We start from the raw sequence: 144179 nt of genomic DNA on the forward strand, positions 1-144179 counted from the left end.
TGACCTTAACACACTCTTTAATTACCATACCATCTCCCAACTCCCATGCCCCTCCAAGATACTTGAGAGACATGTCTACATCCGCCTCACACACTTTCTTCACTCACATAACATATTGGACCCACTTCAGTCTTTCATTCCCAACACTCCACAGAGACAGCACTGACTAAGGTAGTGAATGATCCACTCACATAACCTTCATACAGTAGCTGCCATATCTAACTACATCCCCTTTCACAGTCTCCACACAACCTCACACATTGTCGTTCTTTCACATCCTCCTGACATTTGGCCAACATTACTGTGTGACTGGATCATACAGCCCACCAAAAAACTCTGCATTCTGGCTGGACCAAAATGCAATATATATTACACCTATCCTTGTGTATCAATGCCTATTTCCCTGTAGATTGTAAGCTTGCGAGCAGGGCCTTCCTACCTATATGTCTGTCTGTTATTACCCAGTTTTGTTCTATTAATGTTTCCAATTGTAAAGCGCAATGGAATATGAATATGAAACTGTTAATAAATAAAAATAATCCTGCAGGGACTTGCTCTCCTTAGGATGTCCCATAATATATGCATCCCAATGTAGGTATTATGCATAATTTCTGCTTCAACTAAAAGTTATTGTTGCCATTGGAGTTGGAGACACCCTTGATATCCTGCCAAGGGGAAACCAACCGCAGCCTGATACTCAAGTGCGTTAAGTTCCAGCTCTCGAACCTCTTCTAGTAGACAAGGTAGGGTTTCAGAAGACTGGCTAGACTGCATGGGAAGTGTAATTCACCCAGATAGTGTTGATTTGCTTCCCATCAATGAAGGGCTATTGAGTGAGCCTACAGAAAAGCCTACTTGGCGTCCCCTCAAGCAATTGGTGTGGCGTTTATCTCAAGAATAATCGCCAGGAATGATGTCATGTAAATGTATATAAATATAAATGTGTGTATCAACATCGTTTCTAGGCAGTGTCCTGTATTTGACCTGTAGGAATGCAAAGCTTGGAGGAGATTTGTCTTCCTGGAACCAGGCATCTAGATAACCATCTCTTATCTCTACAGGCAATAAAGTTTGGGGAGAGATACATCCTTAATGCAGATGGTCAGACCTGGTCAAGCCAGGTCATGGGATATAAAATCCTTTAGGAGGGAGATGACAGGAATGTAGGGTATGATACCTGCTTATTGGTTTCTAAAGACCCCTTCGCACTGTTTCAAGACCCCCTACTTCCTATAGACAATATGGAAGGGTGTGGCCGATTTCTTAATGCCCAGTGTACAGCAATGAAAGAGTGAAAAACCCAAAGGTGGGGGCTAGTGCATCTGTGAGGGTATAACTATGCATCTCCCTCAGTGATAAGTGTTCTTGTGCCCAAGGAGAGTCCTGACGACTGGCCAGAATCCAATGCTCCTGTGTCTCCTTCACGACAGAGTCTAGATGTAAAGACTCTGGGTTCTTTTTTCATTTTAATTCCTTTTATTTTCTGAACCTATTTGTGATATATTTGTATTGTCCATATTTGTACTACCTTTTTCTGTAATCAATAACCTTGGAAATATTTTTCGGATTAAACATTCTTAATCCAGTGTATTCTCCGTGTTCTTGTCGAATTCACGAGCCTGTGAGGTCAAAGCTATGTACCTATATGTAAGTGAGTGTGCAAATTGAGATTTGAGCGGAGAACCTAACGACTCCCGTTAACTTCGTTGGTGGTGGCAGAACCGTGTTATAGTAACCGCACGTGCTGAGGTAACCATAAGTCACAGTTGGCGATTCTCAGATTGAGGGATCTGGAGAATCGGCCGGCTGGTCGTGACAATTGGCATTATTGGAAATCCAGTCCAGACCTAGAAGATAAGAGCCACCAATAAGGTAACCAGTGGGGAATATGCAGCCCTATAAGATAATGACTTCAAATTGGGAAGCAATGAGTTACAAACTCATCCTAAAGGCATGGAATCGGGACCACTTAAGAGCTACTGGTGAAGATCAGGAAACTGTTGCTCACTCAATAATCTTGAAGAACTGGATGTCAGGGCTGGCACGGAATAATTTACGACTCCCACTGGACTGACTGGAGAATCAGAGGGCTAATGAAGGACTGCATGTAGTGGCAAGACTTCTACGTTCATCTAGGTTCCTGTGGTTCTTGTGAATCTGTGTGTCTGCCGAAGTGAAGTAATAGTGGAGCAATATCACTGCCTTGTCGGCATCACTAATGGAGGAGCATCTGCAGCATTGAAGCAAACCTGGATGGGATAACTCTGTGATGCCTCCCCATAGACCGGTATGATATACTTGATGCCTTGTAATTAATGTTGCATCCACTGTGTTTGGGATTGTTTTAAACCATTCATAGAAGTGCTATATTCACTGTTGGTATTTTTGTAGGGTTGCCCTGAGCACACTCTCTGCAAGCTGGCCAGCGTAAAAAGATTGCCTGCACCCCAATAAAGTGAACTAAATAAATACAAGGGGGGTCGTTTACAGTGGGTATATCATTGCTTAAATTGATAGGTAAAACTCTTCCATGCCGATCATAACAACTCCATCCACCTAGCACCCCCACCTCCTGTTGACTTGACACCGACTACTTACAGTTTAGATCTCTGTCTACCCCATGAGGCTACAGTTAAATTCCCAAACTTCTACATTGCAGCGCAAATCTATTGCAGGTGCGCACAGCACCCATGCAGCACTGCATTGCTGTACAGAATGGCGGTGAGTGGAATATACCACTCTACATTTAAGCAGTCAATACAAAAGTCCTAACTCTCAGGATGACCAATTAGTCCCCAAGAAATGAGACAGTGGGGGGCGTATAAATTAACGATTGTATTATTACTATTTTAAATGTGGTCAGAGCACGAAGTAGTGACTTACCACGTTTGGTCGTCAAAGCTGAAATTGATTGGGCATCTTTTTTCCTTTTTGTACAACAGTGCGGTCAGGTGTCACTTCCTCAGTGGTATCTGACCCTCAATCCAATGATAATATATTTGATTGAAGTTTGCAGGACAAAGAAAAGTGAAAACCACTAAGAAAGAAAAACTTCAGAGATACATACAGCAGCTCAGTAATGTAGGGACAGTCATTTATTCAGAGAATAACACATAACGTGGCATAGAGTCGGTTGTGGATAGCAATGCTCTACTTAGAGTTACTGTATGTGTAGTCAAAAAATATCCTCACATTTACTGGAGTCCCTTAAACCTGTTTGATATAAATACATGTTCACCAATGTTGTATAATTTCAATCCTGAAAGACCAATGAAAATTAAAAATAAATGCTACAGAAATCCTGGCTTGAGATCTTTGTTTTGCTCTGGGCATTAAATAAAATGTACATATTATATGTATAATTCAGATGATTTCTTGATTGTATGTCTTATTACAGCATGTTCCGGTATAATGACACAAACGCTTTGGCGGAGGCTATACCTAGTCATGCACACTAGAGCCAGATATTATATAGTCCACCAATAGCAATGGCAAACGCTGTATATGAACTTATTACCCATGATGAAATGACCATGGAATTGCCTGGTAATCCTTAATAATCCTGTGTGTCTTTTTCCATTAGGATTACTATGTCACTTTTTCATAATGGTAGAGATCAGTGACATCCCAGAGGCACGGAGTGCAGGCTGCCATTTTGTGGGGTGAGCCAATATTCATGAGAATGAAGTTATTGGTTCATCACACAAAATGCCTGCCTTAAATTTGTGCACTGGTGACATCACTAGTTTTTAGTCACTTGATAGGCTAAAGTCTTATTAATATTATTGCACCTGTCAGAGCCGTGTGTAAGGCCAGGGATCAGTGCACGTGTATTACTAGATATAAAAGACTTCCTGGTCTGTGTTCCGAGGCAGTGTAGCATTGCCCTGTAATTGGTCAATTGTTGCCTGGCGAAGGATCTGCCACCCCTTGCTGGACCTCCTCTGGGCTTGGGATAGTAGTTTTTCCTTGTTGTCTGTGTTTGCAGATGCAGCTGAGTTCTTGCTGATAGTCTGGGCATCCTGGCATGTACCGGTCTGTCGCAACACGGCCTCCTCGTCATCCGGGCGTTCTTTCTCTATGCTAAAACAAATGGATTGCAACTTAAATAACATATATGCATGTACTTGTTCAATCAAAGTGTGGATTTTAAACTGTACCATCTGCAGTACTGCCAAGAAATGGGCTATGTATGGGGGTGCAGCCTAATCCCACTGGGTGCCATCAGATGAGACTTGGATTGGTGGTTACGCTTACCGACTCTTTCCCTGGGCAGTGCAGTCGTACTTCTTTAATCAATAATGAAAAATGAACAGAATTAGGGAAAACAAACTTTATCTGCGCTGGGTAGCAGGTGTGGTATGATGAGTCGATACTCAGAATGCCAACATGGATATTAGGTCGACATTCACAAATATAGAGATGGTTAAAATGTCAACATGTTCATGACATCGACATATAACATTTTAACACCATGTCGACATACAGTTATTTTTGCATATTTTAGCCTAACCATAACCCTTAAAAGTAACACAACAATCATTTTGGTGTCGACATGTTAAATGTTAACGTTTTGTGCACATCCACATTTTAACCATGTTGACATTTGTGAATGTCGGCATTTTACTTGTTGGCCATTTGTCCGTGTCGAAATTTTGACTGTCGATATTCAGAGCCTGTCGACATGCTGGTGTGAAAACGAAATAATGATCTGTGTCATAGAGAAGAACAGTGAATTGGTGGCCCCAAAGGTAGTGGTCTTACAATGAGGTAAATCGGCTCATGCCTGTAAGTATACACATATATATACAGTAGGTGCCTTATGCCTGGGCACATTTCCAGTGACGGACCCAGCAAAGATGACAGGGTTAAAATACCATTTCCTATTTGGACCAGTATCGCCTGTACTCTACAACTTTTTGATGAATTACAGCCATAACTGATATTTATTGTAGCAAAAATATAATGAACCTTATTGCCGCTAAAGGGGACATATTATATTGGCCACATAGGGGTTTATGGCCCTGATTCAGAGCCGGACGCTGTTTCAGAGCGCTCGCTCTGAATCAGGGCGGCATTTTTTTTTGAGCCAGGCTCCTGGCCGCTTGCTAAGCTGTGGGTGAAAACCCACAGCTTTTGCGAGCGGCCAGGTGATGGTAGCGGCCATCGGGGCTTACGACGAGACCCTTGTGGTGGGGTCTCGTTCCCGCAAGCACCAGTGAGCTTCCTGCTCTAAATAGAGCAGGAAGCTCACCACTGACATCACTGGTGCTTCCCACAAATGGCAGGCGTTCCTAGGGGAATGCCTCCATTTGTGTAGCCACCCGCCCTGCCCGCCTCCAAAACTGGGTGAGCTGTCAATCACAAATGACAGCCGCACCATTTTGTTGCAAGACCCATAGCGACGTGCCCGTTGCTGGCCGGGTCTCGCGCATGCGCACGCCGGAGGCAGCGCATGCGCAGGGGGCAAACATCGACCCGCTTGCGAGCGGGTCTGAATCAGCCCCTATGTACTAAGCCTTGTAGATAGATAAAGTGGATGCAGATAAAGTACCAACCAATCAGCTCCTAGCTGTGTTTGAAAAATGAGCTGATTGGTTGGTACCTTCTCTCTCTCCAAAGCCTAGTACATAGATCCCTTGGTCACCTAATGGCCAGACCTACAGCTGCACTTTAAGATGAAGGCGGTGCATTAAGGCCCTGATTCAGAGCCAGACGCTCTGACAGAGCGCACGCTCTGAATCAGGGCCGTCCCTGCTCCTTTTCGGAGCGGCCTCCTGGCCGCTCGCATAGCTGTGGGTTACCACCCACAGCTCTAGCGAGCGGCCAAAATGATGGTCGCGATGGTCAAGACCATCGCGACCATCGGGCTTGCGACGAGGCCCTGTGGTAGGGTCTCGATGCCGCAAGCCCTAGAGTGCTTTTGGCTCCATCAGAGCCAAAAGCGCTCCCACTGACATCACTAGTGATGTCAGTGGGGCCGGCCCCAGACGGTAGGCGTTCCCATGGGAACGCCTCCGTCTGGGCAGCCACGCCCCCACCACGCCCACCAAAGGAGGAGTGCTGTCAATCACCATCGACAGCACGCCCCCTTTGGTGCGAGATCCTTAACGACGGCTTGGCCGTCGTTATTCGGGTCTCGCGCATGCGCACGACGGAGGCGCCTCCGTCGTGCGCATGCGCACTTGGGCACCATCGACCCACTTGCGAGTGCTCAGCGCTCGCGAGCGGGTCAGAATCAAGCCCTGAGTCCACTGAGAGATCCACGTCTTTGTCACTCACTACTGTGACACTTGTTTTTAAATGAGAAATGGTAACAGGACTGACTTGTGTCACGTTTGCATACTTCATATAGATGTTGGAGACGTACTGTACTGTACTGTAACAGCTTCATTCCAGCTATCTAATACTTAGATTAAGACGAGTCTTCATGATCTGATAGAGAACATTTCCAGTCTCAGCCAGCTGTGTCTATCCCGGTAAAAAAACAATGTCCCAGGGGCAGAATACAGGTTGGTCTGTATCGCCGTGTTCCTCAGGGCAATACGGGGCCGGTCACTAGGTCAGAGGGGAGTTCAGCTGCTTTTTTTTTGTCATGTGTATTTTGTTATTCTGCTAATGAGACATTTTTCTCACTGCTGCTCTGAGCCTATTTTTGGCACTGGTGAGCTCAGCACATCCTGCCGTCCGCACCAGTAACGTGTTTGTACAGAACTCACACAAATCGTACTGTACCTGTTTTTTTTTTCCTTTCACAGTATTGCTTTTTTATATATAGCCCCAGACTAGAATATGCACATTAGTTTCAGGAAAGTGATGCAACAGTGGGAGCTCTGTGGTGTATTTAAGATGGGTGCAGGGTGTGTGGATAGTGCCCAGGGGAGCCTTGATAGTTACTGGAACCCATTTGTTTTGAATAACTTAGAATAAGGGGGTGCTATAAGTATAAATGTGTGCGTGTGCAGACCCCCATGTTTTGGTTTTAGCAAAACCACCCTCAAACTCACTACTACAACAACTGCTACTCACTATTACTACTACTACTAATACTACAACTACTGCTACTCACTACTACTAATACAACTACTGCTACTCACTACTATTACTACTCACTACTACTACTACTACTAATACTACAATTAGTACTACTCACTACTGTTACTCACTACTGCTCACTACTACTACTCACTACTACTAATACTACAATTAGTACTACTCACTACTGTTACTCACTACTGCTACTCAATACTACTACTTCTACTACTACTGCTACTCGCTACAACTACTACTGCAAAAAACAGTTTCACTACTACTACTTCTACTGCTACTCACTACTACTAATACTACTACTACTACACATTATACATACTGCTACTCACTACTACTACTACTCAGTACTAGTACTGCTACTCACTACTGCTACTCACTACTACTACTGTTGCTACTCACTACTACTACTACTATGTCTACTACTACTGCAATGCACTACTACTGCTACTCTCTACTACAGCTACTACTCACTAATGCTACTCAGTACTACTACTACTACTCACTAATGCTACTCACTACTACTACTCAATACTACTACTACTGTTAGTTACTGCTCACTACTACTACTACGACTACTACTACTACTACTCACTACTTCTACTACTCTACTACTCACTTCTACTACTGCTACTCACTACTACTACTCAGTACTACTACTGTTGCTACTCACTACTACATCTACTGCAACTCACTACTACTGCTACTCTCTACTACTGCTACTACTCACTAATGCTACTCAGTACTACTACAACTACTCAATACTACTACTCACTACTAATGCTATACACTACTGCTACTCACTACTACTACACCTCACTACTTCTACTACACACTACACACTATTGCTACTCAATGATATTACTACTATTACTACTCACTACTACTACTTCTGCTGACTACTACTATTGCTAATCACTACTACTCACTACTACTGCTACTTACTACTGCTTCTACTACTCACTAATGCTACTCAGTACTACTTACTACTGCTTCTACTACTACTCACTACTAATACTCACTAGTACTACTGCTACTCCCTACTACTGCTACTACTACTGCCACTCACAACTACTACTGCTACTCACTACTACTACTATACCTCACTACTTCTATGATTCACTTTTGCTACTCACTAATACTACTACTACCCAACTACTATTGCCACTCACTACTACTGCTACTCACTACTACTGCTTCTACTACTACTAATTACTACTACTGCCACTACTTCTGCTACTCACTACTAATACGTCTACTACTGCTTCTCACTACTACTATTGCTACTCACTACTACTACTCACTACTACTACTCACTACTAATACTCACTAGTACTACTGCTACTCCCTACTACTGCTACTACTACTGCCACTCACAACTACTACTGCTACTCACTACTACTACTATACCTCACTACTTCTATGATTCACTTTTGCTACTCACTAATACTACTACTACCCAACTACTATTGCCACTCACTACTACTGCTACTCACTACTACTGCTTCTACTACTACTAATTACTACTACTGCCACTACTTCTGCTACTCACTACTAATACGTCTACTACTGCTTCTCACTACTACTATTGCTACTCACTACTACTACTCACTACTACTGCTTCTGCTCACTACTACTACTACTAGCTACTTACTGCTACTTCCACTACTTCTGCTACTCACTACTATTAGTACTATTGCTACTCACTATTACTACTACTACTAACAAACTACTATTGCTACTCACTACTACTACTACTGCTTCTACTACTACTCACTACTAATACTCACTAGTACTACTGCTTCTCACTACTACTGCTACTACTACTGCCACTCACAACTACTACTGCTACTCACTACTACTACTATACCTCACTACTTCTATGACTCACTATTGCAACTCACTATTACTACTACTAACAAACTACTATTGCCACTCACTACTACTTCTGCTCAATACTACTACTAACTACTACTACTGCCACTACTTCTGCTAGTAGTAGTAATGAGTAGTAAGTAGCAGTAGTAGTGAGTAGTAGTGATTAGCAATAGTAGTAGTCACTACTATTGCTAATCACTACTACTCACTACTACTGCTACTTACTACTGCTTCTACTACTACTCACTACTAATACTCACTAGTACTACTGCTACTCCCTACTACTGCTACTACTACTGCCACTCACAACTACTACTACTGCTACTCACTACTACTACTATACCTCACTACTTCTATGATTCACTTTTGCTACTCACTAATACTACTACTACCCAACTACTATTGCCACTCACTACTACTGCTACTCACTACTACTGCTTCTACTACTACTAATTACTACTACTGCCACTACTTCTGCTACTCACTACTAATACGTCTACTACTGCTTCTCACTACTACTATTGCTACTCACTACTACTGCTTCTACTCACTACTACTACTAGCTACTTACTGCTACTTCCACTACTTCTGTTACTCACTACTATTAGTACTATTGCTACTCACTATTACTACTACTACTAACAAACTACTATTGCTGCTCACTACTACTACTGCTTCTACTACTACTCACTACTAATACTCACTAGTACTACTGCTTCTCACTACTACTGCTACTACTACTGCCACTCACAACTACTACTGCTACTCACTACTACTACTACTATACCTCACTACTTCTATGACTCACTATTGCTACTCACTATTACTACTACTTACAAACTACTATTGCCACTCACTACTACTTCTGCTCAATACTACTAACTACTACTACTGCCACTACTTCTGCTAGTAGTAGTAGATGTAGTAGTGAGTAGAAGTAGTAGTAGTAAGTAGTAGTAGTAGTAAAAGTAGTAGTAGTAGCATTGAGTAGCAATAGTGAGTAGTAGAAGTAGTGAGGTATAGGAGTAGTAGTAGTGAGCAGCAGTAGTGTGTAGCATTAGTAGTGAGTAGTAGTAGTGAGCAGCAGTAGTGTGTAGCATTAGTAGTGAGTACTCACTACTACTACTACTCACTACTACTGCTACCCACTACTGCAACTGCTACTGTAATTACTACTTCCACTACTACTACTCAGTTGTACTACTCACTTCTACTAGTAATTGTGAGTAGCAAAAGTGAGTCATAGAAGTAGTGAGGTATAGTAGTAGTAGTGAGTAGCAGTAGTAGTTGTGAGTGGCAGTAGTAGTAGCAGTAGTAGTGAGTAGTAGTGATTAACAATAGTATTACTACTACTACTTCTACTGCTACTCATTACTACTCCTCACTACTACTACCCATTACTACTACAACTACTACTACTCACTACTACTACTCCTCCTCACTACTACTACTATTCATTACTACTCCTCACTACTAATACTCACTACTACTACTACTGCTACTCATTACTACTCTTAACTATGTGGACTCAAGCATGGATATCTAGCTCATATGTTGGACTTGGATTTCATCTATTCTACCTACTACTACTACTACTACTCACTACTACTACTCCTCCTCACTACTACTTCTGCTACTCATTACTACTCCTCACTACTACTACTGCTACTCATTACTACTACTCACTACTACTACTTCCAATACTACTGCTACTCACTACCACTACTACTCCTACTCACTACTACTCCTACTCACTACTACTGCTACTAACTACTACTACTACTACTACTACAACTGCTTCTACTCACTACTACTACTGCCTAGAATGGCACACTGCAGCTAGAATGTATGCAGCAGTGCCGCCTGGAGCATCCTTAGGACACTTCAGACTTCAGCTGTAATCACCAGCGATTGTGGCCCCACCTCTGTGTGACATCACATGGAGGGGGCGTGGCCTGCACCAGGCCCACAAATAATATTATATATATCAAAATGGCCCTCTGCAGAAAAAAGGTTCCCCAACCTTGCCCTAAGAGGTCCGTGGGAATGGAAGTAAGTGGCACAAAATATTGATGAACATTGTGAAGCAATGACAGAGCCTTTCTCCGGCACAAACAGCCGGTTTCATTAGCAGTTTAAGTTTTATTGCCGCTTCATAAAGAGACCCCAGAAGTTGCCATCATTTATTTTTTTAATTATTCCTCCCTATGCTGCCCTTGTTTTCATTAAATTGTAGTAGCAGAGCTCCTCACAGTGATGGTAGGAAGAACCGTTTCGCCATGGTAGGAAAAAGAGTGTAAAAGTTTGTCTAAAACTTCTATTCGGAAGAAATTAGAAGCGATACTGTACTTTTGTGAGTGAATTTCATTCCTCATTTGTTCCCCAGAGTAGGGATGGCCATCAGTGGTGTTCCCATTGATGGCGATATAGTAAGTGGCCTCGATGGTTTTCAAACTATACTATGGATGACCATCGAGGGTTTCACCAACCGATGGTCATCCCTGCTCTTTGACTTATTGGCCAATCCGAACCTGGGGGTGGGGCTTCGCAGGTGCCAGGGGCGGAAGCTATGCTCCATGTCCTGGCACCTTGTAAAGAAAAAAAAATACATTTTCCCCCATCGATGGTAAAAGTATTAAAATTCGGCCATAAACATCGATGATTATGAATCATTGATGGTCGAAGGCCATCCCTATCCCAGAGTGGAATGAACTTCTTGTGTGCTTGGCAGTCATACTGGTGCATTTGTGCACTTCCGTAAACAAACAACTAAGGCCCTCATTCAGAGCCGTACGCTCTGAGCAGAGCGCACGCTCTGAATGAGGGCCACCCTCCATAATTATGGAGCGTCCTCCTGGACGCTCGTATAGCTGTGGGTCACCACCTACAGCCTGTACGAACATGCAGTTTGATGGCCGCGATGGTCTTGACCATCGCGACCATCGCCACAGCGAGCCGGAGCCTGCGGTTGAGTTTTTCAACCGCAAGGCCCGGAGTGATTTTGGCTCTATCAGAGCCAAAATCACTCCCACTGACATCACTAGTGATGTCAGTGGGCCGGCTTCTGACGGTAGGCGTTCCCTTGGGAACGCCCCCGTCAGGGAGGCACGCCCCCGGCACGCCCACCAAAGGGGGCGTGCTGTCAATCAACATCGACAGCACGCCCCCTTTGATCAGACACAACGAGCGAAGGAAAGTCCTTCGCTCGTCGCGTCTGGCGCATGCGCACAACGGAGCTCCCGCCGTCGTGCGCATGCGCAGTGCACCACATCGACACACTTGCGAGTGGACAGCCGCTTGCGAGTGGGTCTGAATCAGGCCCTAAGTACAGTGAAATGGATAGTACTCACCATAAATACCAGTGGTTACCAAGGCCGTATTCTGATCCAAAAATGCCGAGGCGGGGCCAGAAGTATTGCGGAATCCTCTTCTCCAACATCACTGTAGTCGCTGCAAGCTGCGGTGGAAAAATGAATTTACCAGTCAGCAAGTAGACTGAGAACGCCATGTTAGTACAACATGTGTATATGTGTGTGTGTGTTATAGATATTGGGCAAGGCTGGTTGTGTGCTAACAATGTTGTAAATGAGCGCATATTCCCCTCCACCTCCGTAATTGTTAGTTTACAATTTCTGTGTCCCAAAGACATGTATAACCTTGCTTGGATGCATCATTCACCCACAAATATTGATCTTCATCATGCTACTTATTCAGCCCAATACGTGCCAATATCAGGCTGCTTTTATGTCCCCAAAACGGTATGCAGTCATATTGCCGACAGCCATTTTATTGAAATTTCTCTGGTCGGCTGTTTGAGCAGGTGCTGTGCTAGTGACAGGTGCTGTGCTAGTGACAGGTGCTGTGCTAGTGACAGGTACTGTGCTAGTGACAGGTACTGTGCTAGTGACAGGTGCTGTGCTGGGCTTGTGACAGGTGCTGGGCTAGTGACAGGTGCTGGGCTAGTGACAGGTGATGTGCTAGTGATAGGTGATGGGCTAGTGACAGGTGATGTGCTAGTGACAGGTGCTATGATAGTGACAGGTGCTGGGCTAGTGACAGGTGCTGGGCTAGTGACAGGTGCTGTGCTAGTGACAGGTGTTGGGCTAGTGACAGGTGCTGTGCTAGTGACAGGTGCTATGATAGTGACAGGTTATGTGCTAGTGACAGGTGATGTGCTAGTGACAGGTGATGTGCTAGTGACAGGTGCTATGATAGTGACAGGTGATGTGCTAGTGGCAGGTGCTGGGCTAGTGACAGGTGCTGGGCTAGTGACAGGTGATGTTCTAGTGACAGGTGATGTTCTAGTGACAGGTGCTGTGCTAGTTACAGGTGCTGTGCTAGTGACAGGTGCTGGGCTAGTGACAGGTGCTGGGCTAGTGACAGGTGATGTGCTGGGCTAGTGACAGGTGATGTGCTAGTGACAGGTCCAGGGCTAGTGACAGGTGATGTGTTAGTGACAGGTGCTGTACTAGTGACAGGTGCTGTACTAGTGACAGGTGCTGTGCTAGTCACAGCTGCTGGGCTTGTGACAGCTGCTGGGCTAGTGACAGGTGAAGTGCTAGTGACAGGTGATGTGCTAGTGACAGGTGATGTGCTAGTGACAGGTGATGGGCTAGTGACAGGTGATGGGCTAGTGACAGGTGCTATGATAGTGACAGGTGCTGGGCTAGTGACAGGTGCTGTGCTAGTGACAGGTGCTATGATAGTGACAGGTGATGTGCTAGTGACAGGTGATGTGCTAGTGACAGGTGTTGGGCTAGTGACAGGTGCTGTGCTAGTGACAGGTGCTGTAGTAGTGACAGGTGCTGTGCCAGTGACAGGTGATGTGCTAGGCTAGTGACAGGTGATGTGCTAGTGACAGGTCCTGGGCTAGAGACAGGTGATGTGCTAGTGACAGGTCCTGGGCTAGTGACAGGTGCTGGGCTAGTGACAGGTGCTGGGCTAGTGATAAGTGATGTGCTAGTGACAGGTGATGTGCTAGTGACAGGTGATGTGCTAGTGACAGGTGTGCTAGTGACAAGTGATGTGCTAGTGACAGGTGCTGGGCTAGTGACAGGTGATGTGCTAGTGACAGGTGTTGGGCTAGTGACAGGTGTTGGGCTAGTGACAGGTGATGTTCTTGTGACAGGTGATGTGCTAGTGACAGGTGTTGTGCTAGTGACAGGTGATGGGCTAGTGACAGGTGTTGTGTTAGTGACAGGTGATGGGCTAGTGAAAGGTGATGGGCTAGTGAAAGGTGCTGGGCTAGTGACAGGTGATGTATTAGTGACAGGTGCTATGATAGTGACAGGTGATGTGCTAGTGACAGGTGCTGGGCTAGTGACAGGTGCTGTGCTAGTGACAGGTTTTGGGCTAGTGACAGGTGCTGTGCTAGTGACAGGTGATGTGCTAGTGACAGGTGATGTGCTAGTGACAGGTGATGTGCTAGTGACAGGTGCTATGATAGTGACAGGTGATGTGCTAGTGGCAGGTGCTGGGCTAGTGACAGGTGCTGGGCTAGTGACAGGTGCTGGGATAGTGACAGGTGATGTGATAGTGACAGGTGATGTGCTAGTGACAGGTGCTATGATAGTGACAGGTGATGTGCTAGTGGCAGGTGCTGGGCTAGTGACAGGTGCTGGGCTAGTGACAGGTGCTATGATAGTGACAGGTGCTATGATAGTGACAGGTGATGTGCTAGTGGCAGGTGCTGGGCTAGTGACAGGTGCTGTGATAGTGACAGGTGCTGTGCTAGTGACAGGTGCTGGGCTAGTGGCAGGTGCTGGGATAGTGACAGGTGAGGTGATAGTGACAGGTGATGTGCTAGTGACAGGTGTTGGGCTAGTGACAGGTGTTGGGCTAGTGACAGGTGATGTTCTAGTGACAGGTGATGTGCTAGTGACAGGTGATGTGCTAGTGACAGGTGTTGTGTTAGTGACAGGTGATGTGCTAGTGACAGGTGTTGGGCTAGTGACAGGTGATGTGCTAGTGACAGGTGCTGTGCTAGTGACAGATGCTGTAGTAGTGACAGGTGCTGTGCCAGTGACAGGTGATGTGCTGGGCTAGTGACAGGTGATGTGCTAGTGACAGGTCCTGGGCTAGTGACAGGTGATGTGCTAGTGACAGGTCCTGGGCTAGTGACAGGTGATGTGCTAGTGACAGGTGCTGGGCTAGTGACAGGTGCTGTGCTAGTGACAGGTGCTGTGCTAGTGATAAGTGATGTGCTAGTGACAAGTGATGTGCTAGTGACAGGTGATGGGCTAGTGACAGGTGCTGTGATAGTGACAGGTGATGTGCTAGTGACAGGTGCTGTGATAGTGACAGGTGATGTGCTAGTGACAGGTGCTATGATAGTGACAGGTGATGTGCTAGTGACAGGTGCTGGGCTAGTGACAGGTGCTGGGCTAGTGACAGGTGTTGTGCTAGTGACAGGTGGTGTGCTAGTGACAGGTGATGTGCTAGTGACAGGTGATGTGCTAGTGACAGGTGTTGTGTTAGTGACAGGTGATGTGCTAGTGACAGGTGATGTGCTAGTGACAGGTGCTGGGCTAGTGACAGGTGATGTGCTAGTGACAAGTGCTGGGCTAGTGACAGGTGCTGGGCTAGTGACAGGTGCTGGGCTAGTGACAGGTGATGTGCTAGTGACAGGTGAAGGGCTAGTGACAGGTGCTGGGCTATTGACAGGTGCTGGGCTAGTGACAGGTGCTGGGCTAGTGACAGGTGATGTGCTATTGACAGGTGATGTGCTATTGACAGGTGCTGGGCTAGTGACAGGTGCTGGGCTAGTGAGAGGTGTTGGGCTAGTGACAGGTGCTGTGCTAGTGACAGGTGCTATGATAGTGACAGGTTATATGCTAGTGACAGGTGTGTGCTGTGCTAGTGACAGGTGATGTGCTAGTGACAGGTATGTGCTGTGCTAGTGACAGGTGATGTGCTAGTGACAGGTGCTGGGCTAGTGACATGTGCTGGGCTAGTGACATGTGCTGGGCTAGTGACATGTGATGTGCTAGTGACATGTGCTGTGCTAGTGACAGGTGATGTGCTAGTGACAGGTGTTGGGCTAGTGACAGGTGATGTGCTAGTGACAGGTGCTGTGCTAGTGACAGATGCTGTAGTAGTGACAGGTGCTGTGCCAGTGACAGGAGATGTGCTGGGCTAGTGACAGGTGATGTGCTAGTGACAGGTCCTGGGCTAGTGACAGGTGATGTGCTAGTGACAGGTCCTGGGCTAGTGACAGGTGATGTGCTAGTGACAGGTGCTGGGCTAGTGACAGGTGCTGTGCTAGTGACAGGTGCTGTGCTAGTGATAAGTGATGTGCTAGTGACAAGTGATGTGCTAGTGACAGGTGATGGGCTAGTGACAGGTGCTGTGATAGTGACAGGTGATGTGCTAGTGACAGGTGCTGTGATAGTGACAGGTGATGTGCTAGTGACAGGTGCTATGATAGTGACAGGTGATGTGCTAGTGACAGGTGCTGGGCTAGTGACAGGTGCTGGGCTAGTGACAGGTGTTGTGCTAGTGACAGGTGGTGTGCTAGTGACAGGTGATGTGCTAGTGACAGGTGATGTGCTAGTGACAGGTGTTGTGTTAGTGACAGGTGATGTGCTAGTGACAGGTGATGTGCTAGTGACAGGTGCTGGGCTAGTGACAGGTGATGTGCTAGTGACAAGTGCTGGGCTAGTGACAGGTGCTGGGCTAGTGACAGGTGCTGGGCTAGTGACAGGTGATGTGCTAGTGACAGGTGATGGGCTAGTGACAGGTGCTGGGCTATTGACAGGTGCTGGGCTAGTGACAGGTGCTGGGCTAGTGACAGGTGATGTGCTATTGACAGGTGATGTGCTATTGACAGGTGCTGGGCTAGTGACAGGTGCTGGGCTAGTGAGAGGTGTTGGGCTAGTGACAGGTGCTGTGCTAGTGACAGGTGCTATGATAGTGACAGGTTATATGCTAGTGACAGGTGTGTGCTGTGCTAGTGACAGGTGATGTGCTAGTGACAGGTATGTGCTGTGCTAGTGACAGGTGATGTGCTAGTGACAGGTGCTGGGCTAGTGACATGTGCTGGGCTAGTGACATGTGATGTGCTAGTGACATGTGCTGTGCTAGTGACAGGTGCTGGGCTAGCGACAGGTGCTGGGCTAGCGACAGGTGATGTGCTAGCGGCAGGTGATGTGCTAGCGACAGGTGCTGTGCTAGCGACAGGTGCTGGGCTAGTGACATGTGCTGGGCTAGTGACAGGTGATGTGCTAGTGACATGTGCTGTGCTAGTGACAGGTGCTGGGCTAGCGACAGGTGATGTGCTAGCGACAGGTGATGTGCTAGCGACAGGTGATGTGCAAGCGGCAGGTGATGTACTAGCGAGAGGTGCTGGGCTAGCGACAGGTGCTGGGCTAGTGACAGGTGATGTGCTAGTGACAGGTGATGTGCTAGTGACAGGTGTTGTGTTAGTGACAGGTGCTGGGTGAATGACAGGTGATGTGCTAGTGACAGGTGATGTGCTAATGACAGGTGATGTGCTAGTGACAGGTGCTGGGCTAGTGACAGGTGCTGGGCTAGTGAGAGGTGTTGGGCTAGTGACAGGTGCTGTGCTAGTGACAGGTGCTGTGCTAGTGACAGGTTATGTGCTAGTGACAGGTGTGTGCTGTGCTAGTGACAGGTGATGTGCTAGTGACATGTGCTGTGCTAGTGACAGGTGCTGTGCTAGTGACAGGTGCTGGGCTAGTGACAGGTGATGGGCTAGTGACAGGTGATGGGCTAGTGACAGGTGATGGGCTAGTGATATGTGCTGTGCTAGCGACAGGTGCTGGGCTAGTGACAGGTGCTGGGCTAGCGGCAGGTGATGTGCTAGCGGCAGGTGATGTGCTAGTGACAGGTGCTGTGCTAGTCACTGGTGCTGTGCTAGTGACAGGTGCTGGGCTAGTGACAGGTGATGTGCTAGTGACAGGTGATGTGCTAGTGACAGGTGTTGTGTTAGTGACAGGTGATGTGCTAGTGACAGGTGATGTGCTAGTGACAGGTGCTGGGCTAGTGACAGGTGATAGGCTAGTGACAGGTGCTGTGCTAGGGACATGTGCTGTGCTAGCGACAGGTGATGTGCTAGCGACAGGTGATGTACTAGCGACAGGTGCTGGGCTAGTGACAGGTGATGTGCTAGTGACAGGTGCTGGGCTAGTGACAGGTGATGTGCTAGTGACAGGTGCTGGGCTAGTGACAGGTGCTGGGCTAGTGACAGGTGCTGGGCTAGTGACATGTGCTGTGCTAGTGACAGGTGATGTGCTCCGTGCCTCCTTACCTGAGCCCTCCACAGCTCATCTCTCTCCTGGGCCACCCGCCAGTGGGTGTCTCCCATCATCGCAATTAGCAGGTTCATCATCAGGAGGTTTGCGATTAGAGTGAAGGGGAAGTAGACAAAGTTGAAGATTAGCGGGAGGTCGACGCTGTAGTTGGCTGGGGAGTTGATGACGCTGACGAACAGTTGATATGTGCTATAGAGGGACATGGCGTAACTGAAAAATATTCCCATCTGCGTTGGGTCCTGCGTCTGGAATACTATATATAAAGCTGAAATGAAAGCGAGGAAAGGTTATTAAGGCTGTAATGAGAGGGACACTGGCCAGGCTTATGCTTGGGCTCATGCACACTATAGGGGGATAGATTTATTAAAGCTTCTAAAACAGACTAGTGGTGATGTTGCCCATAGCAACTGAGAAATCTGATATTAAGGTATCAGACTCCATGCTGTCTTAGGATGGTTTGTGCCTTTAAGTTATTCACAACTTTAATGCAGAATATTAGAGAGAAGGATTTTTGCTAACCTTCGAGTTTTCGAACCTTGGAATGTTCAGACAGTTAGAAGCATGAATAGAATAAGGGGTCTATTTACTAAGCAGTGTTAGGAGACAGAGTGAAAAGTGATAAGGGCCAGCCAATCAGCTCCTTACTGTCATTTCGCAGGCTGTGTTTGAAAAATGACAGTTATGAGCTGATTGGCTGACACCTTATCACTTTTCACTCTGTCTCCTAACACTGCTTAGTAAATAGACCCCTTATTATATTCATGCTTCTAACTGTTCACTCCCTCGTGTATAGATAATAATGTAATGACTGCTGTATTAAGATGTAGTGTGAAAATACTAATATGTTGCAATGTGAGAACACTATGCTTTATATTATTGTATGACACGTAATTATAGTCAGAAGAATCTTTGAACACTATACTGGTTGTGTGTGTTGATTCACCTCTCCAGAGTATACTCTGCAACACAAGGGTCTGACATACAATAAATTAGCTTTGGTCGGTCATTAACCATAGAAGATTTATTAACTGATCCGTCACAACCAATCAGATTCTAGCTATCACAACTAGTCTGTTTTTAGAAATTTTTGTAAATAGACCCCTAGAGTATTTGGGTGGACACAAATCTAAAATATTTCAATATGCTAATGAGTACAGAAAGCGCATTTACCATGGTGTGGTCTGCAGGGAGGGGACTTTTACCAATAGATGGCTTCTGGGCATGTTATATAACCATATGATCCCTGTCACCTTTTTATTAATTTCCTAATGGTATAACATAAAGAAGCTAAATCAAATCATATCTGGTCCCTTCGGTGTATTGCCAAATAATCACCATAACTCTTCTCATTGCTTTTAGTGGATGCCTCCATGGCCTGCTGCCCACCAGGACACCAAATACCTCGCTGATGAGTCTGGAAAAGTTTGAAACAGGCTCTCTACAGGAGTAATGTAATGTATTAGCTAAAAAGGCTAGCATGTGACTGGGGCTACCAAGACGTCTGCTCCCCTATTTACAGCAGTCTCTATATTAAACACTGTAAAGTGCACAGCTACGCCAGTATGCAGATATTGTACCCATGGGTGAGAGGATGGGGTGGTGCCCCTTATACAGTACACCCAGTAGTCATCCCCCTTATGCAGGGTCCCATCAGTGCCCCTTATACAGTGCCCCAGTAGTGGTCCTCCTTATGCAGGCACCCATTAGTGCCCCTTATACAGTGCCCCCAGTAGTGGTCCCATTTATGTAGGCCCCCAGTAGTGATCCCCCTTTGCAGTGCCCTTATATAGTGCCCCCTGTAGTGGTCCTCCCTATTCAGTGCCCCCTGTAGTGATACAGTGCCAGTAGTGCCCCTTACATAACACACACAGACATACACGCACAAAACAGAAAACACTGACACTGACTTACCTGATTCCTCCGTCCTCCTGCTCGGTCCCGCTTGGTATTATGGGAGAGATGTCATGATGTCTCTACCATCACCCACTGCAGGAGCTGGAAGGCGGAGCTCATGAGTGAGCTCCAGCCCGGCAGCAGTCAATGAGAGTCTGTCTGACTCTCGTTGGCTGCTGAAATAACACACACCGCCGCAACGCTGGCGGCAATGTGTGTGTGACTGTGTAGTGCGGACTGTGCAGTGGATACTGTGCCCACACTGAATGATATGTCGTTTAGTGCAGGCACCCTCCCTCATCCCCGAACCTGCACAACCTGACAATTAGAGATGAGCGGGCTCAGTTCTCTGAGAACCGAGCCCACCCGAATATAGCATATCCCAGTCGGATTCAAGCAGGCATGAAGATTCCAGCCTTACTCGGTTCTCGAAACCGAGGCAAAACCATAGAGACGGAAATCTCGCGGTTCGCGAGATTTCGTCTCTATGATCAATGTAGGCTGAACCACATTAGCGCACAAGATCCAGCGACTCCAGTCGTGTTCAATCAAAAAAAAATACAATTAAAGTGTCATATTTTTTTCTTGTTTGTGTGGGTGGTTTTTCACCTTAACCCCATTAGTGGACAAGATACAGCCAGCAACGCAAGTTGCAACCTTGTGCTGACAGACTCCAATCGTGATCAATCGTTACTCTGGGGCCAAGTTCTTCTGGAGCTGACAAAAAATATAAATCATCATTTGTCGTATTTTCTAATATTTTTGTGTGTGTGCACGACTGCACGTGTGTTCATTTTGTAGCCGCACCTTGGCTACACTATTGGTGATTGTGACACTGCTTCTAGACTGCAGAAAAAATATGGAGGGCTGTCACATGACAGGAGAGCAAGGCCAAGAACCACATGTTGTAGCTGCCAGCAGCAGTGAAAAGCCATCAACTTCCTCAACCTCTAGGAAGGCCCATGCCCCAGGGTTTAAGTCACGCCATCGATATGGTAGTAATAGTAAAGCAGGTTTTACTGAAATTAAGAAAAAAAAAATTGAAATGATATTTGACTTTAGATAAACAAAAAATTGGCAATATGCCATTCACTACACGAAGTGGCAAGGAAAGGATAAGGCCTTGGCCTTCTTACTTTATGAAGAAGACTGCTGATTCTGATAGCCCTTCTGCTTGTAGCAGTAGTGGTGGTGGTCCAATTAAAAATGTGAAAGTTGTTAAGACAGCTCCGGAAAAACCAACTGTGTGCCCTGAGAAATCGAAATCACAAATCCCCGAGGAGAGTGCAAGTGTGTCCACGGTTGCCATGTGTGAGCCCGACCTAAATACTAGTGTACTGGAGGATCCTCCAAATTCCACCATTTGTTGGCCCTCTGTAAATGGGGGGAAGGGCAGTCAAAATCTTGGCCACGTAGTCATTGAGGATGCTTCTGCGGAATTGCACATGGAGGAGGAGGATATTTTGGTGGATGAAGGCGCTAAGGATTATGAGGTTGTTGGTGTTGGTGATGAGGATGTTGATGCCGAGGATGTCCTTTGTGTAAGTAAGGCAACAACTGTTGCCCATGGTTTGAAAAAGCCAAAGCCCATTGTTGTCTTGCCGGGACAAAAGACAAAAAAATCTAGTTCTCACGTGTGGAATTATTTCCGTCCCAATCCGGACAACAGTTGTCAAGCCATACGCATGTGCCCATTGCCATGCAAGAGTGAGTAGAGGGAGGGACCTAAACCACCTAGGAACCTCCTCCTTGTTACATCACTTGGAGCGCATTCATCAAATATCAAAGTGTACGTTGCCAAGTTCCAAAACGCAAAACGTAACAAGTCCAGTGTCACCTACCTGCTCCCTCTCTGTGAGATCCAAGCGCCTTCGATCTCCAACACGAACACCTGCATCATCAACATCCTCATTCGTGATCGGGAGTAGTCCTGCTGCATCCAATGTTGGTATTCCAAGCATGATTGACTCCTCTCTTATCCGTGATTCCTCAGAAGGATCCATGATGACTACACCTGTTGCTGCTGCTGCTGCTGTTGCTGTCAGTGGATCTTCATCCCACAAGGGGACCAGGAGGAAGACTACTTGTAGCGTATCCTCCAAAAAACAATTAACTGTTAAACAATCTTTTGCAAGGGCAAACAAGTATGACAGCAATCACACAGTTGCACAGCGGATTACTGATGCCATAACAGCTATGCTGGCATTAGATGTGCATCCAGTATCCGCCATTAATGCAGTGGGTTTTCAACAGTTAATTCAGGTCCTGTGTCCTCACTGCCAGATCCCTTCTAGATTCCACTTCGCTAGAAGAGCGATTCCAAATCTGTACAAGGACATTAAAAAAAACCTTATTAATGTCCTCAGAAATGCCGTTGTACCCACTGTCCAATTGACCACTGATATGTGGACAAGTGGGACAGGGCAAACTAAGGATTACATGACTGTGACAGCCCACTGGGTAGGTGTATTGCCTATAACAGCAGCAACATCTCCCAAAAGACAGCTGATACAGAGGCAGGCTACTCTTTGTATAACTGGTTTCACTAAGAGGCATACTGCTGAGAACCTCTTAGAAAACCTCATTGCTAGATGGCTTAGCCCACTTGGGATTTGTGATTTCGGACAATGCCACCAATATTGTGAGAGCATTAAATCTGGGCAAATTCCAACACGTCTCATGTTTTGCTCAGACAATTAATTTGGTGGTGCAACATTTTAAAAAAAATGACAGGGGGTGCAGGAGATGCTCTCGGTGGCACGCAAAATATCTGGACATTTTAGACATTCGGCGACCGCTTGTCGAAAATTGCATGACCAGCAGGTACAGTTAAATTTTCCCTTCCATCAGCTGAAGCAAGAGGTAGTAACTCGGTGGAATTCTACCCTCTATATGCTTCAGCAGATGGAGGAACAGCAAAAGGCCATCCAGGCCTATAAAGCGGACTATGACATATAACATAAGCCGTGGAGGGGGAATGCACCTTACTCAAGTGCAGTGGAGAATAATTTCTGTGTTGTGCAAGGTTCTCAAACCCTTTGAACTTGCCACACGTGAAGTTACTTCAGACACTGCCAGCTTGAGTCGGGTCATTCCCCTCATCAGACTTTTGCAAATACAGCTGGAGAAACTGAAGGAGGAGCTGAAACGGAGCGATTGCTCAAAGTATGTCGGACTGGTGGATCAAGCCCTTGATTCACTTGACCAGGATCCAAGAGTCGTCAATCTATTGAAATCTGAAAAATATATTTTGGCCACCATTCTGGATCCTAGGTTTAAGTCCTACCTTTTAAGTTTTTTTCCAAAGACCAAAATCTAAAACTATGCAAAGAGCTGTTGGTCAAAAAATTGTCAGCTGCAGACGCATGTGAAACGCCTTCATCTCCTCCTTCAGTTTCAACAGCTGCCAGGAAAAAACAAAATTTTCCTTACAGAATGCTTGCTGGTCATGCAGATCAGTCACCAAAAAATGACATCTGGTCGGGCCTGAGAGAACTGCTTACTAGTGACATGTCTTCTACCGTGACTATGTGTGATACGGTCTCCATTCACAGAATGGTGGAGGACTATTTCAGAGATAACATCCTAATAGACATGTCAGACAGTCCATGTCAAAAGAACAGAATATGACACAAGAGCTGTGGCGCTTTATATGATGTTACACAAATTTAACTGTGCAAATGAAATATCTGTATACATAAATATGTCTAAATAACGTCCTAAATGGTAACTTTCATGTTGAAATTTTTCTTTGATGAATTGGCGTACCCCAACTCACTTCTTCTCAAAGGTTGTGTAAACATATAAAGGTATCTTTCCTTATGAACAGCCTTTCAATGTAAACACTTTTTGAAAAGTCGCGTACCAAAACTCACACTGTATGGTATGAGTATAATCATATAACGGTTTCTTTCAAATGCCCATCTGGAATTTTCTTATGAAATGTGGGGGTACGTACCCCAACTTACGTGGAGTGGTGAAATAATAATCCTGTAAAGGTTTCTTTATTCTCCCCGACACTTTAAATCCTCCAAAGATATAAACCCATAAATTCCATAAAAAAAGGGGTTTATTTAAATCAAAGTTCCAAAACAAGTTTCCACAAAAAAGGGTAATAAATAACAATAAAAAACTAAAAGGTGCACATGAGGCACCATAGAAAATACATACAGTAAAAAAAAAAAAAAAAAAAAAAAAACATAAAAAGAAAATCAAAATGAAAAAAATTCCTTCTGGTAGGGTTACTCACACCTATGTCAATGCGTTTCAGTCCTTTGGGACCTTTTTCAAGACATACTGCTGGTGTGGGAAGCCAGATATTTATACAGAGACAGACCAATCAGTTATGCACAGGAAGTGGTCATTTACATAATTGTTCATCGTTAATAGGTGGAAGTAGAAGAAGAAAAAAAAAAAAAAAACAGAAATAAATAAACAACATTATGTCAATGTTCTAACATCACTAACAATCGTTATCACTTTTTATAGCGATTTTAACAAATATATAATGCACAACTGCCCAGACATACAATTAATGCATTATGGGAAATGTAGTTCTAACACAATTAAAAGTATTTAGGTAATGTGTCTTAATTATACAGTCTTTTTAACCTAAACCGTTACTTAGTTCTTATTCTATATTCTTTATTGTCCAACATCTCATTAAGTAATTGTAATCCAAATATGTTTCGATAATAATATTAGATCTCAAACCGGAAATGACATAACGCTATTGAACTCAGATACTGTGACATTTGGAATTATGGAATTATTTCAATAGCGTACGTACCCTCACATTTCATAAGAAAATTCAAGATGGGCATTTGAAAGAAACCGTTATATGATTATACTCATACCATACAGTGTGAGTTTTGGTACGCGACTTTTCAAAAAGTGTTTACATTGAAAGGCTGTTCATAAGGAAAGATACCTTTATATGTTTACACAACCTTTGAGAAGAAGTGAGTTGGGGTACGCCAATTCATCAAAGAAAAATTTCAACATGAAAGTTACCATTTAGGACGTTATTTAGACATATTTATGTATACAGATATTTCATTTGCACAGTTAAATTTGTGTAACATCATATAAAGCGCCACAGCTCTTGTGTCATATTCTGTTCTTTTGACATCGATTGTTTTTTAGAATTGTGGTGATATTCTTGTTAAGAATAAGATATTAGACTTCTGGCAGCTGTTTGTTGCGCCCTTAAAATAGCATCCTCTTTCTTCTTCCATTATGTCAGACAGTCCCTTTCAGTACTGGCAGGAAAAAGAGGCAATTTGGAGTCCCATACACAAACTGGCTTTGCATTACTTAAGTTGCCCACCCTCCAGTGTGTACTCCGAAAGAGTTTTCAGTGCAGCTGGCAACCTTGTCAGTGATCGGCGTAGGAGGTTACGTCCTCAAAATGTGGAAAAGATGATGTTCACTAAAATGAATTACAAATTCCACAAGGAAGAGCTCGACCAACAATTACATCAAAAAATGACAGAGGTGCCTATGGTGGAATCCAGCGGGGATGAATTAATTTTGTGTGAAGAAGAGGATGTACACACTGATGGGGATGACGAGGACGAGGTTGATGACAACTTGTAATGTAAAGCCAGTTTGTGTATGGGATTATTTTCTTTTCCATGCCCAAAGCACATTGGCAGCTTGTTTTTTTGAGGTCAAAACAAACCAATCTTTCAGCCACAATTGGCAGTCCTTGTCGCTGCAATGATTGGTTTGTTAAACTGTCCTGTTTCATATACAACTTAAGGGTGGGTGGGAGGGCCAAAGGACTATTCCATCTTGCACATTTTTCCTTTCCATTATGTGCTGGTTGGGGCATTGCTGCCTGACATTTTAAATTAATGTTATGGTTGGTTTAGGAACCAATGATTTATTTTAAATTAATGTATGATCAATTTAACAGCCAGGGGCTGCACCCAATGAATTGTTTTTAAATGAATTTATGATCAAGTTAACAGCCAAGGGCTGCACCCAATTAATTGTTTTTAAATTAATTTATGATCAATTTTACACCTGGCTGTCACTGTCATCGGCGTGTAGCTGTGCAGGGGTGCTGTGCTCCTGTCTGTCAAGGGGCTGTTGCACAAAATAATAAATAAAAGAAAAAATTTGTGTGCGTGTCAGCCACACCTGTTATCAGCAAAGCTGCGCAGGGGTGCTGTGCTGCTCTCTGTCAAGGGGCTGCATGAATATTGCAATGAGAACTTTTCTTTAAGTTATTGGGTTTCAAAAAGTTTTTTTTTATCTTAATAATGGCAGAAATGTTATCCTAACAGCTTATAAAGTTATATGCTCTAAAAAACTAAAGCCTATATTTGTAAAAAAAAACTAAAGCCTAATTCAGTCAAAAGAGAGACTGACACCATGGCTAAACATAAGAGTCACCTTCTGGATGTGCACTGTCTCATTTGCATGGGGAAAACACAACCCTCAGATGAGATGGATCTCAGCCAGTGGACAACATTGAAATCACCATTAAAAAGTCTACAGTGTGGAGAATCTTTCTTCACAGTCAGGAGAGGCCTCAGAGAACATGAAAAAAGATGCTCAAGGTGCTGAACTTCAAGGGATTTCTCCATCATGTTCTGCAGTATGGAAAGGTTTCATTCACATGTTTTCTATAAAGCAGTTCAAAGTTACAGCCTTCAAAGTGCCTGGTAATTCCTGGCAAAGGTGGGTGTTATAAATAGCCAGAGATTATTACAAGCAAAGGATTCATCTGTCCGGAATCTGTCTGGGAATTCATGGATCGTATTTGGCCTGAATGCACTAAGACATCCAGTGATTCTGTCACTGTGTTCTGTAGCCCACTTTATTCCTACCTGAATCGCAAACTGAAATACGGAATAGTGAGCACAGACAACATGGAGGCCTTTGTTATTCCGCTGCTTGCATGCCAACCAATACCTCCCAGACTACACCCACTGGGGGGACCAGGTCTTGATAATGACCATCCCCATCTGTTGCTAGGCCTTCTTCCGAACCATCCGTGCTGGACTTACTGTCCAAAAAGGGTAAGCAGGGTACAGACAGAGGAGCTAGATGTCCCCAATGACATTTTTTTTCCTTCTATCATAGATGATGTGGAGAGAATAAGAGCTTCAAATGTTGGACTTGGAACAGGGGCTCCCACCTATTTGGCTTCCGTCCAGAGAACAGAGCTCTGTTCCTCAAGAACTGTCTATGCCTGAGTTGATAGGTAGATAGTCTCTGTCTGTTGGTAAACACCCTTCAGGAGATGGCAACCCAGAATAACAAAAACTATAATAATGTGTCCACTGATAACCAGCCTGATCCCTTAACAGCAACAGACCCCATATGGCCAACTCATAACATGACACCCAGTTTGCACCCTCCTCTTCCTTATGACACTAATTCAGTCGCCATGGTTGCTCCAGTCCAAGACAGTGGGAACAATGGCAATTTGAAGGCCACTAACTAACTCTGTTTTTTGTAATGTCCCTTTACAGGTTGGGAAGCAGAACAGAAGATTTATTTTTGGAAAGCACGCTTTCTGGTCCCCTTCTGGGATGAAGAAAAAATGCCAGCAAGCAGGCATGGCGCAGCCGCACAACGTAATACTTAAACCTTAGGTCTGAAATTTTGCATTTGCTGCTCAGTTCCGCTTGTTCAAAATATATCTCATATGGTTAAGTGGACAGTGGGTACAATGGCAGTTTGAGCTATGTTTTTTTTATGTCCCTCTACAGGTTCGGAAATGCCAGTTTATAGAAGATTTGCAAAGCATTATTTAAGTAATTTGTTTATTTATTTTTGGAAAGCACGCTTCCTGGTCCCCTTGTGAGCTGTGAGGTGGTCAAAATTGACTGGAAACGAGTGGAAATAAATGTTATTGAGGTTATTAATACTGTAGGAACAAAAAAAGGCCCATTTTATGTGATTTTAGCTTTTTTTTTTTAATAAAAAATCCAGATCCAAAACCAAAACACGAAAACAAAACACGGAGGTGAGGTTTTGGCAAAACCAATCCAGATCCAAAACCAGGGGAGATCCAGATCCAAAACCAAAACACAGGGGGGCGGCGCACATCTCTACTGACAATATCGTCAGGTTGGGCAGTAGGTTCAGGTGATGACAGATGCCGAAAAGAACCAGCGGGTGCGCGCAACGATGGTCGTTGCTGGCATATCCACAGCACGATAATGCGGACAATGAACGATAACGATATTTTTTAGGATTTTGTTTTATTTAAACCCATACACATCATACTTTACTACTCTCCCAAAACCTTCAGGAGACTAACAAATCTTGTGTGTGTCTCTCTGGAGGCCTAGAAAAGTGAGCAAGTCTGCCAGAGGCCCCTCACTCCCGCCTATTGTAATGCAAGGTCTGGGCAGCTGGAACACCTGATCTGCACTAAAACGTCTCCCCGTCCCCCATTTCACAATCTCAGCTTTGCTTTGTTTTTTGGGGGGAGGGGCAACGATGATGCAATCTCAACACCACGCCCCCTGGACTGCTCACTTTGCTGCACCACGCCCTCCTAGAGCTCCCACCAGGATGTCGTCGAATATAACACACATCCAACGCAACTTCAGACAATAGCCAGGGCCACAACTGGGGGGGGCTAGAGGTGCATGTGCACTGGGTGCCGGATTGCAGGGGGTGAAAGAAGCTGACTCGAGGTGGGTTGGGGGCTGCAGACTCAGAAAACGGCCATCCAAAAATGGCCACCGCCGAAGAGGAGACAAATGCTAGAGGTCCTTACTGGCCCTCTAGTGTCTGTCTCCTCCTTGGCGGCGACCATTTTTGGATGGCCATTTTCAGTAAATTCCATGCGGACTAGCCGTCCGCATGGTCTCTGCTGAAAACGGCCATCCAAAAATGGCCGCCGCCTAGGAAGAGACAGATGCTAGAGGTCCTACTGGACCTCTAGTGTCTGTTAGGCCAGCACAATGCACACAGCGTTCCCAGCACCGGGAACGCTGGAACTGCCGGGAGAAGATGCTGAAAGCTGCATCTTCTCCTGTGAAACCCCCTGGCAATGAGCATAAACCCCCTGGCAACAAGCAAAAGCCACCCTGGCAAACGGGGATGAAACCCCATGGCAAGAAGCATAAACCTCATGGCAACTAGCATAAACCTCATGGCAACAAGTATAAACCCCATGGCAACGAGCATGTAACCCCTGGCAACGAGCATGTAACCCCTCGCAATGAGCATAAACCCCCTGGCAACAAGCATGAAACCCCATGGCAACGAGCATGTAACCCCTGACAACGAGCAGGTAATTTTAAAGTAATTAGAAGCCTTACTGTGGGGTATAAAATGGTGTCGGGCAAATATGTAAGTGGCACTTTGGTAATAGGCATTATAGTGTGTGGCATAATGTGTAATGGGCATTATGGTGTGTGGAATAATGTAAGTCACTATACCAGGGACGTCTGAGTAGTGCACTGCCTTATGGAGGAGCAAGGACAAACCTCAGGTACAGGAAGGGAGGAGGCGCAAAATTGCTGCCTTGCACCGGGTGACAGATATCCTAGTTTCGGCCCTGCAATAGCTATCTTATACTTTGTTACAAGAGAGTAATTGTGATGATCATCAGTCCGAAAAAGAAATTCAAATCAACAAGATGGAGGCGATGTGCCATTCCAAAATGGCACATGGCGTCCATCCACATTGCAAGGTTTGCCTTGCAATGTCAGCGGTACCGTAACTGACCGATATGTGCACAGCCAAGCAACATAGTGAAGCATGACAGCACACTGCCAGTAATTGAATCCCTCCCAATAATAAGCTACTGTGTACAAAAATGTATTATTTTTAGAGGTGAGCGGGTTCGGATTTCTGAAATCCAAACCCCCCCCTGAGCCCCCCCGATCCGAGGCCGATCCGAGTCAGGCTCGACTTTTCCCGCCTGACTCGGATCTGAAATCGAGGCAAAACGTCATCATCCCGCCTTCCGGGTCTCGCGGGTTTTGGATTCTATATAAGGTACCTGCGTCGGCGCCATTTTCTCACTCGGCTGTGGACAGTGAAGAGGGAAGGTGGGAGTTAGGGCTGGCTGTGTAGTGTAGTGTAGTGCAGTGTTGTGCTGTGCAGTGCTGCTGTTGTCCATAGGGGCTGTGTCCACTCCTCCAAAGTCCATAGGGGCTGGCTGTGTTGTGCTGTGCTGCTGTTGTCCATAGGGGCTGTGTCCACTCCTCCAAAGTCCATAGGGGCTGGCTGGACTGTGTTGTGCAGTCAGTTGTCCATAGGGGATGTGTCCACTCCAAAGTCCTGTGTAGTGTCCCAGTCCTAAAGGGGTGCTGTAGTGTTGTCCAGGGGGTGCTCTGTCCATCAGGGGTGCTCCCCCCAAGTGCAAAAAAAATAAATATTTTTTCTGTGTTTGTGAATTGTGTGCGCAGTAGCCGCACGTGCATCAACAAAGTAGCGCCAAGCGTGCGCCTGTGTCCAATACGTAAAAGGCCGGCTGGCTTGTCCGTTAAAGGGTGCTGTAACCCCCAAAGGGCACTCCAAACAAAAAAATATATATATTTTCTGTGTTTGTGAATTGCGTGCACTGTGGCTGCACGCAATTCAACAAAGGAGCAGCACCAAGCCTGCGCCTGTGTCCCATAAGTAAAGGGCCGGCTGGCTTGTCCGTTAAAGGGTGCTGTAACCCCCAAAGGGCACTCCAAATAAAATAAAAAAATATTTTCTATGTTTGTGAATTGTTTGCACTGTGGCTGCACGTGCATCAACAAAGGTGCAGCGCCAAGCGTGCGCCTGTGTCCCATAGGTAAAGGGCCGGCTGGCTTGACCGCTAAAGGGTGCTGTAACCCCCAAAGGGCACTCCAAACATTATAAAAATATATATTTTTTTGTGTTTGTGAATTGTGTGCGCAGTAGCCGCACGTGCATCAACAAAGTAGTGCCAAGCGTGCGCCTGTGTCATAGGTAAAGGGCCGGCTGGCTTAAACGTTAAAGGGTGCTGTAACCCCCAAAGGGCACTCCAAACAAAATAAAAATATATTTTTTTGTGTTTGTGAATTGTGTGCGCAGTAGCTGCACGTGCATCAACAAAGTAGTGCCAAGCGTAGCGCCTGTGTCATAGGTAAAGGGCCAGCTGGCTTGACCGTTAAAGGGTGCTGTAACCCCCAAAGTGCACTCCAAACAAAATAAAAAAATACTTTCTGTGTTTGTGAATTGTGTGCGCAGTAGCCGCACGTGCATCAACAAAGTAGTGCCAAGCGTGCGCCTGTGTCATAGGTAAAGGGCCAGCTGGCTTGACCGTTAAAGGGTGCTGTAACCCCCAAAGTGCACTCCAAACAAAATAAAAAAATATTTTCTGTGTTTGTGAATTGTGTGCACTGTGGCTGCACGTGCATCAACAAAGGAGCAGCGCCAAGCGTGCGCCTGTGTCCCATAAGTAAAGGGCCAGCTGGCTTGTCCGTTAAAGGGTGCTGTAACCCCCAAAGTACACTCCAAACAAAAAAAATATATATTTTCTGTGTTTGTGAATTGTGTGCACTGTGGCTCCACATGCATCAACAAAGGAGCAGCGCCAAGCGTGCGTCTGTCTGTTAAAGGGTGGTGTAACCCCCAAAATGCGCTCCACAAAGAATAAAAAATTCTTTTTTTTTTTTTCTGTCTTTGTGAATTGTGTGGGCTGTAGCTGCACGTGCATCAGCAAAGGAGCAGCGCCAAGCGTGCGCCTGTGTCCCATAAGTAAAGGGCCGGCTGGATCATTTCTTAAAGGGAGGTGTAACCCACAAAGTGCACTAGTCTCCAACAAAAATAAAAAATTATTTTCTGTGTTTGTGTGCACCTTAGCCGCACGTATATATCAATATAACATAAATGGAGGACCAAACTTTCTCCGATAAAAATAAAATAGGAAAAGATCAAGAACCACTTCCTCCTAGTGCTGAAGCTGCTACAACTAGTCATGACATAGACGATAACATGCCATCAACGTCGTCTGCCAAGGCCGATGCCCAATGTCATAGTAGACGGCACATACAATCCCAAATGACAAAGTTCAGGAAAATGACCTTGAAAAAAACATTTAAATCATCTGAAGAGAAACGTAAACTTGCCAATATGCCATTTACGACACGGAGTGGCAAGGAACGGCTAAGGTCTTTCCCTATGTTCATGACTAGTGGTTCAGCTTCACATGACGATGGAAGCCCTCCTCCCGCTAAAAAAATCAAACGAGTTAAGCTGGCAAAAGCACAGCGAAGAACTGTGCGTTCTAAGAAGATATCACAAATCCCCAAGGAGAGTCCAAGTGTGGTGGCGGTTGCGATGCCTGACCTTCCCAGCACTGGACGGGAAGAGGTGGCTCTTTCCACCATTTGCACGCCCCCTGCAAGTGCTGAAAGGAGCACCCACAGTCCACTTGCTGATATGCAAATTGAAGATGTCACTGTTGAAGTACAACAGGATGAGGATACTGGTGTAGCTGGTGCTGAGGAGGAAGCTGGCGAGGAGGATTCTGATGGTGATGTGGTTTGTTTAAATCAGTTGTTGTCCGTGGGATGAAAAAGCCCATCACGGTCATGCCTGGGCAGAAGACCAAACATTCCACCTCTTTGGTCTGGCAATATTTCTATCCAAAACCGGACAACAACTGTCTTGCCATATGTACCATATGTAAAGGTGAAATAAGTAGGGGTAGAGACGTTAACCACCTAGGAACATCCTCCCTTTTACAAGAACCTGCAGCGCGTTCATAAAAAGTTACTGTCAAGTTCAGAAACTTTGGCTAAGACCGTAAGCAGTCCAGGGACACCTAAATCCCGTTGTCCTGTTGTATCCAAGCGCCTGCAAACCACACCGTCAACTCCCTCCTCGTCAATTTCCTCCTTAGTCAGGATTGGAAGTAGTCCTGCAGGCCATGTCACTGGCATGACTGACTCTCCTATCCGGGATTCCTCCGGAGGATCCTGCATTGCTACGCCTCCTGTTGCCGCTGCTGCTGTTGCTACTGCTGGGAGTCGTTCATCATCCCAGAGAGGAAGTAGGAACACCACTACTTTTACTAAACAATTGACCCTCCAACAGTCCTTAGCGAGGAGGATGAAGTACGACAGCAGTCATCCTGAAGCAAAACGTATAACTGAGGCCTTGACTGCTATGTTGGTGTTAGACGTGCGTCCGGTATCTGCCATTAGTGCAGTGGGATTTAGACAATTGATGGAGGTAGTGTGTCCCCGGTTCCAAATCCCGTCTAGATTCCACTTCACTAGGCAGGCGATACCGAGACTGTACAGAAACGTCAGAAAAAGTGTCCTCAGTGTCCTGAAAAATGCTGTTGTACCCAATGTCCACTTAACCACAGACATGTGGACAAGTAGAACAGGGCAGACTAAGGACTATATGACTGTGACAGCCCACTGGGTAGATGTATCACCTTATGCAGCAACAGCAGCAGCGTCACCAGTAGCAGCATCTCAGAAACGCCAGCTCGCTCCAAGGCAGGCTACGCTGTGTATCACCGGTTTCAGTAAGAGGCACACCGCTGACAACCTCTTAGAGAAACTGAGGGAAATCATCGCCCAGTGGCTTACCCCACTTAGACTCTCCTGGGGATTTGTGATATCTGACAATGCCACCAATATTGTGCGGGCATTACATCTGGGCAAATTCCAGCACGTCCCATGTTTTGCTCACACAATAAACTTGGTGGTGCAGAATTTTCTGAAAAGCGACAGGGGCGTGCAGGAGACGCTTTGGGTGGGCCAAAAAATTTCTGGCTGCTTTCGCCATTCAGCGACTGCGTGCCGAAGACTGGAGAGCCAGCAAACACTCTTGAACCTGCCCCGCCATCACCTGAAGCAAGAGGTTGTGACGCGGTGGAACTCAACCCTCTATATGCTTCAGAGGATGGAGGAGCAGCAAAAGGCCATTCAAGCCTTTACATCCACCTATTACATAGGCAAAGGAGGGGGTATGCACCTGACTCAAGCGCAGTGGAGAAGGATTTCCGTGTTGTGCAAGGTTCTCCAGCCCTTCGAACTTGCCACACGTGAAGTCAGTTCAGACACTGCCAGGTTGAGTCAGGTCATTCCTCTCATCAGGCATTTGCAGAAGCAGCTGGAGAAAGTGAAGGAGGAGCTAAGACGGAGCGATTCCACTCGGCATGTGGGACTTGTGGATGAAGCCCTTCATTCGCTTTGCCGAGATTCCAGGATGGTCAATCTGTTGAAATGAGACCAGTACATTTTGGCCACCGTGCTCGATCCTAGGTTTAAAGCCTATGTGGTGTCTCTCTTTCCGGCCGACACAAGCCTGCAGAGGTGCAAAGACCTGCTGGTGAAAACACTGTCAGCTGAAGCGGAACGTGACACGTCAACAGCTCCTTCTTCATTTTCTCCCGCAACTGGGGCTGCCAGGAAAAAACGTAGGTATCCTAAGCAACCCGCTGGCGGTGATGCAGGGCAGGCAGGACCAAGTTTGGACATCTGGTCCTGACTAAAGGACCTGGCAACAATTTCTGACATGTCTACTGTCACTACATATGATACTGTCACCATTGACAGAATGGTGGAGGATTACATCGGTGACAGCATCCAAGTAGGCATGGCAGACAGTCCATACCTGTACTGGCAGGAAAAAGAGGCAATTTGGAGGCCCCTGTACAAACTGGCTCTATTTTACCAGAGTTGCCCCCCCTCCAGTGTGTACTCCGAAAGAGTGTTTAGTGCAGCCGGGAACCTTGTCAGCGAGGAGGTTGCTTCCACAAAATGCGGAGAAGATGATGTTCATAAAAATGAATTATCAACTCTTCCAGGGAGACCAGCCTCCAGAACGTACAGAGGGACCTGTGGTGGTGGATTCTAGCGGGGACAAGTTAATAATACTCTGTGAGGATGAGGATGTACACAACACTGAAGAGGGTGAGGAATCGGTGGATGAGGAGGATGAGGACGACATCTTGCCTTCGTAGAGCCAGTTTGTGCAGGGCCAGATTAATTGCCAGTTTGTTTTATGGGGGCCCAAACGAACCAATCATTTCAGCCACAGTTGTGTGGCAGACCCTGGCGCTGAAATGATTGATTTGCTAAAGTGTGCATGTCCTGTTTATACAACATAAGGGTGGGTGGGAGGGCCCAAGGACAATTCCATCTTGCACCTCTTTTTTTTCTTTGCATTATGTACTGTTTAGGGCCTAGTTTTTCAAACTGCCATCCTGTCTGCCACTGCAGTGTCACTCCTAGATGGGCCACGTGTTTGTGCCGCCCACTCGTGTCGCTTAGCATAGTCATCCAGCTACCTCGGTGCAACCTTTTGGACATAAAAACACTATTGTGAGGTGTGAGGTGTTCAGAATAGACTGGAAATGAGTGGAAATTAAGGTTATTGAGGTTAATAATAGCATAGGAGCAGAAAAACCCACAAATTCTGTGATTTTAGCTGTTTTTATGCTTTTAAAAAAAAAAAATACACAAAACCCAGAACCCAAAACACCGAAGGGTGGTTTTGGCAAAACCAATCCAGATCGAAAACACGAAGAAAGATCCAGATCCAAAATCAAAACACAAAACACGAAAAGTGGCCGGTGCACACCCCTAATTATTTTATTTATATCCCGCCACCAGGTGTCCTTAGTGCCGTACAGGGAAATACAAATAATTCAATATAACAACATTAACAAGGAACAGACTGGCATTGCAAGAGGAGAATCAGACAGTGCTTTACCCTTACCTGTGCCGAAGCCCACAATGACCACCATCATAAGCCAGAATAACCTCAGGAGGTCTCCAAACATCATCTGAAAGCCGGATATGTAACAAAATGAAGCACTCACTAAGGCTGTGAACACACAGGCGTATATATAGAAGGAAAATAATCCAGACAAGCATTGTACTAAGGGCCCGGTTCAGACCAGCTCGCCAGACTGCGTTCGCACGTAGCCTGCCGATGTTTGCAATCCGCACATGCGTATGCATCACAATGCGCATATGCGAACTAGTCCATGCGATCGAGAATCGTTCGCTGTGCATAGCCAGCTCGCTAGAATGAGTGACAGGACAAGCCGTTATGGTAGGGTTGCCTACCCTCCCGATTCGGGCGGAAGCCTCCCGATAAACGGGTGCAGCTCCCGCCCCCCCGGAAAGGCAGGCAAGCCTCCCGCGTGCCGACGATCCCCAGTCTCCCCCCCCGTCAGTACCTGAGAAACACCCTTCAGCGGGGGGTCGCTGACGCGATCGCGTGGCCCCGCCCCGTCACACCCGGAAACGGCCTTCAGCCCGCCCGGCCACGCCCCCTTTTGCTGGTCACGCCCCCTGTTCTGCCGATCTGGCTGCTCCCTCCCAGAAGGAGCAGCCAGATAGTTGGCAAGTATGCGTTATGGGTGGTTACAGGAGATGATAGACGAAAATGGGGGTGTGGTGGTGCAAACGCAGGAGTGTCTGTGCGTCTTAACGCCGTTTCAGAGGCGTGCATAATTAAGACGCAGCGTCATCTCATAATACACGTGACATGGCTAAATTACACATTGAAGCACTCGCAGTGCTTGCGGTAGGGTATGGTCAGTCCACAAGTACTGCGTTTGCTTCCGTTGATACTCAATGTTACCGATTGTTGCATACAATTCCTGGAGATGACATGTATAAGTGGGCGTCTTAAGACAGGCTGGTGGGCGTCTAAATACACACCGCTATAGCACGCCAAGACATAGTGGGTGTGCTAACGCCTTGCCGTGCGATCGCGGGATTTGTATACTTTGTCTGCGTGCGAATGCATCTAGCAAGCGGGTCTGAATGGGGCCCTAAGTGTTCATGAGTTAACGAAGTGCATATAAAATATCTCTGTGCTATTGAGGGATCGGTTTATTATTATAATGACCTGAAAAGAAATATTTTTTATTGCTGCAAATTATTTTCTAAACAATTTATCCATAAAATAAAAACATTATGGCAGCTGAATTTCCCCTTATATAGATATTTTCTCATACACGTAGGGGAGGAATTCAATTAGGTGCGAGTTTGCAAAAGGATTAAACGCGCATAGTTTGCCTTATAAGTTGCCTACTTCATGTGCGCACCCAAGATACGCACAATTCAATTATAAATGCTAATTCGTACTACTCGCAGTGAGAGCGTGCAAATTTTGTCCAAAAAGTGGACAGAAAAAATAGCATAAAAAAGTGGTGAGACCTTCCTGGACCCCCAAAAAGTGATACCTTTGTTAGCAGAATCATACAGAAGATTGTTATTGGCCATAAGGAAAGTAGCGTACGCTTTTAAAAAGGTGTCAAATGGCTGATTAGTGCATTTAATAAATAAATAAATAAATAATATAAAAAAACCTGTAGAATCCATTTAATTACTAAGGAATTAGGAGGAAAGTGGAGAAAAAAAATTGGCCCAATTAAGCTATTTGAAAACTTTCAAATGCCTAAATTAGTCATTAGGGGGGCGTCCAAGGGGTTCTGAAGCAGGTCCCAACATTTTTGCCTTAAAATATTTTCCCTACCTTTTCACCTGTTTATGGGAGTGTGAACAAAAACAGGCAAATTTACTCTGAAAAAGAAATGCGTGCTTGGAATTAAATTGCAAATATAATTCGTAGTGTGAATTTGCCGTGAATTTGCCTCATGGGACCAAACTCGCACCTAATTGAATTCCCCCCCCCCCCCCCCTAGCCTCATACACACATATGCCATGCAAGATATACCAGTGTCCATAACCATCGGAAAAGGCGGGGGGGGACAGGGGGGGCGGTTCGCCCCTCCCCCCAAACATTTGAGAGGCACCAGTGGAGCTGCGGCCGTGGACAGTTAAGTGCTGTGCTTTATAGCAATAGGCTGCACAGCTTGGAGGAGGAGGAGGAGGAGGTGTAATGAGTGGTCTTTCAGTTACAAGACCGCACCTCTACCTCCATGCAGTGCAGGGGCTGTGGCTGTGCAGCTTATTGCTATAACGTGCATAGCCCCCACCCTCCACTTCTTCCGTGGGGCCGGCCTCCTCCTCCTTCGTGCAACTAACCAGCGGTAAGTGGAGGTAGAGGGAGGAGTGTGGGGGTGCTAAAATAAAATCGTCTAGTGTGTATCTGCTATGTCGCTGACGATGCGCGCTCCCTCGCGTCGCCAGCGACATCGCCCACCGGACCTGCATGCAGGTGGCATCGTTAGCGAGGGCCATGCTGCCGAATGCAGCATTGCTCCCGCCGTCGCTGCCAGCATTGGCATGTGTGTACGCACTTGCCAATGCCGGCACCCCACCAGGTCCCACCGCTTACGAGGTCGGTACACACTAGACATCATCTAGTGTGTGCCAGCCTTAACTTTCCCATGCAAAGCATAAAGAACCTATTGCAGGAAAGGTAGAGGGATGGCTGCCGCTGACTATGCCGGGTGGTGGTTATTGCAGGTTCTGGGTGGGCTAAACTAAACAATAAGGAGAAAATAAATGTTTTTGCTGGATTTAGGACTTTTCTTCTAATAACAAACAGACTCCTGAGTGTGAGAACCAATTGTTTAATGAACCCTACACTGCATTGGTATCATGTCATCAACCACTCCAAACACTGTTAACTGGCATACAAGTTATAGAGCTACATGCTACTTATAGCTGCTGAGATGTTCAACCAATAACATAGGGAAAAATGTTTTAATGTATAAAGCAGTTTAATTCCCAAGTATATGGAATACAATTTACCAACTATGGCAACTGCCCTTGTATTTGGCTGAGTTCTCCTACCCACTCTGGGCTGAGATTATTCCAGCCTTACACGGCAACCTCTCTGCTCCCCGCATGTCCCCAGGTTGTCTCACATCCAGGGTTGGACTGGCCCACAGGGGTACAGGGGAATGCCCCGGTGGACCCCACTGCCTGTGGGCCCATCCCCTCCTCTAGAGATCAGGTTCAAGACTGTGCACTTGAACTAAACATTATACATATGTTACATTATACTGCACAGGACTATGGCGTATTTTCTACAATGCATTGCTGTTATTAATCTGGTACATTATCATGCATGCACTAGCAGTATTCACTATATATACATTTTTAAGGAGCCCAGTCCATGCACTTTGTAATGGTTAGCCAAGCCTCTGTGGAGGCTGGCCACACCCCCTTTTATAGGCTGGTCACACCCCTAAATATGGGCCCCTATCACTTCATTCTCCCGGTGGGCCCTTCATGTCCCAGTCTGACGCTGCTCACATGACCCTGTACCTGCCGCACATTCGGCACTAACCTTGTGAATCATGACAGTGAAAGGTCCCAACATCTCAAATCCACGAGCGAAATACATGGCATAGCACCAGCCGAACACCAGGGCCAAAGACATGGGGATCACTTCTCCATTAGAGTTGGTGAGCCTCATGGCAAGGGTAAGCAACACTGAGCAACAGAAGAAGACCCTGCAAAGATGGGCGATCATGGGGTGAGCAAGACATACAGACAATGTAAAAACAAATGAGGGATTAACTACAGGTTGTTCTAACCACATGATGATTCTACATTTTTTTTTGCAACTATATATCTGGGTACAAAAAGTTAATGAAAAAGTCTCTCCCTCTTCCAAAAATAAATAATCCCTCCTCGTGCATGCTGTGAAGGTTATCATTTGTGAAGCAACCCAATATTTGGAAGGCAGGGCCGGATTAACAATGGGGCAGAAGAATATGCCCCACATGGGGCAAATAAAAATAGGCCCATCATCAGACAGCCATAAATTATGATACATTTTGTTCTATTTTTATGTATTTAGGGAGACAGCGGGGCTGATAGCGTATGGGGTGTACACACCCACTTAGCTCTGGCCACACCCACACAGCAATGGTCACACCCACGCAGTACTGGTCACACCCACGCAGCACTAGTTACAGCTCTCCCCCCCTTCTCAGTATAGGCCCTTGAATATTTTTAGACCTAGGCCCATGTGGCCCTGCTGGTTGGGTGTCTTCGTCTTTGACAGACTGCATACGCAGCAATGGCTGCCTCCACAACATGTGCAAATTAAGTTTATTTTAAGAATAACAAGCAGAAATAAATGTTTGCATTGTTCCTGTACAACCCAAGGATAACATTACTGCTCTATGGTATCGTCTTAAGCAATAACATGATAAAATATATGATGCTGATGCTATGAGCGGGTAAATTCATTGAACTAAACTACTCACAGAATGAAGTGAAATAGTCCTCCTGATACCATATCCTGGAGCAACGATATAATTCGGGTACTCATCAGTACTGGGATCTGAGGAACAGAATAAATCAATGTAAGAGTGAGCCTTTCTAGAACACTGCATTGGCGGGCCCCATACTGTAGCAACATTTACGTAGGGGCCCAGCAACGCTACTCTAGCTTCGCAGACCAACTGAATTGTCTCTCCTGAGCACGCGCAGCCTGGGGTGAGCTCAGCTTTGAGGGCCACCGTCACCTTCAGGCCCTGTAGTGCCTGCGCCCATTGTAATTTGGCCACTAAGTCTAATGGGGTGGATTTACTATGCGCCAATTTTCAAAGCCACCAACGATCAGCAGCTGTGACCGATGGATTTCAAAGGGCTGTAGCCATTTATTCTATATCAGGCTTGCTCAGCATTAAGTATTATTGCCCTTTGAACTCCATCAGTCAAGCTTTGAAACTCTACGGTATACTAAATCTGACCCCCAAACTGTCTCATTAATGTATTTATAGGTGTTTTGTGGGGTGTCTAAACCATTTCCATCATATGTGCCGGGTGGGGGGTGTAGGATGGGGTAGTGAGAATTGCCTAACCGTGGCCCCACCCCCGCGCTGTACAAAAAAGCAGTTGCTAACATTGAATCCCAGGGGTCAAAGCTACAATGACACACTGAAGTTGGTGGGATTAGGGACGGCTATCAAATAGTTCACAATTGACGGTCTCAATCGCTGTTGTCATCGATACTTCACATAGATGGCAGGAAACCATGGATGGAAAACCACCAACGGTTTGAACCATCAATGGGCGGGCATCACTACTGTTAGTCAGTGAAAGAAGTGGACCTATTAGGAAGAGGGGCAGGGCAAAGAAGTGCAACTAAGAGGCGCGGCTATGATTAAAAAAAAACAACGTTTTCTGTACCTCTGCTATCGATGGCAGAGAAAAGTTGGTCCTGCACCATCTATGGCAAAACCATCGACCATCAGTAGCAAATCTTTGATGTGGCTAATAACGTACGCTCAATGGACTTTCCTAGGTGGGATCTGGGAGGCTGGTCTACTTTTCTGGACAGCAAGATATGTGAGTTCTCGCCCTTCCAGGGTTAAATAGCCCTTTGTAAATCTTTCCTTTAGGGTCTGAGCAGTGGAGGCTCCAGAGGCGGGGCTACAGCGCAGTTCAAAATTCAAATAGGGGAACTACACCAACTGCCATTTCACACGCTGCCCAACATCACCGGTCGGGACTCACTGGCAGTTGGTGTGGTTCCCCTATTTGAATTTTGAACTGTGCTGCAGCCCCACCCCTGGAGCCTCCACTGGGTCTGACTCTGAGTCACATGTCGATATCGGACGTAGATGAGGATTTTTTATGCCGCGCTTGAATCTAAGTCACAGACCTGAGTAGCCACAGAGTACTCAGAAGACCAATGTTAAACTGATCTGCTGCCGACTCTGTGACATTTTACGTAGATGCTGCGACTTTTTGCGCAGATGCTTGGATTTGCAAAGCTGCAGGTGGGTTTCTCAATACATCTCCCTGCGGCTGCGACATTTGCTTATTTTCGGAAAGCTGCGATAAAATGTTGCAGATGTGACGGGATTAGCGTACAGCTCTGAGTCAGGCCCCGTTGCGATTTTAGATGCACACACACAGTGTACTATGGACGCATTGGGCGTTCCTGGGTGCTGACTGGGAGGTGGCTATTCAGGGGTGTTATGGAGTGTCGCTGCAGGGTTTGCTTACAAAGTCGCTTTATTGATCACAAGGGAGCCATACTCAAATGGCGAATCCTAGCATAGTGCAAGCTTGGATAAGGCGACCGATGGTGTCTAAAGTTGCCCCAACTACGCCAAAGTCTAGAAAACCCTTACTGCGCACGTGCAAACCAATGTATGCGATGGTGTATGCCTTTACACACGACATCGCCATGACTTCATACAGGGTCTGCGGTCCATCTACATTTCAGGGTTGAGACTGCGAGGTGACCTAAAGTGATTGCAAAAAGAGGAGGTGGCATGAGTGTGTTATGGGGGTGTTAAGGGAGTGTCATGGGCATGTTGTGGGAGTGTCATGGGTGTGTCGTGGGCGTGTTATGGGAGTGTCATGGGCATGTTGTGGTAGTGTCATGGGCATGTTGTGGGAGTGTCATGGGCATGTTATGGCAGTGTCATGGGTGTGTTATGGGAGTGACATGGGCGTGTTATGGGAGTTGGCATGTGGGAGTGTCATGGGCATGTTGTGGGAGTGTCATGGGCATGTCATGGGCGTGTTATGGAAGTGTCATGGGCTTGTCATGGGCGTGTTATGGAAGTGTCATGGGCATGTCATGGGCGGGTTATGGAAGTGTCATGGGTGTGTTATGGAAGTGTCATGGGCGTGTTATGGAAGTGTCATGGGCATGTTATGGAAGTGTCATGGGCGTGTCATGGGTGTGTTATGGAAGTGTCATGGGCATGTTATGGAAGTGTCATGGACATGTGGGAGTGTCATGGGTGTGTCTTGGGCATATTATGGGAGTGTCATGAGTGTATTATGGGAGTGTCATGGGTGTGTTATGGGAGTGTCATGAGTGTATTATGGGAGTGTCATGGGCATGTTATGGGAGAGTCATGGGCATGCTATGGGAGTGTCATGGGTGTGTTATGGAAGTGTCATGGGCATGCTATGGGAGTGTCATGGGCGTGTTATGGAAGTGTCATGGGCGTGTTATGGGAGTGTCATGGGCATGTTGTGGGAGTGTCATGGGCATGTTGTGGGAGTGTCATGGGCATGTTGTGGGAGTGTCATGGGCATGTTATGGGCATGTCATGGGCGTGTTATGGAAGTGTCATGTGCTTGTCATGGGCGTGTTATGGAAGTGTCATGGGCGTGTCATGGGCATGTTATGGAAGTGTCATGGGCGTGTCATGGGTGTGTTATGGAAGTGTCATGGGTGTGTTATGGAAGTGTCATGGGCATGTTATGGAAGTGTCATGGGCGTGTCATGGGTGTGTTATGGAAGTGTCATGGGCGTGTTATGGAAGTGTCATGGACAAGTGGGAGTGTCATGGGTGTGTCTTGGGCATATTATGGGTGTGTTATGGGAGTGTCATGGGCATATTATAGGAGTGTCATGAGTGTATTATGGGAGTGTCATGGGTGTGTTATGGGAGTGTCATGAGTGTATTATGGGAGTGTCATGGGCATATTATGGGAGTGTCATGGGCATGTTATGGGAGAGTCATGGGCATGCTATGGGAGTGTCATGGGTGTGTTATGGGAGTGTCATGAGTGTATTATGGGAGTGTCATGGGTGTGTTATGGGAGTGTCATGGGCATGTTATGGAAGTGTCATGTGCTTGTCATGGGCGTGTTATGGAAGTGTCATGGGCGTGTCATGGGCATGTTATGGAAGTGTCATGGGTGTGTTATGGAAGTGTCATGGGTGTGTTATGGAAGTGTCATGGGCATGTTATGGAAGTGTCATGGGCGTGTCATGGGTGTGTTATGGAAGTGTCATGGGCGTGTTATGGAAGTGTCATGGACAAGTGGGAGTGTCATGGGTGTGTCTTGGGCATATTATGGGTGTGTTATGGGAGTGTCATGGGCATATTATAGGAGTGTCATGAGTGTATTATGGGAGTGTCATGGGTGTGTTATGGGAGTGTCATGAGTGTATTATGGGAGTGTCATGGGCATATTATGGGAGTGTCATGGGCATGTTATGGGAGAGTCATGGGCATGCTATGGGAGTGTCATGGGTGTGTTATGGGAGTGTCATGAGTGTATTATGGGAGTGTCATGGGTGTGTTATGGGAGTGTCATGGGCATGTTATGGGAGTGTCATGGGCATGCTATGGGAGTGTCATGGGTGTGTTATGGAAGTGTCATGGGCATGCTATGGGAGTGTCATGGGCATGTTATGGAAGTGTCATGGGCGTGTTATGGGAGTGTCATGGACATGTGGGAGTGTCATGGGCATGCTATGGGAGTGTCATGGGCGTGTTATGGAAGTGTCATGGGCGTGTTATGGGAGTGTCATGGACATGTGGGAGTGTCATGGGTGTGTCTTGGGCATATTATGGGAGTGTCATGAGTGTATTATGGGAGTGTCATGGGTGTGCTATGGGAGTGTCATGAGTGTATTATGGGAGTGTCATGGGCATGTTATGGGAGAGTCATGGGCATGCTATGGAAGTATCATGGGCATGCTATGGGAGTGTCATGGGCGTGTTATGGAAGTGTCATGGGCGTGTCATGGGTGTGTTATGGAAGTGTCATGGGCGTGTTATGGAAGTGTCATGGGCGTGTTATGGAAGTGTCATGGGCATGTTATGGAAGTGTCATGGGTGTGTTATGGAAGTGTCATGGGCGTGTTATGGAAGTGTCATGGACAAGTGGGAGTGTCATGGGTGTGTCTTGGGCATATTATGGGTGTGTTATGGGAGTGTCATGGGCATATTATGGGAGTGTCATGAGTGTATTATGGGAGTGTCATGGGTGTGTTATGGGAGTGTCGTGAGTGTATTATGGGAGTGTCATAGGCACGTTATGGGAGTGTCATGGGCATGTTATGGGAGAGTCATGGGCATGCTATGGGAGTGTCATGGGTGTGTTATGGGAGTGTCATGAGTGTATTATGGGAGTGTCATGGGTGTGTTATGGGAGTGTCATGAGTGTATTATGGGAGTGTCATGGGCATGTTATGGGAGTGTCATGGGCATGCTATGGGAGTGTCATGGGTGTGTTACGGAAGTGTCATGGGCATGCTATGGGAGTGTCATGGGCGTGTTATGGAAGTGTCATGGGTGTGTTATGGGAGTGTCATGGACATGTGGGAGTGTCATGGGCATGCTATGGGAGTGTCATGGGCGTGTTATGGAAATGTCATGGGCGTGTTATGGGAGTGTCATGGACATGTGGGAGTGTCATGGGTGTGTCTTGGGCATATTATGGGAGTGTCATGAGTGTATTATGGGAGTGTCATGGGTGTGTTATGGGAGTGTCATGAGTGTATTATGGGAGTGTCATGGGTATGTTATGGGAGAGTCATGGGCATGCTATGGGAGTGTCATGGGTGTGTTATGGAAGTGTCATGGGCATGCTATGGGAGTGTCATGGGCGTGTTATGGAAGTGTCATGGGAGTGTCATGGGCATGTTGTGGGAGTGTCATGGGTGTGTCGTGGGCGTGTTATGGGAGTGTCATGGGCATGTTGTGGGAGTGTCATGGGCATGTTATGGCAGTGTCATGGGTGTGTTATGGGAGTGTCATGGGCGTGTTATGGGAGTGGGCATGTGGGAGTGTCATGGGCATGTTGTGGAAGTGTCATGGGCGTGTTATGGAAGTGTCATGGGCTTGTCATGGGCGTGTTATGGAAGTGTCATGGGCATGTCATGGGTGTGTTATGGAAGTGTCATGGGTGTGTTATGGAAGTGTCATGGGCGTGTTATGGAAGTGTCATGGGCATGTTATGGAAGTGTCATGGGCGTGTCATGGGTGTGTTATGGAAGTGTCATGGGCGTGTTATGGAAGTGTCATGGACATGTGGGAGTGTCATGGGTGTGTCATGGGCATATTATGGGTGTGTTATGGGAGTGTCATGGGCATATTATGGGAGTGTCATGGGTGTGTTATGGGAGTGTCATGGGTGTGTTATGGGAGTGTCATGAGTGTATTATGGGAGTGTCATGGGCATGTTATGGGAGTGTCATGGGCATGTTATGGGAGAGTCATGGGCATGCTATGGGAGTGTCATGGGTGTGTTATGGGAGTGTCATGAGTGTATTATGGGAGTGTCATGGGTGTGTTATGGGAGTGTCATGGGTGTGTTATGGGAGTGTCATGAGTGTATTATGGGAGTGTCATGGGCATGTTATGGGAGAGTCATGGGCATGCTATGGGAGAGTCATGGGTGTGTTATGGAAGTGTCATGGACGTGTTATGGGAGTGTCATGGACATGTCGGAGTGTCATGGGTGTGTTATGGAAGTGTCATGGGCATGCTTTGGGAGTGTCATGGGCGTGTTATGGAAGTGTCATGGGCGTGTTATGGGAGTGTCATGGGTGTGTTATGGGAGTGTCATGAGTGTATTATGGGAGTGTCATGGGCATGTTATGGGAGAGTCATGGGCATGCTATGGGAGTTTCATGGGTGTGTTATGGAAGTGTCATGGGCATGCTATGGGAGTGTCATGGGCGTGTTATGGAAGTGTCATGGGCGTGTTATGGGAGTGTCATGGACATGTGGGAGTGTCATGGGCATGTTATGGGAGAGTCATGGGCATGCTATGGGAGTGTCATGGGTGTATTATGGGAGTGTCATGAGTGTATTATGGGAGTGTCATGGGCATGTTATGGGAGAGTCATGGGCATGCTATGGGAGTTTCATGGGTGTGTTATGGGAGTGTCATGGACATGTGGGAGTGTCATGGGTGTGTTGTGGGAGTGTCATGGGCATATTATGGGTGTGTTGTGGGAGTGTCATGGGCATGCTATGGAAGTGTCATGGTCGTATTATGGAAGTGTCATGGGCATGCTATGGGAGTGTCATGGGTGTGTTATGGAAGTGTCATGGACGTGTTATGGGAGTGTCATGGACATGTGGGATTGTCATGGGTGTGTCATGGGCATATTATGGGAGTGTCATGAGTGTATTATGGGAGTGTCATGGTCGTGTTATGGAAGTGTCATGGTCGTGTTATGGAAGTGTCATGGGTGTGTTATGGAAGTGTCATGGGCGTGTTATGGGAGTGTTATGGACATGTGGGAGTGTCATGGGTGTGTTGTGGGAGTGTCATGGGCATATTATGGGTGTGTTGTGGAAGTGTCATGGGCGTTTTATGGGAATGTCATGGGCGTGTTATGGGAGTGTCATGGACATATTATGGGTGTTATGGGAGTGTCATGGGCGTGTTATGGGAGTGTCATGGGCATATTATTGGAGTTTCATGGGCGTGTTATGGGAGGGTCATGGGAGTGTCAATAGCATGTTTCAACACACGGCTGTGTTCCATTTCGCAGCACCGCAGTCACAGTGGCCATATTATGAGAAAGTTACGAGGGCGGCCATGCACCAAACACGAGCTGCAGGGAAGTCATTGTTGCTACTGATGGTGCATGGATCGGAACCAGCAGCGCAGTTGAGCATTGCTCACAAATGCAGAGTGGATGTCGCAGGGTTAGCTCAGTCCATGGTACGAAAATACACGAGAGGAACGCTCACACTGACATCTGTATATTTTCACACTTGAAAATCCGTGATAAATCGCAGCTGCGCATGAACTGTGTGCACCTCGCAATCAGGCCTGGAATCATAACTAGACTGTAGTGATGACATCGGAATTCACCATTTATACAGATATTACTGACAGATGATGGCGTCACTGGTGTACTGTACTATAAGGCTATTCTAAAATTAACACTTTGTTCAGCTGCAATTGTAATGAATACTAATAATGGATAATTATATTGCATTTCTAACCATTAAGTAAAAAATAAAACAGATATTACATGGGCAAATCAAATTTATTCGAAATTTTCCCTTTTTTACAGGAGGTCTGTAAATATAGTCAGCAATTTATTCTCACTTTTTCCAAATCAGACCTTTTGGTACTATGGGGCTCATAGAGCGGCATAATGAGCCACCATGTTAGAGGTTTCTTTTTCACGTAGTTACCTCCAAGAGCAACATCGCCAGCGCCCCGATAACAGTGATCATTTCTCCCACTAATCTTAGCTCGTCCATTGGCGTGGTGTAAGACTCCTGAAAACACACACACAGGAACTCTATTGAAATATGATCGGAAACTCTCTGTAAGGACCAATAAAAGTGATGTAAATAACTTCACAGGACACAACATGGGCGTCATTCATTCAGGAATTATTTATCAAAGGGTTAAAAAGCCAGATGACTGGCAAAAATGGGTGTATGCACTTAAGATAGAGCCATGCCCTATGCATCACGCTAGTAATAAATGCTAGCCGTGAGCACATTCTGATGAAATGGTCAGTGAAAAAAATATTTATCTTCAATGGTGAGTAACCCTGATATATTCCTCCAGCTCACCGCGCTTACACTAACTTCCGTATTTACACCCGGTCCAGAAAATGTCCTACCAGGAGGTCCTTTTGTACTAGCAGTGTTATGTCCCGGGGATTTGTTGAGAGGTTCTGCAGAGGTTTGAGAGGTCGGTTAGCACAGCACAAAGACACACAAATCATATACAGCACGTAGACAGCAGCCAGCAACCAGAAATAGGGCCGCCCGAACCTCTCCCACTTCTCGTCGACCAACTCTTTCACCGGGGAAAGGTCGAGAATCCGCCGAGCCTGGGAGAGATAGAGAGAGAGAGAATGGTGACAAGCGGATCTTATATCTATCAGTCTTTTGCTTTTACACTGAAATACTGTCACACATTCTACCATACAAGACTTTCGGTCCGGTGCGATGCTGGCGATGTGCCGTAAGAATGGCGTGGGAACAGGTCATGGAACCCATACATCTGCGATGGATTACCCCAAGTCCCCGTTACGGCCAATACCAGAGTCAGGGAATTGGGGAAATCCAACCAGAAATAAAACCCAGCCACTAAAGAGTTAGAAAAGTACCTCCAGTCTCAGGGCCTGATTCAGACCCGCTCGCAAGCACATTGCGCTCGGAAGAGGGTCAATGGTGGCCCAGTGTGCATGCACAGCGTGCGCAAGCCCCGTAGCGAGTGAGACCTTTACTCGCTCTGCAGCTCGCAGAAACGGGGTGGCTGTCGATGTTGATTGACAGCTCACCCAGTTTTGTTGGGCGGGTAGGGGGGGTGGCTGAACAAACGGAGGCGTTCCCGAAGGAACGCCTGCCGTTTGTGGGCGGCCCTACTGACATCACTCGTGATGTCAGTAGTGGCCTTCCGGCTCTACTAGAGCTTGAAGTCCACTTGGCATTGCGAGTGCTGAGACCCTACCACAAGGGTTTCCTCGCAATGCCGATGGTCGCGATAATCGCGAACTTCGCCAGGCCACACGCACAAGCTGTGGGTGGTCACCCACAGCTGTGCGAGCGGCCTGGAGGCCGGAATTAAAAAATAGGGACGACCTGATTCAGGGCGAGCGCACGCAAATAGCGTGTGCCTCTGAATCAGGAATCAGGCCCTCAGTGCGGCTGAATGAGGTACAGTAGTCACCCTCATAAATAGAAAACATATATGTAAAAAAGATCACAGTCGCAGAGGCTGGGGGTATCGATTAATATACTCAAGTCAATAGTTAGGACAATATATAAAACATTTATTTATAAAACAAGCAAACAAATAGCAGCAATTGAGATAACATATAATCTAAAGTAATACAGTGATGATAGCCTAAAAAGATCTTGTAAATAATTAGCATGTAGTCTTTCAATATAGGATCCCTAGATATGACCAAGTATTGAAAACTTTCTTTTCTCCGAAGGAATAAAGGTGCAGTCTTTTTATTATTTAAAATCACTAGAACGTTAGTGAATAGGTACTGGCCCATGCACTGAGTGGAAAGTATATTGTCATCCAGTTGTTATTACCTGCAGACTCCTGTCCCGTAATGAGGGCGAACGGCCGGTGCTGAAATGTGATTCTCCTTAGTGTCCAGATGGCGATGCCTGAACCCGACCAGCGGGGAGCGACTGTAGCCGATGACTGCAGCTTCTGTGTTTCTGGGGCCTCGTTCTTGGGGTAATGACAGCCCCACTCTGTTTCAGGTACAGCTCCGGCTGTTAGTTAGTGAGGCGGACCCCTTGATTGTCTGCCCGTGATTGCATCAAGCAGTCCCGTCTCGTGTCTGGTCTACCGCGGGACTGTGCAGTGTGAGCGGTCAGTCTGCTCCTCTGAATAGCACCAAACTTGTTACTCCGGCTTGTGAGCAGTGAGTGAGCCAGTAATGCTCAGATGTTGTGGTAGCCGGAGATGATCAGCGAGCAGTCACGGATAGGGGTATTCAATATGGGAGCGAAAACTCTGTTTTTGCGTTAATATCGCACCTATGACGTCATTATCGCAGGTTTTAGTTTTACACCGTATTCAATTTCAAAGACTTTTCGCAGGTTCGAAAAGTCTTTGATAAAAAAACGTGGATAACATTTCACCATGGAATAGGTGTCGAAAAAAAGTGCAGAATTGGGGTTTAGGGGTGCAGGCTTAAAAAAAATGGCCTGCACCCCTGGGAATGCCATTTAAAAAACAACTGTGTCAAAAAAAGTTTTTAAAAAAATAGGGACACCCCAAAAAATTAATAAAAAAATTGGGGTGAAAAAAAAAATGGGAAAAAATTGTTTAACAATAGGGAAATAGGTTCAGGGCTATTCTGCAAGTATGCGGCAGGTGTTTTCTAGAATAGATAAATAGCGGCAGGTGTTTTCTAGAATAGATTTATAGCGGCAGGTGCACAATTGCAGAATTTTTAAAAACTTACTTTAGGAACATCAAAATATGCTAGTACCCATTTTCATGTACCCCAAATTTGATAGGACCACTTAAAAAAACAAACAAAAAAATCCTAAGTGCTCTTCTGCATCACTTCTTCAATGTCGGGAAAAAACACCTGCTGCGGCTATTTAAATCTCCAACTTTCAATTACAGGCTAAAACGGGGGTACCCATAGTGATCCCCCATGTTTTTACAACTTTAGGGGGGTCCTACAATTTTTTTAAGGAAAATTTCATAACTTTACGCAAATCCCACTTCGCAGGCTCCCGTTTTTGTTAGTTTCATATTGAATATGGGGATAAGCGGGCGCGCGCCCGATACTTTATCCCAGGTAAAAGCTCCGATATGAAACGTAAACTTCGACAGAGAAGTTTACGTTTCATATTGAATTCCCCTCGGAGTCTTTAGGTGGCGGGTGGTAGTAGAATAAGCCGTATCCACGGGATCACAGAGGTACATGCAAGACACCTACGCGTTTCAACGTCGCAAGGACATGTTGGAAATCCTCAATTTACCAGTCCCGAACAAAAAAATGATCGGGATGGGCGAGCCAGGGATTTTTAACATGCTGTTTTTTTCCGATCTGCCTACCGATCGCTGATCATCAATGTGATGATTGGTAGAATGGTGATTCGGGAGTAGTCATATGACCCGCATTACTTTCTGGCCTCATAGGGGTGCATAGTAAGTTTTTGGCTACTGGAAGGATTGGCGTGATCAGCAACACATCATGGCCCAACATTGCTCAGGATTTAATTGCCCCCCCTCATGTGATATAAGTGGGAGGAGCCTGTTTACTGCATACGTACAAAAGAATGCCCAATCTAGCAAGTTAAATGGAGCTTTTGAAACAATCAGTAAAGACATAAACGTAAAATATTGTGGATTTAAAAAAAAACAAACTTGAAATCTAATCAAATTGTTACAAAAACAAAAAGAGTTTATGGAGAATACTGTAAGACCCTTATACTAGCGGGGGAGACGTTTCAAGCCCCATAAAGAGGGGAGAAGTGGACAAGTAGAGAAGTTGGCCACATCAGCTTCCAGCTGACATTTATCAAGTACATTCTACAAAATGATAGGTTGCTATGGACAACTTCTCCACTCTTCAGCAGGCTGGATACATCTCCCACACTGTGAGAAGACTTCAGGATACAGGAAGGGCAAATATAGAGATAAGGATTATATCAATATATTTATGAAACAAATGTAATTGTGTACCTCAGCCTTTTTAGAAGTAGCGAGCAGATGGAGAACAGAACATGGAGACCCCCAGGAATCGATCTCAGTCAGGTCATACAGAGTGTAAGATTTTGGACCCATAGAATGTACTGTCTGGATGCCCTTCTTCAGGATATGCTGGAACATCTACAGATGGACGTGAAGGATGAGCACAAGCAAAAATTAAGTCTTCATGTTACTACCTCACTCCTGTCCACTCTCCCACCCGCTTCCTCTCCACTGCTTCACTGACCACCCCCTGACCTCTGCTCTGATCAGCTCCTCTCACTGCCACATCCAGATTTCTTCTGCGCTGACCCTCTGCTCTGATCAGTTCCTCTCATTGCCACATCCAAGATTTCTCTTGTGCTGCCCCTCTGCCCTGATCAGCTTCTCTCACTGCCACCACAGCTTCTCTCATTGCCACATCCAAGATTTCTCCTGCGCTGCCCCTCTGCTCTGATCAGTTCCTCTTACTGCCACATCCAAGATTTCTCCCGTGCTACCGCTCTGCTCTGATCAGTTCCTCTTACTGCCGCATCCAAGATTTCTCCTGCGCTGCCCCTCTGCCCCTCTGCTCTGATCAGTTCCTCTTACTGCCACATCCAAGATTTCTCCCGTGCTGCCCCTCTGCTCTGATCAGCTCCTCTCACTGCCACATCCAAGATTTCTCTTGTGCTGCCCCTCTGCCCTGATCAGCTTCTCTCACTGCCACCACAGCTTCTCTCATTGCCACATCCAAGATTTCTCCTGCGCTGCCCCTCTGCTCTGATCAGTTCCTCTTACTGCCACATCCAAGATTTCTCCCGTGCTGCCCCTCTGCTCTGATCAGTTCCTCTTACTGCCGCATCCAAGATTTCTCCCGTGCTGCCCCTCTGCTCTGATCAGCTCCTCTCACTGCCACATCCAAGATTTCTCCCGTGCTGCCCCTCTGCTCTGATCAGCTCCTCTCACTGCCACATCCAAGATTTCTCTTGTGCTGCCCCTCTGCTCTGGAACTCACTCATCTATAAGCTTTGCTGCCAGCCTCCATACCATCAAATGAGTGCTGAAGACTCACTGCTTCATACAAGCCTAAAAGCCTTCAAGACTCAGTACCTCTGACCAACCTTATACACTCCCTCCCAGCACACCCTCCTGTTTACCCCCTCTCTCATAGATTGCAAGCTCTTACATGGCCCTTTGTTCTCCCCTCCTATTACTATCCAGATCACTAGTATGTACATGTTCCCAGTCTCCATTATTCCCACCGGTGACTGTTATCATACTCCCCAATCATTGCTGGCTTCTACAAGCCTTAAGTGAGCCTTTCTAACCTAGGGGTAAATATACTAAAGTGAGAGTTTTTAGAAGTGAGATTTAAAAGTGATGTTGCCCATGGCAACCAATCCGCTTCTAGCTATTATTTTCTAGAAGGTGCTAGTTAAATATTAAGTAGAATCTGATTGGTTGCTATGGGCAACATCACTTTTAAAACTCACTTCTAAAAATTCTCACTTTAGCAAATTTACCCCCTAGCCCAGTGAATCCCAACCTCGGTCCTCAAGGCACACTAACAGTCCTGGTCTTAGTAATATCCATGATTGTGCACAGATGGTTAAATCAAAATAACTGAGGCACTAATTAAGTCGCCTGTGCTCAAGTATGGCTATCCCTAAAACCTGGACTGTTAGTGTGCCTTGAGGACCGTGGTTGGGAACCCCTGCCTCTACTCTACTACTGCCATTCCCTCCTAATACAAACACTTGCATTAGGCATACATGCCTACTCTCCCGGGAGTCACGGGAGGCTCCCGATTTTTCGGGTAACCCCCCGCACCCCTTGAAGAGTAGGCAAATCTCCCGCTCCCGCCCACTTCCTAGTGAAGTGGGCAGGATGGGGGGATTTTAGGACAAATGTGCGGTTCCATATGCGGGGGGCGGAGCTAAACGACGTGAATCACATCATTTAGCCCCGCACACTCCGTACGGACCCGCGAGGGGGGCTTTCCCGCAAGGGGGGCTGGGCCGAATGCCAGCTGTAGCTCCCGAAAAAGATTAAACAAGAGTCGGCAAGTATGGCATTAGGTATATTATTCAGTTCAGTAATACACGGGGGAAATGTATCAAACTTCTAAAGTGCCCCTAGCAACCAACCAGCTTCCACCTAGCATTTATCAAATACATTCTATAAAATGATAGACAGCAACTGCTATGGGCAACTTCTCCACTTTATCTCTCTCCAAGCTTGATACATCTTAGGGGTCTATTTACTAAGCAGTGTTGGAGACAGAGTGAAAAGTCATAAGAAAGTGATAAGGTGCCAGCCAATCAGCTCCCAACTGTCATTTTTCAAACACAGCCTGTGAGATGACAGTTGGGAGCTGATTGGCAGGCACCTTATCACTTTCTTATCACTTTTCACTCTGTCTCCTAACACTGCTTAGTAAATAGACCCCTGTGTTTGAAAAATGACAGTTAGGAGCTGATTGGCTGGCACATTATCACTTTCTAATCACTTTTCACTCTGTCTCCAAACACTGCTTAGTAAATAGACCCCTCTGTCTCCTAACACTGCTTAGTAAATAGACCCTTTAGCCTTATATTAACTAATGGCCAAATGTTTTTTTGCTTGTTTGTGAAATGTAACTGCGCAGTATTGTCACCAAAAGAGACGTGTAGTAAAAGCTCTCACAGTGACGTTCCCTTCCGCCGCAGCCATCTTGAGCGGTGTGAGCCCCTGGTTATTCTGCATCTTGTCCAGGCGAGGGTAATTCTGCTCCGAGTCTAGAGACAGGAGGAGATCGTACATCTGGCAGGACGCCGACTTATTGGGCTGCAGGGTCAGAATGTGAAGAACAGTGTTTCCTGCAAGTAGGGAGCAGCCGGTCTGAGAATGACAACGCAACTTTCATTGTTGTACGAAGGGCGTAATATTACTTCTCTGTCTCTCACCCCAACAGTCCTGAGCGCGCAGGTTGGCCCCATTCTCCACAAGTATCTTGACAATGTCAACATTTCCCACGCAAGCAGCAAAGCTGAGAATATGTTCCCCTGAAGAATAAAAATGACAATGTATCAATATATTATTGTAGCCGGATAGAATGAGAGGGGTTAGAACCTGAGCATATTCGTTAAAGGTCAACAACAGGAGATGCTAATCAGAGCTCAGCTATTATTCTCCAAGAGACGCCAGCTTCTCAGTCATGGCGTGATCTCTAGACACATCGCTTTATTAGGGGCAAATAAATCTACAGTTTTGACATAAGTTATGAAGACACGGGTACTGATTCAGAGACGTGCGCTAATGCCGCCGCTGCTGCGAATGTGTACGCAGCTGAGAATCACAAATATGCAAATGTCACAGCCACCCGGGAAATGGAATCAGACGCCCACCTGCGGCTTTGCAAACCCAAGCATGTGCGTAAAATGTTGCAGCATCTCTGTACAAAGAGGTGGCACCGGTCGCAGTTCATTAGATTGTCCCAGTCGTGAGTGAGTCTATGGTTGCGTTGAATGGCCGTGGGAACTGAGACGCTGGAGCCATATTTCTTGCAGGGTGTGACACTGACGTGCCACCAAACCGGTCAAGATGCGCTAGTGTAGTGCGGCCGATGCCATCGCATAGGGCACCGCAGGTCAGGGGGCGCTGTTTGGGTCTGTCAAATTTCTGTTTATTATCATTCTCACTTGTAGCTTCCTCTTATTTCATCCCCAGCGTCTCCTGGCCTCTCCTATCTCTTCCCTGGCCCTTCCCCATGAGGCCATGGCCCTATTTTGGGTGCATTATGCCACTGTGAAAAATGAGCCAATGCTCTTTCTGGCACAGGGCACCAAAAAGTCTAGTTACGGCTCTGGTCAGGTTGAAGCGAAATAAATGAAAAGCTACCCGCTGCTCAGAGTGATTTGCACTCAGGGGCTCCTGTGACCTCCTGTGGCCTCTGCGTCTTTACCATTTTATTATTGGATAGTATGTAAATTATTCCATCACTGTACCAAAATAGAAGAGATTTTTAGGCTTCAATGTGAAGAAGCTGCCGGTGGCCCTCGGGGTGGAGACGTCGGCTCCTCTCTGTATCAGCATCTTCACCAGGTTCATGTTTTGGTTGACAGCAGCGATGTGCAGCGCTGTCTGTCCTGTTACAGAGGGGAAGTCAGGGTAACAAGGAGAAAACGAGTGAGTCTGTAGTAAGGGATAAGGCATGGGATATTAACAAGGTCATGGAAAAGCTATAAACAAAGGGGCGTATTTCTTCTCTATGCGAACCCAACACTAAGGCCCTCATTCAGAGCTGGACGCTCTGAGCAGAGCACTCGCTCTGAATGAGGGCCGTCCTCCATAGAAATGGAGCGTCCTCCTGGACGCTCGTATAGCTGTGGGTCACCACCCACAGCACATACGAGCGTGCAGGATGATGGTCGCGATGGTCTTGACCATCGCGACCATCGCCAATGCGACCAGAAGCCTGTGGTCGGGGTTTTCGACCACAAGCCCTGGAGTGATTTTGGCTCTATCAGAGCCAAAATCACTTCCACTGACATCACTAGTGATGTCAGTGGGGCCGGCTTCTGGCGGTAGGCGTTCCCTTGGGAACGCCTCCGTCTGGCAGGCACGCCCCCGGCACGCCCACCAAAGGGGGCGTGCTGTCAATCAACATCGACAGCACGCCCCCTTTGATCAGACACAACGAGCGAAGGAAAGTCCTTCGCTCGTCGCGTCTGGCGCATGCGCACGACGGAGCTCCCTCCGTCGTGCGCATGCGCAGTGCACACCATCGACCCACTTGCGAGCGGACAGTGGCTTGCGAGTGGGTCTGAATGAGGCCCTAAGTTTTCTATATATATATATTATTTTTTTTAAGTTAAACAACTTATTTTGTGTTCTTAGAACTATCTGGGACAGTGTGACTGTGTTCTAATGATCTTAGGGTTACTATGTGCACTAATTAATATGGGATTGAAGGGCTGTATATATCAAAGAAGCGTATTTAACCTAAAATGTATTACTTACAAATTGAACCAGAGCCTGATTAAGGGGAGGGGGGGGAAACAATGCCTTGCCCCCCCCCCCTACCTCCGCAACCCGGACTGGTACACACTGCTACACTGTGCAATCCTGTGCATTTTCTAAGGGGTCTGTCAAGTGGGGGGCGGGCGGGTCCACGAGTGGGAGCAATATACAGACTCTTGTCAGATTCCTGTTGCCGGCATCCAGATTGCCAGAATCCCGAAGGTAAGCAGCGGGGTTAGGGGAAGGTTGGGGTTAGGCACTAGGGGGAGGGGAGGGGTTAGGCACTAGGGGGAGGGTTAGGGGAGGAGTTACGAGTAGGCACTAGGGGGAGGGTTAGGTTTAGGCACTAGGGGCAGGGTTAGGGGTTAGGGTTAGGCATTAGGGGAAGGGTTAGGGGAGGGGTTAGGGTTAGGCACTAGGGGGAGGGTTAGGCACTAGGGGGTGGGGTTAGGCACTAGGGGGAGGGTTAGGGGAGGGCAGGAGTTAGGGTTAGGCATTAGGGGGAGGGTTAGGGGAAGGGAGGTGTTAGGGTTAGGTATTAGGGGAATGGGAGGGGTTAGGCACTAGGGGAGGGTTAGGGGAGGGGTTAGGGTTAGGCATTAGGGGGAGGGGAGGGGTTAGGCACTAGGGGGAGGGTTAGGGGAGGGGTTAGACACTAGGGGGAGGGTTAGGGGAGGGGAGGGGTTAGGGTTAGGCACTAGGGGGAAGGTTAGGTGAGGGGAGGGGTTAGGCACTAAGAGGAGGATTCTGATCACCTGGATCCGAATGCCGGCATACCATACCAAACCCAGCCGGATGACAAGTGGTGGTGATGCTGACCAGAGGGGGAGGGCCCCATGACTTAAATTCCCCGGGCCTCCTGAAGGCTTAATCTGACCCTGACTTGAACAGACTAATGAAGTATTTATAAATGAATTGTTTGAATTAACCTTGGTAGATATCAGAGGTCATGGGGAGGTTGAGCAGAAATGGAGCCTCCGTTAGCAGGATCTTTGCTGCCTCCAGGTTGTCGTACAGAGCTGCCATATGAAGGGCCGTCTCCCCTAAAGCTCCTGGTGGAAGTAAAGGAAGCATAGATACATTATCAGGGCCGTGACTTGACCACATATTACAGAAGATCACTGGTGAGGCCTAAATAACAGGTGTGCTCTTATTTACCTGTATTCATTTTGTCCCATTAATGTTGATGAATGACCAAGAAAAACAACTTTATGCTAAATGAAACTGGTTGTAAATGACACACTAGCTCTCAGTGTAAGGATCTACTGGACGACAGAATGTGCCCTCAGTCACTCAGGGGTCTATTTACTAAGCTTTGTTAGGAGATAAAGTCGACGGAGATAAGGTACCAGCCAATCAGCTCCTAACTGCCATTTTTCAAACTCAGCCTGTGACATGGCAGTTAGGAGCTGACTGGCTGGTACCTTACCTCCGTTCACTTTATCTTAAATCTTAAATGTGTGAATTAATGCTGAGAAGCAAATATGTGTGTTTTACTTACAATAAGTTTAATGTTTCTGAAATAAATGATAAAACAATATGTTAAAACGTGAAAATGGGTGTTTTCCCATTACTTTAGTTTCACTTAAATGTTTTCAAATGCGTTTGGATCAGTTTTTGTGAAAAAAAAACAAACGACTCCAAGCCCTTTAATTGGCATATATTCTCATAAGGCGATAAAACAACGATTTCATGAATAAAGGGATAGATGACTCTCTGTATTTCAGTGTTTTCTGCTGCTTTTAACACTATTCCCCGTCAGAGGCCCTCATTCAGAGCCGTACGCTCTGAGCAGAGCGCACGCTCTGAATGAGGGCCGGGCTCCATTTTCATGGAGCGTCCTCCTGGACGCTCGTATAGCTGTGGGTCACCACCCACAGGCTATACGAGCGTGCTTTGTGATGGCCGCGATGGTCGAGACCATCGCGACCATCGAAATTGCGAGCCGGAGCCTGCGGTTGAGGTTTTCAACCGCAAGCTCCGGAGTGATTTTGGCTCTATCAGAGCCAAAATCACTCCCACTGACATCACTAGTGATGTCAGTGGGCCGGCTTCTGACGGGAGGCGTTCCCGTGGGAACGCCCCCGTCAGGGAGGCACGCCCCCGGCACGCCCACCAAAGGAGGCGTGCTGTCAATCAACATTGACAGCACGCCCCCTTTGATCGGACACAACGAGCGAAGGACTTTCCTTCGCTCGTCGCGTCTGGCGCATGCGCACGACGGAGCTCCCTCCGTCGTGCGCATGCTCAGTCCATAACATCGACCCACTTGCGAGCGGACAGCCGCTCGCGAGTGGGTCTGAATCAGGCCCAGAGTCCTTTGGCCTTTGTACATACAAATCAAGGAGAGAAATAACATTATTTATACTGTAATAGAACGATGAAATCTAGAATGTGGATGACATCGGTTACTGCACCTCTTTTTCCCCAGTTACCGATGCATCGATGTCATGCGTGTTCCCCGCCACGCCTTTGTACGTACCTCTCTGGAAAGGATCACATTTGTCTGATGCTACGATCTCTCTCAGCAGATCCACATTGTTTTCTTTTGCAGCTTTGAGGATGGGCATCTTCTGGATCCTGAAATCCAAAAACATTGACTCTTAGAGCCACTGGAGACAACTTTTACAAATGCTCATTTTGCAGTCAGATGGATCGTACTTCTTTCCCCTACAATAAGTATCTCAAAATATTTCTCAGCTGATTATTGCCCGGGAGTATTTCTATTGCGCAAAAAAGTAGATTTTTCATAGGGATTAATGATCCCTATGGGTGTGCGATGTAGATCAACAGGTATCATGTCAACATGCATCGGATCGACATGAGAATGTGAACGCGGTATACATGTCGGCAAACAGAATACTGACATGCTTAGCATGTCGACACCTGTCAGAATCCCGACTGCCGGCATCCCAAAGATAAGTAGCTGGGTTTGGGGGAGGGTTAGGGGTTAGGCACTAGGGGGAGAGTTAAGATTAGGGGTTAGGGTTAGGTACTAGGGGGGAGGTTAGGGTTAGGCACTATGGGGGGAGTGTTAGGTTTAGAGTGCGGGGAGTGGGAGGTTTTGTTTAGGCACTAGGGGGGGGAGGTTAGGTTTAGGCACTAGGGGGGAGGTTAGGTTTAGGCACTGGGGAGGTAGGGGTAGGAGAAGGGTTAGGATACCTACCGACAGCTGTCGGTATCCTAACCCTGTCAGGATGCCGACATCGGGATTCTGACTGCCAGGATCCGAGTGCCGGCATCCTGAACCCAACCCGTCAACAGTGACCATGTCTACATTCACAATGTCGACACGGATGACATGTCAACATGATAGCATGTCGACATAATGTCTCTGGAAGCCCAGCGGTCACTTCCCTGGTCCTTATGGCTGCAGCAACTCCAGCACGGCTTCCGGCGGTCATGTGACCATCACTTAAGGCACAGACATCTGACATGAGTATTTTCTGCCTAGCCTAAACCCTCCCCCTAGTGGCTAACCCCCTTCTCCCCCTGCAGCCTAGCCTAATCTCCCCCTAGTACCTAACTTTGCCCCCCCCTTCCAGCCTAGCCCTAATCTCCCCCTAGTGCCTAACACCCCCTTTCGGCCCCCCCAGCCCTAACCTCCCCCTAGTGCCAAACCCTAACCCTCTGTCGGTATTGTGAGAATGTCAGCTTTGGGCATGTTGGCATTTCATATGTGGACATTGTGAACATGTCGATATTCTGAGGATGACGACATGGTGCATGTTGACATGTTGAACCATGTCGGCATTCTAGTGTTGACATTGTGGTGCCGACTTTATGGACGTCGACATGGCAACTGTCGACAATGTGAATGGATTCCATCCCCATGTGCATTGAAGACAGGAAAGTTTTGTAACAAGTACTTGTTGCCCCATGTGTAAAGAAAATATAAAAGAAAATATTGTTCAGATCTCTTATTATAACTTATTACGGTATCATTCAGGTTAGGCTTTTTGAGCATCTCCTCACTCAAGCACAAATGGAACGAGACACAAGAATGAGGCCAGGAAGTTGGTGCAGGCGTCCAGGTTTCCTAGTGCCTAATCCTAACCATCAGGGTAAGTGTGTAACCCTAACCGTCCCTCCTAGTGCCTAACCCTCTGGTAAGTGCTTAACCCTAACCCTTAAAAAAAAGAAAACTTTTAAAGTGTCGACCTATTGATCCTGTCAACCTTCGGTACCTGTCGACCAAAACCCATATCGACTTTTTTTGTGCGTCGACTTTTTCTACATGTAGATCTATTGACTGTAGATCTATTGACCATTTGGTGTCGACCTCTTTACTGTCAACCTTTCAATTAGAACCCGCATTTATGGCCCTGCATGCCAAGGGAGCTGGCATGGGAGGAGGAGGGGGCGAATAGATGCGGGCAAAGTAAATTGTGCCCAAGGTGTTGCAAGTGGCTGATAATTAGGGATGTAGGCTCTGTCTGATTTGTCGCATGCATCTAACGCACCCCTGCTGATGGGAATATAGTGAAACTGCTTGTGATTTAAAAGCAAGATTACAGTGCACTGAATAGTTGTTTTAGAAAATATAATCTTTACTGCTTTTTTGGCAAGGTGAAGGCTGCCCTTATGTTATATTAGTGTTGACATAACGAAAAAAAAATATGTTTGTGTCTTGTTCATTTAGCTCTAAGCAAAGTGGGAACTTAGGGCCTGTTTCAAACCCGCCTGCAAGCGGGTCGATGGTTGTGCATTGCGCACGCGCAACGTGCGCAATGACCGTGCACAAGCCTCATAGCGAGAGAGAAATTCTCTCACTCCGGGGCTCGCTACAAACGGGGGGCGGCTGTCGATGTTGATCGACAGCTCGTCCCGTTTTGTAGGCATGGTGGGGGGTGGCTGGACAAACAGAGGCGTTCCTTAAGGAACGCCTGCCGTTTTTGTGGGCGGCCCCACTGACATCACCAGTGATGTCAGTGAGAGAGCTTCCGGCTCTATTAGAGCCAGAAGTTCACTGGGGCTTGCGACAGACAAGACCCTACCACAAGGGTCTCGTCGCAAGCCTTATGGTCGCGATGGTCGCGACCATCATGACCATCATCTGGCCACCCGCTAAAGCTGTGGGTGGTCACCCACAGCTTAGCGAGCGGCCAGGAGGCTGGGTCAAAAAGAAAAAGCGTCCGCCCTGATTGAGAGCGAGCGCTTGCTTTCTGCGAGCGCCTCTGAATCAGGCCCTTATTATCTGCATTTACTGCGAAGTGCATGCATTATGTACCAGTACCGCGATTTACAGCATCTTTTGAGCTCACAGCCAAGCCACACTTCCTATCGTATTCCTGAAGCATCTGCTCCTGTTACGTGCATGGAGAGAAAGGCGCATTTGATGTCTATGCAGAGTTGGAAGCATCTCACATTTGCAGCCAACTCAGAATAGGCAGCAAAATACTACTTTTTCCAAACGCATTTAACCTTTGTGTTTGTGTTCATCTCTGAATGAGGCTTAAAGTGAGACATTTCCCCCAAAGCAGCTGCTGAACAAGTTATTACGGAGTGATGAAAACCAAAAGTCTACTTTACATGAATGTTAGTAGATGAAAAGATGGAGGTACTGTACCTCCTTTGTTGTAGCAAGTCTGTATTGACTTCCTCCTCCATCCATCCTAAACCACCAACACAGTAACACAGTCTCTGGGCAAGCATCTTCATTGAGGTGTCTTATCTAAAACAAGAAGAGGAGACACCAAGGGGTAAATTTACTAAGAAGAAGTGATGTTGCCCATAGCAACCAATCAGATTCCAGGTATTATCTTCTAGAAGGTGCTAGCTAAATGAGAAGTAGAATCTGATTGGTTGCTATGGGCAACATCACTTCTTAATACAACTCCCATCTTAGAAATTTACCGCCTAGTCTGTATATGTGTGATACAAAGAATAGGCGACATCCTGCATGATACTGTATGACAAGTCCCAGAAGCATCTGGTGGTCACACTGACTCAGCTGTTCCACTTGTCCTGGGAAAGTAACTGCACATCTAGGGGGGGGAACCAGATACCACATACACTAAATAATTTCTATCTCATTCATCCCATGAGGGGCAATCGTGTCTGGTCTGTTAATCTATATACATCTACTTTCAAGTTTCTGATACATGAAACCATGATCACAAACATGAATCGGGGGAGACACCCAATTTATTAGGCTACATTCCAGTATCGCTACTTGGTGTCCCACCTCCAGTAAATGTACTGCAACTGCGACTGGCTTATCTGATGTCTTATTTGTCAATGCCTGGCTGATGGATGTCCTATGATTACTCTCACAGAAATTCCATGTGGTCATGCCCACATAGCACAAACCACAGAGGCAAGTCAGTACATAAACCGCGTGATCCATTGTACACTGTAGCACAAATATGGTCTTGATGTTACCCCCACTCTGTGGGTGTGGAAAAGTCAGACTTGTAAGCATTCCTCTAAAGGTGACACATGCAGCAACCAGGTTTCTGGGCCGCTCTTATTTGCCATCATTGGTGGGTCCGTGCCCGACATTTTCAATGTTGCATTAGAGGAAATAAATGGACAATCTGCCACAGTGATTTCTGCACTACATGTGACATATTGCCGTATTTACTGGCAAAAATCATCCGACCAGAGCCCATTGCAGAATTTCTATCTGGTGACTGATTGGCACACTTTGGTCTCATCTTCTTAAGAAACCTTTGTATGTTTTTTTTTGTGAGCACCCTCATTATTCAAACCTAGTTGACATCTCACACAGCTGCACCTCCATTTTCTCTTTAGATGATGTCACGGTATGGCATGGGCTTGGACCCATAGTGGAGTCGGATGCGGAATGGAGGCTTGTCTGCTGATACTGGAAGGCAGCTGGTCTTAACGGAGTATGACTTATGAGGTGAGTGGGTACATGGACGGCGAGGTGCCGCTGAAGGGATGCGGACTATACTCAGCGACCGGGGTCGGTTGGTCCGCAGTGGGTAGTGGGTACAGGTGGCAAGCTGGGATGCAGAGCAGGCGAGATACAGAGCTGAGAAGTGGTAACACTGAGACACTCTGGAACTGCAGCAAGTATGGAGCAAGGGAGCACAGGAACTAGCTCACAGCTATGCTGTGATAAACATTGCACTGGCAACCAAAGGACCTCTTGACAGTCCTTTAGTACCCTCAGGTAGTGCATGATTGGCTGCAAAACACTCCCAGGACAGCTGAGACCTGATTGGCTCCCACCAGACACCTGACCAAAATCCAACATGGCCGTGCCCAGTAGTCTCCAGCGCGATAGCGCTATCAGTTTCACCTGCTCACACCTCCCTCCAGATGAGACCCCTTAGACTGATGGGAACCCCTGTGCCCAGCGCCGCTTTCCAGGATCCCGCGCCACCGCCGGAGGGACCGCGCTAGAGTGCCCAGAGAGGTAAGAGTCACGATCCTGGCAGCCTGACAGCCCGAATCATGACAGATGAATTATTACACACCACTTGGAGAAATTGTGAGATGGGTAGACTCTCTTTTAGGATCTGTATGTTTAGGATACAGGATGGTGTCAAGTCCCCTATCCCCTTTAGAGATGGTTAAATCCAGAAAATTAATACTTTTGTCATCAACCTAAAACATGAACGTCACAGGGTGATCCAATTGGTTCAGGCTTGACACAGTATCAACACATGACTGCCTTGTGCTGTCCCAAATCAGAAAAATATAATTAATAAAAGTTTTTAAAAAATGTGATTGGTACATCAGAAATATATGTGTATTCTAATATGCAGTCATATAGATATTTGCATATGATGGAGCCAAATTGGACCCCATCGCGGTCCCAGACTTCTGTAGATAATAATCTTTGCCGTACACAAAACGATTATATCTCAAAACAAGTTCACCCAATAATGTATTCAGTGGGGGGAACCATTATGTGGCTCACTTGATAAAGCAGTCCTCAATGCATTCAAACCATCATCATGAAGAATGATGATATATAAAGAGCATACATCCATATTTGCCAAGAGACCTCCCACAGGTATTTCACCAATGCTCTTAAGTTTAGTGAGGAAATCACCAGTGTCCCTTATGTAGTTCTGAATTCTACATACCATGGTCTGCAAAATGTTAGCTACAAAAATGGCTGTTGTCTGTAACACCAAAATGTCAACTGATTGGCATTAATTTCTACATGTGCTAATAAAAACATAATTCATTTATGAAGTCTGGTGAGTGCCCTCCTCTCCATTTATGGATATTTGCAACATCTGTTTGGACTTCCTGCAGGCTGTCCCTGGAGAAGCACCTCAGCCGATGTGTAGGGTATGACATGAGAGTGCACAACTGCCACAGCTTATTGCTTATTTATATATACAAATATACACTCACACACAGTAATAGCAATGGATGAAGCTCAGCCCTCATCAACCCCCCCCCACAATAACCTATCCCATGTAAAATTCATATATTTGTGGCATGCATTTATTTATTCTCAGTATATTGCATGGTGCTTTATAATTGAGAAAACAGCATTAATACACAATTGGTTATTGATAAACAGAGATGTAAGCGGGCCCTCTTGCAAGCTGATAATCTGCAGAATATTGCTCATATTTCAGGAAAGGTGATTTTTTTGCAAAATGTAGAGTTGCACAATATTTTGTATTGTTAGTACAGACATATTACTGGCTGATCAATATTGGAGTCTTCTTTTTATACCTTTGCTCAAGCTATTAATAAACTGTTCGTTCAGTAAAAACATGACACCTAATTATTGTGCACAAGTGGCTTTAATTTTTGATGTTAGTGAGTGAATAATATTCTAAATTGTGTCACTTTTAATCCCTGACCCCACTTTCGCTTACAAACATGACAATTGCTACTGCTATCCATCCACAAACTCTTATCAAAGTGTTAGTAAATAAATACCTACAATATGATGACCGCAGGTAAGACCCACTCACCTGGGCAGAGTCGTCGGGCAGTAGATATGGTTAATAATGATTACATCACTCTAGTAGCATACAGTATGTGCTTAGTTGGTGGTGTCCTCTCTTGCAGCCTCCAGCTCTCTGGATAAGTCATATTCCCTGTACCATGGTATAAACAGAGAGGACGTGTCAGGGTTGTTTCTGTTCCATGTGCTGAATGACTGAGGTCCAAAATTCTGGTCTTTAACATCCCAATACAGGATCCACTGCTCTGCTTGAATAGGATCCTAATCTTCTAGCGGGGCGGAACCATTGTCCTAAGTGTACTCAGGAATGTGGAGAGACCTGACCAGGGACTTGTGTCAGGTACAGTAGATAACACACTGTACTTACTGTACACTGTACACTTAGACACCACATGCACAATTCTCTGCATGCTGAGTCTTAAAGGGCAAGTCACATCTTTTCTACAGAGCGCTTCAGTTTTATATGTACTTGGACCAACAGCGAATTCCATCTTTTTATTTTCTGCAAATATGATATATAAGTCACCAGGTTAGGGCGTGCTACATGCAACCCGCTCAGATAGCGTTAAATATGAATGATTTCTGATGAAAGTTTGTTTATTAAACTGAAAAGATGAATTGAAGGACAAAGAGCCTGATGCAAATTTTGTGCACTTTGGGCCTGATTCAGACCCGCTCACTAGGATGCATTCGCACGCAGCCAGCCGATTGTTTGCATTCTGTGCATGCGTATGCATCGCAATGCGCATGAGCGAACCAGTGTGAGTGATCGGGAAGCGTTCGCTCGCGGCGCATAGACAGCCCGGCTGAATGAGTGACAGGAGAGGCCATTTGTGGGTGGTGTCAGGGGCTGGCCACTAGAAACAGGGTAATGGAGGTGCGAACACAGGCGTGCCTGAGCGTCCTATCGCCGTTTCAGAGGCGTGCATAATTAACAGGCAGCGTCATAGTACACGTCACTTGGCTGAATTTTACAATGAAGTGCTCGCAGTGCTTGTGGTAGGGTATGGTCAACCACAAGTGCCACGAACGCTTCCGAGGGTACTCGATGTTACCGATGGTTGCATACACTTCCTGGAGATGACGTGCACAAGTGGGCGTCTTAAGACAGGCTGGTGGGAGCCTACATACACAATGCGATCGCACGCCAAGACATAGTGGGCGTGCTAATGCCTTGCCGTGCAATCGCCTGCCTTGCCAAATTTGCATATGCATCTAGCGAGCGAACGCAACTAGTGAGCGGGTCTGAATCAAGCTCTTTGCTCCAAAGAAGCATGTACAGAAAAACTGCGTATAATCATCCATGTGCCAAGCTGTATGGATCTAGAGATGTGATCACAACTTCCCAGGCACCAGATACTGCTAAACATTGTCATCAGTGCGCACTTCATGCTTGCTTACAGTCTCCTGGCTCTCCAGGATGCCCTGAAAAGCGGGCAAGTCTCCCTGAGATCTCCTGCTGCTGCCACCACTGCCCACTTTCTGAATGGGGGCTTTATTATGCAACATGCCCCCCTGCGCCCCCCTTCCCACCCGCTTCACAATGCAAGGAATTGAAGCTGTGTCTAGCAGGGGATGGGGTCACAATGAATAAATATCAGTTCCAAACCCCCTGCTCCACTCACCTTGCTGGGCCAAAACCCCCTGGACCTCCCACCTGGCTGCCGCCTCCGCGAGGGCACAATCAGGATTTTGGCAACAATGGTGCATATGCTCCTACCCTGGCTTTGGAAGCAGGCGTTCATGTCCAGCTCAGCATACATAGTGCGGGATGTCCTAACCTTGCGGAGTATATCACGCCAGGTATCGCATTGTTACCAATCGATATGCACTAACATATGCGATCAGTACAAGAAAGGACAGCTCTTCCAATAAGAGCTGTCCTTTGCAATCAGCTCTTCCCCCTGAACTTCTGGGTTTATGACCCGGGAGTCCATCTGCGTATGCGCAGAGTGACGCAGCAGCTGTGGGACATTCTGGGAGGGATCAGATCAATCCCCCATACCAACGCGATGCAGTATAAGCCACTTCGGAGCCAAGGCGGCCAGCCAATGATACATATGGAAAATGCGGTAAAACCCCGGAAACTGGGTTTTTACCGCATTTTCCATTTAGTACATCCCTGGCCATAGTCTGCAGTTGACTGACACATCCACACTACACTTTGCCTACGTGAAAACGCCCCATTACATCCCAGATATGCCGATTCGATTGTAAGTGCATGCATAAAGCGCACAACTCTATTTTTCCCGTATTTGCATTCTCCCGTTTATGGCGTGTGTATTCCCAGTGGACATGCTCCGCTAAGAGATGGACATTCACCTCTGCCTCAGCCCCAAAGTGATTTATGAGTAATTTAGAGCGGTATGCAGTCGGGAACCCGCCGGACCTAATCCCAACAGCTTAATCCCGGCAAGGGGTAAATGACAGGCATCTAAATCTAGACGTCTGTCATTTTACAGATGCCGGGAGACCGGCACCCTGCATCCCGTTCGAAGGGGCGCCAAGCACGGATAGCCGCAAGGGGGGGGAGGGTTAGGTTTATTGTTCCCGGGGGGGACTTAGGCTTCGGCAACCCCCTGGGAGGTTAGGGTTAGGCTAGGGGAAGGGGGGGTTAGGGTTAGGCACCCTCGGGGGGTACTTAGGTTTAGGCAGCGGGGAAGGGAGGGTTAGGTTTAGGCACTTAGAGGGGGGATTAGGGTTAGGCACTGGGGGGGAAGGTTAGGGTAAGGCACCCCTAAGGGAGGGTTTGGGGGTAGAATTAGGTTAGACAAAGCTTACCTTGGACAATCGGGATTTCCTCCTCTGCCGGGATGCCGCTGTCGGGATTCCAACCGTCGGGCATGGGTCTGGCGGTAAATCATACCGATTCCTTTATAGCTATAGATGAACAGTATTTCTGATGGTAAATACCAGTCTAGGGCACTTTTCCAGTCCCCAGTACCACCAACCTTTACTTCCAGAAACAAGAAGTTCTCCACCACCATAATTATTGGTAGATTTTACTCCTGTCTGGAGCTTTTATCACCAGACTCCTCCATCCTAGCTACTGCAAAGACCATGGAGACACTTACCTGACCACAGGACCTTCAGCCATCCTGAGGCAAGCTTAGGTGGGTACCAGTACTTTTTTTCATTAAAAAAAAATGATGCCCCCTTTCTATGAGCAGCACATGGATGGCGGCCAAATGAGTTGGACAATTAATCAGATGGTGGTCTGGGTCTTGAATTGCACCCACATGTACAGTCATGGAGGTTTTGTTTTGTGTGATGAGAAGTCTCATTAAGGATCATGGGGTGCAAATATGGGTGATCGGCTTTCTATCTGTAATGTTCAGGATCTGTCAGTAACCAGGAGATATTCTACATTATCAATGTGATGGGATTTTGTTTAACAATCCATCTACACTTTGATGCATGTAAATGCTTCACAGATATCGCGCTCGTTACTTATTATATGGGTGCACATTCCCATAACAGTATGTTCTATGGGAATGTCAATATTTTGAAAGTTACAAAGTTCTAGTTTTGTGGAAACTGCATGAAGGGAGAAGAATATTTTCAGATCCCTCCCCCGTGTCTGGGCTCCTCCTCAGTTTCCCAGACCATGCTGTTAATGGACAGGATGACAAACATGGTGGAACTGACATTACTGTGTTTTTTGTATTTCATACAGTATGGGGCTTTTTGTATTCTGCATTTCTTATGATGTTTTAGTATTTGCCTCTAAGGAGTCACATCCCTATGGGTAAACGTTTATGAAGCCGGTGGACGGAATGCCGACCGCCGGCTTCCAGACTACTTAATCCTGGCTAGGGTTAAATGACAGGCGTCTAAACCTAGACACCTGTCATTTTACTACATCCCAATTGAAGGGATGCCGGGCGCGGACAGCCGTGGGGGGGGGAGGGTTAGGTTTAGGGTTCCCGGGGGGGTCTTAGGTTTAGGCACCCCCCCCCGGGAGGTTAGGGTTAGGTACCCCCCCGGGAGGTTAGGGTTAGGTACCCCCCCCGGGAGGGAAGGTTAGGGTAAGGCACCCCCTGGGGGACTTATGTTTAGGCGGCGGGGATGGGAGGGTTAGGTTTAGGCACTTAGAGGGGGGATTAGGGTTATTCACTGGGGGAAAGGTTAGGGTTAGGCACCCCTAAGGGAGGGTTAGGGGAGGGAATTAGGTTAGTCAATACTTACCTAAGGGACGATCAGGATTTTCGACTATGTCAGGCAGCCGCTGTCAGGATTCCAACCGCTGGACATGCGTCCGGCGGTAAATCATACAGATTCCTGTGAGATCCTTATACTAGTGGTGGAGATGTTTCAAGCCTCATAAAGAGGGGAGAAGTGGACAAGTAGAGAAGTTGGCAACATCAGCTTCCAGCTGACAATCATCAAGTACATTCTACAAAATGACAGGTTGCTATGGACAACTTCTCCACTCTTCAGCAGGCTGGGTACATCTCCCACACTTAGTGGGGGGATTAGGGTTAGGCACAGGGGGGGAATGTTAGGTTTAGGCACCCTAAGGGAGGGTTAGGGGGTAAAATTAGGTTAGTTTATACTTACCTGGGGACGATCGGGATTTCCTCCTCGGGGTGCCGCTGCCGGGATTTGAATCATACCGATTCCATCCCCATGTATTGCTTATACTGTCCATTGTAACCTATGTAGTGGAACTAAGACAGCTGCCTTGCCTGGTACATTCGTGGGCGGGATGAATAATCTGTGGAACGGATGACTCTGTGGGCAACTTGTTGTTCATAGATTGTGTTTAGTACTTTATATTTCCCCAAAGTATAATCATATCACCACTTAATGTACTTATTGCTTATTTCACCCATTGGAAACCTATGTATTGTGCCCTAGATAGCTGCTTCCCCTGGTACATTTTGTGGGGGTATGGACAATCCGTGGAACTGATGAGCCTGTGGTTATCATGTTCGCATATTGAATTTCATAATTATTTACTAATTATCAGATTTCAGACCCGATCTTATTGCAGCTATTTGCAGTAAATAACAAATTCACATTCCCCAAAGGTTCTAGAAATCCCATGTAGGGAGAGGGGCTCTGAAAGGAGCCCGTCCCTGCAATGTGTACAGAAATGTAATTATATGAATGAATGAGGAGAGAAGGAGGAAGGGGATCAGAGAGGAGAGGGGAGGGGAAAACAATCATTCCCCTTCTATATAGCCGGGGCCGTTCTGCATGTGCGTTGTCAGCAGGTCATGGTCAGCAGGCCACACATGTGAGGCGGCCATTGCCAGAGAGGGCTCCGGTAATTTTTTCAAAATAGTAGTCCACAGGCTATTATAGGGTAACCCCATCTGGAGACAGCCAAACTCCAGAATGCTTTGCATTCGGCATCTTGGTAAATCTGACAGCCTGATAAAGAAAAGGAGACAAGCGCACCAATGTGTGACCTGCTCTTAATTATTCCTTTGAAATTAATGTTAATTTTCAAATAAAGAGGTGCTACCCACTATAGAGATTCAGGGGTCTATTTACTAAGCAGTGTTAGGAGAGAGTGAAAAGTGATAAGGTGCCAGCCAATCAGCTCCCAACTGTCATCTCACAGGATGTGTTTGAAAAATGACAGTTGGGAGCTGATTGGCTGGCACCTTATCACTTTCTAATCACTTTTCACTCTGTCTCCTAACACTGCTTAGTAAATAGACCCCCAAGTCATTTATATGAGGAAAAGAAATAGTGTCATGGTGCACTGGTCACATCAATTTATTAAAATATAACTTTTATTCATTTATTTAAAACATATAATATAATATCACATCATAATAAAGACATTCTATCATATGTGATTGAGAGAAATTATGACAAGATAACAGCGATTTGTAAATATTGGTCACTGGTTAAACTTGAAAGTGTTACACAGCTTTATTAGTCGTAGGAATAAAGATAATAATAGCCTAATATACAGATATTTAGAAATTTTAACTGTTGTGCAGTACAAGGACAGACAGTTATACAATAATGCATGATACATATGTTTAACAAATCTTATTGAGCATAATTAACAAATCTACTAAGTTGCCCGGTTCAGGAAATAAAGTGCAATAAATTGAACACAATGGGCTCTATTTATCAACATTATTTTTACTAAAATTTCACACCCTTTTCACATTATTTTAGTTTCACCTATAGTTATTACAGGGCAATTGGAGTAGAATTAGTAAAATTCTACTCCAACCCCCAGTATCACTTATTTTTAGTAAAGCAGATCGCATTTCCCATAATTGTAATGGGAAATGTGATCCGACCATAGTTACTAAAAATAAATTGTAAAAACATACCGGGGGAAGCCCTGTGATAATAACGCCACCTGGAGGTGGCGTTATCCAGGGTCTCCCCCGGTTACTGGGCTCCCACTCTGCTCTAACGGGGAGAGCAGAGGCGGGAGCCGGTACCAGTAATCAGCTGTGTGGTCTAAATAGACCGCAAGCTGATTGCTGTAAAAAAAAAAAAAAATTAAACATTTTTTTTTACTTACCTGAATCCAGGGACCGGTGATCGGGCCTCCGGTGATGGCTCCTCTCCGGTCAGCTGGTCTCCCATAGTGCACTGTGGCCCGGTCATCAGGTGATCGGGCCCCAGTGCAGTATGGGAGATCACCTGATCGGGAAGCCCGGAGAAGATCACCGGAGGCCAGGAGGATGCAGGTAAGTGTAATGAAGGGAGGGGGGGGTAGCGGGGGGGGCCGCGATCGCGGGGCGAGGCTTAGCGCCGGGGGGCGGGGCTTAGCGCCGGTGGGGGGACAGCAGCGATGGTGGGTCGGCGCATGCGCAGGCTCTTAGTCGCGGTATTTTTTCCAAAAATATCGTGACTAGAGTGCCGATGGGATCCGCAGGGACAGAGCTTTATCGTAAGCTCTGTCCCTGCAAGGGATTTATAGTAAATCCCTGTGATATTGCCTGAATTCGCAATGCGAATTCACTCGGTAATATCACACTACAATCCGCATTCAATATGCGGATTGTAGTAAATTGAGCCCAATGTGAGCACACATACAGTAACTGATTTTATTAAATCTGTATCTCCATCTAGTTCATTGCAGTGGAGGTGTATTTGGAGAGAAGAGCAACATTGTATAATTGTAAAGTGCAACATATGTTGCAAGGACAAACAGATATTGGTGAGGTTGTTACATACAGTCAGGTCCATAAATATTGGGACATTGACAGAATTTTCATATTTTGGCCTCTATTCACCACCACAATGGCTTTGAAATGAAACAAACAAGATGTGCTTTAACTGCAGACTTTCAGATTTAATTTGAGGGTAATTACATCCAAATCAGGTGAACGGTGTAGGAATTACAACAGTTTCTATATGTGCCTTACACTTTTTAAGGGGCCAAAAGTAATGGGACAAACTAAACAATCCTAAATTTAACTTTCACTTTTTAATACTTTGTTGCAAAACATTTGCAGGCAATTACAGCCTGAAGTCTGGAACGCATAGACATTGCCAGACGCTGGGTTTCATCCCTGGTGATGCTCTGCCAGGCCTCTACTGCAAATGTCTTCAGTTCCTGCTTGTTCTTGGGGCATTTTCCCTTCAGTTTTGTCTTCATCAAGTGAAATGCATGCTCAATCGGATTCAGGTCAGGGGATTGACTTGGCCATTGCATAACATTCCACTTTTTAGCCTTAAAAAACTCTTTGGTTGCTTTTGCAGTATGCTTCGAGTCATTGTCCATCTGCACTGTGAAGCGCCGTCCAATGAGTTCTGCAGCATTTGACTGAATATGAGCATATAATATTGCCCGAAACACTTCAGAATTCATTCTGCTGCTTTTGTCAGCAGTCACATCATCAATAAATACAAGGAGACCAGTTCCATTGGCAGCCATACATGCCCACGCCATGACACTACCACCACCATGCTTCACTGATGAGGTGGTATGTTTTCGATCATGAGCAGTTCCTTTCCTTCTCCATACTCTTCTCTTCCCATCACTCTGGTACAAGTTGATCTTTGTCTCATCTGTCCATAGGATGTTGTTCCAGAACTGTAATGGCTTTTTTAGATGGTCTTCCTGTTTATGAGGCTCACCAATGGTTTACATCTTGTGGTGAACCCTCTATATTCACACTTGTGAAATCTTCTCTTGATTGTTGACTTTGACACATATACACCTACCTCCTGGAGAGTGTTCTTGATTTGGCCAACTGTTGTGAAGGGGTTTTTCTTCACCAGGGAAATAATTCTTCTGTCATCCACCACAGTTGTTTTCCGTGGTCTTCCGGGTCTTTTGGTGTTGCTGAGCTCTCCGGTGCATTCTTTCTTTTTAAGAATGTTCCAAACAGTTGATTTGGTCACACCTAATGTTTTTGCTATCTCTCTAATGGGTTTGTTATGATTTTTCAGCCTAATGATGGCTTGCTTCACTGATAGTGACAGTTCTTTGGATCTCACATTGAGAGTCGACAGCAACTGATTCCAAATGCAAATGTCACACCTAGAATCAACTCCAGACCTTTTACCTACTTAATGGATAATGAAATAACGAGGGAATAGCCCACATCTGTCCATGAAATAGCTTTTGTGTTGATAGTCCCATTACTTTTGGCCCCTTAAAAAGTGGGAGGCACATATAGAGACCGTTGTAATTCCAACACCGTTCACCTGATTTGGATGTAATTACCCTCAAATTAAAACTGAAAGTCTGCAGTTAAAGCACATCTTGTTTGTTTCATTTCAAAGCCATTGTGGTGGTGAATAGAGGCCAAAATATGAAAATTCTGTCAATGTCCCAATATTTATGGACCTGACTGTAACTTCTGGAGATAATTACAGGAGTGATACCAAGAAAAGATTATTATTTGTTATGTGTGCTTTTCATGAATTCCTGTTCCGGAATTTAGAAATATTTTCTCATTCTATTCATGTGAATATGATACAATATATATAGGGTATGTGGTTATGTTAATATTAACTTATTGGAGTTGCAATTGTTTTAAATAAATGAATAAAAGTTATATTCTAATAAATTGATGTGACCAGTGCACCATTACACTATTTCTTTTCCTCATATCAATGAGTAAATCTGACAGCCCTCAGCCTCCATAGAAACCTATGGGGGCTGTGGCTGCTGTGGGAAATGAAGAAATATCTGCTACGGTCCCTCCTTCATACAATAGGGGATCCTTAATATTTGTGGGAATTCCCCAAAAACACCTGCAAATATTATTTGATAAATAGGACCCTTTATGCTTCCCCAAAGTGTAATTATATCTCTACCTATTGCTTATCCCATCCATAACCGGTGTAGTTCACCCAAGATGGCTGCCTTGCCTGTTACTTTAGTATATTCAAATATGGGACTAGCTGTTAGCTCAAAGCAGTTATCAGCTAGAATGTTAAGTCTCATCTCTCTCCTCGAATGCCACCTTAACGCGTTCCACTACCAATTTCAGTGGTTTCATCAGAAAGATCCAAGCATACTTGGGATCAAAGTGTTTATTTAAGGGCTGGCCAATTTTAAAGTCTTTAGCCATTAAAAGACCTTTCAAATAACACTGTATGGTCATGCCTGGGGACACCTCATTACTTTTAAAAAGATTTCAAATCTTTTTAATCTCATACCTTATAATTGAAGTTTAGGATTTTACCTCAGATGTGTCACTATTAAGTCCATTGAAGCACAATGAATGAATGAATGAGTGAATGAATGAATGAATGAATGAGTAAATGAGGAGAGAAGGAGGGAAGGAATCAAAGAGGAGATGGGAGAGGAAAGTGCCGATCAGAGAGGGGAGGTGACAGAGGCCAATACAAAAGGAGAGGGGAAGGGCAAAGCCAATCAGAGAGGTCCAGTGACACAAGCCAATAACAGAGGGGAGGGGCAAAGAGCCAATAACATGGTAAAGAGGGGAGGTAATTAAAGTAGTGAGAAGTGAAAGTAATTAATCTGACAGGAAAGGGGAGGTGACAGAATATGATCACAGAGGAGGGAGGGCTGGAGCAGAGGCAATCTGGGCAGCTTGAGGGAGCATGAAATATAAAAACAGATATCAGATCCGTAACTTATTTAGGATATAGCGCAAACAAACTGAGATAAAACTAACATGTGACCATCATACTGTGCAGCGCCCCTTGAGTTCTGGAACCCTGGATGGCGCCCTCTGTCCACTTTGGCGCCATAGCTCATGCTCCTCTGGAACCACCCTTGCTACACCCCTGGCAGAAAGTGCCTTTTCTTTTTGATATTTCCTGCATATGCATCGGGATTTTCTCTGCATAAACCATTTATAACACCTTTTCTCCTGTTAGTACATTTATCCCTAAGAGTTCTCGAGGACAGGTTAAAAACACTAGAAGGTCTTACCTCATGTTCTCTGTCAACCCGATTGAGAAGCTCCTCAAAGCAGCTCTGACCTGTCGGGCCAAAGCTGATGATGCCAGGTCCCAGGTTCATGGTGATTGTGTCCAGGGACATGTTTTCTTCTGTGAGCTACCTGACAGTTTATAGTCACTGCAGCAACCTCACACAGCCGACACTACATCTCGCATGTGCACATTCTCCCATGACAGGTGAAGTCTTTTTGCATATACAAAAGACTGATGTTCTACACATTGGACGGCCAGACATTTCTTCGCTGGGTCACCTGGTTTTCAGATAAGCTGTCCCAGCTATGCTAAAATGATAATTAGGTAGAAAATATTTAAATGTATTCGCATTATCATAATAAGCATCGATAACTAAGTTAGCTGTTGAAGTTTTTCTCTCTGCACATGTCCAACACCTCTACGCCAATCAACTCTTCAGCTTATCATGTTAAAGAAGACCAGGAGATGTATCTTTGGTGAAAGAGGTCACAGTTTTAATGATATTTTTTCAAGGAAGCACAATCAACTACTGTAGTATCTCCACTCAAAACAACAACTCATAATAAACTCATAAGTGACAGCCTTCTAGGTCGAGGAGTCCCACTTCCTCTCTCCTGGCTCAGCAGTGGACCCACCAACAGGGTGAAGCCCACCACATGGGCTGTGTCACACTATAGATGTATTTATGAATGGGGGTCCTGTGAAGTTCGTTCTTTTTGTCACCTGTGGCCACTCACTGATATGTTTTCCATCTAAGGCAATTTTCACATGTGTAAACCTGTATGGGTATGTGGTGGGGGGGGTGTATGCTGGGCACTGTGTGAGTATGGGGGGAGTATGCTGGGCACTGTGTAGGTATGGGTGTGTGTGTGTTGGGCACTGTGTGAGTGTGTGGGTATGGGGGGGTGAATGTTGGTGGCATAACTATACATTTTGCTCCCCCCTGCCAAAACAGTTTCTGGCACCCCCCACATGGCATTTTGGTAAAACTAATACAGGGCCGTTTATAGGCAATTTGGCGCCCAGTGCGAACAGTTAAAAATGTGCCCCCACCCCCATAGACAGTTTACATTATTTGTAATTTTTCCTTTTTGTAGTAATGCCTCTTACACATTATGCCACACACCATAATGCCCCTTACACATTATGCCACACACCATAATGCCCATTACACATTATGCGTCACACCATAATGACCATTATACAATATGCCACACACTGCAATCACTATTACACATTATGCCAAATACAGTTATGCCCCTGACATCATTTTATGCCCCACAATAAGGCTTCTAATTACTTTTAAATTACCTGCTCATTGTCAGGGGTCTCTTGCTCGTTGCCAGGGGTTTCATGCTGTGGGTTTCCATGCTTGTTGTCAGGGGTTCTATGCTCGTGCCTATAAAATGGGACTGTCCCACTGAAATCGAGACAGTTAGGAAGCATGCTGCTCTGCATAGCAGTGAATGGATGACATGCGTAAACGTGTTTCATCCACACTGTGCCGTGAGAGGCTGGGGGCTGACTAGCAGCTGACGCAGTGTTGGTCTCCCCCTGGCGTGATGAAAAAAGAAAGCATGACACGTTGCCCTCAGATACAGCCCTCAGATATACATCCCTCAGTTATACAGCCCTCAGATATACAGCCCTCAGATATACAGCCCTCAGATATACAGCCCCCAGATATACAGCCTCCAGATATACAGCCCTCAGTTATTCAGACCTCAGTTATACAGCCCTCAGATATACAGCCCTCAGTTATATAGCCCTCAGATATACAGCCCTCAGTTATACAGCCCTCAGATATACAACCCTCAGTTATACAGCCCTAAGTTATTCAGCCCTCAGATATACAGCCCTCAGATATACAGCCCTCAGTTATACGGCTCTCAGATACACGGCCCTCAGTTATACAGCCCTCAGTTATTCAGCCCTCAGTTATTCAGCCCTCAGATATACAGCCCTCAGTTATACAGCTCTCAGATACACAGCCCTCAGTTATACAGCCCTCAGTTATTCAGCCCTCAGATATACAGCCCTCAGTTATATAGCTCTCAGATATACAGCCCTCAGTTATACAGCCCTCAGATATACAGCCCTCAGTTATTCAGCCCTCAGATATACAGCCCTCAGTTATACAGCCCTCAGATATACAGCCCTCAGTTATATAGCCCTCAGATATACAGCCCTCAGTTATACAGCCCTCAGATATACAACCCTCAGTTATACAGCCCTAAGTTATTCAGCCCTCAGATATACAGCCCTCAGATATACAGCCCTCAGTTATACGGCTCTCAGATACACGGCCCTCAGTTATACGGCCCTCAGTTATTCGGCCCTCAGTTATTCAGCCCTCAGATATACAGCCCTCAGTTATACAGCTCTCAGATACACAGCCCTCAGTTATACAGCCCTCAGTTATTCAGCCCTCAGATATACAGCCCTCAGTTATATAGCTCTCAGATATACAGCCCTCAGTAATACAGCCCTCAGATATACAGCCCTCAGTTATTCAGCCCTCAGATATACAGCCCTCAGTTATACAGCTCTCAGATATACAGCCCTCAGTTATACAGCCCTCAGATATACAGCCCTCAGATATACAGCCCTAAGTTATACAGCTCTCAGATACACAGCCCTCAGTTATACAGCCCTCAATTATACAGCCCTCAGATATACAGCCCTCAGTTATACAGCCCTCAGATATACAGCCCTCAGTTATTCAGCCCTCAGATATACAGCCCTCAGATATACAGTCCTTAGTTATACAGCTCTCAGATACACAGCCCTCAGTTATACAGCCCTCAATTATACAGCCCTCAGATATACAGCCCTCAGTTATACAGCCCTCAATTACACAGCCTTCAGTTATACAGCCCTCAGATATACAGCCCTCAGATATACAGCCCTCAGCTATACAGCCCTCAGTTATATAGCTCTCAGATATACAGCCCTCAGTTATACAGCCCTCAGCTATACAGCCCCCAGCTATATAGCTCTCAGATATACAGCCCTCAGATATACAGCCCTCAGTTATACAGCCCTCAGATACACAGCCCTCAGATACACAGCCCTCAGTTATACAGCCCTCAGTTATACAGCCCTCAGTTATACAGCTCTCAGATATACATCCCTCAGTTATACAGCCCTCAGATATACAGCCCTCAGATATACAGCCCTCAGTTATTCAGCCCTCAGATATAAAGCCCTCAGATATACAGTCCTCAGTTATACAGCTCTCAGATACACAGCCCTCAGTTATACAGCCCTCAATTATACAGCCCTCAGATATACAGCCCTCAGATATACAGCCCTCAGTTATACAGCCCTCAGCTATACAGCCCTCAGCTATATAGCTCTCAGATATACAGCCGTCAGATATACAGCCCTCAGTTATACAGCCCTCAGTTATACAGCCCTCAGATATACAGGGCCTCATTCAGAGGCGGTCGGAGGATGCAAGCGGTTGCTCAGAAACTGGGCGGCCACTGGCATCCTGACCGCCCGCCGCTGTTGTGGTCGTTAGGGTGTGGGTTAACACCCACAGCTCTAACATCCGCTCAGGTGATGGTCGCGATGGTCACAGACCATCGCGACCATCGGGGCTTACGACGAAACCCTAGGGTAGGGTCTCACTTGTCGTAAGCCCCGGAGAGCTTCTGGCTCTGTCAGAGCCGGAAGCTCTCCACTGACATCACTAGTGATGTCAGTGGGGCCTCCCCCAAACGGTAGGCGCTCCCCCGGCCCTCAATCAACATAGACAGCTCGCAGCCTTTGGATAGAGACCTGCTAGAACCGGCGCTGTCGGTCATAGGGGGATTCACGCATGCGCACAAGGGAGCCGTCTCCCTCGTGCGCATGCGCACTGGCAAAACATCGAGGCGGCCATGCGGTTGTAGACCGTACGGACGCCTCTGAATAAGGTCCACAGTCCTCAGATATACATCTCACCCACACTGTGCCCCCCCTTCCCTCATCTCACCCACACTGTGCCCCCCCTTCCCTCATTTCACCCACACTGTGCTCCCCCTTCCCTCATCTCACCAACACTGTGCTCCCCCTTCCCTCATCACACCCACATTGTGCCCCCCCTTCCCTCAACTCACCCACACTGTGATCCCCCTTCCCTCATCTCACCCACACCGTGCTCCCCCATTCCCTCATCTCACCCACACTGTGCCCCCCTTCCCTCATCTCACCCACACTGTGCTCCCCCTTCCCTCATCTCACCCACACTGTGCCCCCCTTCCCTAATCACACCCACACTGTGATCCCCCTTCCCTCATCTCACCCACACCGTGCTCCCCCTTCCCTCATCTCACCCACACTGTGCCCCCCTTCCCTCATCTCACCCACACTGTGCTCCCCCTTCCCTCATCTCACCCACACTGTGCCCCCCTTCCCTAATCACACCCACACTGTGCTCACCCTTCCTACATCACACCCACAATGTGCCCCCCTTCCCTCATCTCACCCACACTGTGCCCCCCCTTCCCTCATCTCACCCACACTGTGCTCCCCCTTCCCTCATCTCACCCACACTGTGCCCCCCTTCCCTCATCACACCCACACTGTGCTCACCCTTCCCACATCACATCCACACTGTGCCCCCCTTTCCCTCATCTCACCCACTGTGCCCCCCTTTCCTCATCTCACCCATACTGTGCCCCCCCTTCCCTCATCTCACCCACTGTGCCCACCTTTCCTCATCTCACCCACACTGTGCTCCCCCTTCCCTCATCTCACCCACACTGTGCCCCCCCTTCCCTCATCTCACCCACACTGTGCTCCCCCTTCCCTCATCTCACCCACACTGTGCCCCCCTTCCTCATCTCACCTACACTGTGCTCCCCCTTCCATCATCTCACCCACACTGTGCTCCCCCTTTCCTCATCTCACCCACACTGTGCTCCCCCTTCCCTCATCTCACCCACACTGTGCTCCCCCTTCCCTCATCTCACCCACACTGAGCCCCCCCTTCCCTCATCTCACCCACACTGTGCTTCCCCTTCCCTCATCTCATCCACACTGTGCTCCCCCTTCCCTCCTCTCACCCACACTGTGCTCCCCCTTCTCTCTTCTCACCCACACTGTGCCCCCCTTGCCTCATCTCGCCCACACTGTGCTCCCCCTTCCCTCATCTCACCCACACTGTGCCCCCTTTCCCTCATCTCACCCACACTGTGCCCCCATTCCCTCATCTCACACACACTGTGCCCCCCTTCCCCCATCTCACCCACACTGTGCTCCCCCTTCCTCATCTCACCCACACTGTTCTCCCTCCAACACTTACCTGTAACAACACTGGCCACAAAGGGAAAGTCATCCAGGGCCATCTTCATTTTTGTATTTCTTCTGCTCCTCTGAGCCTGCTGTACTGTCATGTCTGACACTGGCTGCCAGGGTCCTGCACTGACTGGGGTGGGGGCGGAGCTTCCTGATGACTCATCGCTTCTCTCAGCCAATGATCAGAGGAGACTGAAGCAGACAGCTCAGCTCACTTCAGACTCCTCAGGACACTGGCTTAAATATCCGAGGAGTCATCAGGCAGCCGGGCCCCGCCCCTACCCCAGTGCTGCTCAGCTCAGCTTCTCCAGGCACCAAAGCAGAAGATGCTGCTGAATGCTGATGCCGGCCTTTACGCTCAGGGCCGAGTCCAGGCAGCCTCTGGGGGTAGTAGTGGGTGGCCGCAGGACCCCCGAGTGGTCGGCCCCCGGTGTAGGTAGGCAGAGCGGGAGGGCAGTGTCCGGCCCGGGACTCCAGTCCCAGAAGTCCCCCCTAATGATGGCCCTGAGCGGCTGAGACATCCTCCTTCATGCAGCCACTGCAACTCCGCTCCTCCTCACAAGAATATGATTGCGCACGGCCCGACATCATGACGTCACCATGCACTTGTGCATCAGATCAGATGACTGATCCTATTGGTGCTAATGCAGGGGAGGCGGAGCTGCTGCTGGAAAGGTCCTACCAGTCAGGCAAGGAGGTAACGTGATCCTGACCGGGTGTCCACTTACATAAAAAATATCAAATCGCTGGTGGAGGCTAATGGGTGGTCCGGTGCACCCCCGAACCACCCCTTAGTATTGCCTATGGCACCACCAGGGGGAGGTTAGGGTTAAGTACCTCCGGGGGGGGGGAGGTTTGGGATAGGTACCACCGGAGGAGGGTTAGGGGGGAGGAGGGTGGTTAGGCTACTTACTGGCCCCTCGTGGGATCCTGAACATCAGGATGCCGCTGTCGGTCTTCTGACCGCCGGCATCCTGACCTCCGGTCAATCGTATGTATTCAGATGTGTGATACCCCAAAGCTAGGGTCTCCCATTTGATTATTAGGAACTGCTTTGCCCCTTAGCACCAGTTGTTTTTTGTTTTTAAAAGTAGTATTAGCCTTATGGATAGGAATGACAGGCTACAGTGACCTTTGATTGACCCTTCTCCTGTCAGTCCCTACTGAGCATGTGCAGACAGGTGGGAAGAATTTATGCCTTGGCCAGTAACCCCTTTTTGTGGGAAAAATATCCCCCATTCATTGGTAGCCTGGGTAACTGGGCAGAGAACCCTGAGGGCGGTCTGTTGCTGGGGGTCCCGTCTACTCAGAAATCTGGACAAGCAGGGAGGAGTAAGAGGGGAAGTTTATAAAACAGCAATCCCCTGGAGGGGAGAGGGAAGCCCTGATGGGAGGAGCTGGGCAGCAGGAGCTGCCATATAGTTGATGAGGAATTTAGAAATCCTGCAGTAGGGGAAAGACTGCCTGGCACCGGTGAAATAGCTGTCACTAAAGAAGTATCCACATATGGGAAGGAGCTGTGCAGCAATGCAGTTATTATTATTATTATTATTATTATTTATTTATATGGGGCCACAAGTGTTCCGCAGCGCCTTACAAAGTACATAAACAAGTTGTAGACAAGCAACTTACATAGCAATACAATACAGGACCAGGACATGGATAATATACATTGCTACATTAGCGACCATAACACCCAGATAAGCAACAGAGCATAAGCAACCAAATGTTAGGTGCCCTAGTTGTGAGTAAGAAGTAGATGAAACTAAAGTAGGGAGAAACACAAGAGGGTAGAGGGCCCTGCTCGTAAGAGCTTACATTCTAAAAGGGAGGGGAAGACAAACAGGTTCAACACAGATGGGGTAGATGGGGAGGAAAGAGCATGTAGCAGGGATTTAGAATGATAGCTGGAAGGCTTTTATAAAGCAGTGGGTCTTGAGAGCCTGTTTGAAGGATTGCAAAGAGGTGGAGATTGGGAGAGAGTTCCAGAGGTGGAGAGCAGTGCTGGCAAAATCTTGGAGGCGGGAGTGGGAGGAAGTAATCAGCTGGCATGAAAGGCGGCGTGCATTAATTGAACGAAGAGAGCGTAGCAGTTATGTAATTATAGAGGAGCCATGCATTACCTGCAGGGGGGGAGAGGAGCAGGGTGCCCCAGCCAGTAATTATCTGGGTGTCATAAGGAGGTCCCACTGGGAGGTTGGCACCTGTGGTGGAGGCCAGAGTGCTCCCACAGTGAAAGTATCCTACCTGCGAAGAGATGGCGCTAGGACCCCCCAGTGAGCACCCCTGCTGGAAGACTGCAGGACAAGGCTGGTGGTCAGCGGCTGCGGTGTAGACTGAGAAGCTGCCGCAGTGTGGAGGATCCCAGCTGTGATAAGCGGTGAAAAGATCCTAGCAGACCCCGTGAGGACGAGGGGCTGTGCCTGTTGGATTACAGTATACTGCTGGAGTGTTGGTGAACTTTCTGCTACCCCTGGATTATAATTACCAGATCCTGGCCATGTGCATGTCGCTACCACTGCCCGAAGTGTTGGTCGAAGAGCCCTGTCACTGGACCCTGCTCATGCTGCCTGCTGTGCTGCCGGGAACTACTGGGAGGGCTGTAGGACCTCTTCAGCTGAGGTTTGTCTGAAGACATGCCCGCGGATCGGAAGTCCCCCTGCCAAGGAGCTCAGCGCTGGGACCAGAGTGAGACGCTCACAGCCGCTCAGAGCTCAGTGCCGCTGCTGCTTAGATGGACCCTGGCTGCCAGGAAGATTCCGTGGGTGGAGTGGAGAGGATTGCTGGCCTCCGCGGGCATCAAAAAGGACAGCTCCTGCTGATTTGAGACCCGGAGGACCCCAATGCAAGCCCCGGAGAGTGTCAGGAGGACTCTGCTGCTGGGAGAAAGAGGACCTGCACTCTTCTCACAAGACAAGCACTGGGATGTGACCTCAGCTATCCTCACACCTTACTCGGAGCCGAGCCGAATGGAGCGCAGCCCGGTGCGGTACACTGTATCCCGGGCAGCGCTGGAGGTCGGAGGTGGCAGAAGAGCCGCAGCTCTGGGGTGAGATACACTGGCTTAAGTCCGCTGCAGACTCTGCCTGGGCTAGCTCAAAATAGAAGGAGGGGGTTATACTTCCCTTCCATCCCTGTGTGTGCTTATGGAGGGGCTAATGGATACCTAGGGGTATAGCTTTACCCGGACACTGTTTGCTCCTGGAGGGAGAGATTTGGCTGGGAGGTTGTTAAAGTGTCCTCACTGATGACTGATGGTGGCCCTGACTACAAGTGTCACAGTAACCTGCTTAAGTCTGTTTGCAATTCAGACACAGGGAAATACCCCTTTCGCTTCGCCTGTGGACTTATTCCAAGAAATAAATAGTCATATACCAATGTACTGTATATGTCAGAATAAGGCTGTATTTATACAAAATTCAATTGTAAAAAAAATCTCAAATTTAGGTTATTTATAAAGATTAAATATTAAAGATCAACAGGCTACTACCAGTAGACAAACATATAAACAGACAACATGTAGTTAACGCACAGTGCAATCCCTGTATTGGGGAACAGTATATAGGTGGCAAGGAAAGATACTCCTCAGGCGTTTTACTCTATCCTAAAGGCGGGGGGTGTTGTTACACCCACCGGGCGGTAGTAGCTTCAATTCCTACTTTCAAAAAAGAAATCAATGTCTGATACAAAAAGGGGTCAATACCTTATATTCCACTGTAGAATTGGATATCCAAATGGATGGCAAAGACCTTGTGGGTAGAAATAGTGAGTTGGAGTGGAGGTCGTTTGCCGGCATACTTGTAGGGGATGAGGGACGTATAGATCGCATCTCTGAATGTCCCTTACCTCACTCTTGTCAACGCGTTTCGCCCACACATCGCGCTTCGTCAAGACAGTGAGTATGTCCTCTTCTTACTCCTTAAGTACCCACTGGTTATGAGTGTCATCCTTCTCACTTCCGCTGGCTCTCCGTACGTTGGCTTCCGTCCAGCGGCACAGGCATCTCTTCTGCCCGGCTCGTGTGCTGTCCATGTGATCTCTCTGGATTTCATATGGCTGACAATACGTCACTTCTGCCCTGCTTGGGCCGAAATCCAGCTAGTCTCCATTAGTTCCGTTGTAGCTGTTTCAACATGTTCTTCCGCCCGGCTATGAGAGCAGTCCATCCAGCTCTTAGTACATTGCTTCCGCCCATGATCAAGCATATATATGTAATTTCTGTTTGCTTATATTAGATAATCCCATTCAGAGGTTCTGGGGGTTTATAGCGATCAGACATAGGGAATGCTAAGTCCGTATAAGAAGTCCATTTCGTGATGAATGCAGACGTATTTACTAAAGCAGTATATCCATAATGTATTCTTCATCTGGATATAAATCAACAAGTTTATGTCTTGAAAAACAGGGAAAGGGCTAAGTGCAGTGTACATGTAATACAACATATAAAACATACAAGAATCATGACATAGTACAAAAGTAAATGTGAAAACTCCCTAATATGGTCAGTGAAATAAGAATAATAAACTTTATCTAAAAGGTATAAAAATATAAAAATATTAAATTGGGATGCAAATAGCTTAGGTCTTCAAAAATGGTGCAAGCTCAAAGTCTGGGCTGCAGTATCTCAAGTTCAAAAATCATTCTCGTTTCTTCTTTGGATAAATTTGTGCTCAAATCACCACCCCTCCATGGGATTTTTATTTGTTTGAGTCCCATGAAAGCGAGCTTTGATGGATCACTATTATGTGCTTTCTTGAAGTGTCTCGGGACACTGTGATTGTCCTTACCATTGTTTATGTTAATTAGATGTTCATTAATGCGTATTGTCAGGTTTTCGTATGGTCTTCCCTACATATTGATAACCACAGGGGCAATAAAGCAAGTATATGATTCCTTTGGAGTGACAGGTGATTTTTTCTCGAATCTGAAACCTTCTCCCTGTTGAATGGGATTTAATGGAAGTAATGGGTTTAGTACAACAGTTTTCTGTTTTCCTGCAAGCACTGCATGTTCCACAGTAATAGAAGCCTGCAGTATCAGCTTTCAGCCATGTCAGATTCTTTTCCTTCTTTTTTCTTAAATGGCTCTTAACTAGATTACTTCCTATTGTTGGATCTTTTTTTTTTTTTTTTTAAATATCTTTTTTATTGAAGCAAAAAAAAAAACACTATACATCAAATTAGCAATATATAGATGTAATAAATCCAGTACAAGTATTGGGTGACAATACATATGGTGTCTATCAGCCTATACATTTATTCCAGGGCATATGTATTTCTGTATACATATCTGTGTACAATTTGCCCATATTTTATTCCAATACAAATTGAAGTATAAATCACACACAATCGAAAATATATAAATAATTAAATAAGTAAATGAAGAGAGAAAAAAAAAAAAAAAGAATATCCGGCACTCACCCGCCAGGCAGCATGATAGGAGGATCACCCAAGAGGATTCTAGTTTCATACCATTGGGTCAGACGCATACTATGATATATTTGAGTTTGTGTTGAAAGTGGTAGAGTCGCAATAAAGCTTTCCCAGGTGTCAAAGACAAAAGCGACCCTCCTCTCTTTTTCAAACACCGTTTCAACCCAGTCTATTCGGAAAATAAAATTTAATTTCTCCCTGTACAATTGAAAGTTAATGGGGGTTGGGTGTATCCAATCCTGCAGAATGGTCTTTTTGCTGCTGCGCTTATAGCTAGTAATAATTTCCTGCTATCCGGGGTGAGCCTCTGACCCCTCGGAAAGATACCCAAAATGGCCCATTCTGGAGTAAATGGCACAAAATTGACCAGGTGATTTTCAGCCTCCCGCCGTACACGCCTCCAGAATCCCTGGACTACTGGACACTCCCATAGACAATGATAAAGATCGGCCTCTTCCTTAGCACATCTAGGGCAGCTGTGTGAGTTGGATAGACCCATTCTATATAATCTATGAGGGGACAAATAAGTCCTATGATATATGTTTAAGAAAAGTTCATTATATGAACTAGCTGTTAGCAGTGTACGTGACCTCAGTAGCCCTTTTACCAAATCTTCAGTAGAGAGAGTTGGGAATTGTGTCAACCATTGGCGCATCCCCTGGCTGACTAAATCATGGTCCAAGTCCTCACTTAAAAATCTGTAATATATGGATGTGGCTTTATGTGAGGGTATTGATCCTGAGAGGCGTTGGTTCAATGGATTACACCAATCATCAGTCAAAAATGTCCGCACCACTGAAACTATATAATGTTGCACCTGAAAATAAGCTAGGGGATAAGCTCTTAAAGTTTCAAATTCCGCAGTTGCCTCATGGAATGTCAGGGGTCGCCGAGCATCCAAGTTAAGCAGATGACTTATATTATGTATCCCCCCCGCCCTCCATATCGTAAAAGGATTGGTTGCCCCTCCCTCCTGAAACTCCAAGTTACCCAAAAACGTAAGATAAATGGATTTGTGAGCATTAAGACAAGACTTGTGACGCAGAATGTACCAGAGGTGCCTAGTCATCATTAATAAAGGATTGTCAACAACCTCTGACGGAATCTCTTGATCATGAATATGAAGGAAATACTTTAGGGCCATCGTAGGTAGAAATTGTGATTCAAGGGATGTATTAGCATAGACCTCTTGATCTTGTAACCAATCAATCAAAAATCTCATCAAGGAGGCATGGTTATAAACCAAGACATTAGGAAAGTTGATCCCTCCATTAGATTTAGGTTGGTATAATTTCCTAAGACTGATACGAGCCCTGCCTCCCTGCCATAGGAATGAACGAAACAATTTGTTAATTAACTGAATATCCTTCTTAGTAAGGAGAATGGGTAATGCCTGCAACATATAAAGAAGACGGGGAAAGGTCATCATCTTAATAAGGGCAGCTCTACCAAGATATGAGAGCGTCAAATGTCTCCAACTCCTGAGCTCCTCAGCAATAAGTCGAGTCATCCGAGATACATTCATGTTATATAATTGAGCAATATTTTTGGGCAAAATAATACCTAAATATTCTAAGTGTGAGGAGGCCCAGGAAAAGGAAAAGGATGAACCCCAGGAGGGAGTGACAATGTTGGGGTGAAGAAACATTGCCCTTGATTTGTCTGCGTTGATTTGGAGACCAGAGATGCCGCCAAACTGCCCAAACTTTTGCATGATCAGTGGTAGTGTATGTTGAGGGTTGTTAATGTATAAAAGAATGTCATCTGCGTACACCGTGAGTTTGATACTACGAGTGCCTACACGAACTCCCTGAAAGCTAGACCATTGTTGTAAAATACAGAGAAGAGGATCGATGGCAAGATTAAAAAGGAGAGCGGAGAGGGGACATCCCTGTCGAGTGCCCCGTCCCAGTTCCATAGGGGTACCACGCAATGCATTAATCAATAATGACGTAGAGGGGGAATGATAAAAAAAAGTGGAGCAGTTTAATAAAATTTGGAGCAAATTCTCTGCGTCTCAAGACCTCAAACAAATGAGGCCAGAGAACTGTATCAAATGCCTTGTGTGTATCAAGGCTCAGGAGCATGTTCTGTGCGTGGGGCTCCTGATTAGAGGCAATTATCGTGGCCAAAGCTGTACGGATGCCTTTAACTGAGTGCCTTCCTGTCACGAATCCTAACTGATGTTCAGTCAAAAGAGTGGGTAAGATTTGCTGTAGACGCGTGGCCATGATTTTCGCAAGTAATTTAAAATCCACATTCAGCAATGTAATGGGACGGTATGAACCAAGAAGAAGGTGATCTTTCTCCGGCTTAGGTAGCAGGATCGTATGGGAGGTGTTGAAAGACCGAAGGGGGGGAGAGTCGCAATGAATTTGTCTAAATAAATCTAGAAGAAGAGGGGAGAGATCATCTTGGAGGATTTTGTAGTACTCTACTGAGTAGCCATCTGGACCAGGGGCTTTATGAGCGGGAAGGGCTTTTATGGCATCACAAAGTTCTTGTTCAGTGATTGCTAAGTCTAAGGTGTCACGTTGGTCTTGAGTGAGTTTGGGCAGGCGAGCCTCATCTAACAGAAGTCTTTGATGTTCTAAGTCAATTGGCTGTGGGGAATATAATGTTGAATAATAGGAGTTAAATAGGGACAAAATAGTCTGTGAGTCAGTGACAGGGGTACAAGTAGAAGGATTAAGAACTGCAGAGATGTGATTCCTAGGCTTTCGTGACTTAGCTATGTTAGCCAAAAAATGTCCGGCCTTGTTGCCCCAGCGATAATATTTATGTTTGGAAAATTCCAGACTTCGTTTCGCCTGCAAAAGAAGAAAGTCCTCTAACAGCTGGCGAGCATGCTTATATTGCCGCAGATTATCAGGGGATGGGTCAAGGGTATATGTAGTAAAAGTTTGGGTAACAGATGTTCGTAATGAAGTACAAGTGGTCGCTGTTTCGCGCTTTTGCTTTGCCATATAACCAATGATGTGGCCCCATAACACTGCTTTTGAGGTTTCCCACATAAGCCCAGGGTTGTCCCAGTTTTGGAGATTATCATCTATAAAATTGGACCATTTTGTCTTAAGGAAGGAGCGAAAATCTGCAGAAGCAGCTAAATACGCAGGAAATCGCCATATGTTATCTCGATAGGGATCCGAGGGAAATGTGAATGTGACAGTGATGGGAGCATGATCAGAAATCATGATGTCATGCAAGCATGTATCGTGAAGGCGAGACATCAAAACATCAGATAATAAAAGATAGTCGATGCGTGATAGAGAATCGTGCGCGGTAGAGAGGTGTGTATAGGACCGGTCGGTGGGGTTCAGAAGGCGCCAGGGATCGGATAGATGTAGTGAAGTTAGTAGAGAGGGAAGCATTCTCCATATCGAGGGAGATGCTCTGAGAGGAGGAGGGACCTTGTCAATTTGTGGATCGAGGACTGTATTAAAGTCTCCTCCCATGATAAGAGGGTAGTTATCTCTTTGCTGCAACAGTCTAGTGAGATGATTAAAGAAAGTCAGGGAGTCAGCGTTTGGTGCATAGATATTCACCAAAGTGAAACGGCAATGCAGAATTTCAACATCAATAATAAGGAATCTACAATGTCTATCTGCCAGCTGATCTAAAATAGTGAGTGGCAAACCCTTTCGGAACAGAATGGCAACACCCCTGGACCTAGTACGAAATGGAGCTGCAATACATGAATCCACCCAGGGGGCACGTAAAGTCGCAGTATCCCCTGTGCGCCAATGTGTCTCCTGTAGAAAAATTATGTCAGGACGTAGCTTCTTAAGATGGGTAAGTACTTTCTTGCGAGTTCAATCCCCCAACATTCCACGAGGCAAGACGCAGTTGAACCGGGCTACGGGAGGAAGCCGTATTCGTTATTGGTGTAGATAAGTTATCACTGTGTGGCATTTAAAACATTGACAAAAGGCATTTTTCAGGACACACAACCCATTGACAGGGGAAGAGGGACAGGGAGGACTCCCACGGGTGAGCACCGGACAATCAACAAAACCAAACTCAAAATATACATTAAACAAAAACAGAAAATGAAAATAATGCACAGTGTTTCGCTTCCTAATACTCCAATTTTCAATTTTCCTACCATTAAAAAATGAGGACAAGTGTCGTCCAAAGTGGACGGCAAATGTCCAAAAATATAACCAATAAAACAACATCAATCGTGAATATAGAGACCTTGGTAATATTCAGGGGCATCTGTCATATTTAAGAATTACAGTAAGTAACCTATTAACTTTGCTTAGATATACTAAGAAAATGTAAAATGTTGACCCATAATAAAGTAATTAGAGCCCGCCCTCAAACCAGTGTAGTAGAGGCGAAAGGCTCAATGATGTACTACTTCGTGAATAGACATAAAAAGGGCCTACAATGAGGCCACAGGGCTCAAAATCCTCAACGTAAATATTATATTAGTGCATTTTTTTATTATTTTTTTTCCAAAGACCTGTTATTTTAGGTTAAACACAGATCAAGGAGGTGGAGGTGACCTAGGAGGTGAACGATTGGGGAAAAAGTGGCGTTTGGCTTGGTCCGGCTTCTCAAAAAACAGTGGGCGTCCATCCTCAAACACTCTGAGTTTTGCTGGATAAAGAAGAGCAAATCGACGATTGTGTGAGTGTAGGTAGTTACAAATTTCAGAAAAGGCTTTACGCTTTTGAGCGACTAGCATGGAAAAATCCTGGAAAATCAGAATTTTATGGGATTGGGCTACCAAAGGATTGGATTTACGATAAGCGGTTAAAAGTTGCTCCTTAGTTCGGTAGTCTAGAAATTTTGCTATGACAGGACTGGGTCTATTATCAACACCCTGCCTTTCTGGACCTAAACGGTGAGCTCTTTCTATTTGTGGGGTACCTAGTGTATCTGCAATGTCTAAGGCCAAAGGTAAATCTTTAGCTAAAAAATCAAGGAGTTGTGGGCCCTTGTAGGATTCAGGGATGCCAATAAATCTAAGGTTATTTCGGCGGTGTCCATTTTCTAAATCATCAATCTTTTCTTTCAGGGATTGGATAGTAGAGGAGAAGGTGTATCATCTCGAATGGTCTGAACTCTATCCTCCGTATCGCTAACCCTTGTCTCCAGAGTGGTCAAGCGGGCAGCATGAGCATCAATTCTAGTCAGGGCAGCCTTTATCTGCATTTCAGTACTTTCCAGTCGCTTATCAAACTGGGGCAATAGCACTTTAGAAATGGCCTCCGCCATTTCAACCATAGGTAAGGAGGAAATGGAGATGACGCCTGGGGCAGAAGGGCCTGAAGGCTCCAGGGCATCCTGAGGCTCAAGGGGAGAAGAAGGGGGGGCAATTTTACCCGATCATTTATTTGATTTGCCCATAATGGCAGAGGATGATATGTCTGAGGGTGTGGATGAGGAGGCCTTAGCAAAATATCTGTCCATGCCCCATAGGCCCGGGACTGAATAGATTACACAAAAATGTATTAGTCACCGATAATACGCTATCACTAGAAGTTGTATTAGTTAGAATATATTCAGGTTACTATAATATATTTAAGCGATGCCCCTAAAACAATACACGGGATCACATAATTACTTTTTTCAAGAGAATAACAGAGTGGAAACTGTTTTAACAAGCGAGAATAGCACTTAAATGAACAATGTTACGGTTGTGACTGTTAATGACAATGTACATCCACTATCAGTTGGACAATTAATGGAAAACACAGTGGATAAATATAATGGTGTTATACAGTATAAGCCTGCTGTAACACAGTTATATCTGGTGAGTATACACAATAATAAGAACAATTCCAGAGACATGTAGCAAATTAAACGTGTTGTTTGAGCATATTATGGTATCATCACTATACAATAGCCTAAGTATCTGTCAAATATAATTGGGAATAACAGTAATTCAATGTAATTATTATAAACAATTCACATGAAATTTATGGTATGAATTATACGTGCCGTTCAAACACAGATGTTACGAACAATGAATGTAACTCTGAGACAGTAGCTCTGTAACACCACTAGATGGGGGTGTTGTACAGGGAAAGTTACAGCCACTACCGAAATTATACTAGTACAAAAAAATATATGTATAAAGAAAAAGGGGAGATAGTGTGGTTATGGTTACCTCTAAATATTTTTATAGTACTTGAAATTTATAATTCTTAGAGGGTATATAGAGTCCCATAAAATAACAAAACGAGTAAGTTCTGAAAAAAGGTTCATATGTTAAAGATGAGCAGGCGTGTGGACAAATTGGTACATGGAGTATTCAGTCTCAAATAAGTGGGACAGCCTTCCCAGAAAAGCTGGGTATTACTAGCACCAATTAAAAGAGAGAATTGGGTAAGTGCGAAAGATAGGATGAGTAGGATATTGGGGACGGGGAGAGGATTTTTTGGGGAGGGCAAGGGTAATACACTAGGGAGGTTAGGGACTAAGGGCCTAATTCAGAGCCGGATGCTCTGACCAGAGCGCTCGCTCTGAATCAGGGTCATCCTACCTCATTTTGGAGCGGCCTCATGGACGCTCGCATAGCTGCGGGCTATAGCGAGCGTCCATGATGATGGTCCCAATGGTCCTTGACCATCGCGACCATCGGGTTTGCGACGAGACCCTTGTGGTAGGGTCTCCCTGTCGCAAGCCCTTGAGTGATTTTGGCTCTATCAGAGCCAAAATCACTCCCACTGACATCACTACTGATGTCAGTGGGGCTGGACTCAGACGGTAGGTGTTCCCATGGGCACGCCTCCGTCTGGCAGCCACACCCCGGCACGCCCCCTTTGGTGCGAGAGCCTGAGCGACGGATTCCCCGTCGCTATGCGGGTCTCGCGCATGCGCACTACTGAGCTCCCTCCGTCGTGGGCATACGCATTAGGGCACCATCGACCCGCTTGCGAGCGTCCTGCGCTCGCGAGCGGGTCTGAATTAGGCCCTAAGTAAAGGGAAGAAAGGAAAAATATATATAGATTAATTAATATAAAGAGGGGTAACAAACAATGTTAGTACCAGGAAAGGTGTTGATTAGCCATCACCGGGACACCATCAGACAGACACCGCCCGGCGAAGGCTGCAGAACAGGTACAAGGGGTAGCCAGGAACGCCGGACCGGTCACCTCCTCCAATGGCGTCAGGATTCCCCCAATGGAGCCGAAACAGCTGGATCCATGAAAAGATAGCCTCCAGGCAGATACACCGCGATGCTGCAGCAACAAGGACGCTCACCCTACAGCTGCAGACAAGGAGCCGATCTTCAGGGGAGCATGGAGGAGCAGGGGAGACGATCGGAATCCCAGCACCAGCGGTAGTCTGTAGAGGTCCAGCGGCACCCGGAGTTCTCTGACCGGTAGAAGCTGGAGGTTGGTCAAATCAGATGCCGCCAACGGGACCGCAATCTCCGTCGCAGTAGGGCTCAGGCAGGTAAGATAGTCTGCTTCTCGGGGATGGCCACAAGGTGGGCTCTTTGGAGTTCAGAAACAGTGGCAGGTGTGTAGGAGTCCAGTGGCAGCCGGGGCTTTCCGATCAGCAGCAGCCGGGACAACGATCTTTGAGCCAGCGATGTTCCGGCAGGTGAGTGAGCCTACTTTGTGGGGATGGCTACAGGGTGGGCTTTCCAGAGGTCTGGAACAGTGTCAGGTTATAGGAGTCCAATGGCACACGGGTCCAGGCAGGTGTAACTAGCGGGACGACGGTCTCCGTCCCAGCGATGCTTAAGCGGGTAAGTGAGTCAGCTTTATGAGGGAACCCATGGATTAGGTTCTTCGGAGGTTGTTGCCAGTGGTAGGTGTGCAGATGTCTAACGGCACCCTGGGTCCCCTGACTGATGGCAGCAGAAGACAGTACAGCTAGATGCCATCTACTCCGCTGGGACAACGATCCCCGGCACAGCGGGGTCCAGGTAGGGAAGATCGCCTGCCCTATAGGGATGGCCACAGGGTGGGCTCCTCGCAGTCAGCGGTGACAGGCCTGGGTGAGATTAGGCCACAAAGGGGATGGTCTCCGCTGGTGTAGCGAGGATAGCAGGTTGTTTCAGGCAAAGCAGCCTAAGCAGCCATGATGTCTTCCACGCCAAGATTCGCGCCAAATACTTGCCCGGGAGTCAGTTAAAAGGCGGCCATTCCAGATGCCCCGCCCACCGGAAGTCTTTGTTGGAGCTTTTTTATATAACCAACAGAGGGACTTAGTAACAGATAACCAGATACCAGAACATTGGTCAATAGTTTCAACAACGGAAGGGAAGATCAGCAAGAAAAACTCAATACATCTGCGAGAACCCTCATGACACGTCTTAATACCATACATACTAAGGAAGACTCACATAGAAAGGTCTTAGAAGACAGGAACCAATAGACGAAACAGAAGAGTTTCTAGATGCTTTTTTAGACTTGGTCCAAAACAACGAAACACTAAGGAATACAGGGACCATTCAGAAGACCCTATCAAATCCACAATCAAGCTGAAAAGAGACCGAAGAAAAAGAAGCTTATTCTGACATATACATTGGTATATGACTATTTATTTCTTGGAATAAGTCCACAGGCGAAGCACCAGGGGTATTTCCCTTTCAGTGTTTGATCAGTATTTTATACAGGGTAGGTGAACCCCCGTTTACCCCAGGCAGCATCCCAGAGGACACTATAGAGTTGTAGCGCAGCCATCACAATTACTTTTACCATGTAGTTTGTAATTCAGAGACTGCTTTAATTTTTCTGCTCATGCTAATGTACTACAAGTGTCATGGGGCTCTATTTATTAACGTTATTTTGACTAAAATAAAGTGAAATAGGGTGTTTTGTGTTTTCACACCCTTTTCACATTATTTTAGTTTCACCTGTAGTTACTATAGGGCAATTGGAGTAGAATTCGTAAAATTCTACTCCAAACCCTAAGTATCACTTATTTTTAGTAATCAGATCGCATTTCCCATAATTGTAATGGGAAATGTGATCCGACCATAGTTACTAAAAATAAATGTGAAAAAGATATCGGGGAAAGCCCTGTGATAATAACGCCACTTGGAGGTGGCGTTATCCAGGGTCTCCCCCGGTTACCGGACTCCTGCCCTGCTCTAACGGGGAGAGCAGAGCCGGGAGTCGGTCCCAGTAATCAGCTATGTGGTCTAAACAGACTGCTAGCTGATTACTGTAAAAAAAAGAAAAAAAAATTGGTAAAAAAAATAATTTAGTTACCTGACTCCAGGGACCGGTGATTGGGCCTCCGGTGATGACTCCCCTCCGGTCAGCTGGTCTCCCATAGTGCACTGCTGCCCGGTCATCAGGTGATCGGGTCACAGTGCAGTATGGGAGATCACCTGACCGGTGGCATGGAGAACATCACCGGAGGCCTAGAGCATGCAGGTAAGTGTAATTAAGGGAGGGGGGGTCCGCGATAGCGGGGGGCGGGGCTAGGCACCAGGGGCGGGGCTTAGCGCCGGGGGGTAGCGCTTGTCACGGTATTTTTTTCGAAAATACCGTGATAAGGCTCCTAAGGGGATTCGCAGGGACAGAGCTTTATCGCAAGCTCTGTCCCTGCAAGGGATTTGTAGTAAATCCCTGTGATATTGCCTGAATTCACAATGCGAATTCAGTCGTTAATATCACACTACAATCTGCATTCAATATGCAGATTGTAGTAAATAGAGCCCATGTCTGTTTGCAATTCAGAGACTGCATTAATTTTTCTGCTCACGTTAATGTACTACAAGTGTCATAGTAACCTGCTTAAGTCAGTTTGCAATTCAGAGACTGCTTTAATTTCTCTTCTCACGCTGATGTACTACAAGTGTCATAGTAACATGATTAAACCTGTTTGCAATTCAGAGACTGCTCATGTTTTCTTTTTTGTTTCATGCTGTTGCACTGCAAACAATTTAGTTATCTGCAATAGCCTACTATTTGAAAGTTTTATTTCATTGCAACGACTGTTGTGAACCGTCAGTTGTTTTTCTCTCTCTCTTCAAATAAAATAGCTTTGGACCCTCCTCTTGGTGTCTGTCATTGTGTCTGTTGTTAAAAAGGGGAACACATTGCTTGCCCCTCTGATTAAATTTGAACCTGGTCCCTGGCAATAATGGGACATTACAGTTGCGACTTTTACTTTATACTATATGCTTGGATTTGCAATGCCACAGGTGGGCGTCTCACTACATTTACCGGTGGCTACGGCATTTGCATACTTTTGCATAGCAGATGCGTACACAGATGCAGCTGCAATGCCATTAGCGTACTTTTCTGAATCAGGCCCTAAGTGTACATTTCATTTTAGAGCATTATAAAGGACAACTTTATTTTTAGTTAGAGACAGCTTTTTCTTCTTCTTCTTCTCTACACCATACTTGCCTACTTTTGAAAAAGCATTTCAGGGAGATTGTGAAAGCAGCACCTACTGTATGAGCACAGCGGTAAAGTGGGCGTGTACTACTATGAGAGGCGTGTCATAAAATTGATTTACACCTAAATGTAAATGAGACGCAAAGCAGTTAGTAAGATCTACTTGTTGATGAAAACACACTGATACTTTTCAGGAAATCACAGAAGAAAAGGGTATCCCCTCCAGCACACTGCAACAATATCAGCACAAAATACTCGAAACCCTACATGATAATAGATATTCAGAGGTATTGGTTGCATACATTTGCAAATATATGATCAAGCGTCGGGCCAGTGTCAAGGCTCCTCTATACCGGTGTCCCTAACATTAAGGGGTTCATGTCTGAGACTTATGCTGCCAAGGATTGTGGGTGGTAGCCAATTTTCGGCAATGAAAAACAGGGATTTTTTGCCAATAATGCCTGTGTTTCTACAATTTTCTTTCACCCGTATCCTATTTGTTTTAGGCGAACAAATAGGATAACGCGCTGGCAAAAAACTGCATTTTTTGGGCATACTTTTTCAGGATACATCAGGTCCTGAAAAAACATCTTCAATAAGTGCCGGCGTCTGCCCGGACTACGGGGCTAATTGGATACTGCCCTTATGGCCTGATTCAGCAAGGATCGCAACTGCGATTACGCATGCAATCGGCCGATTGTTGCGTTCTGGGCATGCGTATGCATCGCAGTGCGCATATGCGAACCAGCCACTGCGATCGGGATTGTGATCACAGTGACTACGCAGACCCATTGCAGAGTGATTGACAGGAAGTACCATTTGGGGGAGATGATGGGGGGTGGTCGGCGCAACGCAGGCGTGCCAGTGAGTTTGAATGCCGTTACAGGGGGGTGCATAAATTAGCCACTGCAACGTCATACGCAGCTTGGGCTTTCACTACGTGCGAAGAGGTTAGCAATTCCTGAGTAAGGTCAGACCATGTGCAAGTGTGTGTGAGGCTGCGATGGTACTCGATGTTACCGATGATTTTGCAGTCTTGCTAAGTATTACGAATGAAATACACAGAATTGAGTCTCCCATATCCAAAATGCTTGGGACCAGGGGTATTTTGGATATCGGATTTTTCTCTATTTTTTGAATAATTGCATACCATAATGAGATATATATTGATAATGGGACCCAAATCTAAACACAGAATGCATTTATGTTTTATATACACCTTATACACACAGCCTGAAGGCAATATTATACAATATTTTTAATAATTTTGTGCATCAAACAAAGTTTGTGTACATACAGCCTGGAGGTAACTTTATAAAATATTTTTTAAAATGTTGTGCCTTAGAAAAAGTTTGTAGATTGAACAATCTGAAAGCAAAGGTTTCACTATCTCAGTCATGCTAAAAAAAAATGTCGTATTTCGGAATATTTGGATATGGGAGACTCAATGTGTAATAGGCAACCACTTAAAAATAAGATGTAATTGCTAGTAATTATCCTCATACATATTATTGAGCAAAAAAAAATAACATTAAAATTAGCTAAATGTTGAACTTAGGGCCTGATTCAGACCCACTCGCGAGCGGCTGTCCGCTCGCAAGTGGGTCGATGTTCTGGACTAGGCATGCGCACGACGGAGGGAGCTCCGTCGTGCGCATGCGCCAGACGCGACGAGCGAAGGAAAGTCCTTCGCTCGTTGTGTCCGATCAAAGGGGGCGTGCTGTCAATGTTGATTGACAGCACGCCCCCTTTGGTAGTCCCGTCAAAAGCCGGCCCACTGACATCACTAGTGATGTCAGTGGGAGTGATTTTGGCTCTGATAGAGCCAAAATCACTCCGGAGCTTGCGGTTGAAAACCTCAACCGCAGGCTCCGGCTCGCAGTTTCGATGGTCGCGATGGTCACGACCATCGCGGCCATCAAAATGCACGCTCGTATAGCCTGTGGGTGGTGACCCACAGCTATACGAGCGTCCAGGAGGACGCTCCATTTTCATGGAGACCGGCCCTCATTCAGAGCGTGCGCTCTGCTCAGAGTGTACGGCTCTGAATGAGGGCCTTAGTCAAATAATGTTCATTGTGTGGTTTTCAAATGTGTTTCTTTATTTTTAGGCTTTAGAACCTTTTTATATGCTATCTTACCTCTGGGGTTCATTCCCACTTATTCCGTAGATTGTGATGCACAATTACGTTGGACTCTTCTGAGATTAATTAATGAAATGAAAGCTTTAATAAGACTTTCCCGTTAAATAATATATATTCATTTAAATTATATCAACTACTGTACCTAAGCAATTCAAGGGAACATGTTATAAATAGAATGAATATGCATTAGTTTTTGCCGCCACTACCCCGTTACCTCCCCCAAACACTCCAAGGGCCATATCCAATTAGCCCCGAACACTGTTCGGGTGCTAATTGATCCCCGCGATTGGCGAAAAATGGGGATTTTTCGCCAATTATCCATGATTTTCGACTATATTGTTTTTCTCCCTATCCTATTAATTTGGGCAAAATAATAGGATAGTTCGCCCGTTAACACATAGGAGCCGCAATAAGCTCGCGGACCTGTATGTTCTCACCCTTTTTTGGACGAAAAAACGGCACTTGTCGTGGATAATTTTTCGGGATACATCGGGTCCCAAAAAAACCCTGATAAGTGCCGTTGTCAGGCCGACTTCGGGGCTAATTGGATAGCCCCGAACAAGCCCCGGACGAGCTAATTTACCGCGGCTAATCGGATATGGCCCCAAGTGTCAATCTTTGTGAATACTCACTGCCAGCCACATAAGTAATGTACCTTGATGCATACGCAGTGTTACTAATAATCGCACAACTGCGTAAATATTGGCATAATGTTTTACAATGAATCAGGCCCAATGGAATCAGATGTCTTATGACGGGAACACACTGGATGATATGTTGTTGACGATGCGTTTATTTTTTTACGTAGAAAAACAATTTCTCCATTATACACCCAATACAATATCACAAAATGTCGTTGTCACGTATGGGACAAAAGTCAAGTTCACCACCGTTTTGATTAATCAGTTCAACTGTTTGTATGAAAAGCCTGTGTTATTTTTTATGAAAGAGCTATAATATTACTTTTCAACCTATGTTAAAAACTCCAAAGATACTGTACGCAGATACAGACTTTGTGTTACAGTCTCACGCATGGGACTTTTGCACCTGTAAGTAAAATGGCCTTAAGTGAAATTTGGCCTATTATTGATTACTGATTGAAAGCAATATTTATTGGTTGAAGAAACATTGCAGAAAACTGATAATTCACATAAAATTAATTAATCATACAGAAAAATGTGAGTATTTGTAATATACACGAGACTATTAAAAAATTATACTTAAGAGGCAATACAGTTAAATATTTTCATTAATAAGTATTATGATGCTTTCATAGAAACCAACAAGAAATATGATCTCGCACCAATAAATATATAGATGTATTATCTCAGAGAAATAATATCTTATTTACTATCTAAGACCCATCAACTTCATCTATATTACTATAATATTTGACATATATGAAGTAGGGGTGTGCACCGGCCACTTTTCGTGTTTTGTGTTTTGGTTTTGGATCTGGATCTTTCTTCGTGTTTTGGATCTGGATTGGTTTTGCCAAAACCACCCTTCCGTGTTTTGGGTTCTGGGTTTTGTGTTTTGGATCTGTATTTTTTTTTTAAAAAGCATAAAAACAGCTAAAATCACAGAATTTGTGTGTTTTTCTGCTCCTATGCTATTATTAACCTCAATAACCTTAATTACCACTCATTTCCAGTCTATTCTGAACACCTCACACCTCACAATAGTGTTTTTATGTCCAAAAGGTTGCACCGAGGTAGCTGGATGACTATGCTAAGTGACACGAGTGGGCGGCACAAACACGTGACCCATCTAGGCGTGATACTGCAGTGGCAGACAGGATGGCAGTTTGAAAAAGAAAGAATTGTCCTTGGGCCCTCCCGCCCACCCTTATGTTGTATAAACAGGACAAGCACACTTTAACAAACCAATCATTTCAGCGCCAGGGTCTGCCACACAACTGTGGCTGAAATGATTGGTTCGTTTGGGCCCCCACAAAACAAGCTGGCAATTAATCTGTCCCTGCACAAACTGGCTCTACGGAGGCAAGATGTCGTCCTCATCCTCCTCATCCACCGATTCCTCACCCTCTTCAGTGTTGTGTACATCCTCATCCTCACAGAGTATTAATTCGTCCCTGCTGGAATCCACAACCACAGGTCCCTCTGTACGTTCTGGAGGCTGGTCTCCCTGGAAGAGTTGATAATTCATTTTATTTTATGAACATCATCTTCTCCACATTTTGTGGAAGCAACCTCCTACGCCTTTCGCTGACAAGGTTCCCAGCTGCACTAAACACTCTTTCGGAGTGCACACTGGAGGGGGGGCAACTCAGATAAAATAGAGCCAGTTTGTACAGGGACCTCCAAATTGCTTCTTTTTCCTGCCAGTACAGGTACGGACTGTCTGACATGCCTACTTGAATGCTGTCACAGATGTAATCCTTTAACAGACAGACGCACGCTTGTCGCTGCTGCTTTAAGGATGCACATGCGGCTACATCGCACACAAGTCACAAACACATAAAAAAAATAGTTTTTTATTTTTTGGAGCACTTTGAGGGTTACACCACCCTTTAACAGACAGACGCACGCTTGTCGCTGCTGCTTTGAGGATGCAAGTGCGGCTACAGCCCACACAATTCACAAAGACAGAAAAAAAAAGAAGAATATTTTTATTGTTTGTGGAGCACACTTTGAGGGTTACACCACCCTTTAACAGACAGACGCACGCATGTCGCTGCTGCTTTGAGGACAGTATCATATGCAGTGACAGTAGACTTGTCAGAAATTGTTGGCACGTCCTTCAGTCCGGACCAGATGTCCAAACCAGCCCTTGACTTATGACACAGGCGCACGCTTGGCGCTGCTACTGTGTTGATGCACGTGCCGCTACATCGCACACAAGTCACAAACACAAAAAAAAAATTGTTTTTTATTTTTTGGAGCACTTTGAGGGTTACACCACCCTTTAACAGACAGACGCACGCTTGTCGCTGCTGCTTTAAGGATGCAGGTGCGGCTACAGCCCACACATTTCACAAAGACAGAAAAAAAAATAAGAATTTTTTTATTGTTTGTGGAGCGCACTTTGAGGGTTACACCACCCTTTAACAGACAGACGCACGCTTGTCGCTGCTGCTTTAAGGATGCAGGTGCGGCTACAGCCCACACATTTCACAAAGACAGAAAAAAAAATAGGAATTGTTTTATTGTTTGTGGAGCGCACTTTGAGGGTTGCACCACCCATTAACAGACAGACGCACATTTGTTGCTGCTGCTTTGAGGATGCAGGTGGAATCTAGACGGGATTTGGAACCGGGGACACACTACCTCCATCAATTGTCTAAATCCCACTGCACTAATGGCGGATACCGGATGCACGTCTAACACTAACATAGCAGTCAAGGCCTCAGTTATGCGTTTTGCTTCAGGATGACTGCTGTCGTACTTCATCCTCATCGCTAGGGACTGTTGGAGGGTCAATTGTTTATTAAAAGTAGTGGTGTTCCTACTTCCTCTCTGGGATGATGAACAACTCCCAGCAGCAGCAACAGCACTAGGAGGAAGTGGTTCTTGATCTTTCCCTATTTTATTTTTATCAGAGAAAGTTTGGTCCTCCATTTATGTTATATTGATATATACGTGCGGCTAAATCGCACACAAACACAGAAAATATTTTTTTATTTTTGCTGGAGAGTAGTGCACTTTGTGGGTAACACCACCCTTTAAGAAATGAGCCAGCCGGCTCTTTACTTATGGGACACAGGCGCACGCTTGGCGCTGCTCCTTTGTTGATGCACGTGCAGCCACAGTGCACACAATTCACAAACACAGAAAATATTTTTTTATTTGGTTTGGAGTGTACTTTGGGGGTTACAGCACCCTTTAACGGTCAAGCCAGCCGGCCCTTTACTTATGACACAGGCGCACACTTGGCACTACTTTGTTGATGCACGTGCGGCTACTGCGCACACAATTCACAAACACAGAAAATAATTTTTTTTTTGGTTTGGACTGGAGTGTACTTTGGGGGTTACAGCACCCTTTAACGGTCAAGCCAGCCGGCCCTTTACTTATGACACAGGCGCACGCTTGGCACTACTTTGTTGATGCACGTGCGGCTACTGCGCACACAATTCACAAACACAGAAAATATTTTTTTTTTTGGTTTGGACTGGAGTGTACTTTGGGGGTTACAGCACCCTTTAATGGTCAAGCCAGCCGGCCCTTTACTTATGACACAGGCGCACGCTTGGCACTACTTTGTTGATGCACGTGCGGCTACTGCGCACACAATTCACAAACACAGAAAAAATATTTTGTTATTTGGTTTGGAGTGTACTTTGGGGGTTACAGCACCCTTTAACGGTCAAGCCAGCCGGCCCTTTACTTATGACACAGGCGCACGCTTGGCACTACTTTGTTGATGCACGTGCGGCTACTGCTCACACAATTCACAAACACAGAAAAAATATTTTGTTATTTGGTTTGGAGTGTACTTTGGGGGTTACAGCACCCTTTAACGGTCAAGCCAGCCGGCCCTTTACTTATGACACAGGCGCACGCTTGGCACTACTGTGTTGATGCACGTGCGGCTACTGCACACACAATTGACAAACACAGAAAAAATATTATTTTTTTAGCACTTGGGGGAAGCACCCCTGATGGACAGAGCACCCCCTGGACAACACTACAGCACCTCTTTAGGACTGGGACACTGCACAGGACTTTGGAGTGGACACAGCCCCTATGGAGAACTGACTGCACAACACAGTCCAGCCAGCCCCTATGGACTTTGAAGTAGTGGACACAGCACCTATTAACAACAGCAGCACAGCACAACACAGCCAGCCCCTATGGACTTTGAAGTAGTGGACACAGCCCCTATGGACAACAGCAGCACAGCACAACACAGCGCAGCACTACTCTGCACTACACTACACTACACAGCCCAGCCAGCCCTAACTCCCACCCTCCCTCTTCACTGTCCACAGCCGAGTGAGAAAATGGCGCTGAAGCGGGTACCTTATATAGGATCCAGAACCCGCGAGACCCGGAAGGCGGGATGATGACGTTTTGCCTCGATTTCAGATCCGAGTCAGGCGTTAAAAGTCGAGCCTGACTCGGATCTGCCTCGGATCGGGGGGGCTCGGGGGGGTTCGGATTTCAGAAATCCGAACCCGCTCACCCCTAATATGAAGGTGCTACCTTATAATCCTATAATAACCACAATTTTAAAGAATAAAAGAAAATATAGGATTTTACCAGTGCACTTAATGAGGTCTGAATATCTCTGTATCCAAATATTTCTCTGAATTCATATTAAAATAAAACTTTTATTAAACATTTCTTAAAATGATAATGACTGGGTTCAATATTTAAGGCGAAATGTAATTAAAATAAACAAATATAAGTAAAGTGTGTATACATATGTAGAAAGAATATGAAGGTGATTTAAAATGCCACCTGGTTCCGGACTGTTACATGTTGTTATGTATAATGTACCCAGTGCTAAAATAACGTAGCTTATTATATGTGTCCACAATATCAATATAATTGTGTTAATTAAATATCACAATTTTGATACACATAAAAATAAAAAAGAGAAAAAAAGGGAGTGTGTTTTATTTGAGTTCCAAAGTGATGTTATTTTATTATTTATTTTTTATATAGATATCTTTCCCACTCCTGCAATAAAATACTATAATGGACACTGTTCAAACAATATTATTTTGGTCCAGCAGTAACACTACGTTCTATTGCTAAGTTCGGTCATTGCTTTCTGCATCAATGTTTTGAACTGCTTGTTTTTGTTGCTTTAGTGCTAGCAACAAAAATGCAACAAATGATACATTTACAGGTATGTTACAAACACAGATCTCTTCACGAATCGTGTATAGTGTGATCAGCTGCTAGTCTCAAAATTCTTAGAGAGCAACTTGCATATAACTTTAAGTGTCTTATCCTATATTATTGCAATATAGTAATGCTAGCTTCACAGGCTCATGTCTCACAGTCCACCAGCTTTTCCAATACAAGCGGTGGTATATTACACTGTCTCAATTAGTCTGTTTTAGTCTGTTCAAGCTGCTAGTGGCATCACATATTTCTCCCAATATGGAGCGCCCCCGAAAGCCCGGTATTACATATATATTATTGGTATTGTCAACAACGTGTGTAGCATTCAATTGTACTACAGTCCGGCGGCAGCGTGGTTGCCGACGTGCGTTTCGCCGATGGCTCTTTTTTGCTGTAGCAAAATTGTGATATTTACTTAACACAATTATATTGATATTGTGAACACATATAATAAGCTACGTTATTTTAGCACCAGGTACATTATACATAACAACGTGTAACAGTCCGGCACCAGGTGGCATTTTAAATCACCTTCATATTTTTTCTACATATGTATACACGCTTTACTTATATCTGTTTATTTTAATTACATTTCACCTTGAATTTTGGACCCAGTCATTATCATTTTAAGAAATGTTTAATAAAAGTAATATTTTTATATGAATTCAGAGAAATATTTGGATACTGAGATATTCAGACCTCATTAAGTGCACTGGTAAAATACTATATTTTCTTTTGTTCTTTCAAAGTATTATGATGCTATTTAACAAGTATTTTAGTAACTGATTTAAAATATTGAACAGCTCTCTGTTGTTCACTACAATGGGAGGGAAAATTAATTTCAGTACTTCCTCGTAACTGTTAGGTATACACTCCGGCGGTTGTGGCCATTTGTAATGACCAGCGGCACCAGTTGGAACCATGACAGAGACTTTGATTTGATCTTGAGACATGACCTGTTTAATTTCTCCTGGATATTCTCTCTCATAATATTTCACAACTACCCACTGACCAGGAACGAAGTTTGACGTTATATCCACCTGCTGAACAGTTGGGGAGGTGCCTGTATGGACATCATTCCCCACATAAAGTGATGTCTTCTTGCCATACACAACATTGTTGATGCAGGACAGATTGTGACGTTCTTTGATTCCTGGTAAAGTTGATACATTCTCCCAGGGATTTCTGAAGAGATAACTTCCTCAATGTTGTCTGCTCTAACAAGGTACATCTGTGTATTTTACTTAAATGTGAGGCAACTGAAGCAAAATCTTTAGCTGATTGTATGACAGTTCCTGCCCCTTGAGCCATCATTTTCATTCGGACAACACGTTTAATGATACCGCCAACACCATCCACAACTCCTTTACCATGTGAAGTCGTGAAGTACCTCCACATATAGTTTGTTGTTATACCTTTGGTATTAGAATTTGAAGCGTCTTTACCATATACTTGTTTTTTAATTCAGACGATGGACCATCGCTCAAAATCACTTCTTCATTTATCGCATTATTATCCGTCTTGGTAATTTCACTATAAAGTGTATACAAAAACACTAAGATCGTGTGTTTTTTTGTTGGTTGAATCTGAGCAAATAACATATGTTTTGCAAGTAAGCTATTGGTTGGAGTAGCTTATGTAGTTGAATGTATGTAGCCAATTCAGTTTTGGGGAGGAGACATCTAATTAATTGCACCAAATATTTAGGTTCAAAATGTTAATGAAAGATTGTTACCTCTGTCCTGTAGGACACGTCACGTAAGGGACACAACAAAATCAACAATAACTTCTCCTAGTTAATGACATAGAATTTTTTAACTATTACTGAAGGCTACATATGATCCAACACTGTTTATAAATTATTAGTATACCAAACATTTACAAATTAATTTCTTTGTAGAAAAAGAAAAGTAACCTCACCTTTGTCATGTACGGGACATTAAACACAAGTATTTTTGGAATGTAATTTAAAAATAAGTTTATTTGTATGTAACCCTTACAAGTGTTGAAACAAATGTTTATAAGCTATAGTTTCATATAAGAAATACAGAAATATCAATAATGTCATATTTACTGTCCCAGAACATGTAATCAAACAATGTTGGCACTAGATGACACATCAGATAATGGCAGCCATCTTTAAATCAGTCTTTCCACTGTTAAAAACTAATAGATATTAATAATGGCTCGTGGATTATCATACTGTAGGGATTGAAGAAGCTAATAATAACATTATAGTTAACAAAATATTTTTTAACTTCTTGATAATTTACTAATTTTCATGGAATTCCCAGAAATACTTTATATCCACCAGTATGATTTATTTTGAGAAAGACGTGCCTGTTTTTTTTCCAATGAAATGCTATTTGCGATTAAACAAGTCTCAGAAGTTATTGTAGCTGGAGCTTTAATTTCTCTTCTAGGAACTATTGTGTTTGTTATTCTTAATGAATCATCTGAGATCTAATCTCTAGTGTTGAAACCTCCTGTGTGATGTAGAAGAGATAGATCGCTGTTAGTACTAAATACATCTTTTTAATTAGAAAAATAAAGGATAGTGGACCTCATTCAGAGTCGATTGCTTGCTGCAAGCGATCGCTCTGAATGAGGGCGGCCACTTACTTTTTTAAGTGCCGCCTTCTGGTCGATCGCTAGGCTGTGTGTTACCACCCACAGCTCTAGCGACCGACCAGGGTGATGGTCGTGATGGTTATCACCATCGCGACCATCGGGGCTTACGACCAGACCCTAAGGTTGGGTCTGGGCTCTCGTAAGCCCCAGGGAACTTCCTGCTCTGTTTGAGCAGGAAGTTCCCCACTGACATCATCATCATCAATGATGTCAGTGGGGCCGCCCTCAAACGGCAAGTGTTCCAACTGGAACGCCTCCATTTGGCTGGGCACGCCCCCGGCCCGCCCAGAAAACGGGGCGAGCTGTCACTCAACATCGACAGCTCGCCCCGTCTGCTACGAGACCCCTAGCGACAGTACGCCCATCACTAGCCGCGTCTTGCGCAAGCGCACGACGGAGCCGGCTCCGTCTGAATAAGACCCACTGTTTGAAACTGTCAGATGAACAAATTTGCATCTGAACAAACAATTTCACGGCGGTGGAAATGCGAAGTCCCGATGATACAATCTTTGAGTTTCCTTTGTTTACCTCCATTACTCCCATTCTCACTGGCAAGAGGACATATGATTCCAGAGACGGATAGTAACCAAAAGCAGATACAGTATATTTACATATCAGCATAAATCACACTGGCACTCTCAATTTTGCCGTCCAATGTCACGTGACAAACGGCTAAGAAAGCAGAAACCAGATTTATGCTATATGCCATCTTTCTCTACCACATTAGGATTACTGTAGCATACTCATCTTGCTATATGATTATCATTATTTATGGATGTATACCTATGCAGAAATCTATATGGTTTACCATGTGATGTAGGTGCAGAGACCTTCTGTGTAACATATGAGAAGGGGTTCAATACTATTATTATTTCACACATAATGGATTGAGTTATTCAAGGTTAAATTCTGCCACTTTGTGAGGTTTATTCTGATTAACCCTATCTATTTATTGATTGTCTTTAGGTGTTGTGTGAGTCAAGTCTATTTATTTTTGAATAAAGGTTAAGTTTTAACTGCAATACAGATTTAAGAGTGCCCCAGCCAAAAAAAAAGTTTTCTTTGCCTTGTACAAATTGTTGCTGTCTGGTGACACCGCTGCAAGCTAGAAGCTGTCACAGACGTAGAGATTTGAGGCTGTGTTCCCGGGCTGGGTCCTGGGTCTGGATTTATAGAAACAGCTGCATGCTGGAATCTACTAGGTTGAATGTAATTTCTGCACATAGATTTGGGTACCGGATTGGTCCGGTGAGTAACTGGACTATAAGGGTATATTGGAGGACAAGCTAGTCACCGTATAGGATCGGAGGGTAACTGGATTCCAAGAGTATATTGGAGGATGGCTGGTCACTGGATAGGACCGGAGGGTAACTGGACTCCAAGAATATATTGGAGGACAGTTGTTCACTCGCAGCAGCAGCTTACTGAAGAAACAGCAGATACACTTTGAGGGAGCACAGTAACGAAACTCGCTAACAGAGCTATGAGTTCTGTTGCACTGGCAACTTGATACTGCAGCAGAAATCCCTTTATAGAAGCTGCAGGATGCTGATTGGTCGAAACTGTGAAGGAGCTATTCCATCGGTGGACGAGGCGTCACCTGTTCGGCTGCGCCCATCTAGATGGAGAGTGGTATTCTAACCATGTGGAACGCCATAGCACAGAGGAGCCGTAGCACAGAGGAGATTGTGAATGCCTGAGATGAGAGGAGACGCTGAAGGAGCCAGCCAGAGAGGACAGAGCCGGTGCGGCATCACGTGAGAGCCGGAGGACACCGCAGGTCAGCGCCTGCAATGGTAAGTAACAGGGTCTAATTCTGGGGTCTCTACAGAGGGTTGTGACAGAAGCACTCTTCGTTTTACAGGAAGGCAGAATGTTTGAAAAGATGCTGTACCCACAATGTCCGCCCTAGAGCAGTAACTCAACCTATGGATGAGATCCACTCAATATCCCAACCGCGGAATCCTGAAGGTAAGTAGTGGAGTTAGGGTAAGGGTTAGTGTTAGGCACTAAGGGGTCAGGATTAGGTTTAGGGTGACAGGAGAAGGAGGTTAGGTTTAACCACTGGGGTGGAAGTTAGGATCAGGCCCCTAGGGGGATCGACGGGTTAGGGAGAGGGGGAGGGTTAGAATACTGACCGACCTAACTAGTAACTAACCTATTCTAGCCCCTAACCCTCCCTTAGGGGTGCCTAACCCTAACCTCCCCCCCCAGTGCCTAACCCTAATCCCCCCTCTTAAGTGCCTAAACCTAACCCCCCCTTCCCTGCCGCCTAAACCTAAGTCCCCTGGGGGGGTGCCTAGCCCTAAGTCCCCCCAGAGGGTGCCTAACCCTAACCCTCCCTCCTCCTAGCCTAATACTAACCTCCCGGGGGCATGTCTAACCCTAAGTCCCCCCCGGGAACCCTAAACCTAACCCCCCCGCGCCGCTATCTGCGTACGGCTCCCGATGTCCCTTCGATCGGGATGCCGGGCGCCGGTCTTCCGGCGTCGGTGAAGTGACCAGGCGTCTAGATTTAGACACCTGTCATTTAAGCAGTAAGGAAGCCGGCTGTCGGTATTTGGTCCGCTGGCTTCCCGACTGCATACCCTGCAGGCACCCTTCTTGGCAAACTGTACACAAGTCCCTGGACAGCAGCGGGCGGTATGTTTTGCCATTCTGTCTTATGTAGAGTGACCAACTGTGAAACTGAAGGTCGAGTCAGCCTAGAACGTACCCGTCACTCCAATTCGTCCCAGAGGTTCTCAGTGGGGTTAAGATCTGGACTCTGAGCTTGCCAATCCATTCGGATTAAAACACAAAAGAAGCTAATGATCTCGGCGCTTATTAAAAATGTACCAAATGATACTCTATGAACCAATACAAAATATAATTGAACGAAATGTATTAGATTACAGCAGCAAGTCTTTAAACATGGGATTTGTGATTACCCATAAACCACACAAAATTCTATTAAACTACAGACTACGCTAATATGGAACTCTTTACTGTGAGATGGAAGAACACATACAAATGCATATAACAGTCACGGCTCCGTTAAATATAAAAATGTATACGTTTTTTAATCATAAGTCAAATATTTAAAGATATATAAATCTCTCATAGTATACATGAAAAAATATATTTAAAAATAATAATAATACAACAATATTACATACTAAGGGCCTCATACATACCCACTCGCAAGCGGCTGTCCGCTCGCAAGTGGGTCGATGGTGTGCACTGCGCATGTGCATGACGGAGGGAGCTCCGTCGTGCGCATGCGCCAGAAGCGACGAGCGAAGGACTTTCCTTCGCTCGTTGTGTCTGATCAAAGGGGGCGTGCTGTCGATGTTGATTGACAGCACGCCCCCTTTGGTGGGCGTGCCGGGGGCGTGCCTTCCAGACGGAGGCATTCCCAAGGGAACGCCTACCGTCAGAAGCCGGCCCCACTGACATCACTAGTGATGTCAGTGGGAGTGATTTTGGCTCTGATAGAGCCAAAATCACTCCAGGGCTTGTGGTCGAAAACCCCGACCACAGGCTTCTGGTCGCACTGGTGATGGTCGCGATGGTCAAGACCATCGCGACCATCATCCTGCACGCTCGTATGTGCTGTGGGTGGTGACCCACAGCTATACGAGCGTCCAGGAGGACGCTCCATTTTTATGGAGGACGGCCCTCATTCAGAGCGAGCGCTCTGCTCAGAGCGTCCGGCTCTGAATGAGGGCCTAAGAACACTAATTAAGAAGTCTCTTGCGTGTGCACACATCACTTGGTTTGAACTAGTGGATTGAATAGATAATTGGCTCCAATATTATACTGACTGGTCCAGCTAAAGTTCCATAGACATATCCAAAAGTATCAATGGTAATGGACAAGCCGAATGGGCGCAGTAATATGTATACAAAATACCTGCGAGTAACTGCTAGCAGAGGAACCCCTGATTCACAATTACCCACTTTATGTGGCAAGCCCATTTGGATGAACGTTCCCCACCGTACTAAGCGCCTATTTCCCTGTACAGCAGCATCCAGCGGAGGTGATCTTACATAGGCTCCAGTTCACCTTCTACGGCGTGCACGGGAGACAGATTGTTTGCTGGTGCAACGTCAGCCCAGCACCCGCGGCCGCTCACACAATACGGGAAGCCCTATTCACCAAGCACCTTATAACTGTACATGTTACAGCTGCTAGCAGTTACTCGCAGATACTTTGTAGTGTTCTTAGTATGTAATATTGTTGTATTGTTATTATTTTTAAATATATTTTTTTCATGTATACTCTGAGAGATTTATATATCTTTAAATATTTGACTTATGATTAAAAAATTTAGAAATGTTTAAATTTAACGGAGCCGTGACTGTTATATGCATTTGTGTGTGTTCTGCCATCTCACAGTAAACAGTTCTATATTAGCGCAGTCTGTAGTTTAATACAATCCATTCGGGTTACCGAATTTCCTATATACCAGTCCAGCATTGCCCCTGGAAACTACAGAAGTGCACGGACCTCCCTACCAAGTGTTCTTGTCGAAGCCACCACATTAGTGGTCATTTGGAACGCGTGTGCAGTGGTATGCATGTTGCTTGCGCGGGGGGTGTCCAATCACTTTTGTCTACATAATGTAGTAGAGTATATACAGTATATAGCATTTTCTTGTAGTGGAGCTCCTGTAAATCTTCACAGGGCACAGCAGGATTGTGTCCTCTATATATAGGTGGCCTCCTACACCGGCAAATACAATTTTGTGCTACTCAGTCCATATCATATGACACTGGCAAGATGGCATGGCAGAGGAGGACTCCCACAGAGAGAGAACTCACTATAGATGTGCCCACATACACATATCTGGAAAAAAGTCAAGGAGAGGGGAGTGAGAAGGGTGCGGGAGTGCGGAGAGGGGCCCCTCGGACAGAGGCCTGGCACTGTAGGTGCAGGGGGAGGGCTGGGCCCCAGGTCGGTCCAGGCCCCATAGCAGTCGCACCCCCTGCACCTACGGTAGTTACGCCACTGTACCTAGAACACTATAAGCAAATTCATATGTGATTCAGTGGCGAAATCAATTACAGGCGAAAAGTCCGGTTTGGTGAAAAGTTTTCTCCGATTTGCGCTTTTTTCGCGTGTCTTCTGCTTTTCGCTCTATTCAATTCCACTTTCTCCACCCAGAGGCAGGCGAAATTAGGGGCAAAATCTCTATATTGGGGTACAAATGTGGGGCCTTGGTCAGAACCCTTTGGACATCCCCCCTCCCCCCCAATGACTGATAAGGCAAAAAAAACTTAAGCCACTTTTGGAGTGTTTTATCATTTTTGGGGTGAAAATGTAAAAAGAGTTGGAAAACGGGTAAAAAGTAGGGGGCCTGGTATTTTGGGGGGTTATAAGGTTGAGACCGATGTTTTTAGGATAGCAGGAGGCTGCAGCAGGTGTATTTTTTAGATTTTTTTTTAAATCTTCACTTTAGAGACACCAAAATATACAATTACCCATTTACATGTACCCCAAATTTAACCTCCGTACTTATATTTCTCAAAAAACATTGCTTCATATAATTTCTCCACACTTATGCAAATATACATATAACAGCCCTTTGACTCAATATAAGATCACTAAATACTTTATTAGGGCTATTAATACTCTTCTATAATGATTCCCAGGGTCAGTTAGGCTTTTTATGGGGTACAGATTACTTTCCCCAAAATATGCTGTCCTTTACGCTAGTTTCGCTATTCACTACTTTCTCCTATCCGCGTTTTCGCCTGCTTTGGAATTGAATAGGGAGATAAGTGGGGACGTGCATGGAGAAAAACATCGCGTCCAAACAGGCGAATGAGACTAAATCATTGCGCTTTTTGCCAAAACCGGACTTTTCACCGCTAATTGAAATCGGCCCTAAGAAGCAAAATGTGGAAAAAGTACATAAGCACGGGATTCGCTACCTGTGGCAGAGCGTCTATGTCGCACGAGGCATCTCGCTCCAAATTGCGCAAAAGCATAGGTGTATGAGGTAACATCTGCATAACTGCCCCCTGGTAATGGCTGGAGCTACAGGACAAGTGAGTGGATTTCATATGCCACAAAAATAAACTTAAAATGAGTCCAGATGGTTATTAGCATTACCCATTACGCTCAACCACAATGAATATCCGGCCATTATTTCGCGAAGGTTTCAACTTTTTTTTCCCACAAATAACAAATCTTTCAATGGATGAAATTGCAGATTTAATAGATGTCAGACATTGGGAACATACTGGTGTTAACTATAAGGGTGGCGAGACGATCTCTGCATCACAAGGCATATAATATATAAAGCCAGCAAACTAAGGCGCATTTATCCTGCTTGTTTACTGCAGAATATCAACATTTTGCTTGAGCTCAGGGATGACAGAAACCTCCCGTGGAGCAGAAGGAGCCAGAGATATAGGCACATGACCGGGATGCAGGAAAGCGGCAGCGGGTATCATCTTCCAATCGCAGTTACCTAGGAGAGTAACAAGGGAATTAAACTTGAGTGACAGACACAAGAGGCAAAATAGGTTAGGCCCATACATGCTGTATCTACATAGTAGTTCCAGTACATAGGACCTCATTCAGAGTCGGTCGAAGCGGCCGCACGGTCGTATGGGAGAAGGGGCCGGATATGCAAATGATTCCCTCGCAAGTTGCGTCCCTAAGTTCGGAGGAAGCTGTCGGAAGACAAAAAAATACGCCCCCTTCTCGTACGCATTACACGTAATCTCCGGGCATATAAGGATTAATCGAGACCATCGGTAACCATCGGAGCTGGTCGTAGAGCTTAAGGTTGACCATACCCTCTCTTAAGCTCTACGATCTAGTCAGTGTAAAAACCTCCCATGTCACGTGTGCCATGACGCTACTTTGTTAATTATGCACTCCCATAAACCGTATGCACTCCCATAAAACGCTGTTCGCATAATGAGGCACGCCTGCATTCGGATCTCCACTCCCCCGTTTTCAAGCACCTTCCCCTGTTACCACCCACAAACGCCTCAATCTGTCACTCAAACTACCGACCTGGCTGTGTTCAAGGAGAGAGAAATTTCTGATCGTAGCAGCTAGTTTGCGCACGCGCATTGCGAACTTTACGCATGCGCAGTATAGCGAACATCGGTGGCGTTCGACCGACTCTGAATGAGGTCCATAGTACCCATGGTAATCTTCAATGTTTAAAAATCACCTTTAAGTGGATTTTGTCAACATTGCCAAACCCATAGTTGTACATGAATAATAATGATTTGATGTTACGGTTATTGTGTAGTGGGGGGATACAGATTACATATTTACTATGGCTCATCTTATAATACCCATTACTGCTACACACCATGTTTAATTACCATATCTACTATACCACATCTCCCAATCAGCATTACCATCACTCAGTCACCATCAATACTACAACCCATATCGCAATGACTACAAAGCTACTATGAGCCCTTCAGGGCCATGTCTAGGGGTGTGTGAATGGTGCAGCCGCCCAGGCAGGGCCGGCTCTAGGGGTGTTTGGCCAATGCGGTCGAACAGGGGCGCCACCCATAGAGGGCGCACCCCTCCCCAACATCCTGATTTCAGTACTGTCCTGCTGTTCCACCCGTGGGACGAAGTGGCCCGTGGGTGGTGAAATCGGGAGGTTGGGGACCCCGGAGTCTGAATGGATGCTGCGCCCATGCGTGCGGCATCCATTCAGTGACGGGTGAGGGATGGGGAAAGTCCAGCTAGTGAGGCCCCCCCCAGCCTGACATTGCATGGCAATGACATTGCCAATCAGCGTTAAGCCCGCTGAATACAAAACCTCATGACCCGACAGCGGGGTTTCGAGGTTTTGCCTTGGGTGAGGGATCCGGGGCAGGCAGGGAGATCCCCGAAAATCGGGTGGGTTCGGATCTCTGAGATCCAAACCCGCTCATCTCTAGTACTGATACAGCCCACCTTTCAATTACCATATCTTCTATACCCTTTTTCCCAGTCGCCATCACTACTGTGCTCCTCCTACCAATGACTACGCACCATCTCCCAATAACCACAACTGCAGCCTCCCTTCCCTATGCCACCCTGCAATGGCCTCTCTCTACGCTATTCCCCCTCATTTACAGTAATGGAATCTTATTCTATAACAGTGGCAAAGCATGTCTTACCTCAGGGACAGGGTTTGTTGTAGATGATTGCGGCACTGTCATCAGTGGTAAAAGAATAAAAAAAAAAAATAGTTGTATGACAGAGTATAAATAAAGTACATTTGATTCAACTAAACAGCGTCAATTAGATTTTATTTCCATTGTGTCCCTTTCATAGCCCAATAATAACAGAAATATCTGCCCAATTGTAGCAAATCCAGTAGAAGCTCTCACGAGCAGGGCCCTCTTCTCTCGGGATGCGGTCAATTTACCGCCGCCCGGAATGCCGGCCGTCGGAATCCAACACCTATCTGTAGGTCCACGCTGAAATCCCGACGGCCGGCATCCCGAACAAGGTAAGCTGGGGATAGTTAGGTTGTAGCCGCGGGTAGGGGCAATTCCCGGAGGGATTTAGGGTTCGGCACCCCCCCCGGGGAGGGTTAGGCTAGGGTAAGGGGGTTTAGGGTTAGGCACCCCATGGGGAGGTTAGGGTTAGGCACCCTACCGAGAGGGTAAGGTTTAGGGTGCGGGAAGGGGGGTTAGGATTAGTCAGGGTTAGCACCACCCCAGGAGTTTTAGGGTTAGGCACCACCAAGGGATTTGTTCAAACTGTTTCTGTCTATATACTTTGTAAGGCGCAGCAGACGCCTTGTGGCACCATATAAACACAGGATAATAATAATTCTAAGAATACATACTGTATATGTAATATGTTCCATCAGGTAAATCTTTTGGTACTCCTGGACAAGTTGAATGTTTCACTGAATCTTTAAGTGTAATGGAGTAAACACAACCGCTGCAAGGTGCAAACTTAAATATAGTTAGGGCAATACTTGTGGACCTAACCAGATCCTTAGAAGTGTTTTACACGGTCTTCGCCTATAGCAAGCTGCTTTCCTCTACAGCATTATATGCTCATAGGTTCCAGAATGCTTCCAGGTCTTCAAGCTCAGAGTAGTAGGATTTATTATCTCTGTGGCACTAAGAGGGTTAGGCATAAGGGGTTAAATACTCAATGGAATGCCGCTGCTTAAGGCATTGCTACCGGAACTGCTCCTCACATGACCATCGAGACCTGGAAGATGGCGGTGGAGCCGCTGCAGCCACCGGGAGAAGACACTGCTAGACCACCAGGGACCATTGGTCAATAGTTCATCATGTTGACATATAATCCATGTAGACGTGAGTGATGAATGCTGACCAATCCTACCCAACCCCACTGTAACTGATGAATATAAGATGAGGTTCTGATCTCACTGCCACTACCCCGATATTATTACAAAGCACAACAAAATGATCTCACCGGTTTTATCATAATGCAAAAGTAACGTGTGATTCCCAAGATCACTTTCCAAATTTCTCGCCTGGATGTAGCCAAATCTTTAGCAGTGTCCCGACACTTGGGGGCCTGATTCTGAGTGACACGCTAAGTTCGATTGAGGCCTTATCTAATAAACTGCGCATGCATTGCGGGCTGTATACGCATCTTTAAGTGTTATCATTGGTCCTGACCCGCACACATAGCAGTCTTTATTCTGCAACCGCTGATTGGATGTTAATGGATGTCAGATGTGCGGCCACAGGGCCATATGCTTGTAAGGGAATCATTGTTTGTTTGTGCCAGAGTTGCCACCTATACTGAGTTAGGTGTATGCGCAGTACACGCCCAATTCAGTGGCATCTCCTGCCCCCAGGCACAGGGTAGGTTTAACTGTGATGATAGGGACGGCATCTCATGGACGGAGGGCTGGAACCATGCGATTGCATACATGCCTGTGACTCACAATACTAGCCTGTTGTCCCATTCTATTTGCAATGGGCATCCGGAATTGTGTTGGCATTGCGTGTGAATCCGAATCAGTCCCTTGATGTGTGCAGTTGTCATAGCAATCATCAGATTAGTTTTCACTGAATGTGGGTCCTATTTCTTACCGAGCACATAGTAGCTGGATATTGTTATACCTCCTGATTTCAGCTCTCGGTACTGAAATACATCTTTATCCATGTCGAAATTAAGTAATCTGCGACGGGCCTGCAAATGCAAGAGAGAGAGAGAATGGAAACATCAAATAGATAATTATCATAAACGCTAACGTTTTATAATAGTTGTCAGTTATACTTGGCTGCTGAAGCGGTTCATAGGGTCCACAGAGTTGACCTTGGGGGTATAGCTGGATCTGGATCCACGGGCACCACGCAGTTAAAGCTTTAGCTGCTCCCAGGATGCACTGGGTCCATACTCCTCTATACCCTGCCCCCGAGCCACAGGCACCATAAGGAAAAACAGAAAGACGGAACACACAACAACCATACTCACAGAAAGAGAGACGGAAAACCGGTGGCCAGCAACACAGCCCATATGAAGCCAGGTGCGTCAGGGCGGCGCCCTATGGACCCTATGGACTTCGAAGAAAGAGAGATAACAAAGGTAAGTTCTTACCATATCTCTCATTTTCTTCTTCAGGGTCCATAGGGTGTCCACAGGGTTGACCTTGGGGATGTCTCAAAGCAGTCCAACTAAGGGCGGGGACGCTCCTGTGCTGAAAGGAGAATCCGGCGCCTGGAGGATGCATCCTGAGATGCAAAGGTGTCAAAAGCATAAAACCTCAGAAAGGTCTGGATGGAAGACCATGTGGCTACCTTACACAACTGAACAGCTGATGCACCATGGCTAGCTGCCCACGAAGGGCCTACAGACCGAGTAGAGTGAGCCTTAACAGAGGCTGTAAAAGGAAGGCCCGCTTGTGTATAAGCCTCAGAAATAGCCAAACGAAGCCATCTAGCCACAGTTTGTTTGTGGGCAGGCCAACGCCTCCTGTGAAATATAAAGAGGATGAATAAAGAATCCGACTTCCGAATGGAACTAGTCTGGTCCACATAAATGCGGAGAGCCCGGACCACATCCAAGGAGGCCTCACCAGCCGAGAGTTCAGGTGACTGAAATGCCGGCACAACAACTTCCTGATTAATGTGGAATTTAGAAACCACCTTAGGAAGAAAACCCGGATGTGTGCGAAGCACCGCCCTGTCCTGGTGAAAAATTAGAAAAGGAGGATGACAGGAAAGCGCCCCCAATTCTGACACCCTCCTGGCTGAAGCAATAGCCATGAGAAAAGCAGTCTTAACAGTCAACCACTTGAGTTCCACCGACTCAAGAGGTTCGAATGGAGGACCCTGTAGGGCCCGAAGCACCACCGCCAAATCCCAAGCAGCCACTGGGGAAATAAAGGGAGGCTGAATATTGAGAACACCCTGAAAAAAGATGCGGACATCTGGCAGTGTAGCTATTCTACGCTGGAACCACACAGAAAGTGCATATACATGAACTTATGCCTAGGTCCAAACCAGACTGAAGGAACGCCAAAATTCTAGAAACACGAAACACCTGAGGATCATAGTTTCTTGACTCACACCACTGAAAATAAGTGTGTCACACTCTGTGGTAAATACTGGCGGAAGCAGGGTTGCACGCCTGCAGCATCGTGCTGATGACTGAGCTGGAAAAACCCTGGGACCTTAAGACGGATTTCTCAAGAGCCACGCCGTCAAAGACAGATTGTTACCATTTCCGATGCCTACTCCATGTGAGACCACAAGAACCCAGCTAGCGAGATCTTCCACCAGTAACAAGCCCCCGTTGATCCCTTAGAACTAGGACACGTTCACGGGTACTTAGGCGGCCGGCTGGACTTATGCTCGGGGTAGTAGCGGCTCACATGGAGATACAAGGGATTTCAATAGGTAAAAATGTACAGTTAAGACTGACACAGTTGATGGTGATAAGAATATCGATGGTGCGGCTATAGTGCCAATAGTGCGGCTTTTGTCATTATAGTACTGTTGCGGCAAGAAAGCTGATGGTGCGGCAATGGTGCCGGTGGTGCGGCTCTAGCCGTGAGAGTACTGTTTGGTTTTTGGACAATGGCTTGGGAGCCGATGGTGTGGCAGTTGTGCCGATGGTGCGGTAATGGTGCCAATGGTGCAGCAATGGTGCAGCAATGGTGCTGCAATAGCCGTTGGTGTGGCTATAGCCATGAGAGTACAGTTTGATTTTTGGACAATGGCTTGGGAGCCGATGGTGCAGCAGTTTTGCCGATGGTGCGGCAATGGTGACGATGGTGCGGCAATAGCCATTGGTGCGGCTATAGCCGTGAAAGTACAAATTGATTTTTGAAAAATGGCTTGGGAGCCGATGGTGTGGCAATGGTGGGCGATGGTGCGGCAATGGTGCGGCAATAGCCATTGGTGCAGCTATAGCCGTGAGAGTACAATTTGGTTTTTGGACAATGGCTTGAGAACCGATGGTGCGGCAATTGTGCAAATGGTGCGGCAATTGTGCCGAAGGTACTGTTTAGTTTTGAAGAACAGATGGTAGCACGGGGACTGCTTGGTGCGGCTGGAAGCCATATGGAGATAGCTGAGCAGATGGCAGCACAAAGGCTGCTAGGTGCGGCAAGGAAGCCGTATGGAAGTTCAGTGAACAGATGACAGCACAGGGGCTGCTTGATGGGGCTAGGAAACTGAATGAGGATTTGCTGAACAGAAGGTAGCTCGGAGGCTACTTGGTGCGGCTAGGAAGCTGAATAGGTGTTCATATCCACAGGAGAACAGGAACAACCTGACTATGCAGCCAGGCCGAGGGAACTCACAGACACTCTATAGTCGGCACAGCTGCAATAGTCCAGTGAGTACAAATAGGCTGAAGCTCCAATCAGGTTTGCACTGTGGATGACACATCACACCCTGAGGCGTGCCGATCACCTAGCAACAGGAAGAACTGAAGTAACCCCGTCCTGTCTGGGCATACTGTCAGAAAGTGTCAAGTCGTGACCGCGGCTTGAAACACAGACGACCCAGATCCGGGTAAAGGCAGGGAGCCTGAGACAACAGGTCCCAAAGTTGAGACAGAAGGAACGGAGCATCAATTAATTAAAATTAATATACACAGGAAAAGAAATTGCAGATGCATTATGCGACCTTTACAGTTCACATTTAAATGTATTTTGTAATTAGATATCATTTCAGAGGTAATTAGCATATCAGTGGCCAATGATACGGGCCTTCCCACCAGCGTCCAGGTCACCTCATTGAGCAGGTCCCTAACACTCTGGGGTTCACATCTTGGACGCAGGGCACCCTAATAGTAATGAAACTTGTGATTATGACAGGGGGCCATGAGGTCCCCCTCTGGCAGTCCCCACCTGTCCACGAGTAGTTGAAATACCTCTGGGTGAAGCGACCATTCCCCGGGATGCACATTGTGATGGCTGAGGAAGTCCGCCTCCCAACTGAGGACTTCTGGAATGAAGACTGCCGAGATGGCCGGAAGCTTGCACTCTGGGCCTAATTCAGACCTGTTCGCGAGCGCTGAGCGCTCACAAGCGGGTCGATGTTGCCCAAGTGCGCATGCGCACGATGGAGGCGGCTCCGTCATGCGCATGCGCGAGACCCGAATAACGATGGGCAAGCCGTCGTTATGGGTCTCGCACCAAAGGGGGCGTGCTGTCGATGGTGATTAACAGCACGCCTCCTTTGGTGGGCGTGCCGGGGGCGTGGCATCGCGTGGCATCGCAACCATCATTTTGGCCGCACGCTATAGCTGTGGGTTGTCACCCACAGCTATGCGAGCGGCCAGGAGGTCGCTCCAAAAAGTAAGAGGGATGGCCCTGATTCAGAGCGAGCGCTCTGTCAGAGCGTCCAGCCTCAAATCAGGGCCTCTGCCCAAGAGGATGTGTGACACCTCTGACATCGCTGCTCGACTGCGAGTCCCCCCTTGATGGTTGATGTACGCCACCATGGTGGCATTGTCGGACTGAACTTGCACGGTCTTTCCTCGAAGAGTGTGACCGGACAACTGGAAGGCCCTGTACACAGCTCGAAGTTCCAGAATGTTGATGAGGAGAACCGCTTCTTCTTGAAGTAAAAGTGGACCTGTTACTGCACCCCAACCCCAGACACTGGCATCTGTCGTGAGCAGAACCCAGTCCGGGATCCAAAAGGGGCGACCCTTGGTGAGATGAGATGTCTGAAGCCACCAAGCTAGTGACAGGCGCACCTCCGTAGACAGTACCAGCATCTGAGTCTGGATCCAGTGTGGTAACCCATTCCATTTGAATAGAATCAGTCCCTGCAGGGACCTGGAATGGAACTGGGCATATTCCACCATGTCGAATGCAGACACCATGGACCCCAGAACCCTTATTGCCGAGTGAACAGACACCTGGCAACTCCTCAGGCAACTGCGCACTCGTAGTTGCAGGGAAGAAATCTTGTCTGGAGTCAGAAAAATCCTTTGCTGATGAGAATCCAGAAGGGCTCCCAAATGAACCATCCATTGTGACGGAATCAGGGAGGACTTTTTCCAGTTTATCAGCCATCTGTGCACTTGCAGATGTTGTAGAAGTACCTCCAGAGAGCTCGCCAGCAATAGGAGGTCATCTACATACGGTAGAAACCATATACCCTAGCTCCGCAGATGGGCAGCCATGACAGCCATAATTTTGGTGAACACCCTTGGAGCCGTGGAAAGGCCAAAGGGCAGAGCCTGAAATTGGAAGTGATGCTGGCGTATAGCAAACCTCAGATACCGCTGGTGTGAAGGTGCTATAGGAACATGGAGGTAGGCATCCTGGCGGTCCAGGGAGACCATATAATCCCCCGGTTCCATAGCCCGAATGATGGAATGCAAAGTTTCCATCCTGAATTTGGGCACTCAGAGGAACTTGTTCAGCGACTTCAGGTTGAGGATAGGCCGATGAGACCCATTGGGTTTCTGAACCAGAAACAGAGTAGAGTAGTAACCTTTCCCACGTTGAGAAAGTGGAACGGGAACAATGCCCCTGCTTTCAGCAAGGACTCTATGGCTCCCTGTATCTGTAAGGCCTTGGTCTTGTCCTAAGAAGGAGTCGTGCAGAAGAACTGGTGGGGAGATCTGTGACAAAAGGAAAGGGTACACCCCTGAGAGACCACTTCTCGTACCCAAGCATCCGTGGTTGTATTGTACCAGCACTGGGCGAAATGAAGAAGTCGGCCTCCCACTCTGGGATCCCCCAGAGGGAGGCCCGTCCCATCAGGCTGAAGGCTTATCCTCTGGCTTGGAAGCAGGGCGTCTAGTGCTCCAGGCCTGCTTCTTTGGTATAGGGGCGACTTTGGTTACTGACTGCCTCAGGAAGGACTGAACATTGGACTTCCCTTGAGTACGAAAGGACCGAAAGGCAGAGGTCCTAGCCTTAGAAGGCGCAGCCGCCGAAGGTAGAAAAGCTGACTTGAACTTTGCCAGGGTATCTACAATTTTGTCCAGGTCTGGGCCAAACAAAATCTCCCAATTAAAGGGTAATGCCTCCAGGCCTTTCTTGGAATCCGCATCCGCTCTCCAAGAACATAGCCATAAAGACCGGCGAGCAGACACCACTGCAGCCGATACTCTGGAAGTCAAAAGACTGCCATCTAAAGATGCTTCTCCAATATAGTAAGCGGCATCCCTCATCTGTCCCACTAAAACTCTCTGAATCTCTGGAGCTTCCTCAGGAAAAGTATCTTCCAGTACACTGGCCCAGCTCTCAATGGCTTTAGCCACTCAAGAGATGGCCATGGACGGACAGGCCAATGCCCCTGAGAGAGAATAGATTGATTTTAAACAAGTCTCCACTTTCCTGTCTGTGGGATCCTTTAGGGATGAAATGGAATACATAGGCAAGATAGCACTCTTGATTAAGCGAGTAACATAAGAATCCACCGCAGGCGGGGTTTCCCACTTTTTGCAATGACTTGCAGGAAACGGATAACTAGACACTAACCGTTTCTGCGGCTGGAACCTTTTACTAGATGACTGCCAGGCCTCCGCCATTAGATCAGTCAGCTGGTCAGATAGAGGAAAAACAGCCAAAGTCACTTTTTGCCTGCTTGAAATTTGGATACTTGGATTTAGGGGCCATGCATCTTCCTCTATATCAAGAATGGAACACACCGCCCTTATCAATGCCGGCACATTAATGGAAGATTATGTTTCCACCTCCCGGACAGGGGAATCTGAGTCAGAGTCCCCAGGCAATTTCCCATCATCCGAGGACGCATCTGAGTCTGATAGTTGCGCAGACTGGGATGACATAACAGGGCGTTTGGACACCTACTGAGGCAAACTCTGTAGCATAGTTTGAAAGGCTGAAGATGAGGCCACCAAACTCTGGATTGAACTGGAGAACACATCCACCCATGGTGGTTGACCCACCTGAGGGATACCCTGAAAGGGAATGACGAACTGTTGAGTCACTGGAGGAGACTGAATATACATAGGTAACCCCATATATGGACTAACAGTCTGAGGCCCAGGGAGAGACTGCAATAAATGCGGTATACCCTGAGAAGGGGGGAAGCCTGGGTAGAGTAACCCCATATGGGGGCGAGCAGTCGGGACCGCCAGATGATCCGCGATGGAAGCCAGCACCTGAGAAAACACCGACCAAGGAGGGTCCTGTCCCGAATTTGGGGGGTTAGAGGGACCAGGTAACTGATGGCACCTCACACACAGCCCATCCTGTGATAAATCCTCCTTATTGACCTCTGCGACACAGTGTCTGCAGGAGAACAGAGTAGGAGCCGCGGAGCACTCAACTTCTTTGTCAGACATGATAATATATATATATATATATATATATATATATATATACAAGTATATATCAACACAAAAGGGAAGTTCAGTGGTTTACTCCTGGTGCACCCACAAGCATGCAGCACACAGATATGGCACCGTGTAGCACACAACCGTATGTGACCGACCTCACATATACATGAGTTTATATAAGTGAGATCCAAGAAAAGCCCTTCCCACACACACCTGACAGGGCCGTAGGAGAAGGAAAGGGATAGGTATAGACTGACAGTATTTAGAAATAAAGCACAGACAGTCAGTACTAGCAAAAGTCACATCCAATACAGAAAGTAATACTCACAGTACCTTGTCACTACAATCAACCTGCCCAGATTCAGTGCTGTGTACGCTGTCCTAGCAGGGGAGAGGTACACAGGGGGACCGGTCCGCACGCTGCCTGAGAGATCTGCGCTGCCACTGGGAGAAAAGATGGCCGCCGGAGACCTCAGAGGAGGAGTGGCCGAAGGAGGAATGCAGCTCAGTGACGCCAGACCTGAGCGGAAAGGCGCACTGAGCTGAGGGGAGGAGCCGCTAGACAGGGAAGGCTGTCTCCCCTGGCTAGCATTTAACCCATACATGCCTACCCTCCCGGTTTTCGCGGGAGGCTCCCGATTTTTCGGGTAACCCCCCGCACCCCCAGAAGGGTAGGCATTTCTCCCACATTCTGCCCACTTCCTAGTGAAGTGGGCAGAATGAGAATACCCGCGGCAATCGCGGGTCTCCGTGAAGGGGGCGGGGCTTAAGATGTGATTCTGCACGAATCACAGCATTTGGCCCCGCCCCTATGTAGATTTCACCCAATCGCGGCAGTTTTGCCGCGATGGGGCGGGGCTTAACGATGCGATTCATTAGGCCCCGCCCCCATCGGCCCCCTGCTGCTTCTCTTACCCGGGCTTCTCCCGGGAAGAGATTCTGAAATGTAGGTAAGTATGATTTAACCCCCGGGATGCCGGCTCCCGCTGCCGCATGTTTTCCTTGGTGGTCTAGTGGACCCGCGGGGTATGCCTCCGTAGAGGGGGAGCCCGCCGCCACAGCTAGCGCCTCCGGTGTGTCCCCAGAGACCGGAGGATGAAGACTGCATTACACTTGCGTCTTACCTGTTCCCCAGTGATCCGGCAGCAGCCTAGGGATTCCTCCAGAGTCCGGCTAGTACAGACTCTGGGGTCCCGCCATGATCCCCAGATCTGTACTGGCGTTGCGGCGCTGGCAGGGTGTAGGAGCGGCAGCTTGGACGTCCAATGGACAGTCCGACACTGCCGCTCTGAAGAGTTAAAGAAATAAATAAAATAAATTGAAAAAACTGCTAAAATAAGCTTAGGGGCTGCTAATCAGCCCCCCTGCGCTAAGGGTGACCCGACTCCAGCCAGGCACTAACTTAAACTGAGGTGCCTGTGGCTCGGGGCCGGGATATAGAGGAGGATGGACCCAGCGCATCCTAGTAGCAGCTAAAGCTTTAACTGCGCGGTGCCAGTGGATCCAGATCCAGCTATACCCCCAAGGTCAACCCTGTGGACCCCCTATGGACCCTGAAGAAGAAAAATACAGAGTAAGAATTGCATTGAGTGTGCAGAAACCAATATAATTTGTATACCTTATTGATAGTGAGAAAATGGATAAAAGTGTCTTAGCCGCTCATTTATCAATGAGTTTTAAAACTCATTGCATATCATTGAAGGGGGAATTTTGAAGTGTGGGTATGGAAAATCTAAGGTTGTACTTATGAGAGCATACAGGGAAAGGGGCGTGCCCATTTGAAAAGGGTGTGTGTCCTTAAGGAGTGCTCCATTTTCATCAGTGTAGTGTACCACACCGTAGTGCCCCTTACACATTATGCCACACAATAGTAGTGCCCTTTATACAATGTCCACAGTAGTAGTTCCCCCTATACAATGCCCACAGTAGTAGTTCCCCTTGAGCAATACCCACAGTAGTAGTGCCCCTTATACAATGTCCACAATAGTAGTGCCCCTTATACAATGGCTACAGTAGTAGTGCCCCCTATATATTGCCGACAGTAGTAGGGCCCCTTGTAATAGTTCCCCCTATACATTGCACACAGTAGTAGTGCCCTCTATACACTGACTAAAGTAGTAGTGCCCCTTGTAGTGCCCCCTATACATTGCCCACAATAGTAGTAGTGCTCCTTGTAGTAGTGCCCCTCTGGGCTGCCATCAGTGGGGGACTGTCGAGACTTTAAACCTGGACACTCAGGGGGCCCAACTGCTACCAGCCTCCCTGGATCACAGTGAAACACAGTTACAGCTGACAGGTGCCGTCAATGCCCACTACTGTACCCCCAGCTGGGCCCCCTATACATTGCCCACAATAGTAGTAGTGCTCCTTGTAGTAGTGCCCCTCTGGGCTGCCATCAGTGGGGGACTGTCGAGACTTTAAACCTGGACACTCAGGGGGCCCAACTGCTACCAGCCTCCCTGGATCACAGTGAAACACAGTTACAGCTGACAGGTGCCGTCAATGCCCACTACTGTACCCCCAGCTGGGCCCCATCACCGCACAATACAGTAAGTGACTTGTGAGTCACTTCTCACACAGCCGCCTTCACGCTCCGCCTCCAAGCCAGCGCCATGACGGGCGGGTGATGTGAGGAGAGGAGAAGGAGTGTCACTCACTCACTGACTGTGTGTCTTTTCTCCCGGAGGCCCAGATCCAGGCCATTGATTCAGTATTGATACAGACTGTCCCTGCTCCTGGTGCTTCATAGAATTCTCCCCATGCTGCCAGGCTATTTTTAATATGCCTCAGATGTGCTCTAGCCTCTGTGATATAATGCTCAGGCTTTGACAATTTTTATTTACTGTATAATGAATAAGATAACGGGGTAGAGGGGTTGTGGGGGGGGCTATTTTGTCAGTCCCGGGCCCCACAATTTGTGATGGCAGCCCTGGTGCCCCCTATACATTGCCCACAATAGTAGTAGTGTCCCTTGTAGTAGTGCCCCCTATAAATTGCCCACAGTAGTAGTGCCCCTATACATTGCCCACAATAGTAGTAGTGCCCCTTGCAGTAGTGTCCCCTATACATTGACCACAATAGTAGAAGTGCCCCTTGTAGCAGTGCCCCCTATACACTGCCCACAATAGTAGTAGTTACGCTATACATTGCCCACAATAGCAGTAATGCACTTGTAGTAGTATCCCCTATACATTGCCCACAATAGTAGTAATGCCGCTATACATTGCCCACAATAGTAGTAGTGCCCTTGTAGTAGTACCCCCTATACATTGACCACAATAGTAGTATTGCCGCTATACATTGCCCACAATAGTAGTAGCACCCTTGTAGTAGTACCCCCTATGAATACCCTAAAATTACTAGAGAGAAATAATCGCTGTCCAGACAATAATTGTGGTTCCAAAGCACAAAAATTCTTATTGCATTCAAAAAGAAAGGTACACGCTTTGATCTAGCACAATTAGCGCAAAGGCAATTAAATACAGAAAATAAGATACAGCCCAATACATACGCGTGCGCACTGGTCCCAGCATACAGTCATCAGTCCAGAAGCCTGTGGTCATCCAAGAAGAATGGCTGTATACTATAACCAGTATGCAAGCTATATACCCTCCCAGAACAAAGAAACTAGTTAACAGGTTTCCATTGGGTCTTGCTCCTGGACAGTCTGGTATGATGCAGGTCATTGGACAGTTCATATAGCATCACTAGGGGTATGTCCCAGTTCCTCAGATGTTGCTTTGTGTGGTTTTTCCCGCAGAAGAACTGGTTTAAGCTAGTAAAAAACACTTCATACAGCTTTACATTCTAACCACTATTTTCATGTTGTTCATATCTTGCGAACGCATGATGCGATTTCCTTGTGGATCGAACCGGAAATCTGCAAATAAACAGTGATTTAGAATGGTACCAAACATGATATGTCTACTAGCTTATGTACCTTAAATATCGTATACATTACATTTCACAACATAAGTATTCGCTAATAAAACCTAATATTAAGCTTTTAATGTGGAGGAACCTTTTTATAAGTTATTGTATGTGTAAGTGTGAGAATATTGCATAAAGTCGCTAGTATGCGTGGTGCGTTTATGTATTTTATGCTGTGATAAACAGCGCAACTGTGCGCTGTGCGTCTTGTATATTTTATATGTATGATTTAATGTGCGTATAGGTTTTAACAATATACGGGAGCAAAGCAGTCGCACAACGCTAATAATCTAATAAAGCATCATACTGAATGGTTTCATGCTTATGACACAAGATGGCGTCATCAGGAGCAACACAAGATGGCGTTGCCCGATATTGACTTAAGATCTGGTCTCAGCCGATCAACCGCCTTCGACAGTCCACCCTTTGATAGCAAACAATACGCTATCACACTCTGGTCTTAAATTAGTCATACACTGTGAAATATTATTTAATGTTATATTAGGGGATGGCTCAATTTGGTCATTAAACCATCAATAATGTGTCCCTGGGAGGGACATAAAACTACCCTTATACGCACTCCGCAGATCTTGGATGATCATTGGAAAGATGTGGGGATGCACCTAACCTATAAAGGAGGTCTTGAAGGGGATAGGGACTTACATTATTTAGGATATTTAAAATAACATTTAATATATTTCATGCATGGCTAAATCTATACATCATCTCATGGTACATTCTAGTTCAGGAATGTAATGCAATTCTTACTTTACCTTGGTATTCATACTATTACTACTAACCACCATCATAATTTCATTCTCCCGGTTTACCTTAGCATTACATTTTCCACACTTCAACACAGCAGGAACACATCTGACAAATAAGCCAATTACTAAGATGACAACCGTTATGAGGATCAGGAGTTTAAATACACTAGCAACCATTTCCTGGACCCACTCTACTAGACCGGATAACCATTTTACAGGGTTCAACCACGAGAACCACTTTTCTACCTTTTCCTCTAACATCAGTCAATGAGGCATTATGCTTCTTTTGAAAATCCCATTTCAGCTGTAGAATCTCATCCATCTTCCGGTCTATCACCTCCTTGGGATCGCCAGTATTATTTGTGATGTAAGTGCAACACTTGACACCAATTTGGGTGGCCAGAGTCACACAGTATCCACCAGTAACAGCTGTTAAATAATTTAATACTAGTCTATGTTGCACAAGTTCTTTCTTATAGGCCTGTGGCTCCTTACCAGTGAACCTGAACGTGTCATCATACATCATCTATTAATTTAGCAAGGTCTTGGATGTATCTAAAATTTAAAGTACCACAAGCGATCCTGGTGGGATATAATGCTACCAAAATTTGGAAGCCAGTTGTTTTGCTAATCAACTGTGTGGCTGTATGTACATAACCAGGTATCCTATTTCTTTTGTCTCTGTGTTCATACTGTGTGTGAAGATATGATGATGGTGTGTTTTTATGAATACCAAGCATTTCACCATGTGTAAGGGTCATAACCCCTGGGAGTACCCTTCCCAGGTAACATAAACCTTCAGAACTCGGAGTGAGCCACTTGTACACTTTCCTTCCACATATAAAATACACATTGTCTGGGAGTACATATAGGGGATAGAATGCATCATTATCATAACAAATAACAAATAATCCTACCCCAGATTGTCCCATTTGGCTGATAAACGTTTTAGGTTGTTAAATAACTGCACAGTACCTTTCAGGTACTCTGCCAACCATTACCTTGGTAGAACTAAGTGTATACTTATACCGGAGGTATTTTCCATTGGTAATGTTACGTATAAGTCAACCATCTACTGGTTCATTATCAGCTGTGAAAAGGTCATTGTCTGATTGTTCCCGGACACCTCCCAATTTCCTGGTTTATTGGAATTGGTGAAGTTTAAACATAACAGGGATCTATCCACCTGGTACTGATGGAGCTTAAAATTTGGAGGCTTGGACTTAACGAATTTCCCGTCCAGCATTTTCCCCTCCAAGAACCTCAGAGACATTTAACGGGAGTGGTACTAAACCTACATTATGTTGTCCCTGAGGCACATGAGTGCAAACCCAATATTCAGTCTGGTTTAAGACCTTACCCACTAAGGAATGGTAATCCTCTAAAGGATGCTCACCCAAATACAGGTTACTGTTGGACTGGCATTGCTGGATGCACTTTTCATCAATTAGGGATCCACAGTTTGCACACATACAGTATTCCTCAGACAATAGACCTTCACACTGACTCCAAGTTTCTGGGATAACAGATCTCTTAATTACTGTACTGAGTTTGGTCAGATACCGCCCTTGTGAATGTATTGCTCCTTCTCCCAACTCCACTCCATCGGTATCACCATCGACCTCTCCCTCCATCACCTGTCCACCATTATAGAAACAAGATATCCTGAACCAAACAAGGATGATGAGTACTCTGGAAGAAAATAGGAACGCAACCCCAGCCCGCCATTTCATTGCTGGAATAATGGACTGCAAATTTCTGTAGCTCAGGTATCTCACTGCAGTCTTTAACTCTCCCGGAGCAAGATTGCAATTGACAGGTCTGTGTTATCTGCCTCGACTCTGCCTTGTATCTCCAGAGGATAGTTGACCTTCATGCAGAGAGTGAAATGGACCCCGGTATCTCTCACTGCCACTTTCAAGGATGTCGTACTTGTCAGCAACACTTGATATGGACCTTCCCACCGATCTGTCAGACATCCTCAACGTAAGAAATTTCTGATCATAACAAATTCTCCAGGTTCAACATCATGATAGTTTGTTTCTGGCATATCATGTGACAACAATTTCAATTTTTGCTGCTGCTGTTTCAACTGTTTACTCATTGTTATAAGATACCTTATAGTAACCTCGTTGTTACTCTTCAAATCTTCCTGTGGACTTACAATCAGATGAGGTTGTCTCCCGAACAGCATCTCAAAGGGGGACAAATTGAGACGGGGTCTAGGAGTTGTCCTGATGCTATGAAGGACTAACGGTAAGGCTTCTGGCCAACCTAATCCAGTTTCAGCCATGATCTTACTCAGTTTGTTCTTAATAGTACTGATTTCCCTCCCCACCTTGGCACTGGCTTGCGGTCGATAGGGGGTGTGAAGTCTACTATTAATATCCATCAACTTACACATGTTTTGGAAGACATCACCAGTGAAATGAGTACCCCTATCACTTTCTATGATTCTAGGGATACCGTAAATGCATACAAATTCCTGAACAATCTTTTTAGCAGTAAACGTAGCAGTATTAGTGGCAGCTGGATATGTCTCTACTCAATTAGAAAACACATCGGTACAGACTAATACATACTTGAGATTCCTGCAGGGTGGAAATTGAATGAAATCAATTTCTATTACCTGAAAAGGTCTGTCTCTCGGAGGGATGAGAGATGGCTTGGTTGGTATTATTTTTCCAACGTTTTTCCTCAAGCAGGTCAGACAGGACATTGCCCTCTTTTCTGCTTGAGAAGAAAAACCCGGTGCACTCCAATACACCCTCACCAACTTGCACATACCTTGTTTACCCAGATGAGTCAGGCCATGCGCTGCCTCAGCCAAGCTTGGGTAGTATGCCTTGGGAGCTACCAGCTTACCTTGTCCATCTCTTCAGAGTCCAGAGCACTCTTGCCCACACCCCTTGGATCTCCAGACTGCCTTTTCCTGAATGGAACACAAATTTTGCATTTCAATTAATTTCTGCATATCAATAGTTTGAAACATCATCATTTGATCAATTTGTGTATTCATTCTTAACCCTGCTGCCCATTTGACAGCTTGGTCTGCTCTATTATTGCCCAGTGACACCAGATTGTCCTCACATGTATGGGCTTTACACTTAATGACGGCCACTGCCTTTGGCATTTGAATTGCTGTCAACAGTCCTTTTATATATATTGAGTGTGCTACTGGTGTGCCTGCTGCTGTCATAAAATTTTTAAGATGCCATAGAGCTCCAAAATTGTGTACGATCCCAAAGGCGTACCTAAAATCAGTGTATATGGTAGCAGATTTGCCGTCTGACAACTCACAGTGCCACCAGCTCCGCCACTTGGACCGAGTGAGGTGGACCAAGGGGTTCGGCTTCTATAACATCTTCATCATTTACAACAGCATAACCTGTACATAACTCTCCAGTGTCAGTTTGTCTATGACAACTCCCATCCGTGTAAAATGTCACATCTACATTTTCTAATGATGTATCACATATGTCAGGTCTTGCAGTAAAGGTCTGATTCAAATATTCCATACCATCATGTGCATACAATCATGTGCATCAATATACCTGCAGAACTCACCTTCCGCCAGCGACTCACCTCTCTCCACCCTTTGTGCATCCTGAGGCACATATGGTAAATACGTTGCTGGGTTTAACGTACTGCACCGTTTAATGGTGATATTTGCAGGTGCTATTAGAGCTAGTTCCCATATCGTGAACCTAGCTAAGGAAACATGTCTGGTTTGGGCAGAATTCAACAAAGCAGATACAGCATGGGGTATATAAACAATCATATCATGGCCTAATACTACATCCTCACTCTTACTGACCAAAAGAGCAGTTGCTGCTACACTTCTTAAACACGTTGGGAGTGATCTTGATACAGTGTCCAATTGTGCACTGTAGTATGCTACAGGTCTACTAGCATCACCATGTTTTTCGTAATCTGGTATCCCCAATGCAGGTGCTCTTGTTAGACTATCCTTAAGGTTAAGGAAATCCTGCTCTGTTTCCTCAGTGTGTGTGACACAGTCAGGTTTTGAGGATGACACCAATTCCTGCAATGGTAAGGCCAAAATAGAAAAACCTGGGATCTATGATCTGTAGTATCCACACATGCCCAAGAAGGCATGGATCTGCTGTTGGTTCTGCGGCAGTGTCATGGTCTGTATGGCCTGTATTCTGTCGGTTGTCAAATGTCATAGGCCCTGAGTTAGACAGTGTCCCAAGTATTTAACCTTAGTCTGACATGGCTGTAATTTGTCCTTAGCAATCTTGTGTCCTGTCTGTGAAAGATGAAGCAACAGTAGTTTAGTATCATTTAAACATGACATAAACGAATCAGAACACAACAATAAATTGTCTACATATTGGATTAGAACAGATCCATGTTTGGTTGAAAAGATTGCAAACAGTCATGTAAGGTCTGAGAGAAAATACTGGGGCTATCTATGAAACCCTGGGGCAATCGTGTCCATGTATATTGTACCCCCTTGTATGTGTAGGCGAATAAATACTGACAGTCAGGATGAAGAGGGACAGAGAAGAAGGCAGAACAGAGGTCAATAACAGTAAAATGGGTTGCATTTGGTGGGATCTGCATGAGAATGACAGCTGGATTTGGCACTACAGGGAATTGGCTCTCAACTACCTTATTAACCCCTCTAAGGTCCTGTACTAGCCTATAACCCCTCCCACCACTCTTCTTCACAGGGAAGATGGGACTGTTGGCTACACTAGCTGTACAGACTAAAATCCCCTGCTGGAGCAATCTCTCAATTATGGGATACTGAGGGATTTTTGGAGCCTGTCTTCCCACCTTTAAGTTGATCATTACATGAGCTACATTTGCCATTAATCCAGTGTCCTGTCCATCTTTGGTCCAAAGGGAACCCGGTATTTGAGATAACATCTCCTTTACCTGTGATGGACTTTGCTCTAGGATGGTAGAGTGAAGCATTAACTTTTGTGGGGTGTCCAATATATCCCTTACCTCATGCGCAACTCTCTCTGGGATACCTAAAAATATACCATCAGGGGTACAATAAATGACACATCCTATTTTACAGAACAAATCCCTTCCCAGTAGGTTTGTAGGAGCTGCCGCTGCCAGGAGATAGGAATGCCTGGTATGCAATAGCCCAATAGTAACCTCTGCAGATTCAGTTAAAGGATAATGCTGCATTTTACCCGTTACACCCATTGCTGGTACTGTCTTGCAGGTCACCTGTAAATTGGATGGAGAATTTAACACTGAACTGGTCGCCCCTGTGTCTACAAGAAAAGTATGTTTAGTATTAGCTACATCAACCGTCATTACAGGTTCTTCCCTAGTACTCCCAGTTAACCTGACTGGCTGTAGACTACAGGTGTGACCTGACCCCTAGAGCTGACTGTCCTGCTCCAATTAAGCATTTACTGCCACTATGCGAGCAGGCGATCGCTGAAAGTTTCCTGCATTCTGGGGATGTTTTGGAGTTCCCTGGTTAGGTGGTCCCTGTTTCCTTGCTTTACAGTCCCTAATTAGGTGTCCCTTCTGGTTGCAGTTATAACACCTTCGTGGTGGATATGGTTTGAAAGGTTGTTGTTGTGTGGGTTGGGGAGTGTGGAAAGATAATGGCTGAGGATGTGGATATGGGGGTTGTTGCTTGGTGTGGAATGTGTTCTAAGGCAAGGTATGTTGATATGTGTTTTGTTGTCGAGTGTGATATGTGTGGTATGGCTGTGTAATTTGTGACTGCGCAGGATGATGTGTATTGAGAAGTTGTAGCTGCACAGGTGAGTAGGTGTCTGGTGGCTGTGAATGCATTGTTTCAAGAGCTTGAATGCTAACAGCCTATAGCTTCTCACTCTGTGTTTCACGCTTTCTGAGGATGTTTTTGTCATGTTCAATAGCAGTTTCCCTGAGAGTGTCTACCGTAATTCCCCTCCATCCAGGATGTGAGGTCTGAACCCTGGTCTTTAGATTGTCTTTAAGACCATCCATAAGTACCATGATGACAATTTCCCTGTGGTACGTGCTATGTTTTATATCCTCTATCCCAGTGTACTGGGTAATAGTCTGCAGCGCTCTGGTGAAATAATCTTCTGCAGACTCACTCTCCTTATGCTTAATTGTAAAAATTTTACTCCAGTTAACTACCACTGGAAAATATACGGCCCATTGGGTGATTATGCGGGTTTTGTTGTCCTGATTACTTTCATCAGTTAAGGGACTCTTTCCATCCAATACACAAGCGGGGATAAACTTTTTCACGTCGGTTTTGTGTGGAAGACATGCCCGTAATACCACTCGCCAATCTTTGTTGGTTGGCTCATGAGCATTACCTAAATCTTTTATAAATCTCTGACACTTTGCTAATTCTTTTCAAGGGTCAGGGAAATCTGTCATTATGTAGCTCCGCTCTCGTCCATGGACAATGCATGGCTACCTCCCTTGTAGGCACCACACCACCTGCGTCCAGATTCCCATTGGGAACTGTTATTGTCCGGACTGGATTCATGCCTACCACACCGTTACCTTTGGCCTTGGTACTTGGGGGGTTCAGTCTATTACTGCAACGTATAATAGTATTTCCACCAGCTTCCACTATGGCTTCTGCGGGTGGTAGCACATCTGCTGCTACCATTGGTGAGGGCACTTCCTGTACCTGCTGTGGAGGAACATTTAACATTTGAACTGCATGAGAAATGGCTCACATTACAACAGGTTCATCATCTGCTTCATAAACATTTTCCTTATAATTACTCAGGATAGGGTACAAGTTATTTGTTACATTTTTATCATTTTTGGTATGGGCTGCATCTTCTCCTTCCACCGCGTAGGGCAGTGGAGGTGCGCCTGCACTACTAACTGTACTTTCGGCAATGCTACCTTGCCGTGCGTACGCGCTCCCTTGTGGCACGCACACAACGCTATTTAGCATTCCGTGCGTGCTCCCTTGCGTCGTGCGCGTGACGCTATTTTGCACCGCGTGCACACCACTAAGCCACATGTTCCCCTCATGCTGCCACAGCTTCAAGCAATCGTTATATTTTACTCTTTTATTCAGAGATTTTACCACACAGATGCTATCTCTAACATTGTTCAATATTTCCACATCAAAACTGCCAATCTTCAGAAAAGTTTCACACACTTCCTCGTCATCTTAACGCATACATCACAATGCGTAGTTGCATACGCTCCGTACTTTGTATGCATTATATTCCGTGCCGAACCTGTTGGTCCTTCCAAAAGCAGCGCATCATCTAACTTCTCCACTGTTTGTTTAGCACCCATCTTGGGCCAAAATTCTAAACTTTTCAATAGGGATTTAGACCGGTGGACGAATTCACAGGCTGCGTCCACTCACCTTCACCCGCTGTGTACAACCAACTCGCTAATCGTTACAGTCAACCTACACAACAAGCAGCAGAATGCCACCTATACAATATCCTGCCTTCCGGATAGGGAACACACAGTAGCCCTAACCAATGGGAACACACAGTACCCCTAACCAAATCCCTTTTCGAGTACTTTCCACTGCTAGAATTTAAGAGTTCCAATAACCCTTACCCTTTTCAGTGATTTCCTCCAACACAACTCAGTTCACAATCACGGTCTGCCCCAACCCGGTGGTTTAATCGCAATGCCCAAAGAACCTAACTGATCAATGGATTTTGCAATCACACTGAGAGCCGATTTTAACTCTAGGGAACACACAGTACCCCTAGTAATAGGGAACACACAGTACCCCTATTCCGCAATACACCTGCTATGTGTACCCTAGGAAACACACAATAACCTAGCTCTAGGGAACACACAGTACCCCTAGCAATAGGGAACACACAGTAGCCCTATTCTCATCACAAATATACATCTATCATGCACCTTTTCTGCGCAGAAAATAAATTAAACTTTTTCTCAGATATGGCAGTATGATTAAGAGACTCAAAACAATGTAATCACGCTATCAATACAACAATGCAATCTCATACAATCTTTTTGAACACGTGGCAGCAATATCGGAAACATGTATACGCTATTGGGCGCCTAGTCGCATACACAATAATGCGACTGATACACAAAAGTGCGTAAATAAAAAAATTACGCTATTGTGCGACTAGTCGCATACACAACAATGCGACTAACACACATAGGCCCTGATTCAGAGCCGGACGCTCTGAAAAAGCGCTCGCTCTGAATCTGGGTGTTTTTTCTTTGTACGCCCACTTGTGATGTCAGTGGGACCGCCCACAAATGGCAGGCGTTCGCTTGGAAACGCCTCCATTTGCGAAGCCACCCCCCCAGCCACGCCTACCAAACGGGGCGAGCTGTCAATCACCTTCGACAGCTCACCCCCTTTGGTGCGAGACCCGGAGCGACACAGCAGCTGTCGCTAGCCGGGTCTCGCGCATGCGGAGCCGGCTCCGTCGTGCGCATGCCCAGTGGGCAAACATTGACGCGGTTGCATGCACTCAGCACTTGTGACCAGGTCTGAATCATGCCCATAGCCAGGACAGACAATAAAAGAAACAAACCTCTCTCTCTTGTCTTGTTCCTAATCAGCGCCCCTTAAGATCACACAATAAAGGACATTGATTCCACAACACTGAATGGTAGCAGGTTTTCGAACACAGGACTTCATTCAGAGGTGCTTGCAAAATGTGAGCGCTCGCTCTAAATGAGGGCGGCTGCATCTATTTTTCAGCCCGGCCTCTTGGCCGCTCGCTAGGCTGTGGGTGACCACACACAGCTTTAGCGATCAGCCAGGTTGATGGTCGCGGTGGTCAAGACCATCGTGACCATCGGGTCTTGCGACGAGACCCTTGTGGTAGGGTCTCGTCTGCCGCAAGCCCCAGTGAGCTTTCGGCTCTATTAGAGCCAGAAGCTCACCACTGACATCACGAGTGATGTCAGTGGGGCCGCCCCCAAACGGCAGGTGTTCCGTCGGGAATGCCTCCGTTTGTGTAGCCACCCCCCCGATCACCATCGACAGCCGCCCCTTTTGTAGTAAGCCCCGGAGTGAGAGAATTTCTCTCTCGCTCCGGGACTTGCGCACACGCAGCGCGGCCACTGCATGTGCGCAGGCCTCTACATCGACCCGCTTGTGAGCGCATCGGCGCTTGCGAGCGGGTCTGAAAGAGACCCACAGTGCGTTCTTGCCTGCTTATGGCACCTTCCACCCTTTGGTGTGGAATCGAGGTCCGTTCGCTATCGTGCGAATCACCATGGCGTGATATCAGCTGCTAGCCCCCAAGAGAGAAATAATCGCTGTCCAGACAATAATTGTGGTTCCAAAGCACAAAAATTCTAAAACTCTAGCACAATTAGCACAAAGGCAATTAAATACAGAAAATAAGATACAGCCCAATACATACGCGTGCGCACTGGTCCCAGCATACAGTCATCAGTCCAGAAGCCTGTGGTCATCCAAGAAGAATGGCTGTATACTATAACCAGTAAGCCAGCTGTATACCCTCCCAGAACAAAGAAACTAGTTAACAGGTTTCCATTGGGTCTTGCTTCTAGACATTCTGGTACGATGCAGGTCATTGGACAGTTCATATAGCATCACTAGGGGTATGTCCCAGTTTCTCAGATGTTGCTTTGTGTTGTTTTCCCGCAGAAGAACTGGTTTAAACTAGTAAAAAACACTACATACAGAGATACATTCTAACCACTATTTTCATATAGTTCATATCTTGCGAACGCATGATGCGATTTCCTTGTGGATCGAACCGGAAATCTGCGAATAAACAGTGATTTAGAATGGTACCAAACATGATATGTCTACTAGCTTATGTACCTTAAATATTGTATACATTACATTTCACAACATAAGTATTCGCTAATAAAACCTCTAATATTAAGCTTTTAATGTGGAGGAACCTTTTCATGAGTTATTGTATGTGTAAGTGTGAGAATATTGCGTAAAGTCGCTAGTATGCGTGGTGCATTTATGTATTTTATGCTGTGATAAACAGCGCAATTGAGCGCTATGCGTCTTGTATATTTTATACGTATGGTTTAATGTGCGTATAGGTTATGGTAGGACTTTTAACAATATACAGGAGCAAAGCAGTCGCCTGATGCTAATAATCTAATAAAGCATCGTACTCAATGGTTTCGTGCTGACGACGCAAGATGGCGTCGTCAGGGGCAACACAAGATGGCGTCGCCCGATATTCACTTAAGATCTGGTCTCAGCCAATCATCCGGCTTCGACACCCCTATACATTGCCCACAATAGTAGTAGTGCTGGTATACATTGCCCACAATAGTAGTAGTGCTGGTATACATTGCCCACAATAGTAGTAGTGCTGGTATACATTGCCCACAATAGTAGTAGTGCCCCTTGTAGTGTGACACCCACGTTCGGTGTCCAATGGTTCAGGTAGGTTCAATCAACCACAACAGGTGTGCTCCCTCTTTCTTCCATGGCAGAGAGGTGAAGGTAACCCGACCCCGGGCCTAATAACCACGCAGGTTTTAAATGAACTTTATTTAACTAGCCACTGTTGGAGACCAAGGTAGCAATTTAGACCATCAGGTACAATTGTTCAGGTGTAAATGTATATATATATATATATATATATATATATATATATATATGCACAAAACTACCTCTAAAGCTGCATACACACACAACGATTTTTTTTATGAACGATTTTAGTAAACGATTTTTTTCCCTTGAAAAAATTTACTAAAATCGTTTACTAAAGTTGTTCATTTACTAAATGTCATGAACGATTTTTATGAACTACAAACGATTTTTGCATATTCCCTTAATGAAAATCGTTGAGTTGACAAGTCTGACTGAACTACAAACGACAAACTACAAACGTGCATGAACGATAATCGTTCATCGTTTGACTCAGAAAGTGAACGATTTTTACAAACGAATTGATCAAAAAATCGTTGTGTGTGTATGCACCTTAAGAGTTTAATAAACATAAATTGTGTGTATGACTCCAGAAACAAACTTACAGCTGAGTACTATATACTTTTCAACAATATGATATACCCTAAATCTTAGTATAAATTCCCAAATCTCAAATATCCCCAGTTTTACTTATGTTGCAACACTGAAGGTGCACATCGAGTTTATCTATTAGTAACATAGTTGCCAGCTCCAGCTGGTTAATTTGGCTGATACAGTACATATGTTGTAATAATTATGAAGGCTACTTGTTTGACATTGCTATATTGTTGCTTTCTTCAGGCACTGAGCAGATTAGTCTATGAGAGTCTAGTTATATTAATTCTGCAAAGTCTGTGGGTAGATGAATAAGGCTACTGGAACCTGCTTTTATAACATACTGGTTATAGTTTGAGACTGTGCTCCACAAAGGGCTTGCTATAAAATGCTACACTTTTCTTCTTTATAATAGCTGGGACAGCTAAGCTGACTCCACTGTAACAGTAGCACTTGGGCATTATACTTCTAAATTCACTGAGTAGCTGCTATCTGCATTATGGGGGTCATTCAGATCTGCTCGCGAGCAAAGGACGCTCACAAGCGGGTCGATGTTGCCCCACTGCGCATGCGCACGACGGAGGGAGCTCCGTCGTGCGCATGCGCAAGACCCGGATAGCAAAGGGCTCTCCGTCACTCCGGGTCTCGCACCAAAGGGGGCGTGCTGTCGATGTTCATTGACAGCACGCCCCCTTTGGTGGGCGTGCCAGGGGCGTGGCTGCCAGACGGAGGCGTTCCCATGGGAACGCCTACCGTCTGAAGCCGGCCCCACTGACATTACTAGTGATGTCAGTGGGAGTGATTTTGGCTCTGATAGAGCCAAAATCACTCCAGGGCTTGCGGCAGTGAGACTCTACCGCAGGGTCTCCGTCACAAGCCCGATGGTCGTGATGGTCTTGACCATCGCGACCATCTTTTTGGCCGCTCGCATATGCTGTGGGTGGTCACCCACAGCTATGCGAGCGGCAAGGAGGCCGCTTCATTTTCATGTAGGAGGGGCCTGATTCAGAGCGAGCGCTCTGGTCAGAGCGTTCAGCTCTGAATCAGGCCCTATGTCTGGGCTGGGTATTTAGCTCTGCATACTGCAGGTTCTGTCTCCTTATTTGTTTTTACTAACACCCTTTCCTGACTAAAAGGTACCTGTGGAGGTTGCTGGTTCTGCACTGTCCCTTTTATGAGTTTCTCTATAAACTTTGCCCGGATTGTGAAGAGCTGTGAGTGTGACAGCTGCTGGGTAACGTGGGGGCCACAACCTGATGCACAATATACCTGCTCTCCCCACAGGCTCACAGGGACTCTTCCAGCTCTGGTCTCCTTCAGGTCCCTCCTCCGGCTCCAGGGTCGGCTTGGGATGAAAAACCAGCCCGGGAAATTTTTGGAAGCAGCTCTAATTGGAGCGTGGTCTGCTGAGGGGGCAGGTACTATCGATGGGGGGCGGGATTCCTCCTCATACAGCCTGATTCTGATTTGGACGCAACTATTATATATTCTAAAATCAGAGCACAAGACGGGGGCACCACATTGTGCATCAAAGAGTAAAATAATTTATTGCAATCATAAAACACTGAAACATGGCATGTGTACCAATATTGGCAGTTGAAAACACAACTAGTATAGTAAATTCATACAGAGGGGATGTAGTTGACATCCTGGGGGTCATGATGCCGGCGCTCATAATACCGCTACAGTCCCAACGGTATTAGGTTTAGGGGGTGGGATAGATTTAAGGTTAGGCACTAGGGGGACAAGTTAGGGTTGGGCTGCAGGGGGGGAGGGTTAAGGTTAGGTTGTGGGGGGGCTCTTGCGCTGGCTGGTCTGGTGGCTCCTGGAGGCGGAGCAGTGAGGTGTCACTCACGTGCTCCGCAATGGCCCATGGGAGGAGCTGCTGCGGCTCTGCATGCACAGCAGCCCTCCCTCAGCCATTTCACTGCTGAATGTGCTTCTGCGTACAGTATGCTCAGATGGTCATTCATTATCGCTGCCCGTTCGGAGCTGAGCTCCCATTGTGGTAGCGGCCGTTAGAGCCGCTGGCTGGTCAGTCTGATTAAAGTGGTCCAGCAGGTGGGGAGAGGGGACCGGCCTAGCGGGAATCTTCCCGCAGTCCCGGTGGCCCAATCCGCCCCTGTCTGGCTCTATCCAGCTTAGGGGAACCGCACCTCCAGGTCCTGCGACCTTCACTGTCAGCCACGGAGAGGAGGCTGGCTTGATATTTCTGTATCAGCCCCTGCTATCCTCGATCTGCCCCCTCGCAGCACAGCTCAGCTCTCTATGGCAGTTACCCCAGTTCTGCCCTGACCAACTGACATTTACACCACCACCACCTGGCACTGCTCATGTCACCTCCTCCCGACCTCTTAAGCAGCTGCAGAGGCTGCTGGGAGTTGTGGTCTGCCTGTCTAATGACATAGCTCAATGCATAGTATCAAACAGAACACCTCGCATAGCGGGGTATTACAGTAGCAGTGTCCCCTAAACATTGCCCACAATAGTAGTAGTGCCGCTATACATTGCCCACAATAGTAGTAGTGCCGCTATACATTGCACACAATAGTAGTAGTGCCCCTTGTAGTAGTGCCCCTTGCACATAATGACATACAAACAAAACACACAAACAGTACTTACCTGAAGCTCCGCTCCTGCGCCAACAACCGTCTGACCGCTCCTCGCTCTGCACTGTTATGGTGCTAACACACGGTCAGATGAACGATTGAACTATTTGAACAATTTGAACGATTTTAGACTGTATTAAAGTGAATGGAATCATCCAAATCTAACTGCAAACACATCAGATGTGAGATATCGTTATTCGACAAGCTGGAACGCGCATCTTTCATTGTTGCAGGGACACATTTTCTTTCAGATATAAACAATTGAACGATTTTTAAAATCACTATTGTACAAATCTGAAGGAAAATCTGACCGTGTGTATGCACCATTAGAGAGACGTCATGACGTCTCTCCCATCACCCACTGCGGGAGCCGGAAGGCGTAGCTCAGGAGTGAGCTCTGGCGTTAGGCTGCAGGGAGGGAGCCACCAGTGCCCGCTGGTAACGAAACTTCAGCGAGTTCCCATCCGGCATTAAGGTGCATATGGAATGGAAAGGAATGTTCTCAGAGTTTCTAGTGAGTCATGTTGCCACGCCTCCATTATCCAGGGGTCACGCCCCTTGTGACATGTGACAACACCCACTTTTTCCGCGCACGCACCTACCTACTTGGGAGGGGTGGCTCTGTTTTTTAACTCCCTAGGCGACAAATACCCTGGTTACGCCACTGGCGATCAGAGTTTCGATTGCAGTGGCTGTTTCGCGTGCGCGCACTGGGCCTGATTCAGACCTGCTCGCAAGCGCTTGAGCACTCACTAGCAGGTCGATGGTGTGCTCTACACATGCGCAGTGGCCGCACTGCAGTTGCGCAAGCCCTTGAGCAATAGAGAAATTCTCTCGCTCTGTGGCTCACTACAAAAGGGACGGCTGTCAATGATGATCGACAGCTCGGTCCATTTTGTAGGCGTAGCAGGGGGGTGGCTTCACAAACGGAGGCGTTCCCATTCGAACGTCTGCCGTTTGTGGGCGGCCCCACTGACATCACAAGTGATGTCAGTGGGAGAGCTTCAGGCTCTATTAGAGCCAGAAGCTCTCTGGGGCTTGCGGCCACGAGACCCTACCACAAGCAGGGCCGTAGAGAGCCGCAGCGGGCCCAGGTACAGAGGCCCTTGGCCACGCCCCCTCAAGCAAAAAAAAAAAAAAAACAGTTTTGCAGCGCCGCTTTGCGCCTGGGGAGGGGGGCGCTGGAAGCCCCGCAGCCTGACGGAAAGCCAGTGGGGGCACGATCAGTGTGATCGCTCCCCCCCACAGGCAAAGGAGACTGCTGTGTGCTGGGCTGCTGAGAGAGAGAGAAGGGAGGGGGAGCGGCGCCGGACCCGGGCCCCCCGCCAGGCCCCTCAGGAAGCCCGGGCCCGAGTAATCTGTACCCGCTCCACCCCCCCTCTAGGCGCCCCTGACCACAAGGGTCTCGTCGCAAGCCCCGAGGGTTGCGATGGTCTTGACCATCACGACCATAAACCTGGCCGCTCGCAATAGCTGTGA

The 144179-nt window shown here is 46.2% G+C and overlaps 1 protein-coding gene across 2 annotated transcripts; it reads right to left on the reverse strand.

Annotated features, from left to right (window-relative positions):
* Window positions 1-3073: 3073 nt before the first annotated feature.
* LOC148477859 (transient receptor potential cation channel subfamily V member 6-like) lies at window positions 3074-66061 on the reverse strand. Of its 2 annotated transcripts, XM_088456098.1 has the most exons (16): window positions 65749-66061; window positions 62403-62507; window positions 59316-59413; window positions 57763-57885; window positions 55819-55959; window positions 54778-54876; window positions 54518-54690; window positions 51845-51991; window positions 48294-48506; window positions 47854-47940; window positions 40192-40268; window positions 39264-39429; window positions 35766-35832; window positions 18194-18462; window positions 12276-12382; window positions 3074-4083 (listed from the first exon to the last, which is right to left on the reverse strand). In XM_088456098.1, the coding sequence occupies exons 2-16, from the start codon at window positions 62492-62494 to the stop codon at window positions 3837-3839; spliced, it is 2106 nt and encodes a 701-aa protein (XP_088312224.1). In that variant the 5' UTR covers window positions 62495-62507; window positions 65749-66061; the 3' UTR covers window positions 3074-3836. The 2 variants fall into 2 exon arrangements, with proteins under 2 accessions (XP_088312224.1, XP_088312225.1); XM_088456099.1 differs by lacking the exon at window positions 62403-62507.
* Between the last annotated feature and the right edge of the window lie 78118 nt (window positions 66062-144179).

Source organism: Taudactylus pleione, unplaced genomic scaffold (genome assembly GCF_031769625.1).
Source record: "Taudactylus pleione unplaced genomic scaffold, aTauple2 ptg000685l, whole genome shotgun sequence".
NCBI classification, from domain to species: domain Eukaryota; kingdom Metazoa; phylum Chordata; class Amphibia; order Anura; family Myobatrachidae; genus Taudactylus; species Taudactylus pleione.

Bases quoted from the DNA above. Each gene is read 5' to 3' on its own strand.
- LOC148477859 (XM_088456098.1), bottom strand. From the start codon at position 62,494: ATGAAGATGCTTGCCCAGAGACTGTGTTACTGTGTTGGTGGTTTAGGA. The intron at 48,507-51,844 runs GTACACAATTAC...TATCTCTCCCAG, and splicing joins CTACTTCTAAAAAGGCTGAG to GCTCGGCGGATTCTCGACCT. The intron at 47,941-48,293 runs GTAGGACATTTT...GTGTGTTTTCAG, and splicing joins TAGTACAAAAGGACCTCCTG to GAGTCTTACACCACGCCAAT.